Genomic DNA, 115,357 nt, shown 5'->3' with positions numbered 1-115,357 from the left:
CCTCAGCTTTTAGTTGCTCTCCACCAGTCATGGCCTCTACTTGCTCCATTGTCATTTCTTCTGTAATTTCTATTCCTGCCATTTTTTCTACCACTTCTTTCAATATAAGCAGGTCACAACTTTTGCCTGCCTTTAGCTGATTAGCCACATATTGAAGAAGACCAGCAAGATCGATTGGATATTTACGAAAAACTGCACCACAGAAACTAGCCAGACTCTGAAGCCAGCTTGAGATGGTTGTGTCGTCATGTTTCATTCTCTCCTTTTCTGGATTAGCTAAAGCTTCAATGATACAATAGGCCAAGACGTCATAATTCAGTGACGTGAGGTATTTCAATGAATCCACTACAGGTGTTATTAAGTTATCATACTTCTGTATTTGTGACAAGATATAATCAAACAAAATGGTTGGATTGCTGTGGCTCAACTTCCCAATTTGTCTTCCAGAGGGCTTCACATTTTCCTTGGTTAGACGCTTCATGATATATTTGGCTCTGTCTATTGTTTGAGCTTTAACTTTTACTAAAAGTGGATGACTGTTGTAAGTTTCATTCTTCCACTGGCCATACAGACGATATCTATGCTGGTATGGAAATGTTTTAAACATTCCCCACAGTTCCTCAGACATACAAGCATTGCAGTCCATCAGAGAAAGAGATGGAAGTAATACCTGGTCAGTAATGCTAAGCAAGCAGCTAAGGATAATTTCCGTCTTCTCTTTCTCTTCTTGTTTGCTTCCGTCAGACTGAAACGCCTTCATAAATGACTTGCCTATCCGCACCACTTTTGCGAATAAAACGGGATCGTGAGAAAGGTGAGGACCAAGGTAACAGAACATATTGAAGACGTCTCTCCTCAAATCTTCAAAGCTCTCTGCTTGTTTTGGTGCTCTCTTATTTTGCAAAGCATCAACAGGTGAGCCTTTAGCACCTTTAGGAACGCCAACTCTTCGGTAGAGAGGCTCAATAGTTATATGAATAAGCTTGCAAATAGCAAGGGCTATTAGTTTATGTGAAGCTGCATAGTATGGAGGCATCTGATCCATAATGTTCTGTGCATGCTGCCAATCACCAATCTTTAACAAGGCTTCCAACAAACCAAGTTTTTGGTTGTCAGGTGGCTTCTCCACTTTCTCCTCTTCTTTTTCCTTTTCTTTCTCTCGTTGGTCAATTTTATCGGAAGACAGTACAACCATTGTAAGTTCTCTAACAATCTGCTTAGCTGCTACAATTTCTCGTCTGTGTTCATCCATAATGCAATTATCAGCTGGAAGAAGATGTACATAAAGATCATCTAAATCAATAAGATTAAATTGTAGAAGTACTGCTGCAACTCTGTACAAAGATGAAGGAGTCTCTCCATTTGGTTCCTGGTAAAACTTGAATTTGAACCCAAGAATATGACACGGTGTTTGCGGTTCACACATACTCATGTAAGAGTCTAATAAAGATATAAAGAAGTCATCGTGTTCTGGCCTGCATTCAAACACTTCTAAAATGACATCCAGAACTCTATTGGGATCCAGATTAAAGCATCCTATTAAAGATTTGATATTTTCTGAGATCAAATCACTAGTAATATTTCCAGATAAATCTTGCCCCAATTCAGCAATCAGCCTGGCATAACCTTCATTTTCTTCTCTTAACAAATTAAATTTTTGCTGCTTATAAAAGAGTTTTGTCTTGATTTTCACTGACTTTTGATTGAATTGCTGTGATTGTTTGATAAGCCCTAACGATTCCAGTGTTTCTGGATCCAAGCGTTCCTTTAGAACTGTGTCTGAAACGAAATACAAACATGCTAATACCAATTGTGTAAAACAGTCTCTCTTGCTTTGTTCTTCTAGACAATTTGTCTCAGTATCTAATATGCAGAATACGTCAGCCAGAAGGGAGGGCATATCCTCACAAAATTCACTAATGTCATTAAGAACATTAGATGCCTGTTCATGCTTTAGATTTCCTTTAATGACATGGTATGATAACTCATAAAGAGCTTGCTGGAAATCTCTGTAAGTTGAACTATCATGGCTTTTATGTTCACTGAGGATGCGGCATAAATGCAAAAATTCACCTCTCCCTGATTTCTCCCAGTTCTTTATCCACTCTGCGGGAAGCACGCCAGCTGCGTCCGCCATCTTCCCCTCACTAGGAGCAAAAACCCGATGTGTAGCAGGCGAGCGAGGGGTCGAAGCGGAGCACCGCCCACGGGAATGCCGGGAGCCGCGTCTGTGTGCTCATAATTAGCTGCGTGACGTTGGGCGAGTCTGCTCATCTCTCCAAGACCCTGCCCTTACCTGTAAAATGTAGAAAACACCACCCCCTCTCAGGGCTGTTGTAGAATGCAGTGAAATGTATAGGAAGATGCTTAGCACTGACCCTGGCACTCGGTAAATTGTGGTGGCAACTCTGACTGCCTTGTCCAGGCTGGATAGCCCTTTATCAAGTCCTGAGTTCATGGCCTTCTTTTTCCCTGGCTGGAAAGTTTATAACTACCACTTCAATTTCATTAATAGATATAGGACTTTTCAAGTTATCTGTTTCTTCCTGAGTGAGCTTTGGTAGTTTGTATCTTTGAAGGCATTTGTCCATTTCATCCCAGAGTTGGAATGTTCCAGTTTCCGGCATAAAGTTCAAGTGAAAGTAGGCCTGAGGCTCATCTGAGAAACAGCCATGAATCCACCTGGCCAAGGTGGAGCACCTTAAATTCAGTTAGAGACTCACCATGTGACACTGGAATAAGGAGACTGGACCAGAGCAGGGGCTCCTAACCATTTCCGATTACAGCCCCCTCCAGGTGAGGAAAACGATGTCCCTCTCCTGGAGAAGGATATCATCACACAAAAATATGCATGTACTTTCAGAAGGTGTCAGGCCCCCTGAGGCTGGTCTGAGGATCCCTCAGTGCCCCACCCCAAGGTTAGGAAAAGTGATCGCTGATGGTCAAACATACGCTTTGTGCCACGGGCTCTTCTGGACATGGATTAACGTGGTTCATCCTCTCACTAACCCCATAAGGTAGCCACTGTTGTCAGATGGAGAAACTGAGCAGAGCGCCGTTCGCACAAAGCCATGCAGCTAGGAAGTGGTAGGCCACAGAGGGACACAGGCAGCCTGGCTCTAACCAGTGTTCTCCTAATCCCTCTCCCATCCTGCCTTCTCACCCTGGACCGCTGGTCTCCCAGCTCTCAGAGTCCACAGCGTTCGGTAATTCTGATACAGAATCTCAGCCTCCAGGCCTACCCACCTCCCCCAAGTGAAAGGAGTGTTTTCTGGGACTCCTCTCCTGAGCTCTCCTCCACCCCTTCCCCCAGAAGGCTGCCCTTTGTGCTCAGGTTTCCCCTTCATGGAATGCTTGGGGTGGAAGGTACTGAGAAGAGGTTCCACAAGCTGGACCCCACAACTCATTGACCCCGGATCTCCTTCCCACTGTGTTCTGATGTTAGATTCTGCAGGCCACCCAGCAGCGTGGGGAGAAACTCCAGTGCCCTAGAGGTTCAGTCCCTAGAGCCTGGACAAGCCCAGCTTTACTTCCACCCCGCCCCACAGGCTCCTGGAGGAGGATTAGCAAGCCCAGCGGGCCCGGGAGGTGGAGATGCTATGCCAGCAACACCGGAAGGAGATGCAGGCCATGGTGGCTGATTTCAGCAGCACTCAAGCGCAGCTCCACGCCCGGCTGGCTGCCCTGGAAACTGAGTAAGTGAGGACTTGGCCCCAGGTTGGGAGGGACTAGTAGATGTACCATTTTATTAGGGGGACCTCATCCTAGTGTCCCCAGGACTCTCCTAGTTTTGTTTTTTTTTTTTTTTTGGCGGTACGCAGGCGTCTCACTGTTGTGCCCTCTCCCTTTGCGGAGCACAGGCTCTGGACGCGCAGGCTCAGTAGCCATGGCTCACGGGCCCAGCCGCTCCACGGCATGTGGGATCTTCCCGGACCGGGGCATGAACCCGTGTCCCCTGCATCGGCAGGAGGACTCTCAACCACTGCGCCACCAGGGAAGCCCGCTCTCCTAGTTTTAAAACTAGAAGTCCCGAGTTCCAGAAACGCCTCAGTTCCAGGCAAACTGGGATGGTTGGCCACCCGTCTTTTTATGAGACTGCATTCCTGTCTTGTGCAGGGTACTGGGAATCTGTGAGGAATGAGCATGGTTTGACCCTCACACACAGAAGAAGATCAGGGCTACTTTTTTCTGAGCATTTCTGCCTTCTAATGTGCATCATCTCATTTAATCTTCACAGCAGTTCTTCAGGGTGGAAACCATTGTTCCCATGGATTGATTAAGAAAGCAAGGGCCCCTCATGCAAGCATTCATTTATTCATTCAGCAAATATTTGTTAAGGGCCTACTGTGTGCCTTGCACTGTTTTAGGCTCTGGAGTTACAGTGGGAATAAAACAAAGACTGTGCTCTCATAGCACTCACAGATTCTACATGGGGATTCTGACAAAGAAATAAGCAAATAAATATTTAACTTCATATCAGGTAATGAAAGTACCTGAAGGTACTAGAAGGAAAACAGGATCAGTGTCTAGAGTGCCAAGGGTGGGCAAGGAGGTGACATTTAAGCATAAAGAGGAGAGGAAATGAGAGAGCCATCTGGACGAAGAGCATTCCAAGCAGCCAGAACAGCAAGTGCAAGGGCCCTGGGGCCCGCCTCCCAAGACCAAACAGCCAGAAGGCTTAAGTGGAATGAGTGAGAGAGTGATGATAGGAACTGAGGTTGGCAAGGTAGCTGGGAGGGGTGGAGGAGATGCTGCGCTGAGCAGGAAGGGGTTTGGGTGTATTCGGATGGAGTGCACTGGGAAGCCCTTGTAAGGCTTTGAGCATGACTGACATGGTCTGAGATACCTTTTAACAGGGTCACTTCTGACTGCTGAGAGGAGAAGAGACTGGAAGATCGGGGTTAGTGGCAGGGAGATCAGGTCAAGCAGCACTAAGTAAATTTAAACATCACCTGTCTGACCCTTAACTTGTGCTCTTAAAAACTGTCCTCCACTGGCTCCAATACAAGGCAAATCATCCAAAATCTGGAGTGGAAGGTTTTACCAGCTACCATCTAATGGGTTCTTAGCACGTGCTGGGCATGCATTATCTCACTGAATCCTCACAACCACCCAGTTTCACGCCCATACTAAAGAAGGAACTGAGTCTCATGGGCAAAATGCCCAAGATTACATAGCTAGAAAAAAGCAGAGCTGGGATAAGAGCCCATGTCATCTCACCCCAAAGCCCTGGCCTCTTATCAACTACAGTCAGTAAATCACCGGCAGCCCTCACCCTCTCTCGCCCACCATCCAGAGGTTATTCCTCTCCAGCTTCACACTGAAAGCGTGGTGGTACCAGCTGCCCGCTGCTTTGCAGAACTAGCTAATGCCATGCTCTCTGGCTGCCTGCAGGTGGGGCGGGAGCCACATCTGTATTGGCATAACCTGCTGGCCTTGGCATGGGTGGGGACATTTTCCGGCTGAGGCCTCTTCTCCCAAACTTCACTGGTTCTTGAAGCCCCACTGCATGTGGCATCAGTGTGCACACACAGGCCTTTGGTTTCTGGGCCCTACAGAACCTGGGGGAACTGACAAGTGTCAGACTGGGAGTTGCAGTCCTGGGCTCCACCTGGAGCTCTGCAGCCAACTCACTGGGTGGCCCTGGGCAGGCTCTCTGGGCCTCAGTTTCTCCTTTGGTGAACAGAGAGTGGCCAGCCAGGCCAAGCAACATAGCAGCATCCCCATCACGTCCACCTCTTCTCCCTCCTTGTGGTTGGGTTATTGCAGCATGGTGGCTAACTGCATGCCTGCTCCAAACAGACTGAAAGATTCTGGAGAGAAGCCAGGAAAGGGGGAGTTGAGGCCAGAGGACGTTCAGCTCACAGGCCATCTGCAGACCCGCTTGAAGGAGAGGGAGGAGATCATCAAGCAGCTCACGGTGAGGCTGTCCGGGGTATTCGCTTTAGCCTAGCACTTCCATGGGTGCCTAAAACTGTAATCCTGCTAACCCGAAAACCACCTTACAAAAGGTCCTTGGTTATTTTTCCCCTATCATATAAAAAAATACATGCTCACTAAAAAAAAAAATTAACACAGGAAAGTAGAAGGCCAAAAAAAAAATCACTCTCAAGTCCCACACCATCTGCCTGATGTTGGTATTGGTTTGGTTTTTTTAACCTACAGCATTTGGGAAAATCTAGAATGGTTTGCACCTCACACTTATGTTTCCTCACACTTTAACCCTTGCTTTAGGCTTTTGCCCAGTCTTCCTGTGCTCCAAGCTTTGGTTGAAAGTTCTCTGTAAGCCAGCTCCCAGTGGCTTACATTCAGCTCTGGGGACTTTGGGTGATACACTCGCTCCTGTCAGCGTTGCACACGTGGGTCAGCTAATTAGCCACATCAGAAGTCCAGCCTCTTCCCACCATCTCTGTCTTCACCACCTTCACCACCTTCACCAGGTCGGGGCCCTGCTGCCTCTCATGCGTGATGGAGAGTCCACTGGTCTCCCCACTCACTCCAGCTTCACCCCACTCTGTTGACCTCACAGCGACCAGAGTACTCTTATAAAAATGTAATTCGGACCACAACACGGCTCTGTTCAGGACCTCCTGTGGCCCCCTGTCCTTCTCAGAGTAAAATCCATGGTCTTATGGTAGCTTACACAGCGACACATCCTCCCACAGTACACACGCACACTTGTATCTCACACCCATCCTTGCACCCTCCTGCTCCCCAGTCACGTTGCTTCACGTCAAGATGAAGAGGAAAACTTAACCACCAACTGAAAATTAGATGATACTAATAAGGAATTGCTTGTTTGCTAAGTGTGACAAAGGTATTGTGGTTATGTTTTTTTTAAAAAAGAGTCCTTATCTCTTAGAAACACTTATCAATGTTTTTTTTGGGGGGGTGTTTGGCTGCGTTGGGTCTTTGTTGCTGCGCGCGGGCTTTCTCTAGTTGTGGCGAGCGGGGGCTACTCTTCGTTGCGGTGCACGGGCTTCTCACTGCGGTGGCTCCTCTTGTTGTGGAGCATGGGCTCTAGGCCCACGGGCTTCAGCAGTTGTTGCACGTGGGCTCAGTAGTTGTGGCTCGTGGGCTCTAGAGCGCAGGTTCAGTAGTTGTGGCGCACGGGCTTAGTTGCTCCGCGGCATGTGGGATCTTCCCAGACCAGGGCTCACACCCATGTCCCCTGCATTGGCAGGCGGATTCTTAACCACTGTGCCACCAGGGAAGCCCTCAATGTTTTTACAGATGAAATTATGCAACAACTGGAACTTGCTTTAGAAACAATACAGCAAGAAAGAAAAAAAGTGGAGAATGACACAGGTAAAGAAGATTGGCCATGTAGTGATTGTACCTGGGTGTTTTTTTTTCTTTGTCTTAACTAATACCTTTCTGCAGTAGATTCTGCTCAGATCCTAAGAGTACCTGGATCTCTGACTTCCCTAAGGCATTCCAAAAAGGCTCTCCCTTTCCTTCACAAGGGGTGCTAGGGACACAAAGCCCCCAGAAATAAAGGTGCTTCCTCAAAGCTTCAGTGGGTGGCAGCTTGATTCCCACTGACTTCCCCTCCCTTCCCTGGTCTTTCCTCCTCTCTGTAGTCTGCTCTCACACAGCCATCTTCCTTCAAATTAAACTCCGTGTGCTGGGTAGTTAGGCTCATTTAGACTCTGTTGTATTGTTTTTCCAGGAGGAGAAAAGATTTCACTACGCAGCATTCCCCAGCACAGTGTCCCATCTGAATCGGTCCTTCTCTTTCAATCCTCGCCCAGGGTATTTGACCCCTTCCATGAAGGTAAATTGGTCCTACTGGTTTCAATGCATTACATAATTCTGCTGGCTTTGTTTTTCCCAAAGGTAATGGCAGCTTATTTATCAACTGTCCGGCATTCATTTGGAGGAATATTCATTGAAAATAAGACCCCCAGGAAATAGTCCAAATTATTAATAAACAGTATTTATATCTGGCTAGGCAGATTATGTGTTTTTTATTTTTGAGTTTTTTGAATTTTCCAAACTTTTTGTATATAAATGTGTCACTCTTAATAATGGCTATATCTGGGTGATAGGAAGGAGAGAGAGAAGAGCAGGAATCCTTCACTGTAACTTTTTTTCCTTTTATAAAAACTTTTGGAATTTATTACAGTGAGAGTATTCACATCCAAATCTCTCATCTGCTATCACAAAATCCTAAAGTGCTTAAAAATTTGTATTTTTTTTGTAACTCATAGGACAGTAAACCTAACCCAAGATGAATTCATGTAAGCTCATTTATAACTTTTATATATCGCTCTTGGTGTGACAAAATGTAAGTTTCACTCCAGAAATATTAATGTGTTTGAGGACAAGGTGGGCCCAGCTTCTGCTGGGGATGTTATATAGCCTTTTAAAATCTAAAACAAGATTTTAAATTAAAAAACACATTTGTCACCAGAAGTTTTGGATAAGAGATTGTGAGCCTGTGTTTTTTTAAAGCACAAAGTGGATTGGAAGATAAAATGCTTTAAAAAATAACATGTAAGTTATTGCCTCCTTGCTCATATAATTTCGGTTGGGCAGGCCTTATCTACTTTTACAACGATGCCTCTTTGGGTGGTACTAACAGGCCTTTCCTTCAATACCAACAGAAAAAGAAGATGGAGGAAGTGCCCAGCTGAGTGGTCAGTGTGCCAAACCTCGCTTCCTATGCTAAGAACTTTCTGAGTGGCGACCTGAGCTCCAGGATCAACACTCCTCCGATAACTAAGTCACCCAGCTTGGACCCAGGCCCCAGCTGTGGCCAGCCTTACAAACCCACCCCATCTCTAGATGTAAAAACTGCCACAAGGTAGGGGGCCAAAGCTATCATTCCATTTTCCCATAGTCAGGAGGGAAATTAGTATTCCTTTCTGGTACCTGTTAAATACCCAGCATTTCAGCCAATACAAAGGGTAACGAAACAAGCCCTGCCTTGGACAAATTACAACCCAGCCAAAAAGGAAGATATGTAAGAGAAGGGAAATAGGTCATTCTTTGGAAGAGGCACTATTCCTGATACCAAATTTCAGAAAACCTTTTTTTTTTTTTTGTCCCATGGATGATTAGACAGGGGACATTGAATCACTTAGCTGACTACTTCAGAGTGGGTCACACAGAAGATGGACTCATCATCTGGCCTTGAGTCTGGATTCAAATTCTGGTCCTCCTTGTTCTTAGCTTGCTTGGCTTTGGGCAGCTCACTTGACTTCTGTGAGTCTGTTTCCTCACCTCTAAAATGAAGATAATACAGCACCTACCTCATTAGACTCATGTGAGACTGAAGGAATTAATCCATAGGACATGCTTAGCACAAGACCTGGCACAAAAGCATTCAGTAATTTTCCACTATTATTATTAAGGTTATTTCTCAAGATTCATTGTATAATCTTGAAATTTTAAGGCCTCTTAATCTGTGGGTTTGGTTGATCACGCATGATGATCTCTGATACTGCCTTATTTTTCCAGAAGCCCTTGCAGCATTCTTCTCTTCCAGAAATGTGTGATTTCCCCTTTGTTTATTGATTCCTTCCTGTCCAGCCTTCCCTTCCCTTTAATTCTGGGCTTTGAAGTTTGCATTTCTGAAAGGGGCCCTTCTGAAATGTTCCTTTTCCAAAGGCCTGCCTGCCCAAGGCTATTTGGACAAATATGAGTGTGGAGCTGGAAGGACTTCCTGTCAGTCACTGAACGAGTCCAGCCCTTTGTGTCACAACTGAGGACACTGAGGCCTGGAGCACCAAGCACACAGTCTATTACTGCCAGAGTCAGCCTGATTGGCCACAGTTCATCTCATTATCACACACCTGTTTAAAGCTGTGTTCCCACTGTTTGTTTGTTTTAAAGATTTATTTATTTTTGGCTGCGTCAGGTCTTAGTTGCGGCACGCTGGACCCTTGTTGAGGCGTGTGGGATCTTTTGTTGCAGCACGCAGCCTTCTCTCTAGTTGTGGCATGCGGGTTTTCTCTCTCTAGTTTTGGTGCGCAGGCTCCAGGGCACGTGGGCTCTGTAGTGTGCGGCATGTGGGCTCTTGTTGAGGCGCCGAGCTCAGCAGCTGTGGCGCGCAGGATTAGTTGCCCTGCAGCATCTGGGATCTTAGTTCCCTGACCAGGGACCAAACCCGCGTCCCCCACATTGTAAGGCAGGTTCTTTATCACTGGACCACGGGGGAAGTCCCCCCACTGTTTTATAAGAAGCTTCACAAATGCAGTTAGAGACCGTTCAGACAGGTATACACTGTACTTTCTTACCTACCGTCTCCCCTTTTCAATTTATTAGGCTAATTTTACAACCTCATTGAAATGCCAGAGCACATCAGATAACTTTTGAAGAAGCCATAAAGTGTAATACTGTATTGATTAACCATTTCTTCTTTTACCTGTTTTTGGAGGGGGGTTATTGTTTAATTTGTGCCTGAAATAAATAGTACATGTTGCAAAATATGCCTTGTTAGTGTTAAGTGAAACAATGGAGAACCTTCTGTTTTCAAAACTGGAATTAGATGCTCCCTCTCCATCCCCATCCTTTACAACTTGTTTCTAGCTCCCTAATATTGGCCCATCACGTTCTAGTATCTTTTTAAGAGTAAAGAAGCAGTTATCTTTCCCTGAAAAGATGGTAGAGTATTAAGTTGTTTATTGAATAATTTTCAAAATCATCTAAGAAAACGTTTTGTTTGTTTTTAGGACACAAGATGATGAAACAGCCCAACCCAAAGAAGTCCAGCAGAAGCAGGGCTCAGCCCACCAAGAATGGTTTACCAAATATTTTTCTTTCTAAACTGATCCTGAAACTGATCATAAAGTGGATATTTGAAACACATTTCTTTTGAAGCATCTGATTGAAGGAATGAATTAAAAAGCCAACCAACCAAATAACTTGCTTGTAATATGATTTACATACATAGCTAAAACAAATTCTTGCATTAACATTTCATACTGTTTCATTGTAACATTAAGAAAAAACAAGCCAGTGTTATCAGAAAGTGCCCATAGGGAAATATTATTAATGTTATTGATGACCTACCCATGGTATTTCTAGTGTCCATAAGATTGTAATTTGCATTGTGGAATATCAGACTTTGTGATTTCCATGGTCTACTTTTAAAGTGGTTTCATTTTCCTAGGATGCTGGTCATCTTCACTTGAGAAGTGTTTCTATGTAAATGATATAATTCCAAAATACACACGTAACCTCAATAGGTAGAGGAATAAAACAAAGCTCAAAATAACCAGGAAAGTCAATTTTAAAAAACCAAAGAAAACAAAACTACTAGGAATGGACTATAGCAGACCTTGGCATACTTGGATCAAATATTTTGACTTCCTAGGTCCAGGACATGAAGAAGATTATAGAGGGCATAACACCTACCTCAAAGGGGCTTTTTGAAGTTTAAGCAAAATATGGGTAATGATACTAACCATGGATTGGAATTAAGCCTTGCCAGGATTTTTCTGTGAATAACTGAGCCTCACCCCGTCATACATCTCAACTTCAATGACTGTAGCATCAACTTGGTCATTTGTGCTGGTTTCTAGATTATTCTTTGAACCGAAAGATCTACTGAACCTCTAGTCTTGCCTCATGGTGCATTGCTTCCCCATTGCATGGATGCTCAGCAGATTAAAGGGAACTGGGAATGGCCATTCACAATGCTGACCTCACTGTCAGCCCACGCTGAGCTGTCTGACCCTTTGATGGAGCGGTGCAATTTGACAAGAGTCAGTACAACTTTTAGTGGTCAAAATATGTTCTCAATCCTTTGGTGCTGGCCCAGCAAGTGGCCCATAAACAGTTGTCTATTCTATGCACCATCAAATCTTTGCTCTTTGAATAAAGCTTTATAAACAACTGGGCAATAAAAAGGGTTGTGATTTGTATTGATTTTCCAAAGAAAGGTGAAATTAGATGAAGGCTGAACTTGGAAATAGGAAGCTCACATTAACCTCAGTCAGATCATCTTCAATAAAACGTAGCTGCAGTGCTCTGTGACCACCTCGAGGAGTGGGATAGGGAGGGTGGGAGGGAGGGAGATACAAGAGGGAAGGGATATGGGGATATATGTATATGTATAGCTGATTCACTTTGTTATAAAGCAGAAACTAACACACCATTGTAAAGCAATTATACTCCAATACAGATGTTAAAAATAAATTAAAATAAATAAAATGTAGCTGCTCACGCACTTATGTCATTTTGAGAGAAATGTAATTACAACTCAGACTCACAATTTAAAAGTAAATTTACTACCTAATCAAAACACATGGTCCAATAACATAAATTTTTAAATGCAAATATTTGTTACTATCCGTGTAACATGCCATATTATTTTTCAGTATCAAGTATTTTTTAGTTTTGTTACCTGCTTAGGTTGAGCATTGTAGGATGTTTGTGTTTTAAAGACTACATACAGGTAGTTCTACTTTTGTTGAAATATTTTCCCACTACTGTGCAACTCCTGATGACTAACAAAGGAGACTGCACTTTATACTACAGTCCTTTAACTCAGCATAACACATGCTACAGGGATAGAATTTTACTGAGACCCCACATCTGTCTTGACTCCTTTCTTGCTGCAGGCAAGTGAAAGATCATGTTAAATTTCTAGGTTACATGCAAACAATTGTGTCTGTTAAGTAAAGCTTGGCATGCTTCTATCATTTTTTTTCTTTAGGACATATTCCTTGAGTATTGAAGTAAAGCATCAAAGGATATGCCTAGGCTTTTTGTGTGATACTACCAAATTACCAGAAAGTTTCTAGCAATTTACACCTTCACCAGCAGTGAATGAAATTCTACCTCTCTGTACCCTAGATAATATTGACAAGGAAATTTGAGTGATAAAACATTATTGTTTTCTCTTGCATAATCTGGTTCCATCCATCTCTCAAGAGCAGAGTGGTCTAGAGATGAATGGGGATGGCTTGGAGGTAACAGCAGACATGAAGAGAAATGAACTGATTCAGAATTGATTTAGGAGGGAGAAACGACAGGATTTGACGATAAATCTCTTTAGGCATATATGACAGAGAAGAGGAATTAACATATTCCTGGAGCAAAACTGGAAAGGAACATTGTGACGAACTGTTTCTTAATTGGGGGAGAAAAGAATGAATTCACCCAATCAGCGGCTGCACACCACATACCTGAGTCCTTACTCCTGCTCTGCATCAGTGCAACATCCAACACAGCAGTTGCAACTCAGGCTACTTGGTATATACTCATTCTCCAGCCTCTCTCTGGATTCTGCAAGGGCAAGGCTGGGGAAGTAAATGGAGTTATGATGGGCACCGGCTTCCTAGCATCCTTTAGATTTCTCAGGATAGCATGAATCTCCACCATTACCCCCAAGATGCAATACTGGTTTTGATCTACCTCCTACTAGCTCCTCATCTGTCTGTTCTCCCCCTGCAGGAGATAACCAAACATGCCCTGGGCACTCACAGTGGCCTCTGAGCATTAAACAATTATTTTGTCATTGTCCCTTTGCTGAGAGTCGAGACAGTGTACTGATAACCTGCCAACTCCACCGTTCTTATATGCAGTATTCCCCCTTAGCTTCCAAATGTTCGAATCCGTGCACTGACGAAGTTCCCTTCCACTGGGACACTTGCCCAGGGCACCACTGGTGCGATCTTCAATAACTGGGCCACCCTCTTGAGCCAGTGACTGTACCTCACATACCCTCAGGATGGGTCTTCCTTGCCAGTTGGACAGTAAGCAAGCCAGTCCCCAACCCCACCCTCTTGCCTGCTCTCAGGCCACGTCCGTGGCAGTGTGTCAGTTGGGCCCTCCAGGAGGCATACCCCAGCACAGCTGGAGGAACAGAACACCAGAAACCCACACATAGTTGGATGAGTTGGCTTTACTACTTGTTGGACACAGGGAGAATGTCCATCATGAAGAATGGTGGGACTTCTCAGAAAAGAGGGTGTTAGAAAGAACCTACTCTAAGATTTTGGCATTGGCTGGGTGATTTCCAGGAGGGTCTAAAGAAGCAGGGATTCATTCTAGATTGGATGCTGTCAGAAAGCAGGGGCAACTCTATGACTGGGTGTCTTAATAAATCTTATCTATAGGAAGGGCAGACCAGAGATAAAGCCGTAAATGGTTAAAAAAAAAAGAGAGAGAGAGAAAGCAGTCACTTATCTTTTAGCCAGGAGAATGTTTGGTATTTGGGGGGTGGCACAGTGACCTTGGTTTTTTTTTTCCTGTGCTTAGACAAAGTTGTGAAGTGGTTTTGGTTTGTCTTGCTTTACTACGGTCTCAGAGCAGCTTTATCTAGGAGGCTGGTACCCCGAGACTGCTTCTGTCCCATAGGAGAATAACATGGCCAAGCAGTGCTGGGTCGGCGTCCCATGTCAGGGGCAGGTTTCCGCCCTTCTCAGGGGAAACACCTATGTTGAATAAAGGGGAAGAAGCAGGAGGCAGGAAGGGCCTTCAGATTTTGATGGAGAGTTGACACCTGTATAGAGAGCCAAGGAAGATTTGGGGAAGAGGCTTAGACAGCAGCAGAGTTCGGAGAAAAAGCCTCGGCCAGGCTGAAGAGCTCCAGAACAGGGACTGCCCATTAGAGGGGTCTGTGTTGGGCAGAAATGACACAGATCCAGTATCCCCACTGTGCCTGGTCACACCCAGGAAAGAGCATGGCCTTTGAGATAACTAAGCAGGGCTCCTTCGTGGCCTCCAGTGGCCCAGGACCAAACCCTCAGGAACGTCAACTTAGAGGTTGGGGAAAAGAGCAAAGAGAAAAGGAAGGGAGATGTGTTAAAGAGAATAAGAGAATGAGTTCAAATAAAGAAGATGAAGTGTCACAGTGAAGCAGCTGGGAGCCATCGCAAGCACAGTTGGAGCTGTGGAGCCGCATGTCACAGCCTGGGGGCGGGGAGCGTGCAGGAGCTGGAGACTGAAAGAGGGGCCGGGAAACGGGGCAGCGCTTGGGCATCGCATCGCGGCAGGGAAGACCAAGAATTCTGTGAGCTGCAGGGGGCAGAGAGCCCCCAAGGGGTTAAACACTAGAGAAGGCAACTGGCCTGGACCCAGATCATTTGTGGAAAGGTTCATCTTATACAGGGTAAGGGCTTCAGCAGATGGACCAGGAAGCAAATAAAGATGCCCTGAAGATGTGGGTTGGTCTGTCATCCCGAAGGAAGATGAGGGAAAGTCCACCTGATGGCTCATTATTTTCTCCTTGAAGGAGATGGCATCCCAGAGGGTTTTGTTTGTCAACCAGCTAGATGCCACTAAAAAGGAAAAAGATATTTACAAACAGAAAAAAGTGAAATGTTTATGTGGCAGAGAACTTTTGAATTTAGTAAAGAAATGACAGTAACTGGTACACACATTAATTCACAATATTTTTACTAAGCACCAAATAGAAGTTCCTGAACTTTCCACTAAGAACCTCTTCATTACTGAAAGAATGCCTAAAATGTAATCAATTTAGTTAGCTTTTTTTTTTTTTTTTTTTTTTTTGCGGTATGCGGGCCTCTCACTGCTGTGGCCTCCCCCGTTGCGGAGCACAGGCTCCGGACGCGCAGGCTCAGCGGCCATGGCTCACGGGCCCAGCCGCTCCGCGGCATATGGGATCCTCCCAGACCGGGGCACGAACCCGTATCCCCTGCATCGGCAGGCGGACTCTCAACCACTTGCGCCACCAGGGAGGCCCTAGTTAGCTTTTTAATCAAGAAATCTACAGCTGCCAATCAGCGCTTCTAATTGGCACGAGATGACCAGGTTAACAACCTTGAAATCAGATAATGTGATTGAAAACAACTTTTAAAAGCTTTAACTATATACTCTGAATGAGGGAATTCAATGGCCTCCAGCTGTGTACCATACACATACGCACAAACAAAAATAAGTACTAAGTTATTATGTATAAAAGAGAATAAGTGGTCTCTGTATATTCAGAGGGGAATAACGCCTACCTCTCATGAGGAACAAAGAGACAGATCACTAACTGCAGAGGGAAAACCAAGCAAGGCTGGCAGAAGGGACAGGAAGTCCTGTGTCCTGTGGATACAACGGAGAGCGCTTTTGGAGGCTGCAGAGACCAGGTGGCGTCCAGGCCAAACTGGAACTTGAATGGATGTCAAGGTGGGTTGGGTGGGGCCTTCAAGGCTGGAGGAAAAGCAAGCCAAGACTCCGAGTCACAGAATTGCTGCCTGCTTAAGAGACAGTGCAGCACTGGGTGAGGGAGAAGGGCTGTAATCTAATGAGGGAATGTGAACAACAGAGAGGAAAGCCTCATCCAAGGAGACCACGCACAATGCCGGTCTGTATTTCTCAACAGCAGACCAGGCACAATGCTGGTTTGTACTTCTCAACAGCGGTTCAACACAGAATCTGAGGTGGCCTGTGTGACTGACAGAGGGTAAAGTATCTTCCCAAACACTGAGTCTCCCATGCACCCTGCAGCCAACCTCCCACCTCGAGGCCCCAGTCCCTTGGAATCAACACCACCCATTAGCAAGAAATTCACTAATGGAAAAATCTGCTCCAAATAGCAGAACAAACAAACAAACCTCAAAACTCAGAGATGATCACAGCAAACTTTAACCCACATACTTCACCTATGCCCCTACTGAGAGCAGGGTTCGCTCTGTTAAACTGATTATTGAAGAAATGAATATCACTAGCATAGCACTGCTCCTACCCTCCCCCAAAAGTAAATGAACACTACACAAAATATAAACTCACCCCAAATAAAAGTCAACAGTAACTTAAGGATACTGCTGGATTCCTATAGCACTAGTTACTGCAGTACAGTAACAGTTACTACACTAACCTACGATATTATAATCCTCTTCCAACCTATTTACAAAATATCCTCATTCTGAGGTTCTGGAAGTGTTACATCGTTGCATTAGACTCCTCTTCTCTAGGTAGTTCAGTCTTGAAAAACAGCAAATTTACTATTTTTATATACTGCCACTGATGGGTAAATGATCATAAAAGGCCTACAACCAAAATCCTCATCCTTTGATATGCAGATCAGATCATACAAGCTTTTCCCCTCAGATCATACAAAATAATCTACAACTGGAAACGGAGAGATAAACACTCATACAAAAATAAAAATAATAAAAACAAGCAGCAAAAAACAAAAACATAAAAAGGAATCTGTAAACGGCATATTAACAGTCTTAAATTTTGCTAAAGACAATATACTTGGTTTACCAAAGCAATAAGCATTTTATAAAGTACTCCAGAAATAGCGCTTACAAAAATAGGGGGAAAATTTTAGATGAGAGCGCAAAACTAAATCATCTCGCCCTCTGGCAAAGAGTTCTCCCAAAATGTCATGTCTACAAGAAGTGATGTTTGGCAAAATTGTGTCTGGGCTGACTCAGCCACCAGCTCATGTTCAGGTGGCTTTTCCTCAGGTTTGCTTCATCGGTGCAGGGATATTTGCAGACGCCTGCTCGAGGTAGGCCAGGGAACCCTGAGGGATGTCGGCTGGCTTTTTGTGCTGCATGTTGATGTCCTCCAGCACCTGCTGCCAATGTCTCAGTTTTGTTAAGTGCTTCTGGACCAGAGCATCCTTTCGCTGTAATTCGTTCCTCAGTTCCGAGACATCCTACAAACGAAAGCAATGAAGTCAGAGTAAACTCACAAAACATGAACATAGTTTCTGATTAGTTAAGAGCACTAAGAAGTAAATTCAAAACAGGGAACCAACTGAATCATAGTAGGCTGATTACTCTGCTTGGCTGCATACTTTAAATAACCCAAAGCAACTCTTCTCATGAAAGATGCCTGCTTAACAGTTTTTATTTTTAATTCATGTTCTTTTAGTAAGTAATACACACATTACAAAATTCCAAAGTACCAAAGGACAGCCAAAAAGAAGTCAGTCTCTTTCCCATCCTGGTCTCCAGGCACTCAGTGTATCTCTCTATCCAAAGGCTACTGTGAGAAGAATCTAAAACATTGAGAATCTGAAACACATGTTAACTGTTTTAAAAGAATCCACAGCCACTGTTCCATCATTTCAGATTATTAAGTGTTAAAATCTCATTTTCAAGAGCTTTTTAATGAGTAACAGTATTAAAATCCTGTATTAAGACCTGGCTTTGAACACACCTAGACTGTCATTCAGGCATTCAAATCAGGAAATGATCTGATATGGTGAACTGTAAGAATATCATCTTCTTACCACTCACCTTCTCAACAGCTGGTATCAAAGAATAAAACGAACATTTTGACTAATTGCTCAGCTTGTGGGAGGAGTTATTTTAAAAACTGCTAAAAAAATAATCATCCCAATTTAGTATTTCCCACTGGAGGCATCACTGTGTTTTGGGCAGGAAGATTCTTCCCTCTTCCACACTGCAGGGGGCAGGCCCTGGCCCTATCCACTAAATGCCATTAATGACAACCTCAACACACTTCCAAATACCCTGGTTTCAAACAACTGAGATAAATAAAATCCTGAGTTTCAAGGAGCCTGGGACAGAACATTTACTTTTTGGTTCCTTGAACAAAATTGCCTAGAGCCCTTCCTGTGTGTAAGGCAGCAGGGACACACAGATCAGTTCCTGTTCAAAATGAGCTTATCATCTACATTAATGGCTTTTCAACCTTTCACGCAGAACCTTTTCTTTTTTTTTTTTTTTAAAGAAAAATCTTCCATGAAAGCCAGTGTATGAAACGAGTAAAAGCCGAGAGCTGCTGTGTTTTGAAACACTGCTTTCCACCCTGCTGACCCCCAGGTCCAGGTTGTCATGAACACTGACAACCAACATTTTACATTCAAGCTATGAAGCCCCACTATAACTAATGCGCAAATGGAGCATCTCATTTAAACCATAAATGGAATTTTGACAACATTTGCTCTTCCTTAAACTTAGAGAGAAAACTCAGCTTGTACCTCTTTGATAACTTGCTCTGGTTTCTGGACAGATAACTGCAATCTTTTTTGTAGGAAAAAACATTCTGTCTGTCTCGCAATATCTAGAAATTTCTGGATACACTGATCAACACCTTAAAAAAAAAAGACCAAAATATTAAATTAAGGAAAACACTAGACACATATATCTCTCTCATAAATCAACAGTTGGAATATCAAAACAGCACCTTTTTGTAGATGGAATAGGGGATTTTAATCCTGCCCACAGCAATATTACTGACCTCAACCCCCTATGAGTTAAGCAACATTAACTAGCAGACAATCTGTTTTTACCAGGTGAATAAGAAACCGAACTACAACGCAAAAGTTCTTCTGAAGAAAGACAATCCAGAGAGCCAGCAATTAACATCATGATTTCCAGTTAAAATGAAACATTTAAAACAGTACAAAGAAATAAGAAGTACCTCTCCCGGGACAGAACTTGGGCGAGGAAGGGGAAGCAAAAAACTTAGTTCTTTCTTTATTTTTTTTAAAAGACATAGAGGATTTTTTTCTTATTTACTTATTTATTTATCTTTGGCTGTGTTGGGTCTTCGTTGCTGCGCGCAGGCTTTCTCTAGTTGCAGCGAGCGGGGGCTACTGTTCGTTGCGGTGTGCAGGCTTCTCATTGTGGTGGCTTCTCATTGTGGTGGCTTCTCTTGCTGCGGAGCACGGGCTCTAGGCGCACGGGCTCAGTAGTTATGGCTTGCGGGCTCTAGAGCGCAGGCTCAGTAGTTGTGGTGCACAGGCTTAGCTGCTCCGTGGCATGTGGGATCTTCCTGGACCAGGGTTCGAACCCGTGTCCCCTGCATTGGCAGGCAGATTCTTAACCACTGCACCACCAGGGAAGCCCAACTTAGTTCTTTAAAAAGCAGTACACACTATTGGTCTTCTGCATCTTGGTACCAATAGGAAAAGCTCATTCATTGCAAGTGGCTCATTATGAGTGACATAAGATGTCAATAAACTGAACAAAGAACCAGCAGTATATAGAGATTACACAAATCTTATTCCCTGGAAAAGTTCTCTTAGGATACAAGCGGGACTGAAACACATCAAGTGTAAAATCAGCCATGAGGGAGTTCTTACCAGTTCGAATTTCTTCCTGATCTGTCCCATTGACATAATCCTGACTCACCAGAGAAGCAAAACAAGCCTGTGTGATCAAAAGAAAAAAATGTCATTCACACATCAAGAATCTTACTTTAGAGTAAGAAATAACTTCTCTCGATGGAAAACGAAGGCTGAGCCGAGTCTCGCGAGAAGACTAGGTGGGTGATCCAGGTAGCACCTCTCCCCATCCTTTTCACTTGACTAATTCCCAATGCCCGCCTGGGTTTCATGTTTTCTGGGAAGCCTTCCTTGACAGCCATGCCCAGATGTGCTCTCAGAGTATCCCGGGTTTCTTCTATCAGAGCACTGATCCCACAGCACAGCAGCTGCCTGCCATTTATCTGTTTTTTCCACTGCACAGTCACGAGCTCCTTGAAGGCAGGAACTGTTTTCTGTGTATTCTTAGCATCCAGGACAGGTCCTGACACATAACAGGCTCCCTCACTGTTTGACAAATATTCATCAAGCACTTGTTATCTGCTACCACTGGATTAGCACTACAGATACAATGAGAGGAGAGGAGGGCAAAACAGGTGTTCTCTGACTTCATGGAGCCTGATGTAGTGTGCTACAAAGAGCAGCAAGGCAGGGTCAATGCGGAAGTGATGTGTGAGCTGGGGGAGGGACCTGGAAGCCCAAAGAGAAAATGAAGAACACAAGCAGAAGGTCTCCTGTGGCCAGAGTTAGAAGAGATGGGTCTGGAGCAGAGACGTGAACATGCAGAGCTAGGAAGACCACAGCACTTCTTGGGCTATCCACTAAAGGGTTTTAAGCATTAGGGTGCTGGTGGTCAGCTGCAGACTTCCTTCTACAGGGCCAGTGTTTCATCAAGAGCTCATGATGAGAGCCACCTCCCCTCTCAGTGCTATATGCTGCTCTAAAACTTCACCTGTCCCTTTCCTTTATGGTTTAGCCCCACCCAAAAGGCGTCTCATCCTCCTCCCAGACGGAAGAGATTTCTGTTCTTTAAATCTGTTATCTCCAAACTTTTGAATGTACACTCCACCAGCAAAAGCATTTTGTCCACGCAGCCCCAATAACACATTCATTTACAAACTATGTTTATCAACTACTCTGCTATTATATACAGTATAAAAGTCACACGACTAGGATTTAAAGTATAGAAAAGGTAATTCCAGTTTCAAGTTATTTTATTTCCACACGTTAATGGCTCAACTTCCACTTTAGAGACCACAGGAAGCCGTCTTATTTCTAAGCACTTATTTTGTACCTCTCCTTTGTCTGCTATCACTCCCCATCTTCTTTGGTACAGGGTTAATGCTTGAGCAGAACTCAGAGTTTGGGTCACCTCTGCCTCTCTCCTCACCCCCCAGCTTTCCTCCCCCTTCCTCGGCCCTGAGTACCAACTTCCCCACAGTAACTTTTTTTTTTTTTTTTTTTTTTTTTTTGCGGTACGCGGGCCTCTCACCGCTGTGGCCTCTCCCGCTGCGGAGCACAGGCTCCGGACGCGCAGGTCCAGCGGCCACGGCCCACGGGACCAGCCGCTCCGCGGCACGCGGGACCCTCCCGGACCGGGGCACGAACCCGTGTCCCCCGCACCGGCAGGCGGACTCCCAACCACTGCGCCACCAGGGAAGCCCCACCCACAGTAACTTTTAAATAACTCCCAGCTCCAAACGTCCCACTACTTTAGGACCGTTTAAGGGTGGAGCCCAACGGAAAGGATACAGGACGTAGGGGTGGACGCTGCGCTCCGGAGAAGATGAGCACGTACTAAACACGCAGGGACGCGGGAAAGGATACTCAGGGATGGAACCAAAGATAGGGTGGGACGAGAACAGCCCACTGAAAACCTAGAAGGGCCCCACGGTTGGGGGTAGACAAACTTCAAGTCCGCGTGGCTCCAGAAATGTCAAGTTTAGGCATCTCCGCCAGCCAACCGAGGAGAATTCCGGCCACCATTCAACGTGGAGACTAACGCAAGCGACTTACGTGCACGTATCGCCGAAAGAGAGAAGCTGCACACGCGCAGCATACGCTTCAGAAAAAAAGGGAAGCTGGGAACACAGACTCCCACGTCTTATCTTACCTCGAACGATGATTCCAACTCGTCCACCAAGGTACTGTTAGAAGTCCTCGGAACGCCTGGTGTGGCCTGAAGAAGCGAAGCCTGGGCCAAGAAGCCCGGCGCGGGGGGTGGTGGCGGGGGTCCCGGTGGCTGCCCGGAGAACATGCCTCCTAGCGGAGCCGCCATTTCTAAAATGGCGGCCAAGACGCTCACTGCGCCTGCGCGGGAGCTGGGGCCGCGCGGGTCACGTGACATGGCCTGTCACGTGACGGTGTGGCGTGCACGTTGGCGTCTGTTGGACGCCCAGGAAACCTATGGTTTGGTGCTTCGTGCCCTCATTTTTCCGTCACGCAGGCAACCTGGCTTTTACTTTTGCTTTTTGAACTTGAGAATTGAAGGCTTTGATAGGGTTTAACACAGTTGTGTGGAGAGCAGAATCAGTAACTACGGTGGGGCGAGCCCTCTGGCGGAGTCAGGATATTCCTGTACCAGCCCCGCCTTGCTCTCAACTCTTGAAATGACTTTGGCCCAGGAGCTTTCTCTGGGCTCGGTTTACCCGTTGGTAGAAGGGAGGTGCTCATTCATCCCACAAACATTTATTGAGAGCGCACTGTGTGCCAATTACTAATCCAGTCACTGTAGCGGGAATAAAGAGGAAAAATGTCCCCTAAATTTTCCTTTGGGAGATACAGGTAACAAAAACGACTTAACATTGTTGAGGCTCCCTGTCTTATGTGCTGGGAGCTATTTGCTTTAGATATTTATGATTACATCAAAGAAAATCACTGTGCTAATCTTTTTTTTAAACATTTGTTTATTCAACTTTTCAGAAGCTAAATATTTTTTCATTATAATTAACTTTACAGTTATCATCCAGCATATCTGTTGAGCCTTCCATGTCCCAGGCTCTATTTACTGATCTGAGGGTTATAGCAATCACCCCAAGTTTCTGTCCTTGGAGAGTTTACCATTGTTTTGTGGGAGAGAGACCAATAAACATGTACATATATAGAGTGAAATCATGTAGAAATAAGTGCCAAGAAGGAAAATAAAGCCCAGTAAGGGGATGATTAATGATGGATTTTATTTAGTTTTTTTTGGCTGCATTGGGTCTTCATTGCTGCATGTGGGCATTCTCTAGTTGTGGTCAGCAGAGGCCGCTCTTCGTTGTGGTGCAGGGGCTTCTCGTTGCAGTGGCTTCTCTTGTTGCGGAGCATGGGCTCTAGGGTGCGCAAGCTCAGTAGTTGTGGTGCACGGATGGGCTTAGTTGCTCTGTGACATGTGGGATCTTCCCGGACCAGGGATCAAACCTGTATCCCCTGCGTTGGCAGGCGGATTCTTAACCACTGCGCCACCAGGGAAGTCCCAAGTGATGGATTTTAGATGGATGATTGGAGAAGGTCTCTCTGAGGAGATCTGCACTGGAGTGACTAGAGTAAATTTTAATTAGGAAAGTTTTCTAGACGGGGGTGCCTTGAAGGAGGAAACTGCCTGGCATATTTAAGGAACTACAGAGAGGCCAGCAGGGCCAGAGTGAGTGAGGCAGGCAAAAGTAGAGAAAAAACAGAGGCTTCCCATTGCCAGTCAGGTCTCAGATCAAAAGTCACCTTCCCAGCGTCAGTCTGATTGGACCCACACTCCCAGCCATTTCACCCTGTTTAATTTTCTTTACAGCACTTGAACAGTTACCTGAAATTACCTTGTTCATTTTTCTTCATTGACTAAGTTGCCTTGCACACATGCACACACGCACACAACACGTGAACTGGAAAACAAGATCTATGTGATCAGGGCCTGCCTGTCTTGTTCACCTGTATTCCCAACACCCAGAACTGTGCCTGGCGTAAAATAGACATAATAAATATTTAATTGAACAAAAATAGAATGACATGAGGGAACTAGTGTACTCCAGCAGTTCTCAAACGTTTTTGGACTCCTTTACACTCCTAAAAAATTATTGAGGACTCCAAATGTTTTTGTTTATGTGGGGTATGTTGGGCAATATTTACCTATTAATTAAAAATAATAGGTAAATATTAAAACAATTTAAAAAATATATTCATGTAAAAATAAGCCGATTATGTTAACATAAATAATATTTTAATTAAAAATGTAACTATTGTATACAATGAAAAATAGAGGAGTGGAACCATTTTACGTTTTACTCCTGGGTTTCCAATGGCCATAGGGCTGCTTGAATTCTGGATTTCTTACTTCAGCTATCTTTTAACACTACTGTATTCTAAACCGCTGCTGTTTTGGATTTGCTGCTCTCTGAAGCCATGGCTCTCTCAAGCCCTGCCTTGTCCTTAGTGATTTAGATGCAGATTATACCACCAGTCTCTGGAACATCATTCTAAGGATCCACCAAGGTTTTGTGAATACCTGGTAGCCAGATGCACCAGCAGTGGTAACTAAATTTCATCTCAACCAGATTAGATAAGCACAAGAATCTAGGACTACACCATGCCTTTTGTATCTCACACTCTAGTAAACACAAGAGTTCTATTGTTCTTTTACTTACAAAAAGCCTTTGATAGAAAGGTCAAATCCCTATTTGGTCTTCTGAGAATCACACAGAAGAAATCTAAATGTTTTTAGTTTCCTTTCACAAGCCGGTAATTCCACCTCTCCGTTTCCATCTTTCCTGCTGAAGTAGCTTCTGGATATAGATACCCAGAGGAACCTGTGTTTACACACTATTCCTGCCTGATTTTAATTCTGATTTAATTTAAATTCATGTTATTTATTAACATGGATATGCATGTCCATTGTCATTCCCTCTCTAAAAGCCAGTTTAGACACATAATATCCATTTACATGTCAAGTTTTCAAAATATTAAATGTTAAAAATAACTCCAATTAAAAAAAACTGTCAAACGTTGTCAAAGTCTTAAAAAAAAATAGATCCTATTTGTGGGTAATTTGATTCACCCAATACAAATGTAGCAGAAATTTAACCCCAGGGCTTCCCTGGTGGCTCAGTGGTTAAGAATCCGCCTGCCAATGCAGGGGACATGGGTTCGAGCCCTGGTCCAGGAAGATCCCACATGCTACGGAGAAACTAAGTCCGTGCGCCACAACTACTGAGCCTGTGCTCTAGAGCCCGTGAGCCACAACTGCTGAGCCCGAGTGCCACAACTACTGAAGCCCACGCACCTAGAGCCCGTGCTCTGCAACAAGAGAAGCCACCCAATGAGAAGCCCGTGAACTGCAACAAAGAGTAGCCCCTGCTCGCCGCAACTAGAGAAAAGCCCGTGTGCAGGAACAAAGACCCAAGGCAGCCAAAAATAAAAATAAATAAATAAAATTTTAAAAATTATTTTAAAAAGAATCATATCAATAGATGTACAAAAGCATTTGAGAAATTTAACATCCTTTCGTGATAAAAACTCTTCAGTCCATGAATAGAAGAGAATTTCTTCAACCTGAAAAAGATCATCTATGATAAACTATGTAAACATGCATAATGGTGAAATGTTGAACACGTTCCTCCTAAAATTTGAAACAAGGCGAAAATTCTGCTTTCACTACTTAACATTGTCATGAAGGTCCTAGCCAGTCCTATAAAGCAAGAAAAAGAGCCACAAATTAGAAAGGAAGAATAAAAGTATCTTTATTTACAGACAGAATGATCATGATTGAAATATTCAGTGTTGTTAAGATCTTAATTTACTCTGAATTGAGCTATAGACTCAGTTCAATCCCATATAAAATCCCAATAGCCCTATTTGTAGGAATAAATAAGCTGTTCTGAATACTGATATGGAAAAGCAAAGGACCTAGATAAAAGAAGAATCTTGAAGAACATAGCTGGAGGACTCAGGCTTTCCTGATTTTAAGACATTATGAAGCTAGAGTAATAAAGCCTATATGGTATCAGTATATAGATAGACAAATAGATCAATGAGAAACAATGAAGGTTCTGGAAATAGACCTGCACAAAGATGTTAGATTAGTTTTTCTTAAAGGTGCTGAGGCAATTTAATAGGGAGAGGAAAAGTTTTTCAACGAATGGTGTTGGAACTGGACAAACATATGAGAAGAAATAAACCTCAACCTCTACCTTACCCCATGCATAAAAATTAATTTGAGCTGTTCCATAGATCTAAACATAAAGTTAAAACTATAATACATAGGAAAATATCTTTGAAAATTTGGGGTAGGACATGATTTCTTAGGACATGAAAATATTAATCATCAAAAACAATTGATAAATTGGTCTTCATCAAAATTAAAATGTATGCTCATTAAAAAAATGCCAGTGAGAAAATGAATAGACAAGCCACAGACCTATAAATCAACAGTAAAAAGACAAGCGTATTTTTTAAATGGACAAAATGTTTGAACAGACACTTCCATAAAAAAGATATGAATGGCCCATAAGCACATGAATATGTACTCAACATCATTAGTCATCAGTGAAGTGCAACTGAAAACCAAAAGGAAATACCATTTCCCACCTATCAGAATGGCTAAAATTAAAAGACTGGCAGCACAAAATGTTGGCAATGATGTAGAGTGATTGGAACTCTCACGCATTGCTCCTGGGAGTGTAAAATGGTACAACCACTTTGGAAAACCATTTGATAGTTTCCTAAAAAATTAAGCATATACCTACCAGCAATTCCAATTCTAGGTATTTAAGTAAAAGAAATGGGAACATATATCCACAAAAATATTTGTACAAGAATATTTCTAACAGCTTTATTCATAATAATCCAGAAATAAAAACAGCTGAAATGCTGTTTATCAGTAGGAAAATGGATACACAAATCATGGTGTATTCATATAATGAAATACCTCTCAGCAGCCAAAAGTATGAACTACTGACATTTGCAACAATGTGGTTGAATTCCAGAGACATTATGTAGTACCACGTGATTCTGTTTGTATGATGCTTAAGATGAGGCAAAACTAATCTATGGTGATGGAAATCAAAGCGTTGGCTGCCTGTGGATGGTGGATTCACTGGAAGAGGGTGCAGGGAAGTTTTTGGGTAATGAAAATGTTCTATATTTTGATTGGGGTGTTGCTTTTATGGTTGTGTGTCAAAACTCATTGAATTGTACACATAATTTCAATACTCTAAACTTTACCTCAATAAAACATTTTTAAGATAATAACTGAGCCCTGGGAGAATGTCTGGTCCCCTCCCCAGGGAAAGTTTACCTGTTCCACACATCCAGCCTGGTCGTGTCACTTATCATCCTTGCTCTAGACTGCTTCACTGTCTGTCACCTCTGGCTTCTCCTAACCAGAGCTCAGACCAAGGTATCTCCCCTTTATTGTTTCTTAAATATGGTTATGTTTAGCATAGCTTCCAAAAGTTTGAGGATAACCTAAGAGAATTAGGATGCAGAGAAAGAAAACTTCTCACTTTATTAAATGTTTGATTAATTTTTTATGTGATTATTAACTATGTGCCAGACATAGTGTTAAGCATTTTTTAAGATATTTACTCTATTAAGCTTTATAACAATCTGTGTGAAAGATTATTAACTATTATTAACCCCATGTTATGGAAGAGGAAACCCAGACAATTTGAAGAGCTCAGCCAAGGTCACAAAACCAGTGTAGCAGAGCTGGAATTTGAACCTGGGCAATCTGGCTCTAGTGTCCATCCTCTTAACCACTTTGCTATGCTACCCTTAGCATCCTGCCCTGCCTTTCAAGGGTCCCCTCTGTCCATGTTGCTGGGCCTTTTCACCTCTGCCAAGCCAGAGTCCTTCTTATCATGGCCTTTCTTCACAGTCCAGGGCCCTAACTCCCTAACCCTCTTGTCCTCTGGCCTGATGTCTTTGCCAGAGGAAGCAAAACGTCATTGAGTCCCAACAATCTTGGCAGAGATGCCCACCATGTGGCATCCTTTTTCACTGTTAAACAGGATAAATACTTAACTTTACAATCTCAACCAATCACATTTGAATTTCTTAGCTGGTTTAAAAACACAGAACTGAGTACAGGAAAGTCTCCTCCAAAAATATTTGTCAGCATCTCTTCTAGAATGCAGAAACTACTGGAGCTTTAAACCAGCGTTTTCTTGTTCTTGCTACACACACAAAAAGGCCTATTTATAATCCTCCTATCTATAGCTGGGGACAGCCAGTAAAAGTTTTGAGTGTGCTTTGAAAAGTGTAAAGTACTGTATTCAAGTAAAGCATCATTGCTTTGTTATTTTTTTCCATATGCAGGAAAAGTTGTGAAATTAGACCGCAGAGACCTCTTCTTTTGAAGCCCCCAGGGACCCCATATAAGTCACTCTAAGCTCTCAGTCATTCTGACAATTAATCATCATTTATTAAGCACCCACTAAAACAGTTGCCGGTTGATTCCAACTGAATCTTGACAGTATCCCAAGTGCAATAGCACTGAGAATTTGTAGTCAAGTGGCTTTTTAAAGTCCAAGTGAGATGTCTCTCATTCCACTAGCCGCTATTGGAGCTCCCTCCTCCCAGCCCGAGTGGCTGAGATGCTATCAGGGTGACCATGTCATTTCCAGCCTGGGATCTCTTGTGATTTTGGCCTCCATATCTTCAAAGGATCGAAGTGCCCCTCAAGGAGGGAAGTGACCTGCAGCCTCCGCTGGGCTCTTTGCCGAAGGAGAAGGCGCCGGAAATCCAGCGACTGCAGGATGAGTGGCAGAGCCAGAAGGCCAGATTGCAAGCCCAAGTAGAAGGACAGCCGTGGTGGGGATGCACCCTCATGCTGAGTGAGACCCTACCTCTTGCTTAGTCTTTCAGACAACCTTGGAAATGCATGCAGGGCCTGATTCTTGTTCAAGCTGGGGAGGGTATTCCAGGTCCAGGGCGAGGTGGGATTCTGGGTTCTGTTTATTTATTCATTCAACACCTGCTATGGCTCATGAGCACTGCTAGGAGCCAGGAACTCTTCTAAGTGCTTGGATATCGTCAGTGAACAAACCAGACAAAAGTCCTGCATTACAGGGCTTGTATTTTAGCAGAGGAGGTGGATACAGACAAAAAATACTAGACATAGGAAATAAGCAAAGCACATAGTATATTAGAACATGTTACGGGCTTCAGGAAAAAGAAAAAGCAGAGCAGGATGAAGGAGATTGGGATGTCAAATGCACATGGGTGAGACCAGGGAGTGAGTGAGTGAATGCTGTATGTATTACTCCCATCCCTTGGTGGTCCACTTCAGACCCTAGCACAGGGCCTATTTAGAGAAGAAGCACCAACCTGCAGAGCTGAGAATTCCAAGCTGGACCCCGCAGACACCCTGACCAGGGGAGGGACTGTCTCCAGACTACGGGCTTTCTCTGTCCCCACCATCCCCAGGATCCAGGGCCGTTACCTGGGCTCTGTTGGGAAGATGCCTGCCTAGATCTACGAGTCTGCAGCACGTGGAACCCCTCAGCCCCTGTCCACTGGCAAATAGCTTAGATATGGTCTCTGAAGGAAGCTTTCCCAGAAGAGCAGAGATAAGAATTGGTATCAAGACCACACCCAGAAAAGTCATTTCTGGAAGTGCTGCCCAGGGTAAAAATGTAAGGTGGATGAAAGACTAAGAATCCTCCCTAAGGTGGGGTGGAGAGGATATTTCTTCCAATCACGATTGTTTCTTCATTTTCTCCTAAAAATAAAAATTGTTAGCACCCACTATGGACTTCCAGCTTAGGAGGATATGGAAGCAGTATAAAGTATTTTCCCAGAAATCAAGTCACTTGCAGTCTGAGGATGTCAAATGCACGTGGGTGAGACCAGGGTACCATTTATTCATTTGACAAATAGCGTTTATTATGGGTCAGGGCTCTGCTTGGCACTGGGTATCAGCTGGAATGCTGCCCACTAATTTGTCCCCGTTCTGGGCTTTCTCAGCAGTTTTTTTACATAGGCTGTGGTTGAGTGCATGGACTTTGTAGCTGGATGCCTGGGTCTGATTCCTGGTTCTGCCATTTTATAGCTGTGTGAACTTGGGCAAGTTAATTAATTTCTCTAAGCTGCTGCTTCTGTGAAGTAAGGACTATTGATACCACCTACCCATCACATTGTTACCAGAATTGCATTAACACTTGTAAAGTGCTTAGAATGGAACCCAGTGGGAGTTAGCCCTCTATAAATGTTTGTCATTATAATTGCTATTATTTCCATCTCCCTGTCTCTGATGGTATAGATCATTTGTATTTCCACCCAATATAAGGGGCTCATAGGGGATCTTCCTCTCCCTCTCTGCTCATCCTTGAGGTCAGTGTGGGGCTGTCATTCAGGAATCTGGGGTGAAGCACATGACCCACACTGAGGCCAATAAAGACACTGCATTTCACTGCCCATGACAATCGGCTCAGGGCTGGTAATATGATGTAAGCTGGTCCAATCAGAGTGATTCCCAGGACGCTGTCTTCCTCTTGGGAAGTTGGGTGGGGACTGAAGCTGCTGCAACCATCTTACCTGAGAATGAAATAAATATGGTGAAAGGCTGAGCTCAGACCTGGCAAACTCAGAGTTCTGGGTTCACCATAGGAGCCCCGTGTCCATTGGGTGGAAAGCCCAATCTAGTTCCCATTTTTTTCATTACCAGGTTAAGAAATTTTCTTTCTTTTGGAAACCAGAAATTTTCTGCCCCTTGCAGCAGAAGGTCCCAATAGACATATCACACGTCCATATTACACCTATTTATTGAGTGCCTTCTACCTGCCAGGACCTGTGCTAGGTGCTGGGGGACTGGGGGTTGGTGTGTGTGACTAGATGACACTGCTCTTCTCAGGAAACTTGGGTTCTAGGATGAGACAGTAAGACCCAGGCACCACCCTCCCCACAAGGGCTACGATCTCTCAGGGCATTTGGGAAAGAAAGCCTTTGTCTTACATTCGCAGCCAGCTTAGCTGCAGACCACAGGGCTCGCTCTGTTCTCCCTCTGGACCCTCAGCCTTGACCTTCTCACCTGCCCAGGGGAGGCAGGGGTGTGGGTACTCCACTCTCCCATGACAATGTCCCGTGCAGCTGCACAAACCCTCGGACTTCACAGTCACGGTCGTTAGGACGTGTGGGTCTAAGCGGAGAGAAATTTAAAATGACACGCTTAGTGTAACTGTCCCCGTAGTCGTACAAGAGAACACACACACACACACACACACACACACACACTTCACTGGGGACCCCATAGGCACACCCTAGGTGTTCCTTTTCCTTTCCTGTCAACTGATACACCCTCTTCTAAAAAATTCTCTTCTACAAGTCTCCCCAGGAGGAAAGGAAAGCGCCCTTCATTCCCGAAGACTGGTTTGGTCCTGGGTTCTATCTTCCACCCCTACTCACCACCCACACCCCTCAGCTCTTCCAGGTAATACCCGGCACTTGTTTCTTCTCATATCAATTCAAATTCTTTAACAGCTTGGGTTCTACAGCCAGATACCTGGGTTCCTTACCTAGCTCCACCATTTGCCAGCTGGATGACCTTGGGCAAGTTACTTAACCTCTCTGAGCCTCAGTTTCATTTGTAAATTGGGGATAATAATAGCACTTATTTCTTAGGGTCTTCGGAAAGATTATTTGAAGTTATGTATGTGATGTGCATTTGGTTTTTTTGTTTTTGGTTCCTTGAACATACCAAGAGATTCCCGCCTCTGGGCTTTTGAACCTACTGTTCCTTCTGCCTAGATCACTCTTCCCAGAGCTCCCCATGGCTGTCTCCCCCACTTCATTCAGGTGTCTGCTTTTTGAGAAAAAGATGGCCATCCTAATAAGTCTCTGTCTTCCAGCCCCCCAGCTCATTCACTCTTCATCTCATTCTCTGTTTTATTTTCTGTGTAGCGTTTACTGCTCCTGAGTTTCTGCACTTGTGTATTGCCTTTCTCTCCTGCTAGAAGGCAAGAGCCAAGAGAAGGGAAGCACTGTTTGCCTAGTTCAATGCTGTGTCCCCAGAGCCTAGAACAGTGTCTGTAAACGCTCCATAAATATTTATTGGATGAGTTTGAGTCCATCTTCACAGCTCCATAAATATTTATTGGATGAGAACTGCACTCTGTGGCGGTTTCCTGGCAAGTCACTGGGCAAGGGAGACGTTGGTGAGCCCTACCAGTGAGAAGCTGTGCAAGAGGCAGGTCTTAGCTCACACACACACACACACACACACACACACACACACACACACACACACACACACCATTCTTCTGTTCTCTAGGACAAACAATTCTCAGAGATGCTAAATCTGTTTTCAAGGAAGGGGAATGTTTCCTGGACTACAGTGTAGTCCCCCTGCCTGCCCCTGACCAGAGGTGTCTCTCTGTGGTCCCGTGGGGCACTGGTGGCTCGGAGCAGTCTAAAGAATCACCAGCCAGGGGCTTCCCTGGTGGCGCAGTGCCAATGCAGGGGACACGGGTTTGAGCCCTGGTCTGGGAAGATCCCACATGCCGCAGAGCAACTAAGCCCGTGCGCCACAACCACTGAGCCTGCACTCTAGAGCCTGCGTGCCACAACTGCTGAAGCCTGTATGCCATAACTACTGAAGCCCGTGTGCCACAACTACTGAAGCCCGTGAGCCACAACTACTGAAGCCCGCGAGCCACAACTACTGAAGCCCGTGTGCCACAACTGCTGAAGCCCGTGAGCCTAGAGCCCGTGCACCGCAACAAGAGAAGCCACCACAATGAGAAGCCCGCGCACCACAATGAAGAGTAGTCCCCACTCGGCGCAACTAGAGAAAGCCTGCGCACAGCAACAAAGACCCAACACAGACATAAATAAATAAATAAATAAATTTATTTTTAAAAAAGGAAAATCACCAGCCAGACTTTGGATCCCATTCCAGAACCATCAGCTTCCCAATGGCCAGTCTTGAGCCACATTGAATCTCAGAAAAATCTTTGAAATTAGAGGTGTATGTGTGTGTGTGTCTGTGTGCTTTCTTTCTGGGGGAGTTTTACTTATGGACCTGACTTACCTTTCATGTGCAGCAGGAAGCAGTGTGAGATCTATTGTTCTCCAATGCTTGCAGTTCAGATATTTAAAAAGAATATCAAACACACACACACACACACACACACACACCCACACACACACACACACTTTCTTGTAGGGGAACTGGGAAGATGGACTTCCTAGCATCTTCTACTGAGTGGGCAGCTCTACCTGCCGGACTTTTCTGAATGTGTACATTCTGGGCCTGAGTAACTTCAGGAGACATTCTTTGACTTTCAGACTCAATATGCTTTTTCCAAACTCACAGACTATGAAGGAGGAGCCATAAAATCTAGAAAAACAATATATCCATCCATTGAGGATATAACATAATTTATTGATTGGAAATTTCATTGTGCTCTAATTTATAATCTAAGATTTTAAAACACATAATCCAAAACAGTTTATTCTTCTGAATGGAATATTACTGCCAGATCCTTATAATAGATCATGTTTCCATAACTTTCTGCAAATGTTTTAAGTTACACATGGGTTTAGTTAAAATTTAAATGTACGCAGGTAAATATAATGTCAAGAGTTGGCCAGTAGATGGCAACAAGTTTGAACTTGGCTTGGGAAAGATTTTCTCGAGTTTGCTGGAACAGGATATGAAAGTCAGCCTGAGCACAGTAAGGATTTAAAAGCTAACAGCTCTGGATAAAAATGTGAGCCCAATGTGCCCTCCAGTCCTCATCTTGATGAGCAACTTTGTAAAGTCCATTTACATCTCTATGCTTTTTGGCATTTATTAAGAAATATACATTGAGACCCCACTTTGTGCCAGGCGGAGCCATCATGGCAGACAGGATCACCACCATTCTGAAGTTATGTTTTAGCACCATCATTTGGGTTATCATCCCAACAGAGGTAGTCTCTAAACAATGTTTAAAGCAGTGTGCTGAGGTGCAAAACAAGGAGTTACAAGGTGGAGTGGAAGGCATTCTTATTTCAACTCCCTGAAAACCCCAAATGAGTACAGTCACAAGACTGAACAACAGGTTCCACACCTCACTAAAGTGAGTTCTGCAGCAACTAAGAAGAAAATTTAGTTTCTGGAAGGTCTGATCATATCCTAAAAATGAAGAAACCAATTTTTGTGGCACCCTAAGATCAGAGTTGATTAATGAGCAATTAGCATAGGTAGGCCTGGAAAATGTTTGACAGGCGAGTAAGAATTGGTCCTCTCTCTTTTTTTTTTTTTGCGGTACGCGGGCCTCTCACTGTTGTGGCCTCTCCCGTTGCGGAGCACAGGCTCCGGACACGCAGGCTCAGCGGCCATGGCTCACGGGCCAGCTGCTCCACAGCATGTGGGATCTTCCCGGACCGGGGCATGAACCCGTGTCCCCTGCATCGGCAGGTGGACTCTCAACCACTGTGCCACCAGGGAAGCCCTGGTCTTCTCTTTTACCTCTGTCTTTAGGGTTTGTTGATGTGGTTGATGATTCACAAGTAAGGCCGCCTCCCACAGTTACACAGAATCCTGTTCCATTCTGTTTCCTAAGGTACAGCAGGTGAGCCAGGAGGATTGCAAAAGAGAGAAGGCACCTCTCACAGGGGACTGTGACTCTGGTCAGCGAGCCAGGCTCTGGCTCTTCCTTTGCGCCATGCTACTGGACCCTCCCGAGCCCAACTGATTGGTCCAGTGTGGACATCCAGTGGGGTGGCTGTCAAATCTACTGGGGGCTCAGCTAGGAGTGGCAGGTATCTGAGCCATGGCAGCCAGGAAACGGGTTAGCAGCAATGTTTGGAAGCCCAGGCAGCAAGCACCAGAGTAGTGGGCTGGGGTCCATGTGTTTGGAGCAGTATGAAGGATATAGACCCTTGGACTTGAGCAGGCTTCATCTATCTCGACTTTCTCTTTGATGATAGGAATCACCTGGGATGGAGAGGGGTGCTTATTAAATACACAAATAAGCAGTTCTCTCTAGAAAGTCTAATTCAGTAGGTCTGGGGTAGGGCCTGAGCTTATTTATTTCTAGCAAGTTTCCATGGAATTCTGATGGGCTAGTCCTTGGACCACACTTCAGGTAACAAGGGCTTAGAGTCCCTTTCAACTCTAGATTCTACAGTGGGTTCATGTCACTAAAACAACTCTGATTTTGTATGTAGTGGGGAAAGAAATTTGGACACCAGCATTCCTGTAGGACCTATCTGATGGCGACCTTGCTCTTGACTCTTTACAAAAGCTATTTCATTTAACCCTCTCAATACCCAACCTGGTGATTGTCTCATTGTCCTCATCGTACAGAAAAGGAAAGTGAGAATCAGAGAAGTTAAGTACTTGTCCAAGGTTGAACAGTTAACAGGTGAAGGATTTAGAATTCAAACCAACGTCAGATTGGTCCCGTGCTCATTAATTAATTAGTCAACATGTTCATTGATCCCCCAAAGAATTATTAAATATATCTATGGATTAAGTACTGTATGAGGTATTAGGACATAAGGTTAGAGAAACAGATGATGCACAAGCCCTCATGGAGCTTTAGCAGGAAAGGTGGCTTTTGAATGAGGAATAACACCACAGAGTGGAAACAGATCCCAAAGTTTTTCACTGCGTCCAGAGCAGCCACTCTGGTTCTAGAGGACTGCGTTGGTCTCCTTGTCCACCCGAGGAGGACACTTTTCCCCAGATCTTGACATGGCTGGTCCCTTCCTATCACCCAGACTTCGGCTCCACCGTCACCTGCTCCGTGAGGCAGTATGTCGCATAGCAGGTGAGAGTGCGGACTGTGGCACAGCACCTGGGCCTGCATCCAGCTCCTCCACGTATTGGCTGTGTGATATAGAGCAAGTTACCTCACCTCTCTGTGCATCAGTTTCTTCATCTGTTAAAGGGCAATAATAGTACCTACCCCATACAGTTGCTGTGAACATTAAATGAGTTAATATACACAAAGAACTTAAAATAGCATCTGTCAAACGGTAAGCAGCATGGAAACTTCCACTTCTGGTATTCCCTGAGCACCCTACCTAATCATGATGTACCCCCTTTTATTTGCACATATCCTATCACCCTGTTCTTTCTTCCTAGTCCTTGTGACCAAAGCACTCTGTGTTTACTCGTGTGTGGTCTGTGTCTCCACCTCCAGATTCTAAACAGGGGACCTGGGCATTGTCTGCACTCCATGTGCCTCCAGGCCCTGGGGCCAGGCCTGGCACCCAGCAGGTTCTCCATAACTCTTTTTTTTTAAGGTATATATATATATTTTAAATTTATTTACTTTATTTATTTATTTTTGGCTGTGTTGGGTCTTCGTTGCTGCACGTGGGCTTTCTCTTCTTGCGGTGAGCGGGGGCTACTCTTTGTTGCGGTGCGCGGGCTTCTCATTGAGGTGGCTTCTCTTGTCGTGGAGCACGGGCTCTAGGTGCCCAGACTTTAGGAGTTGGGCTCAGTAGTTGTGGCTCGCGGGCTCTAGAGCACAGACACAGTAACTGTGGCGCATGGACTTCGTTGCTCCGCGGCATGTGCGATCTTTCTGGACCAGGGCTCAAACCCGTGTCCCCTGCATTGGCAGGTGGATTCTTAACCACTGTGCCACCAGGGAAGCCCTATAACTCTTTATTAAAGGAGTGGACGAGTGCACATGAAGTCTGGGTTCCATGGAGAACAGAGCTGTGTTCTCTAGCCCAGGCCAAGCAGCCTTCCACGGAAATTAACTTAGACTCAACTACGTACTATACCCCAACATGAAAGCCATAGCCTCTGCCATTAAGAACAGATGATGGAAAGAAATAGATGGGCTTTGTTGGCCTCCACTGACTTCTCTGGTGAGTTGTTTGAGCCTTCCTGGAAAATCTTTAGAGGTTTTAAGCCCAGAAGCCAGAACATGAAGAACATCTCTTTGTTGAAGATTAGAGGCAGCAGTCTGTCTTAGCTAATGCTGGTCCGTGTCGTACCTTTGACATATTTAAACATGGATTTTTATATTTAATAAGTAAAAGTTCCCTCAGAGAGTCTCCAGAGCCTTCTGCTCACATTAATCATCTTCCTGAACACATGCTGCCATGTGCACTGGGGAGCTGGGCAAACTTTAAGGGAGGGGTGAGCAGCTAGAATCGCCAACCCATGTTGCCACTTCTTGTGAGCAAATGATAGAATGATGCAGATGTGTGGCTTCTGTTGAGCCTTCTTGAAAAATCAGCTATTTGATGGGGTGTGCCTCACCCTGGCTATTAGGAGTGTGAAATCAGGAGACATAAAAAAGTGTGCCCAGTCTGTAAATGCCTTTTTCACCTGCTTGCTGATTCCTGAAATCCTAATAGCAAAGTCTTTCTTTTTGCAAAGAGACAATGACTTGGGAAGCATATATATATTTGGGAGGGGAAAGTCTGTAATTAAAATTTAGTTTAAGTGATAAGAAGTTGACCTCGGGCCTTTTAGGTTGAAATATTTTGATAGATATATGTATATGTATAACCAATTCACTTTGCTGTACACCTGAAACTGACACAACATTGTAAATCAACTATACTCCAATAAAATTTTTTTAAAAAGAAATATTCTGATTGGGAGAAGACATAGGAGAAAGGATAGGAGACACATAGAGTGAGGTGGTAGGAAACAGGGAAAGGGCAATGCATCCGTCAGGTATTGCTACAGTAATGCTGCATAACAAATCATCCAAAACCTCAGTGATATATAATAAGGGTTTATTTCTTGCTCAAGTGTCCATTGGTCAACGTGGGTTCAGCTGATCTGTGCTAGGCTGGGCTCAGTTCTAAGCTGTGAGTAGAGTCCAGATCTGCTCCATGTGTCTCTCATCCTTCTTGGACCAGCTGCAAACTGAGGAATAAATGGAAACCCTCAACGCTTCTTCAGTCACAGGCTCAAAACTTGCTCACTGTCACTACCCTGTCCTCCAATTCTTTGGGCCAAAGCAAGTCACATGGCCAATCCCAATATCCGTAGGGCAGGGATATGCCTCCTGCAGAGGAGGTGGAGTGTCAAGAGAAAGAATATTGGCTGAACAGTAATCTTTCACAGGCCTGGGTATTGAAGGCCACTTTTGCCACTCCCCCAGGTTGGGAAGCCTGACGTGGGGCTCAGAACTTTCACTCCAGTGAGTGGACTTCTGTGGTGTAAGTGTTCTCCAGTTTGTGAGTCACCCACCCAGCTGTTACAGGATTTGATTTTACTGTGATTGCGCCCCTCCTACCATCTCATTGTGGCTTCTCCTTTGTCTTTGGATGTGGGGTATCTTTTTTGGTGAGTTCCAGTGTCTTCCTGTCGATGATTGTTCAGCAGTTAGTTGTGATTCCGGTGCTCTCGCAAGAGGGAGTGAGCGCACATCCTTCTACTCCACCATCTTGAACCGGACCTGAGTTTTTATTAAACTCTTCCCATGTCCTCCTGAAACAAATGTCTGAGACCACTATTTCTCCTCTCTCTACTTTTACCAGGGGATTCCTGTAATGCTGCTCCGGGCTGGAGAAGGGGAACTGTTTATCTAGTTATAAGGATCTACCTTTTCAAAGGGCAAGGTGGAGTGGCCTCTGGGAGCTTAGAATGGGGAATGCCAAGCCTTTGTGTCCATGTGGGTGTGACCGCAGGCATAGATACCTCTGTTGTTGGAAGCTGACCTCCCCCTACCCTCATGCTTCCCACAGCTCAACAAACAGTGAATTATTCCCTGGCTGGTAGCACTTTTTGAACCTCAAGGAATTTGCCAAATGATTCCAGACCCAGGCATCTGCTCAGTTCTCTACTGGGGACTCAGTTTTCTATTGGGGATAACCCTTGGTAAGCCCTAGTCCTCACTCACTTGTCCCTCTTTTGAAAAGGCCAGTGGAAGTGAGGGTCACAAAGTGTGACTTCCTGCTCTGCCCTCATGAGTGATGTGGTTCTGGCAGCTTTCTCAAACTCTTAGTCTTGTTTATAAAATGAGGTTAATAATACCCACCTCAAGCAAACGTGAGGATAAGGAAGAGACGTGCACATCTGAAACTGCATTCTGCCACGAGCTGAGGAAGCAGAGGGATTAAGCATTTAATGGAAACACACTGAGGGAGATGGATGAATACTTCATGGGTAGACTTACTTATGCCCATTTCACTGAGAGCTGTGGAATTAGGAGACTTGAAGTCTCTAAGTCACTGTTGCAGGTTGAATTGGGTCCCCTCCCAAATTCATGTGCTGAAGTCCTAACCCTCTCCCCAGTACCTCAGAATGTGACCTTATTTGGAAACAGGGTCACTACAGATGTTATTAGTTAATGAGGTCATTAGGGTGGAACCCTCATCCAATATGGTTGGAGTCATTATTAAAAGGGAAATTTGGACACAGAGGCATGACCACAAAAGAACACCAGGTGAAGATGAAGGCAGAGATGGGGTGATGTATCTACAAGCCAAAGAATGACAGACATTCCCAGCCAACCACCAGAAGCTAGGAGAGAGGCACGGACAGGGCTCAGAAAGACCCGTCCTTGCTGACACCTTGCTTTTGGACTTCTAGCTTCTTCTATCCTCTAGAGCTGTAAGAAAATACATTTCTGTTGTTTAAGCCTCCATGTTTGAGGTCTTTTGTTACAGCAGCCTTAGCAAAGGAGCACAGCCACTAAGATTCTGAAGGGTCAGAGCCTGGGTCACCAAGGGTCTACACGTGGAGCTGTTGCTAAGATGGTGCAGGGCTCAGGCTAACCCAGGGCTGCGACCTTGAGAGAAAGCATACTGTGCTCTCTCCACCCAAACCAAGGGAGACCTGGTTGAAAGCAATATTTAAGGCAGCCTTAGGGTGTCAGAAATGCCCCCACAGGGTAGACTGGGGAGTATATTCAGGAGGCCAGACCTGAGTGTGTCTACTCATTTTAGTTTCAGATCTACATTCTGTCTCCTTCCCTCAGCCTTTCATGTCCATGCCTAAGTCTCAACCCCTAGTACTCAACACCTTGATTTTTGAGCACCATCCTTGTATATATCTAGGAGCCATGGATCCTGGCCAAACTCTTTTTTCCTAATAGCAACCTTGACAAGGTGGCAGAAGCCACAGGGGAGAAACACTGGCAGATAGAATAATGGCCCTGCAAAGATATCCACGTCCTAATCTCCAGAGCCTGTGGGTATGTATGTTACCATGATCCAGGTGGACCAACATAATCACAAGGGTCCTTATATGTTGAAGACAGACAGATCAAAGTCAAAGAAGGAGAAGGGATGATGGAAGCATAGAGGGAGCAAGGAGGGAAAGGAAAGGGAGAGGGGGAGGGGGAAGACAGAGAGAGAGAGAGAATTGAAGGTGCTATGCTGCTGCCTTCAAGATGAGAAGGCCATGTGGCCCCCAGAAGCTGGAAAAGGTTAAGAAATGGGTTCTCCCCTAAAATTTCCAGAAGGAATGTTGTCCTCCTGACACCTTGATTTTAGCCCAGTGAGACCCGTTTCAGATTTCTGACCTCCAGGGCTATAAGATAATAAGGTTTTGTTATTTTAAGCCATGAGGTTTGCGATAGATTGTTACAGCAGCAACAGAAAATGAATACAACTGGGATGCTTTGACTTAACTCCAAATGAGGGGCTGCAGGCTGGGATGGTGACAGTCTCCAGCCCCACCTGCCCTGGCCAGAGACACATCACCCAGAAGCACTCCTTTCCTTCTTCCCAAATTGGTTCAGAACCTATGATGTGCCAGTCTCTGCCGTGTCCTCCGTCTGTGCTGCACGTGATCATATTTAATTTCTTCCCTCTCGGTTTCCTGACATTCCTTCTCTGCCCCAGCACCTGAGAGCCCCTGGATGCAGTTGCCAGATATAGCTGATAAATACAACATTGCCCAGGACATGCTTATACTAAAACATTATTCATTGCTTATCTGAAATCAAAATTAAATGGTGTTTTGTATTTTATCTGGCAACCCTCCACCTGGAAGGTGCCCAGGGAAACACCTGCTGAGTTAAGTCCTGGAATCCATTGGCTCCACCTAGGGAGATTTTCAGCTGGGTTGAACCCACTCAGCCACTACTCCTGTTCTCACTTGCCCAGCTCATTTATTTGCCCCGCACCCCAGCCCCCAGCCAGCTGTTTCCTTATTGCAGCTGCTGCTTCTGTGCTTCAGGGATGTAACTGAAATTAGGGCCCAAGAGGGAAAGACAGAGCAGGTGATGGAGAAGAGACCTAAGGGCAAGTGTGAGGACTTAGCTCAAACTGTCAGAGGTTCTGGTGGTGCCACACAAGGGGCATTTCTGAGGCTCTGTCTTCTCTGACCAGTTTGGACTGGTTTGGGGCCTTAGGAATGAGAGTGGCCTTCTGAGCCCTGCACCTTTGGTTTGGGGAGGTGTATTAGTCAGCTAGGGCTGCATAACAAAATACTACACACTGGGAGGCTTAAACAATAGACATGTATTTTCTCACAGTTCTGGAGGCTGGAAGTCCAAGATGAGCAGAGTTGGTTTCCTCTGAGGCCCCTCCTTGGCTTGCAGATGGGCTCTTGCTGCCTCTTCACATGGTTGTCTCTCTGTGCACGTGCAGCCCAGGTGTCTCTCTGTGTGTCCAATTTCTTCTTATAAGGACACCAGTCAGATTGGATTATGGCCCACCCTCACAGCCTCATTTTAATTACCTCTTAAAGGTCCTGTCTCCTAATACAGTCACATTCTGTGGTACTGGGGGTTAGGACCTCAACATATGAATTTTAAGGGGACACAATTTAGCTCACAACAGGAGGCCTGTTGGACTGGGATCTCCTCTCAGCTAAATGCTGTGGTGTGTTGAGTGGTCTGCTCACTCGACAAAGCCAAGGGCACAGCAAGTCTGGAAATCAAGACCCTAAACTTGTGAGGCCAAGCTTAACTGTAGTCACTGGCTAGTCCTGATGGAAGACAGGCTGATATTGCAGGTCCAAGGATCACAGATTCTTAGTCTTGAAATCGAGTCAAATTAGTGGTTTTCAAACCCCAAGGGGTTCCACTAAGATTTCAAGGAAGTTTCTCAAAGCCCTCAATCTTTCATCTCTTTCCCATTTGGGCTTCCATACAGAATTGCTTGGGGAGGTGGGGAGGAAAGAGGTTCCTCTGTGTTAAAATTTTAAATCCACTAATCTAGACCCAATACTTTATTTTATAGGTGAGGGATTCATTCATCAAACATGTTTTGAATACCTTCATGTATGATCCTCTTTGCTAGATTTGGGGTTGTTTGTTAATGAAACACAAGGCAACAAAAATTGACCAATAGGGTTTCCCTGGTGGCGCAGTGGTTGAGAGTCCACCTGCCGATGCCGGGGACACGGGTTCGTGTCCCGGTCCGGGAGGGTCCCACATGCCGCCGAGTGGCTGGGCCCGTGAGCCATGGCTGCTGAGCCTGCGCGTCCAGAGCCTGTGCTCCTCAGCAAGGGAGGCCACAACAGTGAGAGGCCCGCGTACTGCAAAAAAAAAAAAAAAAAAAAAAAAAATTTGACCAATAAACCCAGGAACCCTAAGCAGACTTGTCCTTACTTTTCACTGGTGTCTTAGTCTGTTTGGCTACTATAACAACATACCACAGACTGGGTGGCTCAAACAAAAAACATTATTTCACACAGTTCTGGAGGCTGTGAAGTCCAAGATCAAAGCACCGGCAGATTTGGTGTCTGGTGAGAGCCTGCTTCCTGGTTCATAGATAACCATTTTTTTGGTGTGACTTCACGTGGTGGGAGGGGTGAAGGATCTCTCTGAGCTCTCTTTTATTATTTATTTATTTAATTTTTATCGGAGTATGGTTGCTTAACACTGTTCTGTTAGCCTCCACTGCACAACAGAATGAATCAGCCGTACACTTTTTTTTTTTTTTTTTTTTTTTTTTTTTTTGCGGTACGCGGGCCTCTCACTGTTGTGGCCTCTCCCGTTGCGGAGCACAGGCTCTGGATACACAGGCTCAGCGGCTATGGCTCACGGGCCTAGCCACACCACAGCATGTGGGATCTTCCCGGACCGGGGCACGAACCCATGTCCCCTGCATCGGCAGGCGGACTCTCAACCACTGTGCCACCAGGGAAGCCCAGATATCCTCTCTGTTTTGGACTTCCCTCTCATTTAGGTCACCACAGTGTATTAGGTAGAGTTCCCTGTGCTATACAGTATGTTCCCATCAGTTGTCTATTTTATACATAGTATCAATAATGTATATGTGTCAATCCCCATCTCCCACTTCCTCCCCCCCCCCCGCCTTCCCCCTTAGTAGCCATACATTTGCTTGAGGTCTCTTTTATAAGGGCACCAATCACATTCATGAGGGCTCCACCTTCATAACCTAATCAGCTCTCAAAGACCCTACCTCTTAATACTATCCCATTGGGGGGTAGATTTCAACATATGAACTTTGAGAGGACACAGACATTCTGTCTATAGCTGGGATGCCAGCTAGTCCCTCTTTTCAAATGTGGGACAACTTGCCAGCCCTGTCCACAGCCACAATCTGAGTCTGTGAAAGTCTGCTTTAATATCCTTTAATATCATTTTAAATTTAATATCATCAATATCCTTTAATATTATTTAATATCATTTAATTCTCCCAAAAATCCTCTGAGATAAGTACTACAGATGAGGCCTCTAAGACTTGGGAGCAGAGGAATTGCCTGCTATCCCCCAGCTGGTAAATGCTGGGTCTGGGATGAGAATCCAGGTCTTTCTGACTCCAAAGTTCAAGTTCTCCATGACTTCCTGATACCACCTTTTAAAAGATGAGCCAGACTTTGAGCCTGAGCATCTGAGCAAGTGGAGGTACCATTAGCAAGCAGACAGAATCAGGAGAAGTGGTTTGCGATATGACAGATCATTCCATTTCAGATGATGAATTTGGGGTGGGGCCATCTTAGTGAAGGTCTGTAGATAATGTTAATCTGTAGATTTAACTGGGGAAGGGGGATTTGGTAGAAAGGTAGCAGGTGAAGGGACAGACCAGGAAGCGTCACATGGCAGGCTGAAAAATAAATTGGCCTATATTTGTCTCCTCTCTGATTTTTCTGAGAAAATAGACCTACCTTAATAATGTTGATAATTAGCCCAAGAGGTGAAAGCTCATTGACTGATAGCATCTCTCGGCTTCCCCATGATATGGCAAAGTGTACTATCTTCCCTCTAACAATAAACATAGAGATAGAAGCATCCAAGACACATGTGCAAAATGCCAGCTTTCAAATCCTCCACATTCAGGGAGCTCAGAGCAAGGCCATTGGTGAGTGAGTTTGGGGGGGAGGTGGGGGACAGAGATGGGATTTCTCATCCTTAGGCTTGTGTAGCACCAGGACTAGGAACTGTAAAGCATTATAGGAAATGAAATCACCAGCTATTGATTACTTAGGTTACGAAATGTCACCTAATCCCGACAGCAGCTTGGTGACATTAGAATGGGCCAGATCTGTCTCTGCTGTTTACTAGCTGTCAGACCTTGTACACATGGTCACTCCCCTGAGGCTCAACTTATTCACCTGTGAATTGTGGGAAATGAGGCCTCACACGTTGTTTTGAGATTTAAATAAGAAACCAGATGCTGCTTTGCAAGCAACCTTCTCGGAGCCTTCCAGGGTAAAATCTGAAACCAGCCTCCTTGGTAGAGGGCAGGGAGAGACTGAAGACAGAGGCAGCCCTCCAGATTGGTCGTGGCAAGTATAAGAAGCAAGGGGACTTTCTTGGGTGGCAGCAAGGTGAGTAGATCTCCACGCGTGCCCACAAGACTCTTAGAAGTTTACTCAGAGGCCTTCTCTGCACAGTCCAGGAGCCTCAGCACCACATTTCTATCTCAAGGCTGTATCCTTGGAGCAGCTTCTGGGAACAGGGAAGGCAAGTGGAAAGCATATTCCAGGGACAGGGGAGGGGAAGGGGAGCTTCCAGCTCAAGGGTCAACTGGCGGTAGCATCTTTTTGAAGGCCTCCTTTAACCCCATATGTACCAGACATTCATTCATCCTTCCATGAGTGTGTATTGTTACCCACTGTCACCAGTGACTTCACAATGCATAAAGCAGGCTTTAACGAATGTTGGTACTTCTGTCATCTAGGAAAAATTTGGTTTGGGAGTGGATTTTTCTGCCTACGTTTCAGTGGGAATGTGGCTCGGGTTCCAGGGACCAGCCTCACACAAGTTGTTCTGGGCAGCTGTGACCTAGAAGGGGCTGAGAACTTGCACATTCCTCTTTGAGACCTTTTCTTTCTCACCCTGGCCGCCTTCTCTCAGAGGTGCCCTCAAGATCAAGCCTTCCTCAGAGGTGGTTATGTGCTTAGTGTCAGGGAGCTTTTCTGATTGCAAAGACAACGGGAAGCCGACAAAATTAAGGGAGGGTATGGAATAATAAAAGCACATAGCAAATTCCGACCTACTGAATCCCACAGTACCAAAAATGGAGCACAACCCGTCATTTTGCAGGAAGGAATTGATACCCAGAGAGGGTGTGTGACCTGCCTGGAGCCACACAGCAAATTAGGGACAGGGCTAAATTTGGGACACAGATTTCCGGACTTGGGGTCCAAAGTATATCCTCTTTACCCACAGAGGACGTGTTTATGGTCAGCGAACTCGAAAGCAGTTTTTGCTGTACTTCATGTCCAGCGTGGAGGATTGGAAACAGAATGAGCCCGCCCAGTCAGCTTTACCTCTTGTCAAGCCCTACCTACTGCACACTCTGGGCAAGATGCCTCTGGTTAGGATGGTGCCGTCCCCAAAGCAGCCCGGAAAGGCCCGGCTTTGAGGAAGGACTCCATTCAAATGTATTCATCCATTCACTCATTCATTCACCCCCAGACACTTACTGAGCGCCTGTTATGTGTTATGTACAAGGGTGGCTGCTGGACAATTCATACTTGTCTGATCTCTCTTCTTGAGGAAGAAAGAGGACCTGAAATTCTTCCCAGGCTGAGCTGCTCAGAGCCAGGGTGTGGGGTGGAATTGTGGGGCTGGTCCTCAGCTGTGGCAACAGGTTTAGGAAATGTGGAATCTATGTTCCACTTGAGGGTGACCAGGAAGCCGGAGGGGCCATAGAGATCCGAATCAAGGAAGCACCTTGGCTGGAGCTGAGAACCAGCCACAGGGCTCAGAGGTAGGGTTGGGGAGGGGGGGATGGCACAGGAAGATGCCCAGAGGTACCCAGAGGAGTCCTGCAGGAGAGCAAAGAGATGGGAGGTAACAGCTAAGGGCGCCAAGTAGGCTTTGATAATACTTACCAGCCCTAACGAGTGAGTAGAGTACTTAAACATGGATTAGGAACACAGTGATGGTTATTTTAACTGTTCTCCTTAAAGAGAATGAGGGTGGGAAGGAGCAAAACCAAGGGATACTATAGACCAGTGCTTCCCAACCCCCTTCCCTCTTTTTAATTTTGCTAAAAAAACACATTAACTTTAAATTTACCATCTTAACCATTTTTAAGTGCACAGTTCAGTAGTTTTAAGTATATTTACATAGCTGGGCAAGAGACCCTAGAACTCTTTCATTTTGCAACACTGAAACTCTACACTGGCTAAACACTAAATCCCCAGCCCTTGGTAATCACTGTTCTATGTTTTGTTTCTATGATTTTTGACTACTTTAGATACCTCATGTGAATAGAATCTTACAGTATTTGTCCTTTTTCCCAGCCCTTTAAAAAAATCTATGTCCTGGCACTGTTCACAGGTGTGACAGTATCCCATTGGTAACATCTCCAATTATATATATACACACACACACACATACACACACACACGGGGGAGAGCAAAAGGGAGGGAGAGATGGCCCCAAATGCTCACACAGCCAAGTCTTGGGTAGGGATACACGCAGAGTTGGAAAAAGCCCTGTAGAAATTCTGATACTCCCCAAGAGTATGCCCCCCTTGTTGAGACTCACTGTTGTGGACAGAAAGAGAGTTCTCCAAAGCATCGGAGGCAGAGCAGGAGTCAGTCCCAACATTTATTGAGCACTCATGGTGTACAGAGTACTGGGCAAAGCACTGGAAGGAAATACAGTGGAGATTCAACAGCTACTGTCGCTCGCCTCCTGATTACATTTTAAGTGAATGGAGAAGATACACACACGAACATGTATAAACTAATATCTAGACACATGCATTTCTTATTCACCACTGCAAGTTATCATGAGAGTTTACCGAAGTAACTAGGGCATGAGAAGCCATTGGGACACATGGGCTAAGTAAAAATCAAAGATACATTTCAGTGCTCAGGTTCATACTTAGCACTCTGGTGATGAGTGGAAGCTACCAGAAGACACTAGAAAATACCAGAAACTTGGTGAATCTATTTTCTTAACTCTATTGGTCATTTTGTTTCAAATTTAAGAATTCAGTTTACCATGAAATAAAGGAAATTGACTCAACAAAGTACTAGAATACCTTTATGTTAAAAACTTTTTTTTAAAAGTAAAATCAGCCTATTGATAGTACCATTTCCAAAGGTCAGGCACAGATTCTGAAAGTTAATAGCATTTTTCATCTTTTTAAAAAAAGCTTCCATTATGTGAAAGACTTTCCAATATATTTCGTGAACAGAGATATTTTATTGCTCTATATTATATTTGGGAAAACTTGTTTATATTCTTACATGCTTTTAAAGTAGGGTTGCCAGATAAAATATAAGATATATTTTAGTGCATGGGACATACTCATACTAAAAAAAATTATTAATTGTTTATTTGAAATTAAAATTTAACCAGACATCTTGTATTTTATTTGCTAAATCTGGCAACCCTATTTTTAGGTTAACATACCTTTGGAATATCCAAAGGTTTCCAATAAGGTGTGGGGAGCAAAGAAGCTAATTTAGCTTCATTTATATGCTAACACTGTCAGAAGGGAAGGCTTATTCTTCTGGCAGGAAAATGGTAGGTTTTGTAGGATTTACTCAAATATTGGAGACATCTTCATTTCTTACACCTTTTATCATTACTATTTTAGCAGTGCACGTTTTAGTCAGTTGAATTTTTACCTTGAAATTTTTGACAGAGACGACTGGTTAGAATTATTAAAATAAGATTGTAGTCTGAGGAATAGAAAAACTAACATCTGGCTTGAAAAGTCCCCTATAACATATGTTCACGTCCTCAATAATTTCTTCTCTGTTAACACTTTATCCCCCCAACCCGCAAAAAAACAACAAATGTCAACACTCACATCTTGTTAAATTATACAACGTCCCTTCCCCTATTCATGATCACTTCCTGCCACTCTCTGCCCCTCCCCTTTCCATATTGATTTTTTTTTTGATAATTGAAAACACTAGCTCTTGTGCACCACAAAGAGTGTCTGTCAGGCATGGATCAATGGGTGGTCATGGACCCAAGAAAACAGGAAAAAGAAAAGCTCACCTCTCAGATGCTTGGAGGCATGAAAACTATGACAGAAAGTGGTGGGGAGGGAGGGAGGAGGGCTGGTAGACTGGATTGACACATTCTGTTCTAGAAATGCACTTCCTTGTATCTAAATGTACAGTTCATGTCTTATTTTAAGTTGAGATTCTACATTGGAGGAGAGATATTTCAACACCAATTTTGCAAAGAAAAGAAGTTCATGTAACTCCAACCATTGTAGAGGAATGTAGAATGATAACACTTTCTGAGTTCCAACCTCCATCCACTATTCTTTTTTTAAACACATCAAAGGGTATATCTATATGTAAAGAATGTACTTCTCTGTTCATATTCCACATACACATAAAATTACTATGAACATTAACAAACACATAGATTGTATTTAAAGGCATATACAGCCTTTGACTTTCAAAAGCTACTTGTTAATTGAGTTATTCTGGGCCTGACTCCACCTGTTTCCAGCTTGCCCAGGTGCACATAGGTTACAGCTCTCCTTTGTGCCTTGAGGTCTTTCCAGAAAAGAGGATGAGTATGAGAAATTAAGTTGAGGCAAAGAAGCCACGGGGTTTCATATCACCATGTAAAGGTGGAGTTAAGCAACATATATTATTAAAGCAGAAAAATATTTCTATGCCCCCTCTGGCATTTAACATTCCTTATGCTAAGACAGCATTCCATCCAGCTGCTTGCCACATACCCTTTTCTTTTCAGAAATATAAGTTCCAAATTCCATCGTTTAGACAACTTTCCATATGCTGTTCTGATGACGACATAAACTTTTGTCTCTGAATGCCCCTGACCGACCTCAAGGAGAACAAGTCAGGCTGTTCTTTTACTACAGAAAACGGCCGGAAGAGGGTTTGCTTTGGGTTCCCATTCGTGGTCATGATGAGGTGGGTGGCTACAGAATGTACGTGAAAGAGTGATGGACTCCCCAGGGCCAAAGTAGCCCCCCAGATTTTGCATCAACAGAAGCAGCAGTGCACAGAAGGGTGTCCCTATGGGGGGTGAGAGCCCCCTCTAGAGCCCCACTTCTAAGGCTCAGTAGGGTCCGCGTCCCAGTTTGAACACGTACTTGGCAATTACACGTGCAGGAGGAGTCCTGTTGGACTCCTGTTACTGGCCTGCTGAGGTTTTTCTCATGGTGACTGGTATGGATACTGCCTGCCTGGAGCTGCCTGGAAACCCAGTCCCGGCCCCGCCCTAGTAGTGTTCCCCTGGCACCCGGACGAAGGATGCCAAGCAGACAAGGAACAGTTCCCACTGGGGATGGCGCCTTCCCGCTCCTTCACTTCCCGCTTCCTCTTCCTCCTGCTTTCTTCTTTTCCTCCTTCTCTGCTGCCTCCCTCTGTCCCCGCTCCATCCTTTGGCGCTGGCGGCCAGGGCACAGCTCACGGGGGCGGGGCAGAGGCGCTCGCGTGGCTGTACGAGCGCCTGGACAGAGAGGCCCGGGTGGTCCTGCTCTCCACCTCCTGCCCTGCCTCCCCTCTCGCTCCTGGGGGACCAGGGTTGGGGCAGCAGGGGAACGTGGCCATGAAGCCGAGGCGGAACCGCTGGTTCATGAAGCAGTAGATGATGGGGTTGACGCAGGAGGAGGTGTAGGAGAGCAGGAGGATGAAGGAGATGGGGGTCCCGGAGAGGCGGTGTTCGGCAGAGGCGGTGTCAAAGGCCCGCCAGGCGTTGGCGCTGAAGATGGGCATCCAGCAGAGGAAGAAGAGAACCACGATGACCATGAGCATGCGGATCACCCGCTTCTTGGCCATCAGGTTGGTCGCGGGGCTGCTGCTTCTCATGCGGCCGAGCCTGCCGCCACCGCTGCTGGACAGCTGCAGCAGCTCCAGCTTCCCTGGAGCTTGCTTGGACCTCTGCAGGTAACACCCATCGGTGGCCTCGTATCTGCCGCTGCTGCCGAGGCTCGGCTTCCTTTCTGGGTGGGCAAGGGATAACACTTATTTTTCGGGATGGGTCATGCAAGACAGAAGGCATGGAACCCCTGCCCCCTGCATCAAGGGGCTAAACCACACTTGAACTGTACTATTGGGCAGGCGACCTCGGGCCTGCCTTGACATGGGTAGGTGTTGTTTACACTAGTCCTTTCCTTCAAATGAAAAGCTACTTAAAACCACTAAAATAATATATAGTATCTGAGGTACATAATTTATAATAGTAAAATAATATTTTACATATGTAGATTATAAGGATAAAAAACTGTTCAAGAATGAATAGGCACACTCTTCTTCCAGCTCCTCAGGGGGAAGTTTCCTGCTTGCTTGGGAAACCTCCAGACTGCTTTTACTGGGAGGACTCTGCATAATGAGCAAAAACCAAAGAAGACCTTGAAGTTGTATAAGTGGTAAAGAGTTGAGGAAAGGGGTGGAGTGAGAAGGGGGGGCGAGTGATACCAACAAAGGTGTCAGGTAAGTTTCTCTGACCAGTGCACTATAATGAAGGGGGGGACGGGAGGCTCTGTGGCAGCTGCAACGGGAGTGAAGGGGAGGAGAGAGAATGGCGCCTGGAATTACAATTTGCTTTGGTTGCGGAAGGGGGTCCATTTGAATGCAACGGCACAGGGAGCCTGGGACCCATGGGCCCTCAGCTTGTAACTGGGCGATGTGTGTATTATTTCATCTATTCCAATCAGCACCCTTTTGAGAGGAATAATTTCTTCATTTTACAGATGAAGAATAGAGACACTGGGTCTCATGACTGTGCCTTAGGACACAGAGTATCCTAAGAAGACTTTTGAAAACCTCTAATATACCCTATACACACTCTGGGTATATCTATTTAAGTTACAGAAAATAAGCTTTTGTAATCTTTTGGCATAAACATACAGCTAAGAGATAGTTACCTCTAGCAGACTTCTTCTGGCTAGCATCAAATTTTATTCCCTGGTAAAGTTCCAGAGAGATTAATCCATATGCCACCATCATCACAATTCCAGGAATAAGAAAGAGGATGAGTAACAGGAAGGTGTGCCTAATAAAATAAAAAGCAATCCAATAACCATCATCTCTAGCATTTCAAACTCAGATGAGATGGAATAAGCAAGGTTCATCTCCATTTTAATGAGTCTGAGGAAACACATTAATTACTAGGATTTAATATCTTTGGAAATTTCCCATCTGGAGGGTCAGTCATTAGAAGTTGTTTACTTCTTTTCTTTCAGATAAAGTCTCTTATGAAGGACTAGTTAAATTTGAAAAGTTTGGTGTAAGTCTGTGCCTGAAACAAGTCTACATTTAAAACAAATGAGAGCTTAAAAAGGAAAAAAAAAACAAGCCAATGAGAGTAGGTGAATACCTCAATAAAATGGTTTCTGAAATAATAGTAATAATAAGAGCTTACATTCATTGATGACTTATTCAATTTCAATATAGCATATATATATTACTATATCTAATTCCCATAATAACTTTTGAGGTAGGTACTATTAACATAATACCCATTTTACAAATGAGGAAACAGACTTAGAGACAATAAATAATTTGTCCAAAGTTACACAGCTCGTGGCAAAGGTGAGATCTGAACCCTAGCAATATGATTCTAGAACTCATGCTCTTAAACATCACAATATACCATTTGTTGACTTTATAGCAACAGAATCATCTAATGCATAGGTAGCAATGATGGAAAACCTCCTTGGTTTTGCAAAATAAGCATTCTGGCTGTTCTGACCCATTGGCACAGCGGCAAGCTTGTTCTAGTGCCTGGTGGGCCAGAGCTATGCTTTCTGTAAATATGTTTGATTCCTGAAGAATTGCAGCCTCCTTCTTTATGAGTCTGGCCCCTAAATCACTTTTGCAGTCTGGCATGTTAAGATTACGCGATTAGGCCATAAAATTGTCAGAGGCTCACAGTGGCTGAGCCATTTCTCATTTCAATTGGACGTGTTTTGATAAGAGTTCTTTTCGAGTCTTGGAAAAGTCCCTCATTTGCAACATAACTCTTTTTGTGTGTACGCGTTACTTGGATGAAATGAAAAAAAGGAAGGCAAAGAAAGCAGAGATGACCTCAGTTTTGAGCTATTTTTTTTTTAAATCCTTGTCTGAAGTTTCCAACATCTGTGTTTTTTAGGGTTGGTTTCTATTGCCAGTTTTTTTCTATGTACAGCTCATATTTTCCCATTTATTCCCATGTCTAATACTTTTTTAAATTTTTTATTTATTTATTTTTGGCTGTGTTGTGCCTTCGTTTCTGTGCGAGGACTTTCTCTAGTTGCAGCAAGAGGGGGCCACTCTTCATCGCGGTGCGCGGGCCTCTCACTATGGGGGCCTCTCTTGTTGTGGAGCACAGGCTCCAGACGCGCAGGCTCAGTAGTCGTGGCTCACGGGCCCAGTTGCTCTGCGGCATGTGGGATCTCCCCAGACCAGGGCTCAAACCCGTGTCCCCTGCATTGGCAGGCAGACTCTCAACCACTGAGCCACCAGGGAAGCCCTTGAGCCATTTTAAAATATCTAACTCCCTCCTTCTAAAACATGCTGGGAACTGGTAAACATAATGTCCTGCATTTGTGTAGCCTTTTTAAAGATATTTAGTGACATTTTCATAAACATGCTCTCATTTGAATCTCACATCCATCTAATGAGGTAGATAAAAAAATATCTTTATTCTTAAATCTTTGTGTAGATAAAGGACTTGAACGTCAGGGAGGTGATATGAACTTGTCCAATATCACCCACTAGTAAGCAAAGAAACAGGTACTAGAACCTTGCCTTTTAATTTCCAGTACAGTGTCCTGTGCAAGTACCACAGTTGCAGCTCTAAGAAAAACCACATGGGATTCGAAACTCATCCTTGGCTCTACCTCCAGTTCTTGGAGAATCAGAGCTCTTCCAGAAGCACACTGCATAGTGGTTAAGACCAGATGCTCTCTTATCTCTTCTAGGTTTGGGACCTGGAGCAACGTGCTTAACCTCTCCATGTCTCAGTTTCCTCTGTAAAATGGGGACAATAATAGTACCCACCCTATAGGGTTTTGAGAGGATTAGTTGAATTTATATATATATATATATATATATATATATATATATATATATATATATATATATGGCGTTTAAAACACAGCACTCTAAGTGTTTGCTGTCACTGTTACTCTAGAAAGAGGTTAGAGCGAACCTTCTCAATAAGTCTCCAGGAGACTGATCCCCCAGACACTGGACAATACATTTCAGTTTTTATTAAACCTGCAAAATTATATCGAGTTGTATTAAACAAATAAACTCATGCAGCCTTACCAGGACTGCTGCATGACATCATTTGGCAGTAGAAAACGGCACATGTTCGCAGTCTGATTGTTATTTTTGGTAAAAGGCACCAAGTTGCTATAAATCGGGTATGGAGTCATGGTAAAGGAGAGGCACCAGGTAGCGGCAATCACCTTCAAAGCGTGGGATTTTGTCTGCCAGACTCGGGACTGTAAGGGCTTGCAAATTGCACCATATCTCTCCAGCGATATGGCTACCAGATTAAAGGTGGAGACACTCACAGAGGTGCCTGGAAAAGGAACAAAGAAGCTGGTTATGCAGGCTCTGAAATCCAAAGTTTATTTTGTGCAGGTTTGATAGATAGCAGAGGAAAATGCTCACAGGGTAAGAATATTGTGTATATATATCTAAAAAAAATGATTTATTCCCAGCTTTGTCCCCAAAACGATTTGAGGCAGGTAACGAAATGTGTTTGCAAATACATCTTATTGCCAATTTTTAGATAAGTTTATTGAACTTTGATTACAACCAACTCCTTCCTAGGCTGAAGGTGCTCATTAATTAATAACCAAGTGGATGAAATATGTTCCTATCCCACAGAAGAGATTTCTGAGTGACCTGTAGAATAGCTTTAGTTTTGAGCATGATCTGCATAGGTAAATTGACCTTTTAACCCAATATTCTCAAGGACTGTGAGCCTGAAAATTCAGTGGGGTCTGAGCTGGGAGCATTAAAACTCTTCCTGAAAATTTCTAGTACAGACATTTTTTTAAAGATTTTTTTGATGTGGACCATTTTTAAAGTCTTTATTGAATTTGTTACACTATTGCTTCTGTTTCATGTTTTGGTTTTCTGGCCACAAGGTATGTGAGATCTTAGCTCCCTGACCAGGGATCAAACCCACACCCCCCTGCATTGGAAGGGGAAGTCTTAACCACTGGACCACCAGGGAAGTCCCCAAACTGTTTTTAAGAGTGAAACATTCTAAGTTTCAAAATGGAGTGTTGGAAAAATACCTAGTGAAAAAGGAAGAAGGGGAAACTCTCCATATCATAACTAACGTTTTTCTCTGGGTGGAAGGGCTAGGGCCTGCTTTCTCATTCTCTTTGCTTCCTGTATTTTGTAAAAGGAACGTGCATCATCAGTGAGGAAGACGTCAAAACACCTCGTTCAAAAGGATATACTTACGCATAGTCAAAAAAGCTTAATTTTCCTTATTTTTTGTATTTTGTGTGTGTACATACTTATTATAATCTCTTATCCCCTTAAAATTCCCTTTAATTCTTCATCCATAAATTCAACTGATTCTTCTCTTATCTCTTACCATGATGGAGGAGTTCTTAGCCTGGGGCCTTTTGTGAATCTATGTATAAAAATATTCTTTTTCTTGGGAGAATAGCCATAGTATTCCTGAGAGACTTGAAGGAATCTACAACCCTGAAACCGTTCTATAAGAACTTACATTCTGAGACAGGATTTGCTGTGTTTTATAGGACTTTACTCTAAGGAGTTGATGACATCTGAATTAGAGGGTACAGCCCCAAAGTCCTCAGAGTCAAGTCTGTACAATGGGTCCACTGTACTTATAAACCCACCAGCAGGCAAGCAGTCTTTTTTTTGGCTATGTATGAGAAGTTTAATGAGTGTTAACTATTAGAAACAATATTGAGGAGAACATAAAATTAAGGGAAGAATTGAAATCACTGGAATCAGAAATCCAACAAAACCATTATGGTATTGCAAGCACTTTCAGAATTATCTTGCTTTTCATTTTCTAGAACAATCCTGGAAATTTTCAGGAAGAGTTTTAAAGCTCCTAGCTCAGACCCCAGCTATTTTAAAACACTTTTGGTTGTGGTGAAACTTACATAACATAAACTTAATCATTTTAAAGTGTTCTGTGGCATTTAGCACATTCACAACGTTGTGCAACTACACAAGCACTCTTTTTAAATCTCTTTCCACAAACCTTGGTTAAGATTATTAAATATTATCATAAGATATATACAGACAGGTCTTGAAAGCCTAAAGCACTATGAGATGTTGGTTATTATTATTGCGTCATTGTTTAACAATGATCCTTTTCATTTGTGAGTCCATTTTTCTTTTCAGAGGACTGGACCCAGATTGACACTTTCTTGGTTATTTGTCCATGTCATGCAGATCAGTTATTCATCATCATTTTGTCACTGCTGGATCCCACTTCCTCAATTGGGAGAAATAAAGGCTTTTAAAGCTTTCCGGTCATTGAAGGCTGCCCTAGCCCAACTCAGCTCTGCATATTTTGCCTGGCTTAGGTCAGAACAAACAACAACTCCTTCCTCAATCTCCGCCTCTCCTCCTCCTCTCCCAACTAATTCTCAGAATGGGCAAGGGACAAAGCATTTTGGCAGACAGAGGGGACAAAGAAACATGTTTTGTTTCAGCCTTGGAAGAGCCACAGGAGTTGGCAAAGCGAGGTCATGTACTCACCACTGTTGTGGCTACCGATCTGGGTTCAAGTCAGCTCTGTAGCTTACCACCTGTGTGTCCTTGGGCACATTATTAACCTCTCTGTGCCTCTGTTCCCTCCTCAGTGAAACAGGGAAGGATAACTGTATATTCTTTATAGGGTGGTTGGGAGATAAAATATGATCATGGAAGTAAAAACTTAAAGCAATTAGGAGACTATCTGGTGCTCAAAAAATGCATTCAAAAATATTAGCTCTTGTGACTTTTATTATCATCAGCATCATTTTGATTGGCAAAGGCAGAGAGCTGAATATCTCAGCCAACCAGTGTCAGCTTAGCGACCCACAGGCTCTAGGAACAAATTCAATTCCTCGTCTAGTGGCAGAGGTCTCTCTCTCTCTCTCTCTCTCTCTCTCTCTCTCTCTCTCTCTCTGCCTGAGATGGTCCCAGACCCTGGGAAAACAGTCTGGGAAGTGAATCCTGAGAAGGGAATCTAGAACTCTGATGAAACTGGTTTTCAAATAGCCCCTGTTCCCTAGGAAAGCCAGAGCAACAGCAGAAAAAGCCCTCTTCCAGCACCCTGGCCACCCCAAAAGCCATGCCTTGGGTTGGGTAGAGCTCAGAATACAATCAACGACCTCCAGGAAGGAACAGAACAGCTTGCACCTGTCTTACTTTCTAACAGAAGCAAGCAAAACCAACCTCTTCTGTGGCTTCTTACCAACTTATTCCACTTTGAGAAACTGACCCCTAAAACTGGGGACTGACTTCTGGGGAGTTATGAGGACTGACCCCCCTTAAAGCCAGCTCCTCTGTCCTTACACCTAGCCCTACACAGACAGATGTTTTGTTTTGGCTGTTAGGGGTTGGGGAAGGTCTGGGGCTGAGCGGGGTCTGGGGCGAGCTCCAGAAATAGGCACCAGCAGCAACTCATCCATGAAGTAGGTGGTGGTCTTGCAGACAGCGCTCCCAAAGATGAAATCCTTGAGCAGGTTGGGGATGAGGTTGAAGGGCGTGCAGAAGAGGCAGAGCGTGAGGTCACTGACAGCCAGGGAGAGCAGGAAGATGTTGGTGACCGTTCTCATCCTCTTGTTCCGAATCAGCACCGTCATGACCAGCGTGTTTCCCAGCACACTGAGCAGGAATATCAAGGAGTACAAGAGAATCTGCACGGCTGGCTGCCACTCTGAGAGGAGGAACGGAGACGAGGGATGGAGGTTATGAGAGCAGAATGTTAAAACCTAGCACGCACAGCGAACACTTATTTCCTGCCGATTTTTTTTTTTTCAGGGGCGGACATCATTGAACCCAGATCTCCCTGTACTTACAATATTTTGCAGAAACAAAGTGAGGAGAGCACAGAGTGATTCAGTTGCTTCTAAAATGTTGGTCTGTTAAAGGATCACTCACTCAGGGAACCACTTTTTCTTAAGAACAAAGCTCCTCTAGTGAATAGTGATTGCTTTCTTTCCTAAGCTGCTAAGCATTATTTTGCTATAATCACTTCTTCACACTGATTTCCCCCAAGAAAAGGCGACAGCTAGATTGCGACAGCACCTTTTCTGTGATGCTTGTAAGTTCAAGCTTTTACACTTGTCCTTGCTTCTGGCTCCACTTCAGGTCCTCCTCCCACTGCTTTTGTGCCCCCAAGTCCTGTACATTAATCCCAACTCTCCCCTGGGGAACAAGAAGAACATTGGACTCAATTCTTCTTTTTGATCTCTTATTCAAACTTCTGAACAGATGACTTTACCCAGCCTTGTCTCACGAGGACTTTGTTATATTTTCGCAGTCAGCCTTGCCTTTGCTGATTTCTTCCCCCAACTTAATAGTTTTCTGAATTAAAATATCAGCCTCTGACACCTACCTTTGGAAGCATGGGGCTGATCCAAGCAGAAAAGCGTCTTGTTTTCGATCCCCAGTTCGCAGGGAGGCGTCATGTTGCTTCCATTCAAGAGAAGGCTGTCCACATCCATCCTTGCTTGCTGCTTTTCACCAAGCGCTGGCGAGCTGATGAATGGCTCACTCTCGGCTCATTCCTCTAATGACCGACTGGAGAGTTTCCCAAATGCAACCTGCCGTGGAGGGGCAAGGGGGTTGGGGGAGTGATTGCCAGGTGTGGGCTTCTGAAGCCATTCTTAAAGGCGACTGGAGTTCCACACACTCAGGCCAGCTGGGCAAACATGTGCACTCCTGTCTTGGAAAGAGCAGCTGATGCAAGGCAAGCCTGCCCCACCTTCCAGGCCCACCCCATTCCTGGGCCAGCCATGGGGCCCTGCGCACAGACAGCCTGATTGTAACTTAACCCTTCCTGGAGTGTCGCTGCTTTTCCACACACATGCACACAGGTGTGGACACACACATACATGGACACATTACCTCTCTTCTCTGTATAGGAACCTGTCACCGTCCCAGACATAGGCAGAATAAAGCCCAAACTGGCCGTGTGAGACAGAAACAATTAACACAGTAACAGATACCATAATGCAGAGCATCAGGACTAAAGGACACGGAGGGACTGTGTTTCTACCTCCTTATATAAAAGCAGTTAGTGCCTTTTTAGCTTTGGACCCATGCCCAGCAGTGTGTGTGGATATAACTACTGGTTGTTTAAGCTTTTACCAACCACAGGGTTATTTCTCTGCCCTTGGAAACTGAAAGAAGGGGGGTACTTTGACTATACGTGCCTTGATTCTTATTACAGAAACACTTTAGTAAGATTTTCCATTCGTTCATTTATTCACTCATCCATTCATTCAGCACATGTTCATTGAGAGTCAGCCGTTTGCCAGGTACTTTTCTAAACACATAAGCAGATAATGAATGAGATTATTTCAGATGTGTAAAGCACCACAGAGGAAGTCAAGCAAGAAGGCGTAATTGAGAGGGATGGATGGGGGGTGCTAATTTAGGCAGGGTGGTCAGGAAGGGCCTCCCGCAGGAGGGGACTATGATCAGAAAGCTAGATGACAAGGAGGAGGAAAGCTTGTGCCGATCTGGAGGAAGCTGCTTCTAGGCAGGAGTAGCAGTCTTCTTGGCAGAGGTCACAGCAGGAACAAAGGCCCTGAGGTGGGAATGAACTTGAACTCTTTGAGTTCAGTTAGAAGTAGGAATGAGGTGGGAGGTTAGGATAGAGAGGGGGACCTGGCCGGGAGCTCTGGGTTTTCCGTGAGGCTTTGTGGTGCCGGAAAACTCCTCCAGCCCTATTGCACACATACTCTCCTCAGTTGAGACCTTTGGGACAGCAGGTGAGAGCGGAGGGCCCTGTGTTTCTCACATGTTGCTTGGCCCAGCTGAGACCTGGTCTAGATGCCTCTGGGACGCCTTGTGTTTTGACAGCTCTCTCAGTTGACAGAGCTACGTGTTATATATTTGCTGAATCCCTGCCAGACACACATGAACTAATGGACTTTTTCACCATCCAGGCTCAGTGGAGCTGAGAAGAGAGTGGTACCCCTGTTCTTTGAAACCATGAACAGCTCACGTTGAGGCACTTAGAAAGAACTAGAAATTCGAGGAATGTTGGAGAAGCTAACAGTAAATATTAAGAAGACAGGCTTTGGCATCAGACAAACCCAGGGTCAAATCCTGGCTTCACTGGTTACCTGCTGGGAAATACTGGGCAGGTTTCTTAACCTAAGGCTCATTTCCTTCTTCTTTCAAATGGGGACCAAAATGACCTCATAGATATTTGTTATGAAGATTGGTTGCCTCAGGACAGTGCGTGACACAGAAAAAGTGTTCCATAAATCACAGAAAATAACAACTATTATTATTATTATTTTCCTTTTACACACAAGGAAATTGACTCAGAGTGGCCATGTGATTTGCTGGCGAGAACCAGCTGTGGATACTCCCTCACTGGCCGGCAGCCCCACCCTCACTCCTCTTCCTGCAGCATAGAGCTTTCTTCACTGTCCTAGTGTCCTGTAGCCCGTTTGGAGCCAGAACCTGTGTCTCTGCCTGTCATTCCTGCCTCGGTTCCTGTTGGCTGAATCTTCTCAGTCTGCAGACTGATACGGACCCTGCCCACTAGGAGGGGACCCTGTGCAATACTGTCCTGATTTGGAAAGGGATAAACATTCAGATTCTGAGCACTGGGTATAGCTAAATTTCACTGCACTGCTGTTCCCAGCAGCTGCTTTAAGTCCATAGAGGGTGCTTCCTAAACACGTTCCTCAGGCCCTTCGGCTGCTGCTCCAGCCACTGCAGGGAACCTGCTGTTTAGGGTCCAAGAGCAGAGAGGCAGAGGGCTGGTGTCCACCTGCCCTGAACTGAAACGAAGCCCAATTTGGAGCGTTTCTCCTCCCTTCCTTCCTCCCTCCCTCCCTCCCTTCTTCCTTCCTTCCTTCCTCCCTCCCTCCTTCCCTTCTTCCTTCCTTCCTCCCTCCCTCCCTCCCTCCCTCCCTTCTTCCTTCCTTCCTTCCTCCCTTCCTCTCTCCCTCCCTCCCTTCTTCCTTCCTTCCTTCCTTCCTCCCTTCCTCTCTCCCTCCCTCCCTTCTTCCTTCCTTCCTTCCTTCCTCCCTCCCTCCCTCCCTTCTTCCTTCCTTCCTTCCTTCCTTCCTCCCTTCCTCCCTCCCTTCTTCCTTCCTCCCTCCCTCCTTCCCTTCTTCCTTCCTTCCTTCCTCCCTCCCTCCCTCCCTTCTTCCTTCCTTCCTTCCTCCCTCCCTCCCTCCCTTCTTCCTTCCTTCCTTCCTCCCTCCCTCCCTCCCTTCTTCCTTCCTCCCTCCCTCCCTCCCTCCCTCTTTTCTTTCCTTCCTTTCTTCCTTCCTCCCTCCCTTCCTCCCTTCTTCCTTCCTTCCTCCCTCCCTCCCTTCTTCCTTCCTCCCTCCCTCCCTCCCTTCTTCCTTCTTGCCTTCCTTCCTCCCTCCCCCCTCCCTTCTTCCTTCCTTCCTTCCTCCCTCCCTCCTTCCCTTCTTCCTTTCTTCCTTCCTTCCTCCCTTCCTCCCTTCTTCCTTCCTTCCTTCCTTCCTACCTTCCTTCCTTTTTTCCTTTTATCCTTTCTTCCTCCTTTCCTGCCTTTCTATTCTGTTCTGTTCATCCATTGGCAGAAAGAAAGGGTGGAGTGCAGGAGAGTGGGTCCTAGAAGTTTTGTAAACTCACAAAGAGTAAGTGTGGCACATTTGAGTGCTGTGCTTTACGAACTTTAGTGCAAATCTGATCACTGGGCTTAGTGGTTAAAAAATGGGGATTCCCGGGCTCCCTTCCCAAGGATTCTGATCCTTCTGCCCCAAGCCTGGGAATCTGCACTTTTATCCAGCATTCCTGGTGATTTGGAGGCCAGTGATCACAGGATTACCTCTTAGGAAGCTCCCTGGAAGCTGGTAAGTGTGTGAGAACAGGTGTCAGATGGCGGAAACCTAAGCCTGAACTTCACCCCAGTTGTGAACATGACCAAATTACTTGACTTTTCTGAGTCTCAGCTTGTTCATCTGTAAAACAGGCATAATATAGCCCTACCTCTAAACAAAGCAATGCATGGAAAGCACCTCGAAAAATGCCTACAACATAGGGCTGGGCTCTAATTGTTACTATCAGTGGATAAGAGTAATCCTGGGAATGCTCTATTTATCCCCGTTATCATGGTCAGGTTAAGGGTTTGTGTCTCCAGTACATCAGCACAGTGCCTGGCATACAGTGTGTGCTTGGGGAATGGGAATAAATAAGGAGTAAAAAATCAGGAGAGCCTGTATTGCATTGCTTATTCTACCCTTCTATATCTCTATTACATCGGTTCTTTTCCTGGCCAGCTCTGGATTTTTCAGTCTGACTTTCTGAGCCAGTGTTACCACAGAACTAAATTTAAAAAGAGAGGATTCCAACAAGAGACATTAGGGCTTTCAAGGGGAGAGCTGATGCATTTTTCAGGATGTTAGCCCTTACTTCGTTCCTCAGCACACATTTATCGAATGCCTTCTAAGTGCCAAGCAAGGTGCCAGGTGCTGGGGATAAGCCATGAACCAAGTGGATGGAACCCTGCCCTTGGGAAATTCTCTGTGCACTGTGAGAAGCAGGTAATAAACAGATGGGGCAAAATAAAAGTAGCCTTCTCACCTCGGAGCCCTACCTTCTGACTGAGCATAGGCCCAGGAGAATTGATAAAAATTTACTAAACTGAGTTGAAATGGTTTAAGTGCCTCCCCTCTCTCCGAGCCACAGAGTTTGGGTGTCTCCTGCAGTCCCCAAAGCCCTGTGGGTACTGAGGACTCTTTTCTGGCAAACGCTCCCCTAGGAAGACAGAACGTGAGCAATCCTGCTGGAGCCCTGGATAAAGAAATTGGTAGCTGTTCCCCCAAACCATTCTCCATCTTAAGAAACAATTGTTCTAAAACACATAACAGATTTATTTGGATTTTTTTCCTCATTATAACATGAATCATATGCTCATGATACATGTTAGGCAAATTTTTTTAAATAAAGAAAAATAGATAAATAAAAATATTATACAAATACATTTCAGAGCCCCACATGATTTATCCTCAGAGAATCACAGTCCAGAAGCCAGAGGTAGTTAACAGGTAATGTCATGTTGCAGGATTCCCAATTCTTAGGGCAGCCTGACATTTCTTCAAATGATCTTGCCTCCCCTCTACAATTTTCCCCCCTCTCTGCTGCTCAAAATGTCACTCTCTAAATTCCTTATTCCTCGTTCTCTTTCTAAACTCACCCAGACTGCTGCCTGCTAGGGTTTTTCTCTTTTCCTCCCTGTAACCATCTCAGATTTCTGGAAGAGCCTGACTGGGACTCCCCTCCCTCCTCACCCTGCACTGGCCACGTATGGGTTCCTCAGGAGGGTAGATGCACTGAGCCCTGCTGCCCTCAGAGGCTTGTGTGCAACTCCCTCTGAAGTCCTTCTCCCACTGGCTGCCCTTCTTGAGAAATCATATTGGATCCTTTCTGACAAGTGAAAAACCCCTCCTTGCTACAGAGGAGGGCAGACATCATGTCTCTGTTTGATAAGGCTGTCACTTAGCAAGCCATGGCTGAGTTTGGGCAGGTAGCTTTGCCTCGGTCTCCATTTCCTCACCTGTAAAATGGGCTAACAGAGGTAACACCTACCTCAGAGGGCTGCTGGGATATTACATGTCACAGTGTGTGTAAAGCACACAGCAGAGTGGTTGGCATGTCATAAGGGCTCAGTAAATAACAATAATGATAGCAATATAATAGTAATAATAATAATAATATACCATGTTTCATGTTGATGGGAACATTAAAATCATCCTTAATACCACTGCCTCAAGATAGACGTTTGTTTGTTTGTTTGTTTTTAAACATCTTTATTGGAGTATAATTGCTTTACAATGGTGTGTTAGTTTCTGCTTTATAACAAAGTGAATCAGTTATACATATACATATGTCCCCATATCCCTTCCCTCTTGTGTCTCCCTCTCACCCTCCCTATCCCACCCCTCTAGGTGGTCACAAAGCACTGAGCTGATCTCCCTGTGCTATGCGGCTGCTTCCCACTAGCTATCTGAGAGAGTGGCAGGACATATATACACTACCAAAGATAGACGTTTGTTAAAGACTTGGTAGCTATCCTTCCAGCCTTTACCTCTAACCACAGTTCATAAAAAGCAAATTTGAACGCCTACTTTATATACAGTATTCACCCTACCTACCACTTTTTGAAAATGTCTTTTTAAGGTAGAATTTTCTCTCAAAATGAGAAATATGGTTTTTGTAGGGTTCTGGAAAATGTATTTTTTTTAATTTAGACAAGAAAGTAAAAAAAAAAATTACAACTCCATCACCCAGAGAGTTTGAAAAGTGCTTTACACATATACTACTTTGTATATTCATTATTTTTTCATCTTCCTGTTTCGGTACTTCTCTATGGTATTATTTTTAGGGGTGGCTATTATTTCATTAAGAACACATACTCCCAATGACTAAAGTATTTCCATACAGTTGGGTACTTAGTTATTATTTGTAGCCTTCTGCTTTTATAAGTGACACTGTAGTGAACACTTGTGCATATATATATGCACTTGACGTACATTGGCAACCTCGGGGCTGCCATCAGCACCACTCCAAGGGCAGCGCTCACATTGAATGCACTGTCACTGCCACTTCTTAGAGCTGCCAATGAACGACGCCTGGCACTGGTGGCCTGAGGCCTGGGCAAATAGCTTTCTAAAGGATCAGATTCGTTTATAAGGCTGCTGTTTATTAGTACTGGTTTATTATCCTTTTATCAGCATTTGATATTATGAGTTCACATTTTCATTTTGCTAATTTAATCATTGAAAAAAAGCACCTCGTGGTTCCTTTAATTTGCACTTTTTCTTTTAATTGAAGTATAGTTGATTTACAATACTACATTAATTTCAGATGTACTACATAGTGAGGCAATGTTTTTATAGATTATAATCCCTTTACACTTATTTTAAAATATTGGTTATATGCCCCGTGTTGTACATAACATCATTGTATCATATTTATTTTCTACCTAGTAGTTTGTACCTCTTAACCCCCTACCCCTATCTTGCTCCTCCCCCTATCCTTTTCCCCTCTGGTAACCACTAGCTTGTTCTCTGTATCTGTGAGTCTGTTTCTGTTTTGTTATATTCATTCGTTTGTTTTATTTTTTCAGATTCCACATGTAAGTGAAAACCTACCATGTTTGTCTTTGTCTGACTTATTTCACTTAGCATAATGCCCTCCAGGTCCATCCATGTTATTGTAAATGGCAAAATTTCAATCTTTTTTATGGCTGAGTACTATAATTTGCATGTCTTTTATTACCAAAGATGCTCCATATTTTCCATGGGTTTGTTTACTAGTTGTATTTCTTCTGTCACTCTTGTAAACCCAGGATAAGCCAGAGCATTTTTTATGAATTGTTTATGTGCTTTGTCCATTTCTTTGTTCAATCACCAAATATTTATTGAACACCTAGTACTTGGCAGGAACTGATGTAGGTACTGTTCACAGCAGTGAATAAAACAAAGTCCCTCCCCTTACTGAGCTCCCATCCTCGTGAGGGACACACAATAAACATAGAAATACATAGAGCACATAATATCGGATAGTGATAAGTGCTATGTAGGGAAACAAAGCCAGATTAGGGGATGGAGAGTGATGGGTGACCAGAGAAGTCCTTCCTAAGGAGGTGACATTTGAACAGAGATCAAAATGAATTGAGAGGGCTTCCCTGGTGACGCAGTGGTTGAGAGTCCGCCTGCCGATGCAGGGGACACGGGTTCGTGCCCCGGTCCGGGAAGATCCCACATGCCGCGGAGCAGCTGGGCCCATGAGCCATGGCCGCTGGACCTGTGCATCCGGAGCCTGTGCTCCGCAACGGGAGAGGCCACAAAAGTGAGAGGCCCGCGTACTGAAAAAAAAAAAAAAAAGAATTGAGGGAATGAGTCTCATGACTATCTGGGAAAAGAACATTCCAGATTATTATGGGGTATTATTTGTCATCCTAAAATGTTTTTCTCATCACTTGACAGGAATCCTACCTAAAGTGATGACAGTGATATTTAATTTACAGCTTACTATCATAAACTGCTGTTGTAGCACAGACTGCTTCCCTTCCCCCCCTTCTTATATAGTAATTGAAGCCCCAATTTTTAATTGGGTGTATGGCTGCCTAGAATTAATGTTATATATTTCCATTCTCCTTTGCAGCTAGATGTGGCTGTATGCCAAGGTCTGGCCAATGAGAAGTAGGCAGAAATGAATATACAGCTCCTGAGAAGTATCTTTACAGAGAAGGAGCATACCATTTTCTTTCCTTTTCATCCTTCCTCTGACTAGAATGAAGATGTGAGCACTGGAGCTGGAGCAGCCATCTTGTACCCCGAGGTGGGTGCCAAGAATTGAATGTAGCAGAAACCTGGATGCTAATAGAAACCTAGATTCCTGATAGTCTTAAAATTTATATACTAGCCAGACCTGGACAGCTTACCTCCTGACTTCATTTATGTGAGAAAGAAAAATAAATTTATTTTATTAAGCCAGTGTTATTTTGGGTTTTCTGCCACTTGCAACCTAATCCTAACTGAAACAGTGTGAACTAGAGTCTGCATATTTAATTTCTGATCTAGTCTCACACGATTCCTCAGTTGCACTCAGGATGCATCATGGTAGCGGTCACCTCACCGACTGGGCTTGCCAGCATGTCTGACTCCTTCCCACCTAATCAGGGTTTACACTTCTTCAAGGCCCAACTTCATCCCATCTCCAAGCAGCCTTCTCCAGTTTACAGCCCTCATGGCTCTGCCTTTTCTTTTAACTGCCACAGCCTTTCCCACTGATCCCACCCATTGGGAGTTAATCAAATTGCCTTATTCTTTCTCAGGTTGAAGATAAATTTCTGTCCCATTATTTCACATCTCTCCATCTCCACTGCTCTACTGCAGTCCACGTGACCCATAACTGATGTTCCTACTTTCCCTATGACTTCTCTTAACCCTTCTCCATGCAGTAACCCGAGCCGTGGTTTCAAAACATAGACCAGAATGTCATTGCCTACCTAAAGTGCTCCAGCCCAATCCGGAGCGGATGGTCTCTGCCTCCCTCCATGGCTTCATCTTACACTATTCCCCACCCACTCCCCGGCTCTGTGTGTGCCGATACACTTTCTTCTCTCTCCTGTGCCACGCTCCTGGTCCACTCTCTTCCCCACAGTGTTTGCCCACATTGTTCTCCTGCCCAGGCTTTTCTGCCTGCCTGTTATCTCACCCTCACTTACCCCTACCCACTGATGCCACCTTCACAGGGAATTCTCCCCTGGACCCAGACTAGGACGAGTTTCCCTGTTGGATGTTCATAAAGCCTGCAGGACTCTTCTTTCACTTACCATGTACTTACATAGCACTTACTGTAGTTTTGAATGTTACATTTGTGTGATCATTATCTGTCTCCCCATTAGCCTGAAGCTCTGTGAAGACCAGGGCTGTGGCTGTTTTGCACTTCACTATAGTAACTCCTCAGACGAAGTGTCCAGCACCATTCCTCTTAAAACCTCTAGGAAGTAATAATTATCTATTACTATAATTTCCTTTTGCAGATGAGGAAGATACGCCACAAAGAGATTGGAAATGCAACATCACTGCTCATCCCCAAGTAGGACTGGGGCCAACATCTACACTTGTTTCATTACACGACTACAGTATAAATACCACCTAATAATTCTCAGAGTCTTATGGGAAAAAGACCAACAACTGGCTGATTCCCACCCCGTCTGGTCCTCAGCACTGTTGTGGATGGGCCGTGCGTCTTTAAGACCCAAGGATATGACTCTCAGAATGGAATTTCACAGTGAGGACAGACACTGGGTGAGACACGTGGGGGCAGAGGATCTGGTAACTTGAGAGTCAGCAGGAAGACAGAATTAGCTTAGAACTTTCCCACTCTTTCTTAGGGTCTCCAAGGACCACTCAGAGCAGGACATCAAGGGATGAACATGCCAAGACCCCTCCATGTGTCTTTACTGTGCCATCTCCATTATCTGGCCTCAGTTGGGCTCCACCCTTGACCTTCCTGACTCTGAATATCCAGATCCTCATTCATAAAGTACTGATTATAATAAGAAGCTCACAGGGTCATATGAAGATCCCGTGGGATGGGGTACGTGTGTGAAAGTTCTGTCTGAACTCTAGAGAAATGTGTGAGTGATACAAGCACCATTTACTGAGCATGAACCCTCCTTTGGGTGCTTTATTCTGCCATTTCTATTCCTCACCCAACCTTGTGAGGTGCCTTTAATTATCCCATTTTACCAATGAAGGACTCAGGGGCTTCCCTGGTGGCGCAGTGGTTGAGAGTCCGCCTGCCGATGCAGGGGACACGGGTTCGTGCCCCGATCCCGGAAGATCCCACATGCCGCGGAGCGGCTGGGCCCGCGAGCCATGGCCGCGGAGCCTGTGTGTCCGGAGCCTGTGCTCCGCAACGGGAGAGGCCACAGCAGTGAGAGGCCCGCGTACAGCAAAAAAAAAAAAAAAAAAAAAATGAAGGACTCAGAGTTCCAGGAAATAGACCTGCTGCCTCACTACGGAGCATCCTCCAGTTATGTGTGGGAATCCTCAAAGCAGGGCTCAAGGGCACCTACACACCATTCTCTTAGCTACCATTCCCTCCTGATGTCTATCATTTTATCTCCCACCCTGGGTCTCACCATGGACAAGTACTACCCTTGCAGCCACAGGCTATGGAAAAGACACTGTCTCCGTGTATTCCCACAGTGGCCAGTCCTTGGGCAGAGGTGGAGACCAAGCACCCAAATGGCTATTTGGGCCAGAACCTCAGAAAGGCTCCTGTGAAAAGTGTTCCATCCACCCCAGTCCCCGAATCCCGTCCAAAGGCCACCCTGACCCTCCATCTCCCCATCTCCCGCTCTCCTGCTCTGCTGCTCACCCAGAAGCCTTTCTCCCCCCTGAGCTAAAAGACCACAGCCCTCAGGGACTTCCCCGGTGGTCCAGTGGGTAAGACTCCATGCTCCCAATGCAGGGGGCCGAGGTTTGATCCCTGGTCAGGGAACTAGATCGCACATGCACGCCACAACTAAGAGTCTGCATACTGCAACTGAGAAGCACTCATGCTGCAACGAAAATCCTGTGTGCCGCAACTAAGACCCAGCACAACCAAAATAAATATTAAAAACAATGAAGTCAATCCCAAGGGGTTTTTTTTTGTTTTTTATTTTTTTTTAAAAAAAGGACCACAGCCCCCAGAGATATCAGTGGCTGTGAAGAGCTGGATGTGCCTTCTGGGTGGTGGAAAGTCTGTGTCCCAACTCTGCCAGCCAAATGTCCTATTCCATTATTATTATCATCATTCAGTAAGATGTTCCAGTTATACAAGGACAAGGCTGCTGCACACCATTAGGTCACTAAAAACTCCAGGTTCACATGGCTCAGAGGTGTGGGGAGCCATCAACACTGCTCTTACAGGAACCTCTTAGAGAGTTGTGCCTGCTGGAATCTGACCCACCCACATGTCCACTTGCTATCTGGGGACTGTAACAGCTACTGAATCCATTAACTGGACTAAAAATGAAAGCAGTTGGAAGCACAAGTGGCTTGAAATGTTTAAGCACCATAATGCTGATCTGGCTTCATTACTGCCAAAAGTAGGGTCAGAACAGAACTCTTGATCTCAGCCCCCTTCATGGCCCAATACGTTAAAGGAGAAATGTCAGATTTAACGATTAAAAAATATGATTTCTATGCCTGTCAATAATAAAAGCTTGAATTTGAAATTCGGTTGTCTTAGAAAGGTACTAACAGGTCACAGAGTACTTACAGCACCTAAGCGCCCAGGCTCAGAGCTTATAATTCACCTTCCTTCTGGCTCCACGAGGTGGAGTGGGGAGGGGGTCCGGGCTCCTTGAGGGCAGGGCCCCGTCAGCCACTTTTGCTGCAATTATATCTCCAGCTGTTCCTGCAATATCTAGTGCGTTGTAAGCATTCACTAAATGCTTGCTGGGTAAATGCATGAACAGATGGGAGGATTGATGTCATTGAATGTCATTTTATCATTCTTATAGACAAAAGAAAATGTTAGAGTCTGAAACTGTGAGATTTTCCAGACTAGATGGGATCATCTTCCTTATTTTACTTGTGATATAACTGTTTAGAGAACTCAAGTCTCTTGAATGAAGGGCTTTTTCGAAGCCATTAATAATATAGCAGCAACGATGAAAGTAATAATTATACCTAACATTGATTGACTTCTGTTTCATGACCTTTATAAACATTGGCTCTTATAATCCTCATATAACCCCTAAGGGAGGAACTACTATGACCCCCATTTTCTGGAGAAGCTGAGTAACTTTCCATAAGACCACAACAGAAAAGAAACGTGTTCCACTAGGGCTGCTCATGACTTTCTTTGGGTCATAAATCCTCCTTAGGAATCCGACATTATGAGTTTCCACCTAAGGAAAAATGTGCACTCCTCAAAACATACACTATCGTGCACAGTTTCAGCAAGTGCATGAAGCTGCCAAAATCTATTCATAAACCATAGGTTAATAGCCAGTGTGACAATATCCTTAGGTTTTGGAATAAGACACACCTTGGTCTTTCTCTTTTTTAAAAGTAATAATTGTTAATTAAGAACTAATACTGGGGACTTTCCTCATGGCGCAGTGGTTAAGAATCCACCTGCCAATGCAGGGGACACGGGTTCGAGCCCTGGTCCAGGAAGATCCCACATGCTGCAGAGCAACTAAGCCCGTGCGCCACAACTACTGAGGCCACGTGCCACAACTACTGAAGCCTGCACACCTAGAGCCCGTGCTCTGCAACAAGAGAAGCCACCGCAATGAGAAGTCCACGCACCACAGTGAAGAGTAGCCCCCACTCACCGCAACTAGAGAAAGCCCACGCACAGCAAAGAAGACCCAACGCAGCCAAAAAAAACACAAAAAAAACCCCTAATACTGAAGTACATGTTCTTTAGTGAAAATCCAAACATTAGAGGTAATATCTAAATTCCCTTTGACCAGTTAATTCCAGGACCCTTCTTAGAAGTAACCATTCTTATCGGTTCACGTTATATCCATTTTCTATACATTAAATACCTATCTATGTACCCATGGAAATTACTTGGTATGGTTGCATGTTACTGGGGAGTTTACAAAAATGATATTGTATTGCATCTTTTTTTCCTGCAACTTGCTTTTTTTCACTTAAGAATCATCTTAGAGTTTTTCAGCCTATATAGATCTGCCGTGTCCTTTAAGCGACTGCATAGTACTCCACAGTGTGGACACATTACACTATTACCATTTTCTTATTAAGTGACTTTAGATTGTTTCTAGATTTTTGCTCTTGCAGACGAAGCCACGGTGAACACTTTTTTTTTTTTTTTTTTTTTTTTTGCGGTACGCAGGCCTCTCACTGTTGTGGCTTCTCCCGTTGCGGAGCACAGGCTCCAGACACACAGGCTCAGCGGCCATGGCTCACGGGCCCAGCCGCTCCGTGGCATGTGGGATCTTCCCGGACCGGGACACGAACCCATGTCCCCTGCATCGGCAGGCGGACTCTCAACCACTGCGCCACCAGGGAAGCCCCATCATAAGACTTTTTGTATAACTTTGCTCTACAGGTCACAGACCACCTCATGAACTTGATTTCCCCCTGAGCTTCTAGAAAAGGTGACAGGGAGAACTCTGCCCCTCCAAACTTCCGGATAAGGAAACAGAGGCTCTGAGGCAAAGCCATCTCTGACTTTCCCAGTCTGACTTGGAGTCCCCTCCTAGGCACCTCCATCCCACCATGTACCTACCTCTATCAAACCACCTTCAAGTCAGGTATATATGTCTTGGTTTCCTTCACTAAATGAGTTCCTTGTGAGCAGAAACTCTACCTTCTGTCTGTGCATCCTTAATCCCTGCCTAGCATGAATGCATAGATAACAGATGGATGAATGTATGTCATACCTGCTAAAAAGTGGTACCCAGGTCTCCATAAGCCATACAGAGCATTTCTTTTTTAGATGTATTAACAAAATTTTTTAATGTCTTAAATGATCATACAGTACAGTAGACTTTGGGGAGAGTGTGTATATAGAGCTCTATGAATTTTAGGACATGTATAGATTCACATACTCTCAGCCACAATCAAGTGACAAAACTGTTCGATTGCCACTAAAAACTCCCTTGTATCACCCTTTATAGTCACACACTCCCTAACCCCTGGCAACCACTCATCTATTCTCTATCACTAGCATTTTGTCTTTCCAGAATGTTGTATAAATGGAATCATACAGTATGAACCTTTTGATACTCTTTTCTTTCATTCAGTATAATACGTTGGAGGCCCATTCCAGTTGTGTGTATCGATAATTTGTTCTTTTTCTTATGCTGAGAAATACTCCTTTGTGTGGCTGAACCACAGAGCCTTTATCCATTTGCCTATAGAAGACAATTTACGTTGCTTCCAGTTTGGGGCAATTATGAGTAAAGCTGCTATGAACACCAAAGTCCAGGTTTTTATGTGAACCTAAGTTTTCATTTCTCTAGGGCAAATTCCCAGGAATGGTATTTGCTGAGTCTTATGGTAATGTGTGTTTAACTTTTTAAGAAATTGCCAAACTGTTTTCCAGAGTGACTGTATCAAGCATCCTCACCTTTGCACCATAAAAACTTAAAAAAAAAACCACACTCCTTTTTTTCCCTCTCTTGGGGTAGGATCCCTTTCCCAGGCTCCCCTCAGCTAATTTCCCCTCCCTACACCCTTCAGAATGCTGGGTGCCTCCCTGAACTCCAGGGCCAAGGAGGCAGCCACCACAAGGGACATTGACCGGAAGATGAAACCCCTCAAAGTCTCTCTCTCATGGGAGAGCACCAGATTCTTTCTTTCATCCTTATTAAAAAGCAGATGGTCAGGATTGGGACACGATGGCCTCTTATCAGTCTTATTTTTCATAGAACGAACCACATTCATGGTTTTCCCAAGTATGGACTTGGTACAGGAAATAGAAAAACGTTGGTGGGCGGGGTAATTGGAGGGACTTAGGGGAAGGTAGAGGGTTCCCAGTGCTATTTGTCTGTCAACACTGTTTGTTTGAGGCAGCTTTGCTGACTTACACTCTGACACTTAGTAATGGGCCAGGGTGGCCCACGCCCCACCCCTTCTTTTCCCTATAATCTTCTACAAGTTCTCCCCTCTCATTTCACCACGATGAACACAGTGGAACTGGTTCCTTGCACTCAGCCTTTCATCTTGTGTGATTAGCACAAAGACCCAAGCTAGACACTTTTAGGTTAAGGGATTGTAAAGTCCCAGGGACAATGGCGTCTCACATCATGGCTTCTTTGTACAGGTCTAATCACTTATCCCTCCCAATTTGACACCAAGATGGTGGTAGGGAGGCAGGGGAATCCTGATATCACACAGGCTACAAGGTGGAAGAAGGTCCTGCCCCCAAAAACTTTGCAAGAGGCACCACGGCCTCTTAAAATAATCTACGTGTCATATTTCAAGCCCCACACTCTTTATTTTATCTGTGATCTTAAACACTGCCCGGCAATGAGATATGATGATGTCAGACTTCACAGCCACAAATCATGAGGTTATGTGAGTTGCTTCATTCTTGATAAACTTCACAAACACAGGGGATGGAAAGAAGAGGCTCTTTTTGTCTTTCTCTCTTTGTGAAATCTTGACACCATGCAGACCACTTTCTTCTAATGGGCCTTTGGCCATAATGGCGGTGGTGCCATCTGGCAGTGGAGCCCACACTGGCGCTGGTCTCTGTGAAGCCGGAAGGCTACCTGGGCCCAGGGCCTGCCGGTGCTTGCTCGCTGGAGGTGGTGCTTCAGATAGATCTGCCCCACCGATCCTGCTGAGCCTCCTGCCCTGCTGGCTGCCTCCCTGACTGGCCTGCTGGGATTTTCTCATTTCAGGAAGCAAATTGTTCATAGGCTTCGTAGCTCAGCATCCTGCATGCTGCAGCCCCTCCTACACTAATGGGGAAACAGGCACACCAAAAGCTCCTTTGCATCCAGCTGGGCCTCACTACCTTGTCTCTGGGGCTTATAGGCTAGACAGCACTGAGGAGGGAGGACCAGTGTGTGGGGTGAAGGTGTTTCCGAGGGTGGTGAGTCTGATGGGGGTCACAACACAAAGATCCCAAAGTGGGAGGGTGAGGAGAAAGCGGATGGAGGCTACAGAATTTACTGTATGCTCTTAATCCCCACCCATTCTGAATGACCTTGACAATGAGGACCAGGGAAATGGCCCACGCCTTTTGCTGCTGGGCCCTTCCTTCATCAGTGAAGCTAACTGTTTAATGAGGGGGAAAGGTGACACTTAAAATGTGTTCTCCAAACCATAAGCTAAAGCAGAGATCAGCAAACTTTTTCAGTGAAGGGGCAGATAGTAAATATTTTTGGCTTTGTGAGCCAAGTGTTCTCTGTTGCAACTACTCAACTCTACCTGGAACGTGAGGGAAGCCAAGACAGTATATAAACAGAGGGGCATGGCTGTATTCCAACAAATCTTTACTGATGCAAACAGACAATGGACTGGCTTTTGCCCATGAGTGGGTCATGATTTACTGACCCCTGCTCTAGGGGATGGCAAATAAGCCAGAGAAAGATTCCAGATTCTTATTCTATCAGCTCTGGATTACTTACATTTAGTCTGTTGGGTGAGAGAGAAATGAATATCTTTCTTGTTTAGGCAGCTGTTTTGTAGGTCTCTTTCTTACAGCAGCCTATCTGGTCCTTGCTTGGCTCACGCCCTTACTTTATTTCAAACTTGTACTTGAATGGCACCTTCTCAGAGATATGCTCTCTGACCACCTCATCTGAAACAGCACCTTCTAACATCTCTAGCCCTTTGAACTGCTTGATTTTTTAATTGTATCTGTTACTATATGTTTTACTTTTTTTTTACTGCCTATAAATCCCAGTAAGTTCTATGAGGGCAAGGGAATTTCCAATTTTAATGTTGTATTCACACACCTGGACAGAGGATAACACGTAGTAGGCACTGAATGAGTATTTGATGAGTGAATGAGTGAAACAATGAATAACCTTAAAGGATCTGGAAATCTCAAAGTATGAGAGACTAAAACAAGTTTCCAAACTTTTTTTATCTATCCCCCATCAGCCAACATTTTTTGAGCATGTACCCCCACTATAGGACTATTTATTTATTTCTCAGTTATGTCAAAAATTTTAAAGGATGAGATGAAATGAAGAAATAGAACTTCCTACGTGTCAATGAAGTGTCTCATGCATCCACTTTGGAGTCCACTGAATTAAAGATGGTGGTAAGAGGAGAAGGCCTAGATCAAAGTTGACATTGGGGATGGAGAAAGAATACAGGTACCAGTGCAAATACAGCAGTGATTTATTGGATCCCACAAAAGATCTTTGAGGGCATTGTCTTTCCTCAAATCTTTGCCATTGCTCCCTCTGACCTTGGTGAATGGTTCGTTCAAGGAGCTTACCCTTCTGAACAACCAATGTAGAATCTGGGAGATGACCTCAGCCATAAAATAACAAAAGCATATGCACAGGTTTTAGGACCAACTGGAAAACTGTATACTTTCCTTTTTTTAAGAAATTTCTTTATTTTTGGCTGCGTTGGGTCTTCGTTGCTGCATGCAGGCTTTCCCTAGTTGTGGCGAGCGGGGACTATTCTTCGTTGCAGTACATAGGCTTCTAATTGTGGTGGCTTCTCTTGTCATGGAGTACTGGCTCTAGGCATGCAGGCTTCAGTAGTTGTGACACGTGGGCTCGGTAGTTGTGGCTTGCGGGCTCTAGAGCACGGGCTCAGTAGTTGTGATGCATGGGCTTTGTTGCCCCGCGGCATGTGGGATCTTCCCAGACCAGGGCTCGAACCTGTGTCCCCCGCATTGGCAAGTGGATTCTTAACCACTGCACCACCAGGGAAGTCCTGTATACTTTTCTTTAGTGCAGGAGCTTGGGGGTGGGGATGGTCTCTTCTGTCCTTTAATTTCCAAATTGTCTAGAGTGCATGTGTGTACTTTTAAATAAACTAGCTCTCAACTCATTTATTTTTAAAATATTTATTTATTTATTTATTGGCTGCATCAAGTCTTAGTTGCGGCATGCGGGAGCTTTCGTTGTGGCGCGTGGGCTCTTCATTGCAGTGCACGGGCTCCAGAGCACGTGAGCTCATTAGTTGCAGCGCACGGGCTCTCTAGTGGTGGTGCATGGGCTCCAGAGCTCGTGGGCTCTGTAGTTATGGCCCGGGGGCTTCAGAGCACGTGGTCTCTCTCGTTATGGCATACGGGCTCAGTAGTTGCAGCGCTCAGGCTTAGTTGCCCCAAGGCATGTGGGATCTTAGTTCCCCGACCAGGGATTGAACTGGCGTCCCCTGCATTGCAAAACAGATTCTTAACCACTGGACCACCAGGGAAGTCCCTCAATTCATTTATTAAACACAGTCCACATGTCAGGCACCTTGCAAAGCTTGGAGTTGAAAGCAAAAACAAGGTTCTCAAAACCTAGGAAACACCACCTCCCTTTTCAATGAGAAAATAAAAGCAGGAGGAAAACACACATACAGAATGATCTTCGCTGCTTACAGACCATAGAGAGCATATGCTCTGTAAGACACTGAATATCCTAGAGCCTAACTTTGGTGTTGCAGCTGCTCCCTCAGATATTTACCTTGCTATCCCCTTGGCCGCCTCCTGCTCCTGTCTTATTGGCAATTTGCCTCTCTTGCAGGGACTGACTTTTTGGCCCATCTCAGCCTGCTCTCACTTCTGGCTGCATTGAGTCTCTCATATTTTAAGCTTTCCAGATCCACTGAGGGGCTTTATTTATGATTAACATTTTCCACACTGTGTCTGTGCCCTGGATGTCTTTCTTCTTTGCTTTATTAAAACTGGATATGTTAACACTAGGTGTTTTCATCTTTTTTAATATATTGAAAAACAGCTTGTTTGTTATAATTTCATCTTCCCAGGACTCAGGGGTGAGTCCCTGGGTGCTGGGTCAGAGGGAAGACAATGGAAGTGACCATGGGATCTCATGTTGTGTTCAAATCCTCCCTCCACGCTAACCCTGCTGAGCTTGGATCACATCTGCATACTTGACTCTACCCTGGGACAAGAGTTTTCCCAGGAGGATTTTCTATTCCTCCTGTTAATAGGGTCTTGATATGATTCTCTCCACTACTCTTCCAGATGCAACTGAATCCTGGAGTAAAAGCCCATGGGAATCCTGCAAATATACTGGCACACAAGAGTGTTACACAGTTTTGTTGAAATAGCGTGGGCTTTGCTGTCAGCTGGAGCTGGAATTGAAAGTGATTTTATCATGTGCTCAGTGTGTGACCTTGGCCAAAGTACTCAACCTTTCTGAGCCTTGGGTCCCTTATCTTCATGTGACAGAGAAAGAAGGAAAGATGTTAGATTATGACTATTTGCACTCCCCGCCCCCATACACACACACTCCACAATACAACGCACCTGAAATGAGCAAGGATTCTCTGCCTGCTATTGGGCTCTGGATTGGTTCCACCAGGGTGAGAGGTGGAGAGGAGAATTAAAGAAACCAGAGAGGCCAGATTGCATTGTTTAAGAAAGATTTGAAGGGGCAGTGGTGAGCTAGATGGGAGCAAGCGGGAGCCTTTTTCATGGCCAACTACAAAGACATGGGAGCTTAGGAGCTGGGGCTTCGATGTGTCATTTTGCATCTTCCAAGAAGCAGATGCCAAGGTGGAATTAGAAGTACAGAGATTTATTAGGGAAAATGTCTGTAAAATAAAAAAGAGAGGAAGCAGGACGCGGAGGAGGGAAGTTTGACACGTGTGAAGAAAGAGTGGGAAGGAAGGAGGATTGAATAAGAGCTTCAGTCTGCAGTACAGCTCTGAGAGAGTCTTGGCCAGGCTGATGGGAGCCCCAGACCAAAGACTACCCAGTAGAGGAGTCCCCTGTTGGGCAGGAATGGCCAAGCTCAGGTACCCCTACCACTCACATTGACTGGGAGCAGCCCAGGGAGAGCAGTGGTGGGTCCAAAGCCCTACTGATGCTATGGTGGGTCCAAAGGTGCTGCAGCATGAGGCTGTCAGCTACAACAGGTTCTCTCTTGAAGGGAGATCAGAGAGGCATGCTCCAATGTCTGCCATAGACAGTGGTGTAAAGATGGCCCTACCCCGTATACCCTCATGGCTGCAGGGTTGATGGTCACTGCTGCTGTTACCGTTCTATTGCTGCTCTTGACAATTACCAAAAACTTAGTGGCTTGAAACAACAGACGTTTATTATCTTATAGGTCTGTAGGTTTGAAGTCCAAGAAGAGTCTCACTGGGCTAAAGGCAAATGTTGGCAGGGCTGTGTTTCCTTCTGGAGGATCTAGGGGAGAATGCATTTCCTGGTCTTTCCCAGGGTTCAAAGGCTCACTGCCTGCTTCCTCCATCTTCAAAGCCAGCAACAGCAGATGGATGCTTCTTACATCCCATCACTCTGACCTTTTTTCTGTACTCACATCTTCTGCCCTGTCTCCTCTTCTCCCTCCCTCTTCAACTTTTATGGACCCGTGTGATTACTTTGGGACCGCCCAGATAATTCTAGAAAATCTCCCATCTCAAGGTCCTTAACTTAGTCATATCTGCAAAGTCCTGTTGGCTGTGCAGAGCAGCATATTCATAGGTTCTGGGGGTTGGGACATGGACATCATTATTCTGCCTCTCATGGTGGCTGTGAGTTTTCAGTTTGGATTCTGTGTCCCATCAGAAACACAGTCTGTGGAACCAGCCACTGACTGAGAGGGAAGCAGTTGGGTTGTGTGGCAAATAGATGAACTCCAAAGTTGGATTTTTATCAAGAATTATGTGGGAAGTTAATGATGGATATTTCTTAGAAGCCATGTGATAAAAATAGTTTTGTTCAGGCAAAAATGGGAAGGGGATGATCAATTTGAGGGCAGAGGAAACATTAACAAAATTTCGTCTACAAAAGAAAAATACAGGGCCTCCCTGGTGGCGCAAGTGGTTGAGAGTCCGCCTGCCGATGCAGGGGATGCGGGTTCGTGCCCCGGTCTGGGAGGATCCCATATGCCGCGGAGCGGCTGGGCCCGTGAGCCATGGCCGCTGGGCCTGCGCGTCCGGAGCCTGCGCGTCCGGAGCCTGTGCTCCGCAACGGGGGAGGCCACAACAGTGAGAGGCCCGCATACTGCAAAAAAAAAAAAAAAAAAAAAAAAAAAAATACAAGGGTAACAAGTTTGTGGGATGCTTTCATCTGAAGTTGGTTCTTTTTGTCCAGCAGCCTTTTCCCACAAGGAGAATACCTAAATATCCTCCACATAATCAAAATTTCAAAAGAAACATATTCACAATAAAGCACATATCTGTTTAAGAAGAAGAATCTTGAAATGTAGTGAATTTGAAACAGATTAAATTCTTTTTTTTTTTTTTGCCATACACGGCCTCTCACTGTTGTGGCCTCTCCCGTTGCGGAGCACAGGCTCCGGACGCGCAGGCTCAGCGGCCATGGCTCACGGGCCCAGCCGCTCCGCGCCATGTGGGATCTTCCCAGACTGGGGCACGAACCCGTGTCCCCTGCATCGGCAGGAGGACTCTCAACCACTGCCCCACCAGGGAAGCCCCAGATTAAATTCTTTTGCTTAAAAAGAGTAAGTTCATACTGTGGGGAATGCATTGAGAGTGAGGATTATGGGATGGCCTTCATCAATATTCAAAATCTTATCAATGCCACAGAATTCATAATGGAATAAAAATCTGTGAATAAAATGAACATAGGGAGATTTTTAGCCATGGCTGTCATCTTACTCAACATCAAGGACTATATGCTGGAGAAAAATGCTGTGGATATAATAAATGCAAGAAGGCTTTTAGCCAATGCTCAATGTTTACTCTCTATTGGAGAATTCATATTGTGGATAAAGCCTATGAATGTAATGGGTATAGAAAAGCTATTAGCAAGTTCTCAGACCTTACTAGGCACCGAAGAATTAATAATGAAGTTGAAACCTATGAGTTTCATTACTCTAAGGCTGGAGTAATGACTGTGAGAAGACAAGACCTTCAGCCATGCCTCCAGCCTTGCCTAAAGTGAGAGAATTCATGTTGGAGGAAAGCCCTACAAATGTAATGATTGTAGGAAGTCCCTTAGACAGAGCTCAAACATCGAGCAGCATTTCAAATTCTCATGTGAGTAATGAATGCAAAGAAGACTTTAATAGATACTGGCAATTCATGCATTGAACAAACCCTATAAATACAAAGAACGAGGGGACACCTTTAGCCTGTGTCACTCCTTACTCATATCAGAGAATTCATATTGGGGAATGAAGGTGGAGCTTCTCTTAGTTATAAATTTCATTGATTTAACATAAAAAATGCACAGCAATGAGAAACCTCTGGATTTGGCAATGTCTTTTGTCATAGCTCAATCTTATTGACAAGCAGAGAATTCTGATCTGGGAGAAATCCAAATTACAGAGCAAGTGAGTAATTTGAATACACAGGTAAAGCATGAGAAATGTGAAGAGATCCATTTGTCTGTGTAAATACTTGGTTTTCATGATCATTTCACAGAAAATATTGGTAAATAAAGCCAAAGAGCAAGGATATTGAGGACTTCTGTCTTAGAGTCAAAATCAGTAGAGGAAGCAGCTGCAGACAGAAGGCAATTTCTCTGTTATAAGGAAAGCCTAGCATATTTGTTTTTAAAAGCCTTGTCTTTTGGGACTTCACTGGTGGTGCATTGATTAAGAATCGGCCTTCCAGTGCAGGGGACATGGGGTGGAGCCCTGGTCCAGGAAGATCCCACATGCTGCCAAGCAACTAAGCCTGTGCGGCACAACTACTGAGCCTGCGCTCTAGAGCCTGCAAGCCACAACTACTGAGCCCTCGTGACGCAATTACTGAAACCCACGCGCCTAGAGAGCCCCTGCTAAGCAACAAGAGAAGCCCCCACAGTGAGAAGCCTGCACACCGCAACAAAGAGTAGCCCCCACTCACCGCAACTAGAGAAAGCCCACACGCAGCAACAAAGACCTAACACAGCCAAAAATAAATAAATAAATAAGTATTTTTAAAATTAATTAATAAAAATAGATAAATAAAAGCCTTGTCTTTTAATAATGTGTATTGTAGGAATCATGAATGAACTCATTTTTTAATGGATAAAGTTTTTTGGGTTTTTTTTAACATCTTTATTGGAGTATAATTGCTTTACAGTGGTGTGTTAGTTTCTGCTGTATAACAAAGTGAATCAGCTATACATATAACCCCATATCCCCTCCCTCTTGCATCTCCCTCCCACCCTCCCTATCCCACCCCTCTAGGTGATCACAAAGCACCGAGCTGATCTCCCTGTGCTATGCAGCTGCTTCCCACTAGCCATCTATTTTACATTCGGTAGTGTATATATGTCCATGTCACTTTCTCACTTCGTCTAATGGATAAAGTTTTGAATCTATTCCAAATGGCTCTGAAGAGACAATGAAGAATGAAGCATCCAGAACGAAAAGTTTCTAAGTGAAAGGTCTTGATACACAGGAGGAGCCACCATTTTGTGATGATGAGTGTAAAAAGGAAGATGTAGGAGCAGAATGGGGGAACCTAGTGATTTTAGAGGAAACAGTAGACTCACAGTGGTGGTGAGCATTGACTTATGGGGAGAAAAAACAAGGACAAGCTTCAGGATAGAGATCTGTGGAATCTGAGGGAACTCTTTTCTTTGCTATCAGAAACCATGTGGAGAAGCAAGTATGACCAAGGCCAATGGGAGTGAAGGGCCAAGGTCCTCGGGGGAGACGGCGGCAGGACTCTCATTTAATCCACAGTGAGCATGAATGTTGGGGATTATGTTATTGTTTCACTTGAAAGTAATTTAATATATTGTATAAATGAAAATATTTTTTTTTGGAAAAAAAAAGAAGAAAAATATTGGACTACCACAATGGGGAAAAGATTTGCAAATGGAGAGAAGAGAGGGCTAGGGAACACCAGGTGGCTGAGAAAGCATAGCCCTGTGGAGAGGGAGAAGAGGGGAGGAGATATGCAGATCCTTGAGGAACAGATTTTTTTTTTTTTTTTTCCAGTACGCGGGCCTCTCCCTGTTGTGGCCTCTCCCCTTGCGGAGCACAGGCTCCGGATGCGCAGGCTCAGCGGCCATGACTCACGGGCCCAACCGCTCTGTGGCATGTGGGATCTTCCCGGACCAGGGCACGAACCTGTGTCCCCTGCACCGGCAGGCAGACTCTCAACCACTGCGCCACCAGGGAAGCCCAAGAAACATATTTTAATTACGGAGAGCGGGTCTGTGGTGATTGCGCAATGTAATCCCTTCTTCACTTCCCCATCCTGCTCCCACCCTAATACAACCTTCAGTAAAGTTCACATTGCTTTCAGTGCCAGCAGATCAGATTTGTGCTTCTTTTAAGGTGGGCTTGTTTTACTTGGGTTATGTGTAAAAGCATGATTAGCATCTACCTTTTGGTTATAAGGGATACGTAAAGTGAAGCATGTGGAATTGCTTGCCACATAGCATAATGAGCATCTGAGATGTACCTGTCACTATTCTACGTGCTAGGAATGGAGCGATAGACAGGACGGTCTTGCCCTTGTGGATCTTCATATGTGGTCATTTTTCTTATCTTCCTTCTCAGGAAACATTCAGTTTAGGAGATAACACAACCAAAAGGACATTTAGGATCTCTTTGATTTCACACCTGCATAGACAGGCAATCCCCTTGAGTGGTATGATATTGACTAGTTATGATAATAATCTTGGCTAATATTTGTTGCTTGAACTTGAGGAGTTTTTATGTGTGAATGTGTTGAATCCTCACATCATGCTCATAAAGCAAGTATCTGTGTTACCCCCATTCTAAAGATAAGGATGATGGAGCACAGAGGTCTTGAAGCACTTAGCAGGGATTTGGCAGAGGTGAGATTTAAACCAGATGTTGGCCTTCAAAGCTGCCACTCTATGGAGACACCATTCTACCACTGGAGTGAAAAGGCCTATTCCCTCCGGAGAAGTAAGCGTTATCTTATGACCCTACCCACGCAGCCCTTAATGAGTTAACTGTTGGACAAATGTTTGCTTTTCATAAAACAAACTTTAACGCCTTTATCTTTCCAAATGTGTGTAGTGCCGACAAGGCCATTCAGGGAGCCAGGGAACAGAAGCAGGCCGAGTAAGCCTTTATTTATGTTTTGAGAAGACAGTTCAGCATTTTTCTTGTCTACAGAAGAACCCTAATATCTGTCTGCAGAGCTCGTTCTGGGTTGCCGCCACTGTTTGCTCCCCATCCCCGCTGCCGAGACAGAGTGCTCCCCTTCATCCTCAGGAGGCGGAGACTGCCCTTGCTCACACTTCCAGACAGATATTTTCTGTGCCAATGCTGGGAATAATTTTTCAGCAGATTGCTGTATTAGTCCTTCATTTGTGGCCCAAGTTAATTTTTTTTCCCCACTGCCATGTTCATTTCTCCTGTGAATGACACACCTTCTTCTGGATTCATTTCTGTCTACGTTTTTCCTCTTTTGTTTAGTTTTTTCTTCCTGTTATTCAAGGTTAATAGTGATATTAATATCTTCTATTTGCACAGTGCTCTCTGAATTACAAATGTTTTCATTTACTTACTTTAATCCTCTCGATAGTTTTATGAGATGGGCATTTTACATCCATTATAGAGATGAGAAAACTGAGACCCGGGTATTTTTGGTGATTTGTGCAATGTGATTGTAGTGGACATTTGTTGTTCGCCTAGCATCTGTTTCCCCTTTTTCTAACACCGTTCTGATTTTTATTGCAGTTGACTTCCCCGGTCTTAGGGCGTGAGGTCCTCGTGAAGCTGAGTCAGCTAATGGTTCCACAAATGGCTATTAGAGTAATATACCACCTGATCATCACTGAAAATTGGTCAGTGACCTCCATAGAGGTGGCAAAAGGTCATCCTGGGAGTGATCTGGAGAAGGGCCTTCTTTTTTACTGAACATGAATTTTTGAGGACCCACAGGAGAAAAGAGATGACTGAAAATGGAGTTGATGCAGAAAGACGCAGAGCTGAAGATAGTCAGCGTCTTTATAAGCTGGATCCTGCTAGAAGTTCTGGTTGAGAGAGCCAACACCCACCCCTTCTGACTTAAGCCAGGTGAGTTAGGTTTCTGTTTGTTTGTCCTTTTGTCTCACATCCCCTGAAAGCTTTCAGCTTATTGGATTATTTATATTGTGATCCATGGTGACTCATTTTACTCTAATTTTCCAGATAGACGATTTCCCCCCATTTTTATGTACTCAAATTTATCTGTTTTTCCTAATATAGTAGCCTTCTCATTTTCATTTCATTATTAGGAGAATCTACTGCAATTAATCATTGATTTTTCTCTAATATATTTGTTAACCTTTCTTAGTTTATTTTTATTTTATTTGGTGTAAAGTAGGAACTTCATTTAAATTTAATAAATTGGTTGTCAATTATTCCAACACACTCTATTGAATAATTCACATTGTTTCTTCTGATTTGAAATACCACCTTTATCATATTTCCTAAACCTGTCTTTATTCTAATTCTGGACTCCCTGTTCTGTTCTAGCAATATATGTGTGTATTCTGAACAAGTGTTGCAGTATATCTATGCTCTAAGTTATCCATTACATGTACTACAGAGTTAAAAGCACAGGCTCTGGAATCAGACTGCCTGGCTTCAAATCCTGGCTATATCACTTATTAGCTGTGTGACTTCGGGCTGGGTACTAAATCTTTCTTGACTTTGCTTTCCTTATCCGGAAAATGTGACCAATAATAGTATCAGTCTCACGATATTGTTGTGATGCTTAAATGAGATAAGATATGCCGAGCATTTAGCGGAATGCCTAGCCCGTTAAAAGTAGTACATTCTTAGGGAACTTCAAATCTGAGACCCACCAAGTGCTGTGTGCTCCTTTTACAGATATGCTTTTTAATCTCCACTTAAAAAATAATAATAAGTATGATTTAGAAATTTTAAGAAACTTGCCTGATGTGTGATGTGGTGGAACCCTGATTCTAAACTGTCTCATTGTAAGACATGTGCCCTTTCCACTGTATTATCCTCCTTTTAAACAACAGGCACTTTGCAATAGTGGTAATTTGTGACTAACCTCCTTCCTTTTTTTTGAATTTAATTTAATTTAATTTTTGTATGCAGCAGGTTCTTATTAGTTATCTATTTTATACATATTAGTATATATATATATATGTCAATCCCAATCTCCCAATTCATCCCACCACCACCCCCAACCCGCTTTCCCCCCTTGGTGTCCATATGCTTGTTCTCTACATCTGTGTCTCTATTTCTGCCTTGCAAACCGGTTCATCTGTACCATTTTTCATGTTCATTTATATCATAGTCTTATTGTTAGTCCCATTAGTCTGAAATTGGCTTTCCCCAAAACCACTGTTTTTTACCCTCTCTTGACCCCCTGGCTTCCATGCTGAGGAAGGATGCCAGTGTTAAAGTTAGTTCTCCCGGGCTTCCCTGGTGGCACAGTGGTTGAGAGTCTGCCTGCCGATGCAGGGGACACAGGTTTGTGCCCCGGTCCGGGAAGATCCCACACGCCGCAGAGCAGCTGGGCCCGTGAGCCATGGCCGCTGAGCCTGCGCGTCTGGAGCCTGTGCTCCGCAACAGGAGAGGCCACAACAGTGAGAGGCCCGTGTACCGCAAAAAAAAAAAAAGTTAGTTCTCCTAAGGGACTTCCCATGCACTAAGAATTGGGGACAACAAACAAGGCCTAAAACATAGTAATACATTTTCTCTTCTGGTGGTTTTCATAGCTATGTTACCCAAAAGAATATTCCATGCACTAAGAATTGGGGACAACAAACAAGGCCTAAAACATAGTAATACATTTTCTCTTCTGGTGGTTTTCATAGCTATGTTACCCAAAAGAATATTCAACATAGGCTGTTGGCCAAAGCTTAAAATTATTTTAATTCCACCAACTTTTAAAAATGATATTCCTAGTAATAGATTTGGTCATGGTGCTCTTGGTTTGCCCTCAGCTCTGAGTTCCCAGGACATCCTACACCCTGCCACCCTCTACTCTCTTTGACAGTTGTTGAGCATCCCTCTCATTTCATTCCAGTGCTTCTAGGATTGTTCTTTCCTATATCAGGGATCCTTTATGTTGAAAACTCACTGCAGCAGAGACCAGCTAGATATTCACCACTCCCGTTTCCTCTTCTTAGACACATGGGACAATTATATTCCCTGCCTTCCCTTATGGGTAGAGCTGGGCCTTAGTATGAGCTATGGCCAGTGAAATGTGGTCAGAAGCGATACACACTACTTCCAGGTCTGACAAGAATAGACTGTGTGTGATGGTTAATCTTATGTGTCAACTTGATCAGGCCACAGTTCCCAGATGTGTGATCAAACATTATTCTGTATGTTTCTGTAAGGGTATTTTCGGATGAGATTAACATTTAATTGATGGACTTTGAGCAAAGCAGATTGCCCTCCATAATGTGGGTGGACTTCATCCAATCAGTAGAAGACCTTAATAAAACAAAAAACTGGCCTCCCCCAAGCAAGAAGAAGTTCTGCCAGCAGGTGGCCTCAGCACCAGCTCTTCCCTGGTCTCCAGCCCACCCACCCTACAGATTTTGGGATTGTCAGACTCTATAATTACATGAGCTAATTCCTTAAAATAAATCTTTTTTTCCTCTCTACACACACATTCTATTGGTTCTGCTTCTCTGGAGAACCCTAATTAGTACACTGTGCCATTCTCCATGCTACTTTGTTCCCCAGCTGCATGGCTAGAAGTAAAGTCCTCCAAGATGAGGGAGCCACATGAAAGAAGGAGCTTGGATCCATCCCTGCCTGAGTCACCATAAAAGGCATTCTGCCCAATAACATCATCTGGCTGTATCAGGCTTTTTATGAGCTGGAAATAAAAGCTTTTTTTGTTTTGTTTTTTTAAGTCACTGAGATGTGTTACAGCAGCCGGAGTTACTTGTCCTAACTAATATACACACTTATATCATTGTTGTCTAGAAATTCCAATGAAAATGTCTGACTTTTCTGAAGCCCTTTCTTTTTTTTTTTTTTTTCTTGCGGCATGTGGGCCTCTCACTGCCGTGGCCCCTCCCGTCACGGAGCACAGTCTCCGGACGCACAGGCTCAGCGGCCATGGCTCACGGGCCCAGCCGCTCCGCGGCATGTGGGATCCTCCTGGACGGGGGCACGAACCTGCGTCCCCCGCATCGGCAGGTGGACCCCCAACCACTGCGCCACCAGGGAAGCCCCTGAAGCCCTTTTTTGAAACTAGGAATTTTGCTTGGAAGCTGTCCTGACCCTGGGATTCTATCACACTTGAGTGATAATCCTGGTGCTCAACTATGTGATCCTAATAATTTTTTTCTTCCAGTTTTATTGAGATATAATTGACATACAGCCCTGGATAAATTTAAGGTATACAGCATTATGATTTGATTTACGTACATCATGAAGTGATTATCACAATAAATTTAATGAACATCCATCATTTCACATAGGTACAAAATTAAAGAAATAGAAAAAATTTTTTTTCTTGTGATGAGTGATCCTAATAATTTTTTCATATTTTCTATAGTAGACTAATTAAATTATCTACAAACATTATTTTATTAATTTATTCAAGAAATATCTACAGACTGCCTACCAAGTTCTAGGCACTGTTAGTGTTAAGGACACAGTGGTGAATAAGATATGTATGATGCCTGTCCCATAGAATATACAATCTAGTGGGGGATTTATGTCTCTCAGAACCTTGCAAGGTTCACATTATCATCTCTACAGATGAGGAAAAGGAAGCACACAGAAGTTAGGTGGCTCTATTAAGCTCTTTCTGGGTAAGGAGATCTCTCTCATTGACTCACTAAGCCACCCTAGATGCGGGCTTCCAGTGAGCAGTACCTATTTCTGGTTTCAGCTTCCAGTAGCATTTGATTCAGGAGGAAGGCATTGTTTACTACTTCTCTTGCACGCTTATTCCTGAGCTCCTCCACTTTCCATACAAAATTTAGTGTCCAGCGGGCCAAGGAAACCATAGGCTTCATCTCTACTGGTGTGCACATCCAAATGTATCATCAAGGCTTGTGACCTCAAGCAACAGAAACTAAGTTTGGTTAACTAGGGCAGAAAAGAGAATCATTAGAAGGATATTCTATTTCCAACAGAAATAATGGAAGATTTAGAGAGCAAATTGAAAAAAAGTTGCAGGAACCCAGGTTAGCAGAAACGTAGCCATGACCACGTCTCAGGAACTTTCTGGCAAGACTACCATTGCCACTGTGGCCACTGGATTAAAAACTGCCATTTTTGCTTTGAATACTATCTCTGCATCTTTGTGTCATCATCTGGATGGGATAATTGAGTTTCAAAATCTGGGCCAGGAATCCATGCTAAAGTAGCCAGGGATCAGGGAGAAGGATCCCTTTGAATAGAAATGGTGTGGTGAACAGATTCTGGGTAGCCAAAAGTAATGAATGCCCACTCCATCAAGACAGTCCCAGATGAGACTAGGGTACAGAGGAAAGCCATGACCATAAGAAACTCTCATCATTGGTGACCCCAGAAGCCAGGCATTGGCAGGGTTTTAATTCTGGGGTAGAGGGGATCCATCAAGTGTGGAGCAGTAGTAATCAAAATTCTGAGTTTCAAGAAGTAAAAACAAACTCTTTTACCTTAAGCAAAAAAGGGAATTTATTGTCCAATGACATGAAAATGTACAAGAATATTTTGGCTTTAAATATGTCTTGGTCCAGAGATTCAAATGACGTCACTAGAATCCAGTCTTGCCATCTCTGAGCAAACTCTCCTGTATGTTTACTCTATTCTCAGGTTCTACTTTGTGGCAAGATGGCTACCAGCAGCACCAGGCCCACATTCTCCCAGGTTTATAATCAGCAGAAAACAGTGGGTGCCCCTCTCCAGAAAGTTCAAGTAGAAGCCTAATTATGTCTTGTTGGTTTCTACTGATGACATGCCCATCCATTAAATCATCAGTATGGTCAGGGAAAGATGATGTCTGATTGGCTAATCCCAAGTCACATGCCCACCCTAGAGCTGGAATAAAGTTAAGTCTATTTGGCACAAGGACAGAAAATGGGGGAGGAACTGGCCCTTCAGAGAAAAACCAGAAGAGGGCAAATGCATGTTAATAGCAAAAGCAAGATGTCCACTTTGAAGTAGGACCCCAGACAGTGGTGGAACATACAGGCTAGAAGGTCTAACCTGGCAGATAAATAGGGGGTTCGTCCAAGTGGGGAACCCTAATGAAAACCAAGGAGGTGATGCGGAAGGGACTTGGGAGTGAGCAAACACAGAGAAGGCTTATGGACCAGAAGCTGGCCTGGTGGGCCAGAGCTTCCTCAGGCAAAACATATACTTGTCCTGCAAAACACATTTTAGACTCCAGCTGCTGGTCAGTGTGAGCTGATTGTCTAGTAAGACTCAACCCAGAGACTGTAAGAGAATGAGCGACTGGGCTCCTGTGGAGCCAGAGAGGCTGGGGCCCAACCCAGCTTACTCAGGAAGCAGGAGGGCAGTGTAGGTAGCTGGATCAGTAGCACTAGCCCAACCTCCCTTGGTCCTTTGCTTATATTCATACTTCTCCAAGTATCCCTGCCCTTTCACTTAATCTTGCTGACATCCTCATTTCTCCCTCTAACCCTATTTCTCTGTGATGAGCTGGGTTTCTTGCTCCCCTCAGCCATCTGGCTCTGACCCATAGCTTGTTTTGGCTGCCAGGCAACCAGATGAGAACTCAGGAATCAGGCACTGACCTCAGCCAGACTCTAATCTTTGATGTCTCCTTGCTCCTTGTAATGGATTGAATAGTGCCATCCCCCCAGTCATGTCTACCTGGAACCCCAGAATGTGACCTTATTTGGAAACGGAGTCTGGACAGATTCAAGTAAGTTAAGGCTCTCAGAGTGAGATCATCTTGGATTTAGGGTGGGCCTTACATCCAGTGACAGACATCCTTATAAGAAGTGCAGAGGATGCAGAGACACACATCAAAGAAGGTGATGTGAAGATGGAGGCGGAGACTGGAGTGATGAGAGTGCAAGCTGAGGAAGGCCAAGGATTGCAGGCCGCCACAGGAAGCTAGGAGACAGGCCTGGAACAGATTCTCCCATTGAACCTCTGGAAGGAACCAACCCTGCCAACATCTTGATTTCAGATTTCTGACCTCCAGAACTGTGAGAGAACAAATGTTTGCTGTTTCAAGCCACCCAGTTTGTGGTAATTTGTTATGGCAGCCCTAGGAAATTAACACACCCCTTCAGGCCCTGCTGTGGCTGTGTTTCTGTATACATTGCCTGCTGCTCAACGTTAAACAGCAAGTTAGTGGTTGAATAGAGTTTGAAGCTGGCCCTTATGATACCTGAATTAAAACTCTTGCCTCTACCTCTTGAGGCTTTAGGAAGCAGCTGATGAATGTGGAGGATGAGGCATCAGGGAGCAAAAAGCCCCTGATGTCCTCAACCCTGACCACTATCAACTTCATCACGGACTTTCTGGTTCAGTATACTTGTTGCCTAATTTCCAACCTTCCTCCAAGGCGAAGAAGAGAGACAGCGGTCTGCACAACCTGTTCAACACAATGAAAGAGAAAAATTCTGTTCATCACCCTGGTTTTTATTTGCTAGTTCCAAACAGCTAAATAACAGAATTTTCTAACTGCCATCCGGATGTGTTTGCTTGGCCCAGGTATGGACAGGCTCAGATGTCTCTATAGTTGGCTTTGTTGGAGGAAAAAAATTAGAACGGTGACTCAATGCAAAAATCACATTACTTTAAATGATATGAATAGCAGTCAAGGCAAGAATACAATTATCTGCAGGTGGAATCAGAAAGCAGAGGTTCACTGTCACAGTCCAGAGGAGGTTTGTTGTCATCTGAGTTCCTTCCTCTTCCAGACAATTTCATTGACTGTTGATCAATCAAACACAGTTGAGAACACAGAAACTGACCCCAGTATATCTAAGAAAATAAGATGGTGTCTTGGTCTGTGTGGGCTGCTGTAACAGAATACCATGGACAAAGTGGCTTATGAGCAACAGACATTTATTTCTCACAGTTTTGGAGGCTGGGAAGTCCAGGATCAACAGGCCAGCAGATTCAGTGTCTGGTGAGACTCCACTTCCTGGTTCATAGACAGTTGTTTTCTCCATGTCCTCACATGAATGAAGGGGCCAGGGAGTTCTCCTGGATCTCTTTTTAAGGGCACTAATCCTATTCATTAGGGCTCCACCCTCATGACCTAAGTACTTCCCAAAGAGCCCACCTCCAAATGTCATCAGATTGGGGATTGGGATTTCAACATATAAATTTTGGGGGGACATAAACAAAACATTCAGTCTATAGCAGATGGCATTTCAAGTTAGTTGAGGGAAAACAGATTATTCTTATCATTCAACAATTCATATAGGAGCCATTGATTATTTGAAAAAAGTTAAGTTCTATTCTTACTGCACAGCATACTTGAATTAGTCGGTGTACTTGGATGCAGACAATAGAATCCTCTCTAGTTAGTTTAAGTAGAAAAGGAAATGATTAAATTTTTAAAGGATATTAAGTGGCCCTGAGACTCTCTTAAGAAGGCCAGGAATCAGGCCTGAGGACTATGCGGCCAGGGAATAACCCAAATTATAATACAGCCCAGCTCGAATGGAAATCCTATTGCTCCCCTCCTAAGTATGGACCTCCAGACTTCTCCACTGAAGCTGTGCAAAAGCTAGTGACCCCAGAACCTCTGTCATTGCTGCCTCTGAGATCTGGAGGCCTGTGCCACCACCCAGCTTAGAGTGGATCTTTGGAGGCCTCTACCCTGATCATCACTTGTTTCTAGGTTGAAATTTCATATGGATTGGTAAAGCATTGCTTATGCCCTATTTGCAAAGGCAAGCTTCTGGCTTCTACCATGAGGGAAGTACAGATAAGGTGAGAACAGCCCCTAAACACACACACACACACACTGGAAGGAGTGTGTCCAAGTTGCTGGTTAGCCAAAAACACGATAAATATTCACTATAATACTTCAGAATAAATTCTAGGAATTACAGAGTTAACTGTAAAGAAGGGGGCCCTAAAAAGACTGGGAGAAGATACAGGCAAATATTGAACCAATCTTGAGACAAGGAAAGACTTCCTGAGCATAAAAGCAATAGAAGAAATCACAAAGGAACAGACCAATAGATTCAGCTACTTAAAAATCTAATCCTTCTTACATCAAGCAAACCATGAACTATTTGACTGATCACCCCATGTGGCACTTGCCTCCTTTAAAATACACACGTGTAAGGCCAAAGTCAACTGAATAAAATATATTTAGAAAGTCATCAGACATCACACAATTTGAGTCCAAAGGAAACTATTTCAGTCCTCTCAGATTGCCTAAAAACCAGCTCTGTTCTACTCCAGAGGATTATTTATATTTCTAAAGAAGAAGCTCTTGTTTTTCCCAGTCTCTTAAGAATTGCTCTTACATATTAGGAAAGTTTGTTTATTTTTATTGTCCAAATTACTTTCTGCCTTTTAGAGGAATTTAAGTTAATCCATGTCTAGACTTATGAGATTCTTTTAATTAGAAAAAGAAGTGACTTTGTCACAATGTCGATTTTTCCTGCAGTTCCCTCAGCTGTTTATAAGGTTATTGCTGAATGTATTATTGCTAAAGTGGAGACCAATGTGGGGCAGTTAAAAGGAATCCTCTTTATTCCTTTTCTTTACAGCTACTGGAGAATGCTGGGACTCGGCTTTTGTGGCTAGCTGGGCTCTGACAAGCGCTTTTTACTGACAATATAAAATATATGTTTTTTGATTCCTTGTCAGATTTCAAATGTATCGTTTAGATGATAATAAACTTAATCTTCAAGGAAAATGAGGAAAGAAGAGCAGATCAGGGTCTTGACACAGAGATGTGCTGATGTATGTGAGGCTGGTTGTCTGAGCCTAGAGCAGTGCAGATGTGGGGGGACGTATCCCACACGCTGACCCACTCACTCCGTGGTAGGTGAGGGGATAAACAATATCCCACAGATGTGGAGGAGATAAAGAAGGGCTATCTGATCAATGTGATCTTAATTGTTTTGGAGTTTGTGATCTAAGATTAAGCAAAAAAGGGTACTTGTAAGCAGATATGAAAACCAGGGTCTATTCCCAGCCAGTAGTTTCCATCCTGTGCATTTCTACCCCTGTAAGCCTACCAACACCCATTTCATCACAAAACACAGAAAAAGCCAGAAAATTTTGTTCTGGCATCTATATGCCAAGCACTTTGAATAAGTAACAGGAAAGTAATTTTGCTGTTGACAACACTTTTTTCAAGATGACAGGTGTGGTGGATTAAAGATGGTGCAAATTCTAATCTGAGTTGGCTCTAGCTTTGACCAATAGAAGGTAGTAGAAATTTTTGCCTTAGAACATCCAAGGCTGAGCTTTAAGAGAGCTGCAGCTTCTGCTTTCAAGTGTTGGGAATGTTCCCTCTTGGAATCCAATTGCCATACTATGAGAAGCCCAAGCAAGTGGAGAGGCCACATGAAGGGGAGCTGAGTGGCTCCAGTTCAGCTCCCAGCAGAGACACAGCACCAACGGCCAACCATGTGAGTAAACCATCTTGGACATTTCATCCTCCTGATGCCGGTAAGGCCAGCTGACACCATGTAGAGCAGAGGAACCACATGGCTGAGCCCAACGAACCCAAAGAACTGTGACAGAGATAATAAATACTTGTTGTTATGTTAAACCAGTGAGTTTGGGGGTGGTTTATGCAGCAATGGGTAATCAAAATAGCGAGTCCTGATAAAATGACTGGAGGACCCTTTGTTTCCTGAGCAGTGTGTCAAGTTTACATGTGTTAGTGTAAAATTCAGACCTGGCTTAGAGCCAAAGTCATATGGTAATAAAAGTTTGATAGAATTGCTTGGGGTGGAAGATACTGGAGGGAGAGGAGTTGAGGCAAAAAAAGAAAAAAAGAGAGAAAGAGAATGAGAAAGGAAGAGAAAGATAGATGGATAGAGAGAGATAGAGAGAGAAGCTCTCCCTCATCCTTTCTGGTGGCAGGTTAGCAGAGAAGGGAGTTGGAGCAAGAAACACTAGGTCATTCGCTATGGTGGGTAATATGCAAAGCTCTTCTTCATTGCCCCTACACAATCTTCATTAAAGTCCACATTACTTACAAATGCTTCTGCGCAAGTGCAGCAGTCAGACACAGTGGCTGCCTACAGTTATTCCAGAGCCACAGGACAAGAAGGCAGAGTGCAGGGCACAGGCAATAGGCAGCATCTCATCTTGTCAGCTGCCCTGTGAGATAGGTATCATTCAACTCATCAGCAGATGAGCAAATTGATGCTTTGAGATGTGATGTTTCCTAAGTAGTGCAGCATAAAAATGACAGCAGCAGGATGATTCACCTCTAATACCATTCTCTCTAATACCGTTGCTTGAATTCTTTCCACCTCACCTTGTTTTCTGTGCCTCCTCTCATCTTTTACTGTTCATATAAGCAATCTTCAAGACTTAAACAAGGGTTTCATATGCCTTTTATCCCTTGGTTTCTCAAGCCTTTTATTCTCTATAAATGCAATGCCCTAGTAGTATTTAAATGTTGTTTGAGAGGCGATTACCCTAATGGCCACATGCATAGATTCTGGAGCCAGACTACATTGGTTCGCAGCTCATGTCTATCACTTACTGACTTTCTGAAATTCGGCAAGTTCTGTAACCTTTCTTGTGCCTCTGTTTCCTCATCGGTAAAATGGGGATGATATTTTTTAACCTCTCCAGGTTGTTGAACATTTTCAATGAGTTAATGCCTAAAGTTCTTATGGCAGTACCTAGCACACAGTAAATGCTACGCAAGTATTAGCTATTGTTATTACACTACCCACATTGTAACAGCACCTTCTGGAAGATGGGAAACTAAATTTTTCCAGTCATTCTGATGTTTATTGCTAGTATTCTTGGTTTGTATTGGAGATGAGAGGAAGCAGGATGCTCTCTCCTTGTTGTGAGCTGCACTGCCTGCTGAAGTGGTCAGCTTGTCCCCAGCAAGTGGACAGTGAATTCTGTCACAGGACAGCAACTGAGGACCCATGAAGAAGTCCACTTAAAACTTCCTTTTTCTTTGTGGGAAGAAAAGAAATAAGCTCCGCTATAATTTAAAGAGACATCAGAAGAGCAAACAAACAAGCTTATTAAGCAAAAGCTCTAAACAAATTTCTGCATGGCACATCCCACTGCAGGGGGCACGGGTTCGATCCCTGGTTGGGGAACTAAGATCCCACAAGCTGCATGGTGTGGCCGAGAAAACAAAAACAAAACAAAAAACAAACAAACATTGCTCTTTACAATCTGACAGCCCTGGGTCTGAATCCTGGTTCTGCCACCTAAGTGTGACTTGGGACAAGACACCAAGCATCCCTGGGGCTCATTTTCCTCATCAGATGCAAAAAATCACTGCTATGAGGATGACAAGAGCTAATCTATGCAAAGCACCTGCCACCAGCTTTGTTTCTGCTGATATAAGTTCAGGAGACAGGCGCTACTCTTAGTTGTACATGAGGGCATTTGAGGACGGCTAACGGTCCCCATGCTAGAGCATCATACCCTGAGGAAAGGATTTCTTCTGCTCATCCTTACCTCCAGGATGTTTCCACCCTCTGATAGGAGAGGAGAAGAGAGTGGACCAGGAGGCAAGTGGGGGAGGGCGGGGCAGACACCACAACATCTGTGACTTTGCAGCCCTACAGACTGTGTTTGAGCATCTACGCTCCCAGGGAGTTAGGAACCAATGAGACTGCCCCTAAGAGGACCCATGGGACTCTGTACTGAACAGTTGTCCCCCAGAGTCCAGCTGGCGAAGTTTGCCAAGAGCTGGGCAGGAGCCGGAGTCTCCTGGTTCTCTGACGACCAGACGCTTTTTTTAAAATTAATTTTTATTGAAGTATAGTTGATTTACAAAGTCATGTTAGTTTCTGCTGTACAGCAAAGTGAATCAGTCATACGTATACATACATCCACTCTTTTTTAGATTCTTTTCCCATAGGTCATTACACAGTATTGAGTAGCGTTCCCTGGGCTATACAGTAGGTTCTTATTAGTTATCTATTTTATATATAGTAGTGTGTATATGTCAATCCCAATCTCCCAATTTATCCTTCCCCACCATGAGGACTGGAAGCTTTGAGAAAATCCTGGGTCAGCTCACCCAGCATGGATGTTGGCATCTGTTGGCAAGCAGGAATACTTCCCTGACAGTCTTCAAGGGCCCCGAGCATGGGAGGATGGGCAGAGAGAATGGGGAGGATGCCATGTGAGGACTAAGGCTGCTGACCGGCATGTGGACACAGGGAGGACCCCTTAGGAGATTCACAGAAATAACTGGGTGGGGGGCAGTGCTCAGAAGATCTTAGTTTCTGGAACTTCCCTGGTGGTCCAGTGGTTAAGAATCCGCCTTCCAATGCAGGGGATGTGGGTTCGATCCCTTGTCGGGGAACTAAGATGACACATGCCTCGGGGCAACCAAGCCTACGCTCTACAACTACTGAGCCCGCGTGCCACAACTAAAACCCAACTCAGCCAAAAATAAAATAAATAATTTTTTTAAAAAAATAGAAAGTCTTAGTTTCTAGAATGAAGTGGGTAAGGCTTAAGCAACCATAATTTGATCAATAAAGTAAGTGACCTTATTTTGTACCATGGGCTTGTGATATTGGTGACATTATAAAATTGTACAAATGCACCTCTTTGGCTGAGTGAGGTCCAGTCATTTATTTATTAATAAATAATTTACTCAATCATTCTTTCAATAACACAATTTCTGAGTATATCGTCTGTGTCAGGCCCTCCTGTAGGTGTTAGGGACACAGGCTCTAACAAGCAAAAAGAAAAAAAGACAAAACACCTCTCTCAAGTTGCTAATAACAGATGCCTAGGAGTGACAATGGCTTCATTCTAAAACCAAGTAGCCCTGCTTACAAATGTCTCCTGTATCAAAGGCACTTACCTTAAAAAGACATGGTCTAAGCTCTAAACAGATTCCCAAGAGCATGACAACTGAATCTAAAACTATAGCATATTTGAAACATTATTTATACAGAACAGAACATTAATTAAGCATTAATTAAACAGAATGTGAAGGACATTAGCATAGATACCCTGTCTTTATATGTATATATACATATATGTATGTATTTCTACAGAGACACACATATGTAATCCTAATAAGATCTGCTGTTCCAAATGACCAGACTGTCTGCTGAGTCACATTCAGAGAAAACACAAATGGACATGGATGCCTTAAATGGTGATACTTATTGAGGGCTTACTATGTGCCAGGCATTGTTCTGAGATCTTTACATGTAAAAATTCATACAAGCATCAGGACAACCTTATGCAGTAAGTACTGTTATTATCCTCATTTTACAGATGATGCAATTAAGGCTCAGGGAAACAGAGTCACAAAGCCAGTAAGAAGTAAAGCCAAAATTTAAGCCCAGGAAACTGGGCTCCAGAGTCTGTGTTATTACCCCTACCATCATATTTCTTAATCTATCTAATGTGCATCTTTAGGACTTTTTTTTTTTTTTTTTTTTTTTTTTTGCAGTATGCGGGCCTCTCACTATTGTGGCCTCTCCCATTGCGGAGCACAGGCTCCAGACACGCAGGCTCAGCAGGCATGGTTCACGGGCCCAGCCACTCTGCGGCATGTGGAATCTTCCCGGACCGGGGCACGAACCCGTGTCCCCTGCATCGGCAGGTGGACTCTCAACCACTGCGCTACCAGGAAAGCCCCATCTTTAGGATATTTTAAGGGGCAGTCTAAAGGTCTTAAAATATCAGATTCTCAGAAATCCTCTCTAGATTATGTTCTCTTTCCCTAAATGTCCATGTCACAGACACAGCCGAACACTGCCCCTGCTTAGGACATGCTCCTGACTCTCCCTGCTACCCACACTCCGCTTCCACAGCCCCTTCCCTCCTCCTATACCTCTGCTCACACCCACCATGAAGCTTTCTTTGCCCAAAGTGGAGGCCAAAGCATCCACTCCTGCCTTCAAGGTAACCCTAGGCCACTTCACGATGACTGCATCCCCTCAAGACCCACGGACAGCCTTTGCTCTTATGAAAGGAGTACACAGAGGCCAATGGAAGTACGTTCTTACCCTGCTCCGACCACTTTTTTTCAAAATTTATCATGGGAAAGCTCTCATAAAAAAATTCTCTGCTACATTACATATACGTGTGTGTTACTTGTACACACATGTATATATAACTATATATATGTACATATAGTTCAAAAATGCATGTTCTTCGGTGTGACAGTGGAATTGTGGTCATGTCTTTTTGAAACTTCATTATCTGTTTGGAGATAGAACTAAAATATTCACAGGTAAGTTTTGTATTTACCATAAATACTCCAGTTTAGAAAACCTGTTGAGAGCAAGGACTAGATGAAGTAAGAGTGGAAAATGTTAAAAAAAAAAATTATGGAAGCTGACTGAAGAGAAGAACAAGATTTTCTCTACTTTTGGTGTGACAGAAATTTTCCATAAAAAAGCTTCTTGTGCTCAGAAAAAGATAAATGAGGAGAACTTGAAGAAGAGAGATAACAATTGGTCTGAATATGAGAGCTGTCTTCAATTTTTTAAAATTCATCATAACCAACACTGATTATCAACACAGTCCAGGTATTGGATGAGCCCAGCAGCTACAGCAAGAAAGGTCAGTCTCTGCCCCAAAGGGCTTGCAAGCAACAAAAACATTGCATATCCTGTTCCACTCATTATTTCTTTTTCCTAGACATGTAAAGTCAAGGAGGGCTACTTGGAGGACGTGATACTTGAGATGGGTCTGGAAGGATGAGTAGGAATTGCTAAGGAAGGTGGGAAGGAGGGAGAAAATATTTCTGGGGATGTCACAAGGAGGTGAGCTCACACCTGAGTCTTCAGAGCGTTTCCCTGTGGCCAGTGGGAGAAGCTGTGAGGACACAGATGTTGGTTTAAATCCTGGGAAAGACCTTCACTAGCAGGGCTGCGTGGAGGGACAGTGAGCCGTCCCTGAGGTTCAGGGGGACTCCCCCTACTCCACGTGAGCCCGGTAAGAGGAAACAACCACCTCTCAGGGGTTTAATAGGAGAGCTTGGAAAATTAACTGGGGAAGGGAGTGCGGATTATATCCTTATTCATATAAAAACATTTGTCACACTCAGCACTGCAATACTAGGGACACAGGGCTGAAAAAATAAGCCTTAATCTCACAATCGCATGAAACTAGGTGGGAATCAGGACGGTGTAGCCTCCTCTTTGTAATAAGAGTAAGAGCAATAATAATAATTATAGTTATATGATTTTATATAAATTCTTTTCTTTCCAAATAGGGCTCTTGTGACCCTGCTTTCCATCAATCACTGGACCATGAGCCCCGGGCTGCAGCCAGCCCCCTGTTCCTTACTGCTGATGGCACCAGGCTCTCAGGAGCACCAAGGACTGCTCACAGGGACACAGACACCCACAAATGGAGACTCACATCACCCTCCAGGCTCTCATCACCCCCAAAAGGCAGCTTTTTTAGAACATCAAACTTACGTGATCTCAGTTGGGAGTTTGCTGTTAAAAGGAAGAATAATACTTTCTGAACAACCGGAGACACAAGAGACTTCAAAGCAAACATTTAAAGGAAACAGTGGAACTAGAACCTCTTTTGGGTGGTGCCTCCTGCCTACTAGTTGGGTGACATTGGTCAAGTCATTGTAACTTTCTGGGCTTCTGTTTCTTCACCTGTAACAAAGGCTAGAATCCTACTTTTCTGCAGGAGGATAACACATGTGAAATGTGTTATATGTAAATGTTCCATGTAAACATGTAAATGTTATAGGGTTATATATTTAGAAAATAACATTTATTAATTTCGAGTCACCATGGATAACTGGACAAAGGTCCACTGGCACCAGTTCTGTGAAGATAAGAATTATGTCTCCTGGATCATTGTGTCAAGTTCAGAGCCTGGAACTAAGTAGCTGCTCAATAAATACTTGTTGACTAAATGGGTCGAACCAAGTTGAGCTGCCACAGAGATTTAATTTAGGGGCTGGAGGCACACACCATTCCTCCCGGGCCACTATCTCCCTCTTCATCTCTCTTCTCGTCCCTCTCCCCCTCAGCATCTCTGTGCCCCAGGCCATCTTCACAGACAGCTGTGTGGTCTCTGTAGGAGACATCCCTGTGCTCTGGGACTGCCAGGGGGCACCTGGGGGCTTTCCTGCAAAGAGGACAGCAGCGCAGGCCCCACTCCCTGCAGCTGCAGGGAGCCTGGACTGCCCAGACATAGGCGCCCACAGGCACCGCGAGCAGCACGGTGCACAGGATCACCGTGGTGTGCAGGAGGCGCTCCCGTCCCTCCAGCCCGCTGTGGTCTCGGCCCGTCACAAAGACCACACACCGGCCCTGGCGTGGGGGCTGGCGCCCCAGGCTAAGGCAGACCTCATATTTTGTGCCAGGGAGGAGATCATCCACCAAGTATGTGCTGATTCCTGGGCCGACATGAATGACCTCCTTCCTGCGGGCTTCATCCGACCCAATGTAGAGGGTGAACCACTTCTCAGGGGTGTCGGGTGCCACAAACCATTCCAGCACGATCCCACGCACTGTCTGCTTAACCACCCGCAGGTCAACGTAGGCATTGCCCTCTGAAGTGGAGAAAAGAGAATGGAGTGTGGGCGGGGCCTGGGCGGGCTGGACGTGGAGGGAGATGACACAGGTGCTCCTGCCAATGGAGTTGGAGGCTACACAGGTGTAACTGCCCCTGTCTACCAGGTGGGCAGCAGGTATGACCAGCTCCGACAGAGCAGCATCTTCTGCAGTAGACGAGGTCAGCACTGGGTAGAGAGACAGCAAAACAGCTCAGGTAGACATTTCTCTGATAGACAGTCAGCTGGATAATGTGTCCAGCAATGCCAGTTTTTTGTTAAAAGGTGGTGGCGAGCATTTATTAAGTATGTACTAGGTGCCAGGTGTTGCCTCTCAGCAATCCTGTAAGGTAAGCACCCAAATTTTACACATGGGAAGTTGGGGACTAGAGTAATTAAGCAACTTGCCTATAATGAGAATCGTTCAGGGGTGTTGATTGATCTGGAACCTAGTTCTTCTGTCTATGAAGACCACACTCTTTTTTTTTTTTTTTTTTTTGCGGTAGATGGGCCTCTCATTGTTGTGGCCTCTCCCGTTGCGGAGCACAGGCTCCGGACGCCCAGGCTCAGCAGCCATGGCTGACGGGCCCAGCCGCTCCGCAGCACGTGGGATCTTCCCGGACCGGGGCACGAACCCGTGTCCCCTGCATCGGCAGGCGGACTCTCAACCACTGCGCCACCAGGGAAGCCCAAGACCACACTCTTTTAACTCCACTAGCTCCTCTCACCAAACGACCTTAGCCTCGCTGAGCTAACATGTGGTTTCCAGGAGATCTCTAACAACAGTGTGATTGTACAATACTGTGAGCTTCAGGAAATGCCTTTTTACCTCCCGGATGTAGAGTGGCTCAGAGCCTGGAGCCAAGTGCCTGGATTCTATCCATTACTAAATATATGGTCTTGGATGAGTTGCTTAGATTCTCTTGGCCTCAATTTTCTCATCAGTAAAATGGGATGATAACAGTATTTACTCCGTAAGTTTGATAGTAAGTGCTCAGTAAGTGTTAGCTGTTATTATTACTGAGAGAATGGATCTAACATGGTACCAAAGAGAATGATAATAGAACATCACAAAAGATAACATCTGGATGCATCTCATCATTATCAAAGAGGCTAAGATAACAGATCCTATGTTTCGCCTTCATTGGTATTTAACCTCAAGCCAATAAGACGTAATCAAATGATAGGAAAAAGTCAAAATTTCAGCTAATTAAGTATTTTTTAATCATCCAGAGGTTTGTCACCATATATAACAAATATCTGGGTGACTGATTGTACTTCTCAAGTTTCACTTAGATATTTCTAGTTGTCTTCTAGATAGCGTCAAGATACTTCTAAAGAGGCCATCCTTGGCTTTGTGATGTACCCCAAGGCTGAAGGGTGGCATTAAAGGTGATTTCAGCTGAGGTGTGATAACAGAGCATGAACTTCAGGAAATGAGATGCAGGTTAGAATCCCAGCGGTAAGGCCCACGAAGGTCTCTCCCTCTCCCTGGGTCCCAGTGTGGCAACTTCAAGCCAATAAGTTCTGATCAACACAGCGGTAGGAAGTGTAAAATTCAGTCAATATCTAGGACTTCCCAACCTTGCCTGGTAAGAGTTAGCTGGGGGGTAGGCAATGTCAGAGGGAGGAAATACTTGTTAAAATACATTCTCTCAGGCCCTCCCCTGGACTAACGGAATCAAATCTCCAGGGAAAGGCCTGAAAATTTTATTTGAAACAAGCACCCCAGGCGAGTCTGCTCGGACAAGTTTAAGAAGTAAGTAATAGGGCTTCCCTGGTGGTGCAGTGGTTGAGAGTCCGCCTGCCAATGCAGGGGACAGGGGTTCATGCCCTGGAAGATCCCACATGCCGCAGAGCGGCTGGGCCCGTGAGCCATGGCCGCTGAGCCTGCACATCTGGAGCCTTTGCTCCACAACGGGAAGAGGCCACAACAGTGAGAGGCCCGCGTACCACAAAAAAAAAAAAAAAAAAGAAGTAATAGATAATCTCTAGAATCAGTTCTAGTCAGAAATTCTCTGATTTAAAAATACACAGTATGGTGTTTTGCATCTAGAAGGCTTTCAAAGAATATGTGTTCATATACAATTCTATAATATTTATATCAATACAATATGTTAAGTCAATTCATATATATTAACATCTTACATCCTATCAAGATCTGTAAGCAAAAAATATACAAATATATATATATATGCAACAAATATGTATGTAATATATATTTGCATCTTACTTCCTATAGAGACCTGTATGCAAAAATATATAAATATATATCATACATATATGTGTGTAACAAATATATATTATATCAATAGATAGATCTGTATGCAACAAATATATAAATATATATTATATGGAGTACATATATTTACATCTTATGTCCTATAGAGATCTGTATGCAACCATGTAAAATAATGCCAGTAGGGAGTTCCCTGGCAGCCTCGTGGTTAGGATTCCGGGCTTTCACTGAGTCATATGACCTAATAATAAAATAATGCCAATAGTGGAACACTGTCTTGGAATTTTTTCTGTCATGGTGAGTATAATTCAGGTCTGTCCCAGTCTTACCTGCACCCCTCCTTCATGATTGACCCAGTTTAGAACTTCTCTATTGAGGGCAGTGTTGCTACAGACCTCCCCAACCACCAACCCCCCCACCCAGATACGTGGAGAGGGTGCATGCACTTACCATCAAATTCCCTCCACGTGCTCAGGGGATAAGTCCAAGCAATAGTTGGTGAGGGGCTAGCCTGTACCAAGCATCTCAGGGTCACATTCTGTCCCACCCGGATGCTGACATTGGCACTGGGGGTTGAGATCTGTGGTTTCATGCAAGCACTGAGCTCTGTTTCGTGAAAAAGCTGCCCTGCCTTGGAGAGAGGACCTCGACACATGAGGTAGGGATTCACCAGGACTACTGGAAGACTGATGGACTTTACAAACTGGACAAGTCCCCTTAAGCGACAGTCACATAACCAGGGGTTGTCATGCAGCGCCAGCACCATGCTGGAGAGAATCTCGGCCTCACAGCCAGGCTGCCGGTGTTTCTGGTAGGCTGGCCAGTTCAAGAAGACACTCTTGGCTACAACTGTAAGCCTATTGGAGGATAGGTCAAGGTAGGTCAGGTTGACCAAGAACTGAAGAGCCAGTTCAGGGAGTGCATCAATCCTGTTGTGTTTGAGGTCCAAGACCCGCAGGAGCGGAGTGGCACGGAACGCTGTCCATGGTACTGAACGGAGTTTGTTCCCCTCCAGTCTCAGCTCTTTCAGTTCTGACAGGTGCTCCAGGGCTCCTAGATGCATCACAGTGACATTGTTAAAATTGAGCCAGGGAGCCGGAGGAAGATGGCGGAAGAGTAAGACGCGGAGATCACCTTCCTCCCCACAGATACATCAGAAATTCATCTACACGTGGAACAACTCCTACAGAACACCTACTGAACGCCGACAGAAGACCTCAGACCCCCTAAAAGGCAAGAAACTCCCCACATACCTGGGTAGGGCAAAAGAAAAAAAGAATAAACAGAGACAATAGGATAGGGACGGGACCTGCACCAGTGGGAGGGAGCCGTGAAGGAGGGAAGGTTTCTACACACTGCAAGCCCCTTCGCGGGCGGAGACTGCAGGTGGCGGAGGGGGAAAGCTTCGGAGTAGCGGAGGAGAGCACAGCAACAGGGGTGTGGAGGGCAAAGCGGAGAGATTCCGGCACAGAGGATCGGTGCCCTCAGGCACACACCAGCCCGAGAGGCTTCTCTGCTCGGCCGCCGTGGCGGGCGGGGCTGGGAGCTGAGGCTTGGGTATCGGCTTTCAGTCGGAGCGCAGGGAGAGGACTGGGGCTGGCGGCAGGAAGAGAGCCTGAAGGGGTTAGAGCACCACGGCTAGCCCGGAGGGAGTCCGGGGAAAGGGTCTGGAGTTGCTGAAGAGGCAAGAGTCTTTTTTCACTTTCACTTTCGTTTCCTGGTGTGCGAGGAGAGGGCATTAAAAGGGCTGCTTAGGGAAGCGCCGGAGACAGGCGCGAGCCGCGGGTAAGGCGTGGACCTCGGAGACGGGCGTGGGCCGCCGCCGCCGCCCGCCGCCGCCGCGGCCCGCCGCCGCCCACCGCCCGACGCCGCCCGCCGCCGCGGCGGCCCGCCCGCCGCCGCCCGCCGCGGCCCGCCGCCGCCGCCGCCGCCGCCGCCGCCGCGGCCCGCCGCCGCCGCCCGCCGCCGAGGCCCGCTGCCGCCGCCGCCCCCGCGGCCCGCCACCGCCGCTGCCTGCCGCCGCCCGCCGCCGCCGCAGCCGCGGGGCCTGTGTGCGAGCGCGGGTCACTGTCCGCCCCGCCTTCCGGGGGACCTGTGCACCCCGCCACTGCCGGGGTCCCGAGACCCGTGGACGGCTTTCCCGGGAAAGCGCACGGAGCGCCACGGGCTGCTGCAACGTCACGCTGGCCTCTGCCGCCGCAGGCCCGCCCCACACTGCGCGCCCCTCCCTCCCCTCTGCATGAGTGAGCCAGAGCCCCCGAATCAGCGGCTCCTTTAAACCCGTCCTGTCTGAGCGAAGAACGGACGCCCTCCGGCGACCTACGCACAGAGGCGGGGCCAGGTCCAAGGCTGATACCCGGGAGCTGTGAGAGCAGAGTCAGGGAAATCTCTCTGTGCAGCCTCGGAGGCAGCGGATTAAAGCTCCACGGTCCATTTGATGTGCCCTGCGTCTGTGGAGTGCATGAATGGACAGCGAATCATCCCAAATTGAGGAAGTGGACTTTGAGGACAAGATTTAAGACTTTCCCCCCTTTTCCTCTTTTTACAACGAATTATTCCAAAGTAAGGAGGTGGACTTAGAGAGCAAGATTTCAGACTTCTTGCCCTTTTCCTCTTTTTACAACGAATTATCCCAAATTGAGGAGGTGGGCTTGGAGAGCAAGATTTTTGATTTTTCCCCCTGCTCTCTTTTTGTGAATGTGTATGTGTAATCTTCTGTGTAAGATTCTCTCTGTATAGCTTTGCTTCCACCATATGTCCCAGGGTTCTATCGGTCCGTTTTTTTGTTTTTTTTTTTTGTTTGTTTGTTTTTTTTGCAATAATTACTTTCTAATTTTAATAACGCTACTATATTTCATACTTTACTCTATTTTACTTTACCTGCTCTTTCTTTTGTTCCTACCTTCCCTTCCTCCCTCCCTCCCTCCGCTCTTCCTTTCCTTCTTTCTTTTTCTTTCCTCCCTCCCTCCCACCCTTCTTCTTTCCACTTTCTTTTTCTTTCCTTCCTCCCTCCCTCCCTCCTTTCTTTCCTTCTTTCTTTCCATCCTTCCTCACTCCCTCCCTCCTTTCTTTCTTTCTTCCTTCCTTCCTTCCTTTCTTCCCTTCTTCCTTTCTTTCCCTCTCTCTTTCTTTCTTCTACTAATTCTTTCTTTCTGCTTTTTCTCCCTGTTATTCTGAGCTGGGTGGATGAAAGGCTCTTGGTGCTGCAGCCAGGAGCCAGTGCTGTGCCTCTGAAGTGGGAGAGCCAACTTCAGGACACGGGTCCACAAGAGACCTCCCAGCTCCACATAATATCAAGCAGCGAAAATCTCCCAGAGATCTCCATCCCAACACCAGCACCCAGCTTCAGTCAACGACCAGCAAGCTACAGTGCTGGTCACCCTATGCCAAGCAACTAGCAAGGCAGGAACACAACCCCACCCATTAGCAGAGAAGCTACCTAAAAACATAATAAGGCCATAGGCACCCCAAAACACACCACCAGACGTGGACCTGTCCACCAGAAAGACAAGATCGAGCCTCAACCACCAGAACACAGGCATTACTCCCCCCCACCAGGAAGCCTATACAACCTACTGAAACAACCTTAGCCACTGGGGTCAGACACGAAAAACAACGGGAACTACGAATCTGCAGCCTGCAAAAAGGAGACCCCAAACACAGTAACATAAACAAAATGAGAAGACAGAAAAACACACAGCAGGTGAAGGAGCAAGATAAAAACCTACCAGACCTAACAAATGAAGAGGTAATAGGCAGTCTACCTGAAAAAGAATTCAGAATAATGATGGTAAAGATGATCCAAAATCTTGGAAATAGAATAGACAAAATGCAAGAAACAGTTAACAAGGACCTAGAAGAACTAAAGATGAATCAGGCATCGATTAAAAACACAATACATGAAATAAAAAATACTCTAGATGGGATCAATAGCAGAATAACTGAGGCAGAAGAACGGATAAGTGAGGTGGAAGATAAAATAGTGGAAATAACTGATGCAGAGCAAAATAAAGAAAAAAGAATGAAAAGAACAGAGGACAGTCTCAGAGACCTCTGGGACAACATTAAACGCACCAACATTCGAATTATAGGGGTTCCAGAAGAAGAAGAGAAAAAGAAAGGGACTGAGAAAATATTTGAAGAGATTATAGTTGAAAACTTCCCCAATATGGGAAAGGAAATAGTTAATCAAGTCCAGGAGGCACAGAGAGTCCCATACAGAATAAATCCAAGGAGAAATACACCAAGACACATATTAATCAAACTGTCAAAAATTAAACACAAAGAAATCATATTAAAAGCAGCAAGGGAAAAACAACAAATAACACACAAGGGAATCCCCATCAGGTTAACAGCTGATCTCTCAGCAGAAACTCTACAAGCCAGAAGGGAGTGGCAGGACATAATTAAAGTGATGAAGGAGAGAAACCTGCAGCCAAGATTACTCTACCCAGCAAGGATCTCATTCAGATTTGATGGAGAAATTAAAACCTTTACAGACAAGCAAAAGCTGAGAGAGTTCAGCACCACCAAACCAGCTTTACAACAAATGCTAAAGGAACTTCTCTAGGCAAGAAACACAACAGAAGGAATATACCTACAATAACGAACCCAAAGCAATTAAGGAAATGGGAATAGGAACATACATATCAATAATTACCTTAAATGTAAATGGACTAAATGCTCCCACCAAAAGACACAGAGTGGCTGAATGGATACAAAAACAAGACCCATATATATGCTGTCTACAAGAGACCCACTTCAGACCTAGAGACACATACAGATTGAAAGTAAGGGGATGGAAAAAGATATTCCATGCAAATGGAAATCAAAAGAAAGCTGGAGTAGCAATTCTTATATCAGACAAAATAGACTTTAAAATAAAGACTATTAGAAGAGACAAAGAAGGACACTACATAATGATCAAGGGATCGATCCAAGAAGAAGATATAACAATTGTAAATATTTATGCACCCAACATAGGAGCACCTCAATACATAAGGCAAATACTAACAGCCATAAAAGGGGAAATCGACAGTAACACAATCATAGTAGGGGACTTTAACACCCCACTTTCACCAATGGACAGATCGTCCAAAATGAAAATAAATAAGGAAACACAAGCTTTAAATGATACATTAAACAAGATGGACTTAGTTGATATTTATAGGACATTTCATCCAAAAACAACAGAATACACATTTTTCTCAAGTGCTCATGGAACATTCTCCAGGATAGATCATATCTTGGGTCACAAATCAAGCCTTGGTAAATTTAAGAAAATTGAAATTGTATCAAGTATCTTTTCCGACCACAATGCTATGAGACTAGACATCAATTACAGGAAAAGATCTGTAAAAAATACAAACACATGGAGGCTAAACAATACACTACTCAATAACGAAGTGATCACTGAAGAAATCAGAGAGGAAATTAAAAAATACCTAGAAACAAATGACAATGGAGACACGACAACCCAAAACCTATGGGATGCAGCAAAAGCAGTTCTAAGGGGGAAGTTTATAGCAATACAATCCCACCTTAAGAAACAGGAAACATTTCGAGTAAACAACCTGACCCTGCACCTAAAGCAATTAGAGAAAGAAGAACATAAAACCCCCAAAGCTAGCAGAAGGAAAGAAATCATAAAGATCAGATCAGAAATAAATGAAAAAGAAATGAAGGAAACGATAGCAAAGATCAACCAAACTAAAAGCTGGTTCTTTGAGAAGATAAACAAAATTGACAAACCATTAGCCAGACTCATCAAGAAAAGAAGGGAGAAGACTCAAATCAATAGAATTAGAAATGAAAAAGGAGAAGTAACAACTGACACTGCAGAAATACAAAAGATCATGAGAGATTACTACAAGCAACTCTATGCCAATAAAATGGACAACCTGGAAGAAATGGACAAATTCTTAGAAATGCACAACCTGCCAAGACTGACTCAGGAAGAAATAGAAAATATGAATAGACCAATCACAAGCACTGAAATTGAAACTGTGATTAAAAATCTTCCATCAAACAAAAGCCCAGGACCAGATGGCTTCACAGGCGAATTCTATCAAACATTTAGAGAAGAGCTAACACCCATCCTTCTCAAACTCTTCCAAACAATTTCAGAGGAAGGAACACTCCCAAACTCATTCTACGAGGCCACCATCACCTTGATACCAAAACCAGGCAAGGATGTCACAAAGAAAGAAAACTACAGGCCAATATCACTGATGAACATAGATGCAAAAATCCTCAACAAAATACTAGCAAACAGAATCCAACAGCACATTAAAAGGATCATACACCATGATCAAGTGGGGTTTATTCCAGGAATGCAAGGATTCTTCAATATACGCAAATCAATCAATGTGATACACCATATTAACAAGTTGAAGGAGAAAAACCATATGATCATCTCAATAGATGCAGAGAAAGCTTTCGACAAAATTCAACACCCATTTATGATAAAAACCCTGCAGAAAGTAGGCATAGAGGGAACTTTCCTCAACATAATAAAGGCCATATATGACAAACCCACAGCCAACATTGTCCTCAATGGTGAAAAACTGAAACCATTTCCACTAAGATCAGGAACAAGACAAGGTTGCCCACTCTCACCACTCTTATTCAACCTAGTTTTGGAAGTTTTAGCCACAGCAATCAGAGAAGAAAAGGAAATAAAAGGAATCCAAATCGGAAAAGAAGAAGTAAAGCTGTCATTGTTTGCAGATGACATGATACTATACATAGAGAATCCTAAAGATGCTACCGAAAAACTACTAGAGCTAATCAATGAATTTGGTAAAGTAGCAGGTTACAAAATTAATGTACAGAAATCTCTGGCATTCCTGTACACTAATGATGAAAAATCTGAAAATGAAATCAAGAAAACACTCCCATTTACCATCGCAACAAAAAGAATAAAATATCTAGGAATAAACCTACCTAAGGAGACAAAAGACCTGTATGCAGAAAATTATAAGACACTGATGAAAGAAATTAAAGATGATACAAACAGATGGAGAGATATACCATGCTCCTGGATTGGAAGAATCAATATTGTGAAAATGACTCTACTACCCAAAGCAATCTACAGATTCAATGCAATCCCTATCAAACTACCACTGGCATTTTTCACAGAACTAGAACAAAAAATTTCAAAATTTGTTTGGAAAAACAAAAGACCCCGAATAGCCAAAGCAATCTTGAGAACGAAAAAAGGAGCTGGAGGAATCAGGCTCCCTGACTTCAGACTATACTACAAAGCTACAGTAATTAAGACAGTGTGGTACTGGCATAAAAACAGAAAGATAGATCAGTGGATCAGGATAGAAAGCCCAGAGATAAACCCACGCACATATGGCCAACTTATCTTTGATAAAGGAGGCAGGACTGTACAGTGGAGAAAGGACAGCCTCTTCAATAAGTGGTGCTGGGAAAACTGGACAGGGACATGTAAAAGTATGAGATTAGATCATTCCCTAACACCATACACAAAAATAAGCTCAAAATGGATTAAAGACTTAAATGTAAGGCCAGAAACTATCAAACTCTTAGAGGAAAACATAGGTAGAACACTCTATGACATAAATCACAGCAAGATCCTTTTGGACCCACCTCCTAGAGAAATGGAAATAAAAACAAAGATAAACACATGGGACCTAATGAAACTTCAAAGCTTTTGCACAGCAAAGGAAACCATAAACAAGACCAAAAGACAACCCTCAGAATGGGAGAAAATATTTGCAAATGAAGCAACTGACAAAGGATTAATCTCCAAAATTTATAAACAGCTCATGCAGCTCAATAACAAAAAAACAAACAACCCAATCCAAAAATGGGCAGAAGACTTAAATAGGCATTTCTCCAAAGAAGATATACAGACTGCCAACAAACACATGAAAGAATGCTCAACATCATTAATCATTAGAGAAATGCAAATCAAAACTACAATGAGATATCATCTCACACCAGTCAGAATGGCCATCATCAAGAAATCTAGAAACAATAAATGCTGGAGAGGGTGTGGAGAAAAGGGAACACTCTTGCACTGCTGGTGGGAATGTGAATTGGTACAGCCACTATGGAGAACAGTATGGAGGTTCCTTAAAAAACTAAAAATAGAACTACCATATGATCCAGCAATCCCACTACTAGGCATATACCCTGAGAAAACCATAATTCAAAAAGAGACATGTACCAAAATGTTCATTGCAGCTCTATTCACAATAGCCCGGAGCTGGAAACAACCTAAGTGTCCATCATCGGATGAATGGATAAAGAAGATGTGGCACATATATACAATGGAATATTACTCAGCCATAAAAAGAAACGAAACTGAGCTTTTTGTAATGAGGTGGATAGACCTAGAGTCTGTCATACAGAGTGAAGTAAGTCAGAAAGAGAAAGACAAATACCGTATGCTAACACATATATATGGAATATAAGAAAAAAAATGTCATGAAGAACCTAGGGGTAAAACGGGAATAAAGACACAGACCTACTTGAGAATGGACTTGAGGTTATGGGGAGGGGGAAGGGTAAGCTGTGACAAAGCGAAAGAGAGGCATGGACATATATACACTACCAAACGTAGGCTAGAAAGATAGTGGGAAGCAGCCGCAGAGCACAGGGAGATCAGCTCGGTGCTTTGTGACTGCCTGGAGGGGAGGGATAGGGAGGGTGGGAGGGAGGGAGATGCATGAGGGAGGGGATGTGGGAACAGATGTATATGTATGACTGATTCACTTTGTTATAAAGCAGAAACTAATAAAAAAAAAAAAAAAAAAAAAAAAAATTGAGCCAAAGGTACTCCAAGGTGCTCATGTTGATGAAAGACCCTCGGGGCAGTTCAAATAAGGGTGAATTTTCAATTCTCACTTGCTTGAACTCTTCAGGAAGTTTCCTTGGGATCTTTCCCAAAGTGATAGACGTGCACTGCAGAGTCCTGTACAAAAAACCAGAACAGCTTTGAGATGTACATCAGGAAACTGGGAAGTGGGATCAGGCTTATCCTGGCATTAGACATATGAATTAGAAGGAAAAAAATACGATTCTCTTGAAATACAAGAGTTAGACCCATTTTGGTAAAAGCGCACAGTTTATCAAAGTCCAGCATCAGTTAGAGGGAATCTCACAGAGATTTTGCTGATTTCCTGCCAAATCTTGGCCTGCTCCCACTTCACACCATCCCCAAAGAAAGCCCATCCCCTACAAGCTTCTGGGATCTTGTTAGCCCAGCGCACCTGCCAAAACTCTCCTCTGAGCAGGTACATCCTGGCAGACAGAATGGCTGAGCTGCATGTGAATCCAGAAAGACCAGAACTAGCAAGAAATAGTGAGAAACTGAAGCCATATTCTTCTGTAAGAAACTACCTTATGAGTTTTTGAATAAGCATAGTCCAAGCTTCCGAGTGGCAAATCCTATTATTGGTAATCCATAATGATGTAGGTCAGCACAGCAGCAGCAAAGCCCCTGGATGCTCTGAGGTCTGTTATGGCCCAGATCACAAGCTCAATAAGAACCCAGAAGAGAGGGGTTTCCCTGGTGGCGCAGTGGTTGAGAGTCCGCCTGCCGATGCAGGGGACACAGGTTTGTGCCCCGGTCTGGGAGGATCCCAAGTGCTGCGGAGCGGCTGGGCCCGTGAGCCATGGCCGCTGAGCCTGGGTGTCTGGAGCCTGTGCTCCACAACAGGAGAGGCCAGGCCACAACAGTGAGAGGCCCGTGTACTGCAAAAAAAAAAAAAAAAAAAGAACCCAGAAGAGGGAGCTATGTCTCTTAACTAAGGTCAGAAGATTCACCGTTTCTCTGGTTCTTGAGTCCAGAGAGCAAACTATAAGCTAGATGTGTCCAACTCAGTCCTGATACTGCCTCCCCTCAGTCTCATAAAAAAGATCTGAGAAACAAGCAGGTAATGCTATCCTGAGCACTATGGTTCAGGGGATTTGGCCAGAATACATCTAATACTTCATCAATCACAATTGGCTTCTGAAACCTAGGATTTTCAACCAGTCTCTAAAAGTGACTTCAGATAATGGTTAACAAAGTAATTCTGCAACCACTCCTATCAGTGGTAATCTCCCCAGCACCTCGTGTGGTGGATTCATTTTTCTTCTGCATTAAGACAGCTGCACCTGCTGCTTGGGTGACCAGAATCAGAGAAGCATCACGGTACAGAGGTTAAACCACAAGACTGTGCTTTCTGATTAAATCAAAGCATGCTTCTTATCCTGGATCACATAATTTATCCTGAATGCTGTGTATTTCACATGTTATAAATCTTCCCTGAACACTGTGAATTTCTTATGTTAAAAATTTTTAAGTGAGATAATACGTGGTTTTGTATACTTGATCTGCCATTCTTCATTCAACAAATATATATTGGTCATCTGCTCTAAGCCACACCTTTGCTAGGTGCAAGGAAGGCCATGTTGAGCAAGACTGTTATAGATTCGGTCTCATGGGGTCTTCTATCTACCTTATACTTCCTAGTCTTGAGATCTTTGGAAAGTCGGTTTCTCCTGTGCAAAGTGAGAAAATTAATGAATTCTTTATAGTGTTTCTAGGAAATATTAATATTATGCAAAATAAAGTACATAACATAGAGTAGGTGCCTAATAAAGTTTAATTCACCCCCCACACCAACAGACTCTGGAAGAGAGTCTGCTTTCCATTACTTGGAGTACTTTCTGATGACTACTGAAATTCCATGGGTTCCCCTAAGATTCATGATATACATTATACCCTATAAAAGACCTCAGGGAAGAAAATCCGCTTAGTAGCTAACCAGTGAGAGGGGAAATGGGTCACCAAGTAAGCTGATTACACCCCAGGCTTTCCATCCAAGCCAGATATATTTGCTGGAATTTCCAGACAGCCTAACTCTACAATCTGGCTAGATCTCTGGACTTCCTCTCAAAGTGAAAATTTAAAAAGCAAGGAGAGTACAATGAGCACAAAGCTGTGGCAGATGTGGAGAGGTGCTGCCTAGACACCCTTCAAGGAATGAGTTGATGCTCAACTCCAAGGAGTGCTTGCATGAGGTCATGCCCTTCCCCAGGCAGCCCCATGCAGAGACTGAGGGTGGTGAGGACACAGGGCCCTGGCCAGTCTGGCCTGATGGGGGCAACTCTGATGGGTGATTCTCATTCCAGAGTTCCCTACCAGGTTGGCCAAAATTTTGTCAGCCTTGCTTTGTGGGAAAATGTGATTCAATCCATGGGTATCACAAATGACTAGTGAGTTCTTTTCAAACCCCAAAATAGAAAGGCCTAAAGAGCCCTACATCCCCACAATTTCTTCTCTGTTCATCCCATCCAGCCTCTTTAAATGAATCCAGCTCAACTCAACCTTCCAGTGGTCTGCCGGAAACTTGAGAAGGATGCCCACTGGTATGTCATCTCTGGAATCGCTGCTCTTTCTTGTCTCCTGACTCCCTCATCCTCTAGTTTCCTTATTTTGCATATAGGCATAGGGAGTAGCTGTGCTGTCAGTTAAAACAGGATCCTAGAACAATTAAAGTTAGCTTGGTTCATGTCATTTCTCTTAAACAACTAATGGTTAAGTGGTGTCCTTAAACTCAAGAGACTTAACAACAAAGGGAAGGAAGGAAGGAATCTGAGGATACTATAGCCCCATCTCCCTTCTGGAAGGATGCTTTTAGGAGCTTGGCTCTTAGGATTTTTAGTAGAGACAGAATCTTGTGGGGGGAGTTACTCTGCTTTGGTGAAATTAATTAGATAAAAATGGTTTCTGAGCGGCAGCTCCCTGGCTTGTCTTAGATTTCCTATCTATTCAACTGGAAAACGCCCCCTTCCCCCCATCCCCCAATATGATCGGAACTCTGGGAGAGCTCAGACAGAGAACTAGGCAACCTACCAGGAAGCAGATAGGCTGTCCTTCCTCTTTCTCAAGCTGGTGATTTTCCTTCACTCCTCCACCTGCTCCAACCATATCTCAGACGGTCCTCTTGGGTCCCCGTGCCTGTGATAGATACACAGAGGACTACATCCCCAAGCCCCCTTGAAACAGGTGGGCTACGTGACCAATATTCAGGCTAATGAAATGTTGGACGAAATCATGTTTTAAAAGCCCCTATGTTATTCTCCCAGGTTCTCTTTTCCCTTGTTGCAGCAACTGTTGACATTCCAGGTGGTGAAGTCTTCATCAGCCTGGGTCCCTGAGTGAAGAAGAGCACAGAGCCCTCCCTCCATCCTCACTTCCCACTCACTCAAGTAGACTCTGTGAGAGCAGGAATAAATGTTTCTTCGTTAAGCCACTGAAATCTGAGAATTGTTAGCACAGCATAAGCCTAACCAATCCTGACTACAATGCCCATACAATAAAATATGCTCAAGTACTTGTAGATTGATTTTTGTCTCTCCTGGATTATATGATAGTTAAAACAAAAGTTTCCAGCTCTAGTCCTCTAAACGCACTGCTCACTGAGCCCCTTGACTAACAGCCTAGTTTTAATAGCCACACCCACTTTCCAGGATAAAATTTCTCTTGTCTGCCTTTTGGTTCCCCGTAAGTTTACACGTCTACATCAAGTGACAACAGACATACCCTCTGCCTAGGTCAGGAGGAATATAACCATGTTGCAGCCAAAAAAAATAAAAAAGACATGTTGGAGATGTCATGATTCCAACCAACCTCCAAACAAGGCTTCCAAGGGCCACGTGCTGTGGGATCACCCTAGTGCAGGCTGGTCTTCAGCATTTGAGAGACTAGAAATTCTTTTTTTTTTAATTAATTAGTTTATTTATTTATGGCTGTGTTGGGTCTTCGTTGCTGCACGCGGGCTTTCTCTAGTTGCGGTGAGTGGGGGCTACTCTTCCTTGTGGTGTGCGTGCTTCTCATTGCAGTGGCTTCTTTTGTTGTGGAGCACAGGGTCTAGGTGCGCAGACTTCAGTAGTTGTGGCATGAGGGCTCAGTAGTTGTGGCTCGCGGGCTCTAGAGCGCAGGCTCAGTAGTTGTGGTGCACGGGCTTTGTTGCTCCGTGGCATGTGGGATCTTCCCGGACCAGGGCTCAAACCCGTGTCCCCTGCACTGGCAGGCGGATTCTTAACCACTGCTCCACCAGGGAAGTCTAGAAATTCTTCTC

General features: G+C 44.4%; 5 protein-coding genes across 6 annotated transcripts in view; 1 reads left to right on the top strand and 4 right to left on the bottom strand.

Annotated features, from left to right (window-relative positions):
- Positions 1–2,137, bottom strand: part of LOC132478359 (THO complex subunit 2-like) — a 4,927-nt gene extending 2,790 nt beyond the window's left edge. Inside the window, exon 1 of the mRNA XM_060081524.1 lies at positions 1–2,137. This exon is cut by the window's left edge and continues 2,790 nt beyond it. Within this exon, the coding sequence (XP_059937507.1) occupies positions 1–2,137 (2,137 nt within the window).
- A 15,029-nt stretch (positions 2,138–17,166) lies between these two features.
- LOC132493171 (mediator of RNA polymerase II transcription subunit 28-like) lies at positions 17,167–22,235 on the bottom strand. Its single transcript, XM_060103445.1, has 4 exons — positions 22,050–22,235; positions 19,976–20,042; positions 18,869–18,981; positions 17,167–17,575 (listed from the first exon to the last, which is right to left on the bottom strand). Exons 1-4 carry the CDS (start codon positions 22,212–22,214, stop codon positions 17,378–17,380), a joined length of 543 nt encoding a protein of 180 aa, XP_059959428.1. The 5' UTR covers positions 22,215–22,235; the 3' UTR covers positions 17,167–17,377.
- LOC132493175 (protein FAM184B-like) lies at positions 21,664–83,440 on the top strand. 2 transcript variants are annotated; one of them, XM_060103459.1, is made up of 4 exons: positions 21,664–22,080; positions 28,571–28,700; positions 65,637–65,684; positions 66,892–67,677. In XM_060103459.1, the coding sequence occupies exons 1-4, from the start codon at positions 22,058–22,060 to the stop codon at positions 66,949–66,951; spliced, it is 261 nt and encodes an 86-aa protein (XP_059959442.1). In that variant the 5' UTR covers positions 21,664–22,057; the 3' UTR covers positions 66,952–67,677. The 2 variants fall into 2 exon arrangements, 1 of the variants encoding a protein (XP_059959442.1); XR_009532959.1 differs by lacking the exons at positions 65,637–65,684; positions 66,892–67,677 and adding an exon at positions 83,302–83,440.
- On the bottom strand, positions 49,602–57,972 carry LOC132478293 (cholecystokinin receptor type A-like). Its single transcript, XM_060081402.1, has 5 exons — positions 57,736–57,972; positions 56,799–57,054; positions 53,448–53,726; positions 51,062–51,189; positions 49,602–50,137 (listed from the first exon to the last, which is right to left on the bottom strand). The coding sequence occupies exons 1-5, from the start codon at positions 57,842–57,844 to the stop codon at positions 49,602–49,604; spliced, it is 1,308 nt and encodes a 435-aa protein (XP_059937385.1). The 5' UTR covers positions 57,845–57,972.
- Positions 83,441–99,407: 15,967 nt separating the features above from the next.
- LRIT2 (leucine rich repeat, Ig-like and transmembrane domains 2) lies at positions 99,408–111,606 on the bottom strand. Its single transcript, XM_060096075.1, has 4 exons — positions 111,497–111,606; positions 111,058–111,198; positions 102,702–103,342; positions 99,408–100,201 (listed from the first exon to the last, which is right to left on the bottom strand). The coding sequence occupies exons 1-4, from the start codon at positions 111,604–111,606 to the stop codon at positions 99,408–99,410; spliced, it is 1,686 nt and encodes a 561-aa protein (XP_059952058.1).
- Positions 111,607–115,357: the final 3,751 nt, after the last annotated feature.

The sequence above is a fragment of the Mesoplodon densirostris genome, chromosome 1 (genome assembly GCF_025265405.1).
Source record: "Mesoplodon densirostris isolate mMesDen1 chromosome 1, mMesDen1 primary haplotype, whole genome shotgun sequence".
Classification (NCBI taxonomy): domain Eukaryota; kingdom Metazoa; phylum Chordata; class Mammalia; order Artiodactyla; family Ziphiidae; genus Mesoplodon; species Mesoplodon densirostris.
Note: the sequence above shows the minus strand (reverse complement) of the source record. Positions and strands in the feature narration are given on the sequence as shown.

Excerpts from the sequence above, each read along its gene's own strand:
- LOC132493175 (XM_060103459.1), top strand. The coding sequence starts at position 22,058 with ATGATTCCAACTCGTCCACCAAG. Across the intron at positions 22,081-28,570 it reads ATTCCAACTCGTCCACCAAG|GATCGAAGTGCCCCTCAAGG; the intron begins GTACTGTTAGAA and ends ATATCTTCAAAG. Across the intron at positions 65,685-66,891 it reads CAGCCATCTTGTACCCCGAG|ATGAGGAAGATACGCCACAA; the intron begins GTGGGTGCCAAG and ends TTCCTTTTGCAG.
- LOC132493171 (XM_060103445.1), bottom strand. The coding sequence starts at position 22,214 with ATGGCGGCTCCGCTAGGAGGCATGTTCTCCGGGCAGCCACCGGGACCC. Across the intron at positions 18,982-19,975 it reads TCAGGAAGAAATTCGAACTG|GTGTTGATCAGTGTATCCAG; the intron begins GTAAGAACTCCC and ends TTTTTTTTTAAG. Across the intron at positions 17,576-18,868 it reads CAGAGCAAGTTATCAAAGAG|GATGTCTCGGAACTGAGGAA; the intron begins GTACAAGCTGAG and ends TTTCGTTTGTAG.
- LOC132478293 (XM_060081402.1), bottom strand. The coding sequence starts at position 57,844 with ATGGATGTGGACAGCCTTCTCTTGAATGGAAGCAACATGACGCCTCCC. Across the intron at positions 53,727-56,798 it reads ACCACCTACTTCATGGATGA|CTTCTTTGTTCCTTTTCCAG; the intron begins GTTGCTGCTGGT and ends CTGCATAACCAG. Across the intron at positions 51,190-53,447 it reads GATGTCATGCAGCAGTCCTG|GCACACCTTCCTGTTACTCA; the intron begins GTAAGGCTGCAT and ends TTATTTTATTAG.
- LRIT2 (XM_060096075.1), bottom strand. The coding sequence starts at position 111,606 with ATGGCTTCAGTTTCTCACTATTTCTTGCTAGTTCTGGTCTTTCTGGAT. Across the intron at positions 111,199-111,496 it reads TCAGAGGAGAGTTTTGGCAG|GACTCTGCAGTGCACGTCTA; the intron begins GTGCGCTGGGCT and ends TTTTTTGTACAG. Across the intron at positions 100,202-102,701 it reads CACGTGGAGGGAATTTGATG|TGCTGACCTCGTCTACTGCA; the intron begins GTAAGTGCATGC and ends CTCTCTACCCAG.